At 44.8% G+C, this 144,179-nt stretch overlaps 1 protein-coding gene across 1 annotated transcript; it reads left to right on the plus strand.

The window, feature by feature from the left end:
- The first annotated feature begins 2,211 nt into the window (after positions 1 to 2,211).
- JPH2 (junctophilin 2) lies at positions 2,212 to 109,539 on the plus strand. The gene is made up of 6 exons (XM_082271993.1): positions 2,212 to 2,620; positions 15,722 to 16,502; positions 95,231 to 95,349; positions 102,615 to 103,507; positions 104,269 to 104,358; positions 109,184 to 109,539. The coding sequence occupies exons 1-5, from the start codon at positions 2,242 to 2,244 to the stop codon at positions 104,347 to 104,349; spliced, it is 2,253 nt and encodes a 750-aa protein (XP_082128119.1). The 5' UTR covers positions 2,212 to 2,241; the 3' UTR covers positions 104,350 to 104,358; positions 109,184 to 109,539.
- The last annotated feature ends 34,640 nt before the right edge of the window (positions 109,540 to 144,179 follow it).

Genomic DNA, 144,179 nt, shown 5'->3' on the forward strand with positions numbered 1-144,179 from the left:
GATCAAAATACGCTTATTGCGATTTTGTTTACCAAAAATATGTAACAGAAAACAAATTGGCCTAAAAGGATGAAAATTTTTGATTTCTAATTTTTTGTTTTGGGAATGTTATATAGCAGAAAGTGAAAAATATTGCTTTTTTTTTTTTTTTCAGAATTGTCGCTCTTTTTTTGTTTATAGCGCAAAAAATAAAAATCGCACAGCAAATACGCAAATACCACCAAAAGAACGCTCCATTTGTGGAAATTATATTTCGGTACAGTGTCGCCAGTGTCCTTTAAAGTAACGCAGTGCCGAATCGCAAAAAATGGCCTGGTCGTTAAGGGGGGTAAATCCTACCGATCCAGAACTGGTTAATGAAGAAATATGATTTTTTTCCATTGTTATATTGAATATGCTTTATAGCAGAAAGTAAAATATATTGTATTTTTTTTTTTTCAAAATTGCTGGTCTTTTTTTGTTTATAGCGCAAAAAATAAAAAAACTGCAGAGGTGATCAAATACAACCAAAAGAAAGCTCCAGTCGTGGAAATTTTATTTTGGTACAGTGTCGCCTGACTGCGCAATTTTCCATTAAAGAAACGCAGTGCCGAATTGCAAAAAATGGCCTGGTCATTAAGGGGGCAATTCCTTCCGGTCCAGAACTGGTTAATGAAGAAATATGATTTTTTTTCCATTGCTATATTGAGTATGCTTTATAGCAGAAAGTAAAAAAAAAATTTTTTTTTTTTTAAATTGTCTGCCTTTTTTTGTTTATAGTGCAAAAAATAAAAAAAACTGCAGAGGTGATCAAATACCAACAAAACCAAAGTTCTATTGGTGGGAAAAAAGGACATTTTTTATATTTATTTTTATTTTGGTACAGGGTCGCACAACTGCGCAATTGTCAGTTAAAGTAATGCAGTGCTGTATCGCAAAAAAATGGCCTGGATATAAAGGTGTGGGGGGGGGGGGGTTAAATCTTATGGAGATCAAGTGGTTAAAACAAAAAATGAATAAAAATAATTTTGGCTATCCATACACAAGTCACTTGATTTGTGAAAACAACGAAATTATACTATAAAGCATTATGAATGAGATTATTATTAAACAAAATAATACTATAAAGCATTAAGATTATTATTAAATGAAATCGTAATGCTTTATAGTATTATTTCATTTAATAATAATCTTATTCATAATGCTTTATAGTATTATTTCATTTAATAATAATCTTATTCATAATGCTTTATAGTATTATTTCATTTAATAATAATCTTATTCATAATGCTTTATAGTATTAAGATTATTATTCAATGAAATAATACTATAAAGCATTATAAAGCATTATGAATATTATTATTATTTTTAATACTACTACTAATAATAATATATTGGACTACTATTTAAAGTAGCCATGCATTATTGATTGGCTTAGGTGCCTCTTGCGTTGCCTGTGTTATATTCTCTGTTCTCTTGCCATGCTCAAACCACCCCATTGGCAGAATATTGGCTAATAAAACAGCAGTGCCCCCACGACACGAACAAATATTCCCCAATCGTCCACAAGATCTATTTTAAGTCTGTCTTCTTTTGCCATCAGTCCGTCCCTCTCTATAGTGAAGTTTTTTTTCTCTCTCTGTACTTGCTGTGAGAAGTAGCCATTGAGCGGAGCAGGGATTGGGCTATATTTTTGGAACAGCTGGGATGCAATACCCTTGTTAGGTCTGTTTTAACATTCACTCCTCTCCCGCACTCGCAGGCTGTGTGCCTGGGACTCTACTCTGCTGTCTCGCCCGGACACAGAGAGAGACAAGGGGGGAGCAAGTCCATTTGCTGGGAGGGGGGTTAAAAAATCTAGGACCACCGAAATGATATCATGAACAAGAAGAGCCAAATAATGCAAGGACAGGCTGCGGAGCAAGTTAACCCTTTCCTAACTGTGACACGACCCAGGCCGAAGAGATCCAATCCGATTAACCCTCTCTGCACCGTGAGAACTAGCATTGGCTTCAAGCCCGCCACCCCGCACCAAATTATTTTTTTTACCCAATTAAAAGCTTAGAGCCACTTTGCGCAATATTCATGAGACAATTACACTTTCAATCGGATTTAAATTATTTTTATTTTTAGATAGTATATATATATTTTACCCCTCCAAAAATTACACATTTTTAATCAGGTTTAAAATCATTTTTGAAACTTTTTTCCCATATTTCGCTGAAATTTTTTCTTCTTTTTTTTTTTGCATTTTAAGTCAGCATGAGCGGAGGGCGGTTTGACTTCGACGACGGAGGGGCATACTGTGGGGGGTGGGAAGGTGGTAAAGCCCATGGGCATGGCATCTGCACAGGACCGAAAGGCCAAGGAGAATACTCGGGGTCCTGGAATTACGGGTTCGAGGTGGTAGGCATCTACACCTGGCCCAGCGGTAATACGTATGAAGGATATTGGTCGCAAGGCAAAAGACACGGCTTGGGAGTGGAAACCAAAGGACACTGGGTGTACAAAGGTGAATGGACTCATGGATTTAAAGGAAGGTATGGAGTCCGACAGAGTATGACCAGCGGGGCAAAGTATGAAGGAACATGGCAGAGTGGCCTACAAGATGGATATGGTACTGAAACGTATGCAGATGGAGGTATGAATCTATAGCATGTATACATAGATGGTTGTGGTGTGTAGCATTTGTATGTCTTATGGTGCCCATAGGACATGATCCAGTGGGGAGCAAGTTGTAGGATAAGCAGTGAAATAAAAAACTGTATTCATTTTAAGGCTTGATATTCGTGGGAGGTAAATAAAAATATACTTCTCATGACTCCTTTTCTCGCTCGTGCCTATGCCTACTGAAACAAAAATAAATGGCACTTGTTTAATAAGCAGTAATAAAGCCCCTTTTAGCACTCTGATTTGGGTAAAAAATGCGGATCTCATACATATAAACAGAACTCAATGATGTTTATTGAACAAAACAAATCGTAAAAATTCTGATTTGCAAATGTAATGATTGCCCACGGTTTGTCTCTTTTGATGATGGTTTTGGAATTACACGCTGGCCGCCATTTGGGGTCATGAAAGCATTGGCTTAGTACCAGTGAGCTCAGTCTGGGTGTAGCTCTCCACTATCTCTAATGATCATTAGGCCCATCAAAGAACTACATATTGGGTTTTTATCATTCTACTAAAACAAATTCATTTCTAGGGGTAGCCAACTATTACTGCACATATTCAAGAACAGACTACTCAGAGCAGTGATTGTCAGCTTACAAGGTATAGTGGGGCCCTAATTGTGGTCCCTGATTTTACCAAGGGCCAACACATTTTTCAGTATATGTAATGCTACTGAATATGGTCTGCAGACATACTACAGGAGATGGTGACGGACTGTGGATATGATACAGGTGTTGTTGACTGGAGACATGTATCATGACACAGAAAGAGACTGAGAACATGTTATAGGAGACTGCAAGAGATCATTGGCATTTCAGTCCCTTTACTGCTGGGATTCAAGGACTACACAGCAAGAGCCAAGTTGTCTTCAGGCTACAGGTTGGACTGCAGGTTGGGCACCAAGGCCATAGTGCAGGGGTGTCCCAACTATGGCCCTCCAGCTGTTCAGGAACTACAAATTACATGAGGCATTGTAAATCTCTGACATTCACAGACATAACTAGGCATGATGGGAATTGTAGTTCCTGAACAGCTGGAGGGCCATAGTTTGGACTAGGGATGCACTGATCTGATATTCGGATCGGATATTGGCACCGATATGGCCATTTTAGATGGATTGGGGGAACAGTAACAATGACCGATCCACTGGCAAGATCCGGTTTTTGCTTGGTAACGGCTCAGCCATCCCTTACTAGGTGCAGTAGTAGTATGGGATGGGAGCCGCTTCTTCCTGTATAGGTCCGGCTCACAGGCGGAGTGATATCAGATGCACTCCGCCTGTGAATGGAGGAGCCATACACATGAAGCAGCGGCTTTGCTCTGTACTGCAGCCGCTTGCTTTGTGTGTAGCTCCGGATCGGTTCCGGTATCGGTATCAGCAATTTCACAACGCCAGATATCGGTATCGGGTCCAAAAAAGCCGGATCGGTGCATCCCTAGTTTGGACACCTCTGACATAGTGTGTATGCCACACAACTATTGCGTTGTATTATGTCTTCATCAGGTATCATTAGAATTACCGTCTCTTTACTGCTGGGATTTAAGGACTGCACAGCAAGAATCAAGTGGCCTTAAGACCACAGGTTGGACTGCAGGTTGGGCACTAAGGCCATAGGGTATATGCCACACAACTATTGTACTGTTTTAGGCCATGATCAGGAATCATTACAATTGCAGTCCCATTACTGCTGGGACTCAAAGACTGCACAGCAAGAACGAAGTGGCCTTCAGGCCACAGGTTGGGCACCAAGGACATAGGATGTATGCCACACAAGTATTGTGCTGTATGATCTCATGATTGCACAATGCATCAACTGTGATGCTACTTGTGTAGCTTACACTGTTAAAAGGACCATGTGTGTCCACTGTGTATTAGCCATGCTGCTAAAATCTCTTAGAGTAGCAATGGATTGAGTTTTTAAAAAGTCTTTGTAGCTTTAGCCTTAGATCAGCCATAAATACATGGCTGGCAGGAAGATCTGTCCAATATGCAGGTTTTTAAACAATTTAAGAATTATAATCTTGACAACTAAAATGAAATCACACATGGCTCCTACTCTCCTGTGCCTCACCATTGGCCAGCCTTATGATGGACAGCCTCATGGACCAAACAGGAACTTAAGCCACTGTTTAGGCAGATTATCGCCCAGCTTGACGTTTGGGGCTCCCAGGAGATCTTCAGAAGGCATGTGACTATAGGTTACAGAGATCCTTGGTTTAGGGACTTTTACGTAAATGCAGGCTCACTTTAACGTTATATTTGAGTCACCGACTGAGGTGGCCATAGACCTAAGAGGATGTTTGGATGTACAGACACATCCTAACTGGCTTATTGTTTTTGTCACCTATCGCTACTGCTAAACATGTTTGAATCACCCAAGCATGTATTGAAGCATGGGGAGACATCTCTGGGGCCCCTTATCCTTGGTAATAAGAAATGCCATCTGATTAGGTTGTCTACAGGTGCTACACACATACAAGAACATTTGCCTGACCTGGGCATCAACTCATGTGGGCAGTGGAGTGTTAGTATGTCTGTAGGCCATCTTTGACTCCAGCAGACATCCCCAACTGGAGGTTACATGGCATGAGGTTTGGCTGGCGGAGTTGGAATACTCTGACAATTGCCATTGTTTTCCATCAAGAGATACTGTTTTATGAGAATGTCTGTAAAGGCCCTCCTCCCTTTTCCATGTCATTCCACCATTAGAAAGGGCACTGGCTAGTAACTTAAAAACATAGGTATACAATTCCGAAGATCCACCAGCTAAAGAAGTTTGCCCTGTCCAGAGGTCTGACAGGGAGACAATCATCTAAAGCCCCATTTCCAGCCATAGCCTCTACTACCTTGGGCCTCCTGGATCTTAAGCCGAAATTGTTTTTGGTTTTGGTAGAGTAGGTAGAGGTTAGAACCCCTGTGATTTATTTTTGTTCTTTATTGTAGTTTTTTTTTTTGCGGTTGGTGTCCTGTTGGGCAGATTGATCTTTCCTTCCTGTCCTGGAGACCCAACAGGAAACCAGAAACAATATCTACAAATTGAGGGAAAATGTCCTTCTAGACATGTTCACTGAAACATGTGGCCCTATTGGAAGGTTGCTCCCGTTTCTCTGTTCCAGTAATAATTGTAAAATTTGGGATTTCTCCATCACTTTCAGTTAGGATGACAATGGTCACCAGGACAAATAATGAGCGTGAATCTCCCCAATGGTAGCAAAGACAGCCAAAGAAATCAGCTACTGATTCTAACCCTAACACACTTTGTGCAACATTTGAAAAAGTTTTGTATTTAAATACACTTGTGAGGCCTTTTTAAGCCTTGCAAAGTCTTGGTGTGCAATGAATAGAGTTTTACTCCCCAAAAGCTTTAGATGATGTCCAAGTCTTGTAGTTGTGCTCTAAAGTATTGAGGTTGGCATAGACATGAGATGATGGTTGTCCATTCACATGAACATGTAAAGTTCAATAATCCTAGCACACATTTTAAGGTGCCAGTCAGATTTTGCGGGTCCTTCCACCCTCTTGGATCCATGACCTGCTTTAGTGTGCACACTTAGCAACCCTTGCTATTAGACTGCAATTATCTCAATTACATAATCTAATCTATTAATCTAATCTAGTGTCTGTGTATGCTCTAAACCAGTTTTTCTCAATCTTTTTTCACTCGCGGCATGCGGCAGTCTTTGAAAATATGCAAAATATTGAGGAACCACAGTCTAAATAGGATCACCCTTTACCTTAGAAGCTCCCCCTCTCTCTTCAGAGTCCTCATTACCCCCCCCCTTCACATTAGAGTAGTCGGTCCCCCCTTACCTTTCACATCAGAGTTTTCAGTCCCCTCCTCCCCTTTCACAGCAGAGTCCTCCATCCCCTCCTCTCCTTTCAGAGCAGAGTCCTCCGTCCCCCTCTTTCACAGCAGAGTCCTCTGTCCCCTCCTATCCCTTCCCAACAGAGTACCCCGTACACTTCTCCTCTTTCACAACAGAATCCTCAGTCCCCTCCTCCCCTTTCACAGCAGAGTCCTCTGTCCTCTCCTCCCCTTTCACAGCAGAGTCGTCCGTCCTCTCCTCCCCTTTCACAACAGAGTCCTCTGTCCCCTCCTCCCCTTTCACAACAGAGTCCTCCATCCTCTTCTCCCCTTTGACAGCAGAGTCATCTGCCCTCCCCTCCCCTTTAACAGCAGATTCTTTCATCCTCCCCTTCCCTTTCACAACAGAGTGCTACGTCCCCTCCTCCCCTTTCACAACAGAATGCACAGTACCATTTTATTTTATTCACTGCCATAGAGTAACCTAGAGGAGTGTTTCCCAACCTTTTTTCAGTCATGACACCCCTTTAAATTGTGCAAAATCGCTCATGGACTCTTTATTGGACTCTGAGAACAAACAAACAAAAACATCCTACTTTGACTAAAGTAGGGCAAACAGTCCACAAGCCTGGTATAATAAAGACAACCTAATGGCTCACTGCCAGTATACAAGTCCCACACTTGGGTTTAAGGTTCCTGTCTACTTCAGGGATACTGTCAACGCTGCAGGAGCTCAGCAATTCAAATATCTCAGTCACCAGACAGTCCACACTGTCTCACAGATGTGAACTATTCCTATTTATCTCACGGACAATGTGCCAACTCCTTCCTGTTCCCTTTCAGGCCTTCCTTACAGGTGGCTTAATCCTTTCCGGACAGAAACGTCCCTGTAATCAGGGTTTGGAGGATCTTTCCCACCCAAAGTCTCTCAGAGCCTCTGAATTCTTGGTTCCTATTGAGGATTTATCCATCCAGAGAGCACTGTCCACCTCTCCTCTCCATGCGGACTACCCTGGAACCCCTCATCCTCCATGGGTGAGAGTCCCTGAGTACTAATATGTTCTCATCATCCCCCTTAATGGGACCACAGCCTAAATAGTGGAGAAATACGCCTCTTGTCCAGGACCCACCTTGGCATGCTGTACATACCCCAGTCTAAAATGATACTTACCATCAATGGGAGGTGATTCATTACTAGATTCTATTTAATCCTCTACACTGCCAGATGTGAAGCCCACTTTGATCTATCATTTTTATTGACTTGTATATGGGGAGTTTCATTTCTATACATGTGGACGATTACTTTAACAAGCATCTATATTCGACTGATACTATCTCTGGGACATCTGGCATCACTCCAATCACCCCTTTCAATATCTCACCAACAGGGGCACTGACCCCTCCACCTCTCTTTTCCACCAGCGCTCTTGCCTTACTGCTGACCAATTTGGCAGCCAACCAGAGCCCTTCTTGTATGCACCGCAGAGCACAGAGTTCCACTTGACTGTTGGCAGCAAGTGGGTAGATGGGAGTGTCTTGCAGGGTGAATGCACATCTCTGCCAGCATACAGTGATTACAGCATGGCTGCTCAAACTGTGGGCCTCCAGCTGTTGCCTAACTACAAGTCCCATGAGCCATTGCAGGGCTGACAGTTACAAGCATGACTCCCAAAGGCAGAGGCATGATGAGAATTGTAGTTTCGCAACAGCTGGAGGGTCACAGGTTGAGCACCCATGGTGTACAGCATCTATCACCAAGTAAAGTCGATGGACAACATCTCAGACGAACCGAGATGGCACCCCAGGGTGACACAGTACCCTGGTTGAGAAAGGCTGGTCTAGGGGTGCCTTTCTAGGCAGACTTTTGACAATCCTCACCAGTTACTTGAGAAGCCTGCACAGGTACAACAGGAAAAGATAGATATACATACTTTAGAGGGTTGATGATTTACACAATTTCAATAGAATAGGCATCAATATTTAATAAATTTTTTAAGAAGACTTCAGTCAATATCAAGGCTTTTCCCAGAGCTGATGTAGCACCCTCCTAGGTAGGTAGGTGCTAGGTAAAAACATCTGTTGCTCCTGCTGCTTATCAGGGGAGCCTGATCTATTAGTTGGCCTGTCACATGTTTCCAGGTGTGATTCACTGGGTCTGAGGAAGTGTCCCCACTGTATCCAATGAGGGAGCTTCTTGGACAGTGGAGGAAAACCAGCCAGTGATTCATCGTGTTTTATGGCAGTCCCAGTGGGAGGGCATTCCTGCAATGCATCCTGTGATTGACCATAAATACAGAGGGGACATGTGACAGGGCGTCTTTGGCGGGAAGCAGAGTCCCAGGAGGAGGTAGATGGCTGTCTCTCCTCCTGCAGGTGTAAGGAAAGTGGTTCAGGCGGTCGGCCTAGTGAACCGGGTGTGGAGCTGAGCTGCAGAGGATCCAGAGAGCTGGTGGCAGAGTCTCTCTCAGTGTCATGAGTATTTGGGGATTTGCCACAGGGTCTGCCTAGGAGAGGGGAGCACTCCAGAGAAGTCAGGGGATCAAGGAGCTAGCTCACACAGGAAGTTTGACAGTAAAGGGGGTGCCGTGTAGTTGACCCTGAAGAATAGGAACAAAGGAGGTGCCAGGAAGGGTCCTGAAGATTGTTCTGCAGTACAGTACAGTTTACCTCAGGAAGTTCACTTAATTCTACTTCACTGCTTATGAAAAGGTGAAGCAGCGGCCTAGCGGTGACTAGCGTTATACAGCGTTACTCAGCATTAATCAGTCGTCACAGCTAATTGTGCATGGTTATACAAGTTGGAGTATCCCACTCATTCCCTTCTCCTATCCCAGTTCCAAATAAAAACACAAAAACCAAAGCTCCTGGACTGTTTCCTGACTGAGCTAAAACACTTAACCAGTAACCAGCAGCTCCCAAGGGAGTAGTGCTACACTTAGATCACCAAGTATAAAAATATTAATTTTGCTTCCCTGTCTCTGAAGCTGGAAGATCTGTGAATACACCAATGTGCCAGTCCCCTAAGATCTGGATCGGTTTTGGTATGTTTGCATGATACATAACTGGACAAAGTGGTTCTATTTCTTTTATTCTGCTCTCAATGTTCTCTATTAAAATGTGTCAGAGCAGCTAGGAACAGCAGACACCTTCTATAGTTCCATGGAGGGGGGCATTCACCGGACAGCTGTTCACATTATTCCCACATGAATTTGATGAGTCACCACTGAGAGGCTTACGATACGAAGAAGACACTGCTGGGACTAGAGGAATGCATGGCTGCAATCCCAAGGACCAAATTTACAGAAACGTGGAGTTCAAAAGTCACATTGGTGCCACTTCCCAGAGAAACCAGATTCTTACAATAAAATGTGTAAATCTGATTGGTTGTTATGAGCCACCTGCCTCTCTTCTGCTCCAATATTAACCAATCAGACAACAGGAGTCCCTTGGATCAAACAACCAGTACAGATGTCATTATTGGCTTGAAGGCAAATGGCTTCTAATAAGCATGTGTGGCTCTCAGCTTGCATTGATGTAACTTGTGATGGACTGCAGGTACCTGCCTTATAACCGCTATGCTTCTAATTAGCATCAAGCCAACCCGATGATGCCTTAAAATACAATTTCATTAAGGAAACTTATCATGAATAATATATGTGGGGCTGCAATAGGTGATGACGTTATACAAATGCTTGTTCCCTGGCTGTCATGGTGATTTAGTGCTAAGTCACTAAAAGTATGCAGATAATACTGCACATTTCACTTTACCCACACAGGGGATGCTGTACTGCTTTGTATACCAATAATGGGCACAATGGCAAGCAAGGGATGTGTGTACTGCATTGTATAGTGCACACTACAGTGGAGACAGGGGGATGCCTTACTACACTGTATAATGTAGTGTGCAATAAAGGAAACAGTGAGATGCAGGGGATACCTGTACTACTACACAGTATCATGCAATAAAGTAGACTGTGGGATGCATGGGATGCTTGTAGAGCATTGAACGATTTATCATGCAATAAAGGAGACAGTGGGATGCAAGGGATGCATTGTACACTGTATTGTGCAATAAAAGAGACAGTAAGATGCAGGTGTACAATAATAAAAGAAACTGTGGGATACAGGGGATTCTTGTGCAGTATTGTACATGAACCATACAAAAAAAGGGAAAGTGGGATGCCTGTACTGTATTATATACAGTACTATACAATAAAGGACACAGTGGCATGCAGGGAGTGCATGTACTACACAGCATACTGTACAGTAGAATAGGGGACAATAGGATACAGGGGGTGCCTGTACTGCATTGTACTCTGTACATTACAATAAATGAGATAGTGGGATGCAGGGGATGCCTGTACTGTATTATATACTGTAGCATACAATAAAGAAGACAGTGGCATGCAGGGGGTGCCTGTACTACATAGTATACTGTACAGTTGAATAGGGGACAATAACATTCAGGGGATGCCTGTACTAAATTGTACTCTGTACAATAAATGAGATAGTGGGATGCAGTGGATGCAGTGGATGCCTGTACTGTATTATATACTGTAGCAAACGATAAGAAAAAGGTGTAGGAGCTGGGCATGTATCAAGGAGAATGAGTTTAAGCACCCTCGTCCCTTTACTTGCAGTAAACACAAAAAGAGGAAACCCCCTATTTTGGGACTGTAACGGATGCCAACTCAAATTTAAAATTTAGAATTTTTATTTAACATATATTGCAAAACGTAACAGTGTTTCAATATACAAAATGTTATAAAAAAAGCAAACGATAAAGAAGACAGTGGCATGCAGGGGGTGCCTGTACTACATAGTATACTGTACAGTTGAATAGGGGACAATAAGATGCAGGGGATGCCTGTACTAAATTGTACTCTGTACCTTACAATACATGAGATAGTGGGATGCAGGTGATGCCTGTACTGTATTATATACTGTAGCATACAAAAAAGAAGACAGTGGCATGCAGGGGGTGCCTGTACTACACAGCATACTGTACAGTAGAATAGGGGAAAATAGGATACAGGGGGTGCCTGTACTGCATTTTACTCTGTACATTACAATAAATGAGACAGTGGGATGCAGGGGATGCCGGTACTGTATTATATACTGTAGCATACAATAAAAAAAGACAGTGGCATGTAGGGCGTGCCTGTACTACATAGTATACCCTACAGTAGATTAGGGGATAATAAGATGCAGGGGGTGCCTGTACTACATAGTATACTGTACAGTTGAATAAGGGCCATATAGATGCAGGGGATGCCTGTACTGCATTGTACTCTGTACCTTACAATAAATGAGATAGTGGGATGCAGGGGATGCCTGTACTGTATTATATACTGTAGCAAACAATAAAGAAGACAGTGGCATACAGGGGGTGCCTGTACTTCATAGTATACTGTACAGTTGAATAAGGGACAATAAGATGCAGGGGATGCCTGTACTGAATTGCACTATGTACCTCACAATAAATGAGATAGTTGGATGCAGGCTCACTGTCTTTTATCACCATCACTGACCTAAACCAATCACTCAGACTGGTAAGGTGAGATGGATTTGGGAAGTCCTAAGTTGCATACTTGCTCCTAGTCAGGGGCTCAAAGTACTGAAGCAAGAGTGTCACCAAGACAGCCAGGCAACTTGCATTTTCAAACAAAGGTCAGAAATGTCAGACTTGTTTTATACAACAAACCAGTAATCATGGCTGCCTCCACCTGCATGACAGCAGATGAAGAAAAAAAGTTTTTTGTTTTTATTAACATCCGTCCTTCTCATAAATAGGACATATTTCCCCTGAGCTTTACAGGTCAATCATCCCAAGTATCAGCTCACAGCGCAGTCTATTCAGGAGATCAGCTGACGCAAAACACTGCGTGTCAGCGTTCTACCCTGGGTTTCCAGTAGCATATCATTCCCAGCATTCGGAGTTACAGCTTGGGGGTGGAAAATGAGCCGTCTGGAGTACCAAGTATAATTCTGACAAGTTCCTACTGATATGTGGAATAGGGTTTGATGCCCGTCATTGGTTTACAGCACTTCATCGAACATCTGCACACCACCACTGGATTACCTTACACAGCACTGTCTGTGAAAACATTTCATGGTGTCCTTTCTGTGCCAAATAAATCCTTTCCACAGTATGTAGTTCAGCAGGTCTGATCACACCCATGATGCAAAGGGAACTTTCCCCTGTCCTGCTCCTGCATGTTCTGTCCATCAGTGTGCTGTAATACATATGATGGCCACAGACGCAAAGGACATCATTAGTAATGAGCCAATTCAGTGTAGTACAGGAGATACATTCACTATCCACTTTGTATTTAATTAATTCGTTCTCTCGAGGAGCTCCACACTCCCAAGTAATGTAGACCCACTGAGGACCCTTACCTCCCAATGCTGGAGACCCACTGGGGACCATTACCTTTCAGTGATGAAGACCCACTGGAAACCCTTACCTCTCAATGCTTGTGACCCACTGGGGACCATTACCTCTCAGTGATGAAGACCCACTGGAAACCCTTACCTCTCAATGCTGGAGACCCACTGGGGACCATTACCTCTCAGTGATGAAGACCCACTGGAAACCCTTACCTCTCAATGCTGGAGACCCACTGGGGACCATTACCTCTCAGTGATGAAGACCCACTGGGAAACCTTACCTCTCAATCCTGGAGACCCACTGGGGACCATTACCTCTCAGTGATGAAGACCCACTGGGAAACCTTACCTCTCAATGCTGGAGACCCACTGGGGACCATTACCTCTCAGTGATGAAGACCCACTGGGAAACCTTACCTCTCAATGCTGGAGACCCACTGGGGCCCATTACCTCTCAGTGATGAAGACCCACTGGCAAACCTTACCTCTCAATGCTGGAGACCCACTGGGGACCATTACCTCTCAGTGATGAAGACCCATTGGGAAACCTTACCTCTCAATGCTGGAGACCCACTGGGGACCATTACCTTTCAGTGATGAAGACCCACTGGAAAACCTTACCTCTCAATGCTGGAGACCCACTGGGGACCATTACCTCTCAGTGATGAAGACCCACTGGGAAACCTTACCTCTCAATGCTGGAAACCCACTGGGGACCATTACCTCTAAGTGATGAAGACCCACTGGAAACCCTTACCTCTCAATCCTGGAGACCCACTGGGGACCATTACCTCTCAGTGATGAAGACCCACTGAGAAACCTTACCTCTCAATCCTGGAGACCCACTGGGGACCATTACCTTTCAGTGATAAAGACCCACTGGGAAACCTTACCTCTCAATCCTGGAGACCCACTGGGGACCATTACCCCTCAGTGATGAAGACCCACTGAGAAACCTTACCTCTCAATCCTGGAGACCCACTGGGGACCATTACCTTTCAGTGATGAAGACCCACTGGAAACCCTTACCTCTCAATGCTGGAGACCCACTGGGGACCATTACCTCTCAGTGATGAAGACCCACTAGGGACCCTTACCCTCCCCCAGTGCTGGCAAATACTAGAAGCTTTGCAGGTCTGTTCAGCTAGTCTTGGAGTCATAGCACTTCAACCTACACTGCTTCAACATCAACAGTACATTGATGACATCATCACTCTACTCTCTCCCCTCCTGCCAGTATGTTCCCTGTCAACACATGCACATGAAACACCAGTGGAGCCCTTCCTTCTCCCTGAGTGCCACTGCATAGGCTTATATCAAGGCAGATTCAGATACTTACACTAACTGCATGGTTTTATAAATACATAACGGCATTAATTGGTGTTCATCTTTATGCTGGGCACATTCCCATCTACAGAAAGCCTGGAAATACTTTTACTTTGTAATGTGGTATTCTGGTCAGACATGACCCTGGCTGAGGCTGCCTTCAGATGGACTTATGACCTCAGCTAGCTTTGGGACAACAGTCTTTGTGTGTCTATAGAACTGTCCAGAATAAGGAAGGCGTTTTTTAAGAGGCGAGCCTGCCGGCAGAGAATGAAGGCTGCATTGTTCTCTCCACACTAATTGGCCCTTCTAGAGGCTGCAGCCGCCTAAAAGGGTACAGAAAGCTGGCCACCAGCGCATTGTACAGCCGCCACGCTGGGCGTTGTTTATGGCGGGCCGCTGTGTTTTTCGGTGTGTTACTAAAGCTTGGAAAGTGGAAGCAGAAGGAAAACACTTCACAGCTTAAATTGACTTCTGTTTTCAGGATTGTTATCAACACATTCACAGAAAAATCTTTTCAGTAGTCCCTGTCCATAAAAAAATTTGCAATAAAAATTCCCCATCACAATCATACATTATGTACTTAAACATAGATTGCTTTTATTGGATGATAATGCATGTTTTCTGGAACCTGTAGACACACCGCTGTTGTATCTGTCTCTAGGAAACAGTATGTAGTTGGCTGCGAGACTTTTCTCAGCGAGGCAGGAGCTGTAATCTGGCCAAACATAGTGTAATTTCATTGTACTTTAGATTTTTTAACATCTATGTACCACAAAGGCCCACCTGAAGAATCCATTCACTTTATATCTATTCGGGTAGGCTCTTTGTTGGTAAATCGAAAGGAGATTGTACAATTGAATTATAACATATGGAAAATAGGAGGTGCCCCTAAGTAGGGTACATACTATATGAAAATAGGGCGAACAATTGTCTGGTTTTTCTCTGGGTTTCACAGCAAGTCAAAACCAAGTATGGCGATAATGTACGAAAATTCTCGTATAAGATAGGCTTTTTTGTTATTGTTGTGGTTTATTGTTTCTGATCATGTGCAGTCTTTTGTATCTGATTTTTCTTGTACGAAAACCATACAAAAACAGTACACATAAAACGAAAATGTGTTTACGTACGAGAAAAATTTTGAAGTTTATCCCTTCGGAAACAGTCGTGTCTATTATGGAATTTTTCTTCCAGTTATCTTATAGTATGTACCACACTTTAGACATGAGATCGTAGGGGTCTAATCTGTTTTTGGCTAGATGGTGTGACAATCTTATGTCTGTGGATTTCCACCAATGCCTGACCCCTGGGACACAATCAAATTAGGAAATATATCCCAGTTGCTACTGACTGCATTTTAGTTTATAGGGAATGCAATAGAATGTGTGGGAATATCTCCAAGGTGAGGGAACTCTTGCTTGGTGGGGAGATCTTTCTGTGGGAAACCCCAAGAGATATAAAAGGTGCTTGCCGTCCCAAAGATCATGGTCAATAAAAAATGAAAATAAGAACAGATAAAATTAACAAACTATTTGGTTTTTCTTCAGGAACCTACCAGGGTCAGTTTGGAAATGGAATCCGTGAAGGCTATGGTGTACGTCAGAGCGTCCCATATGGAATGGCGGCAGCTGTCAAAAACCCCTTACGCACCTCCTTGACCTCCCTCCGCAGTGAACACAGCAATGGCACATTGGCGCAACACGATGCCATGACCCCCTCACCAGATAACATTGTGTGCTCCACCATCACCAGAGGAGGCTTTGCCCTCTCCCTCTACGCAGATCCAGAAGTTCTCAAGGCACAGAAGAAAGGGATTTTCAGAAGAGGGTCTCTTCTGGGTAAACTGAGGAGATCTGATTCTAAGTCCTCGCTTTCATCCCAGAGAAGTAAGCTGAGCTTCCTGAAAAGTGTGAGCGGAATGAGCTCTGGAGCTAGTGATGCCACCTCAACTGTGAGCTTCGGTGATGGGACGGAAGGAGAAGAATTTCCACCGGTGGAAGCAGATATTGATGCCACCACTACTGAGCTCTACATGGGTGAATGGAAGAAAGACAAGAGGTCTGGGTTTGGAATCAGCGAGCGCTCCAGTGGGCTGAAGTATGAAGGAGAATGGCTGGACAACCTCAGACATGGCTATGGGTGTACCACCTTTCCAGATGGATCAAAGGAAGAAGGAAAATACAGGAACAACGTTTTAATTAAAGGGATGAAGAAGAGGGTGATCCCATTGAAGAGTGCCAAGATCAGGCAGAAAGTAGACAGAAGTATTGAAGGGGCCCAGAGAGCGGCAGCCATAGCAAAACAGAAATCTGAGATTGCTGCGTCCAGGTAAGATTAAACGTTAGTCCTGCCAAGAAAATGATTTCACGTATTTTAAGATGAATAACATGAATGTAAAAGCTTTATCTATAGATATATCCTTAAGCCCTGGTCAAGATAGCATAATTGTGTATCTAAAAAGGATACATAATGGTAGGAAGGCAGGTTAAGCTTGGTGTGTCATAGCCATTGAGTCCTGCCTTTCCCTCCTTGCTGAGAACATCAGCCCCTGCCAAGTCTTATAGACACCCAATTTTTTTATGGCAGCTGTGCAGTTGTATTTTCTGAGCACTGATAAATAAATATGTAGGATAGGAGTGACATTCGAGTCATCTTATGTGGCTGGGTAGAGGAAGTCAGGTGAGCAAATCTGAACAGCAGATGACAACAGTCTGGTCCATCATCTATCTCATTACAGCTTTGTTTTATTAACACACATTTTAAATTTGTCGGTTTTTCCACTTTTGTATTATTAAAAAAACAACATAGTAAATGCTTTACTGTTAATGAGCAAATATAACTTAATTGCCTTGAAAGTATAAATGTGGTTGGTGACCGTAAGAAGAAAGAAAGGAAAGTCATACAGCACCTGGTTTAGAAAATAGACTTCCAATGAACCTGTGAGGTGCTTTCTGCATACTGGCTCCATAAAAATCAACTTCGTATGAGTTAAATTAACCCTCTGAATCATATATGTTTTACCTGCCAAAGGATTTGTAGTATTGGCCAACCAATCTTCTCATACATACACCTCCATTAGGCTGGCCATACACTGACCAAAATTGGGCCACTGATCAAAATTGGGCCCCTGCTGGAATGGCAAAATTTCGATCAGTGTGTGGCCTCCCCTGCTTAACAGAGCTCAATTATTTAAACATTTCCATCAATCAGTGGCTGCAGCCAATCAGTTGTAGTCATTAGTCAGTATATTCTGATAGTGGAGGGTGCCGCTGTCAGAATACAATATCCTGGTGGGCGAAAATTCCGCAATCCACCTCAGCTGTAACCTCTGCAAAAATATTATAGTTTCTATAAGGTCCTAAACCAAACTATTCAGGTAGAGGATCACAAAATGGTCTAATACTGTTTGTTGGCCAACTGTAAAAAAGGTGCCAAGGTTACTTATTTTAAGAGGGTTCCCATACAAATGTAGTAATCATGCACTGGATAGGGAAGGGGTAGGGGGCCTCTTTGCCCATGCTGACTATCTATACTACCATAGGAGAGTGGTCTGTACCCATTATGACCTTGTACCTATAAAACAGGGTGGTCTATGCCACTGCTGACCTTGCATCTCATATGCAGATAGTCTGTGCCCATGCAGATCCTGTATCCAATTGGTGGGTGGTATATGCTCATCCTGGCCTTGCATATGAAGGTGGGAGTATTTATAAGGATGCCCGATTCTTTTTAAAACCAACATTATAATGTCAGTCCAAGTACCTACTATCCAATCCTTTATAATACCCTGGTCTTGTTCTACAGGCCAGGTAGCTGACATCGAATTCTTTAGAATACTCCAGCCTTGTGCATTAGAAAATAAATATTTATGAGCTCAGTTTTGAAAAGATTTAATTTGAGAAGTAGTGTGACATCCATGCTGATTTGTTAGTTAGTAAAATATTAATGTGTGAGAAGACTGAGGGGGTTAACTGACTATCATCAGCATAGAGATGATATTGGAAGCTGTAGGAGGTTACGAAGTGACCAAGGTACGAGGTATAGATAGAGAAAAGAAGGAGTCAGGGACAAGAGCCCTGGGACAGAGGGAGAGTAGATGGAGTTGTAGGTGACAATGAAGGAACGCTTAGATAGGTCAAGGAAATTATGTTTTTTGAGAAGGTGTGAGTGGTGAATTGTAAGTCTAATATAAAGGGTACTAAGTATTTTCCATTGGTTTTAGCAGTTAGTAAGTCATTAGTGAGTTTTAGAAGGACAGTTTGTGTAGAGTTTTGTGGGCTAAAGCCAGAATGTAAGGGGTCAAGAAAGTTGGTATCAGTGAGTTAGCACCTCAAACAGTTGAAGACTGGGTCTTCTAGATGTTTGGAGGTAAAGAAGATCAAGGGGATGAGTCTTAAGTTGTTCAAACTGGTGGGGTCCAGTGAGGGCTTTAAAAGGCGTTGTAAAGGCAGAAGTTTTTTTTTTTTTATCTTAATGCATTCTATGCATTAAGATATAAAGCCTTCTGTGTGTAGCAGCCCCCCAGCAACCCCAAATACTTACCTGAGCCCCTACCCTATTCAGCTATACCCACAAGTCCCTCGGCCGTTTGGGACTCTCCCTCCTGATTTGCTCCCACTGCTGTCAATCAAAGTCAGTTTGCCAATCAGGAGAAAGAGGGGGCGGGGCTGAACTGCAGATCTGTGTCTGAATGGAGACATAGAGCTGCAGCTCGGCTCGGGAACCCCCATAGCAAGCTGCTTGCTATGGGGACACTGAAAAGGAGGGAGGGGCCAGGAGCAGTGAAAAGGGACTTGAGAAGAGGGGGATCTGGGCTGCTCTGTGCAAAGGGAAGTATAACATGTTTGTTATTTAAACAAAAAAAAAAAAACACAAGACTTTACAATCATCACTTTAGGTATGGGGGATGCATATTTTAGAGGAAAGAAGGAAAGGGGAAGATGCCAGTAGAGAGGGGGAGAGATTTAAGATGTGGAATGGAGAGCACAGAATAGAGCAAGATGGTTATCAGAGTATTCCTTAGGAGATGAAAAACAGGGGGCAGGTGGTTTGGTTGGCTTCGGAGAAGAATAGAAACCTTATCTGTTGTGACATGGTCAAAAGAAGGCAGTGTTGAATGTGGTAAACTTAGTATGTCAGGTGGAGAAGAAATCTGAACGGTGGAGATCTCACCTACCCCTTTTTTAGCGCCCTGGACTTGTACTATAGGCCAGGTACTTGACACCCAATCCTTTATAACACTCCAGCCTTCTACTATAGGCCAGATATAGACATCCAATCATTTAGAACACTCAAGCTTTGTACAACAGGCCAGGAACTGCCATCTAATCCCTTAATAACACTCCAGCCTTCTACTATAGGCCAGATACAGACAATCCAATACTTTACAACACTCAAGCCTTTTATTATTGGCCAGGTACTAACATTCAATTCTTTATAACACTCAAGCCATGTACAACAGGTACAGACACACATTCCATTATAAGACTCCAGCCTTGTACATTAGACCAGGTACAGACATCCAATCCTTTATAACACTCCAGCTGTGTACAACAGGCCAGGTATAGACATCCATTCTTTATAACACCCCAGCCTTGTACTATAGGCCAGGTACTGACCTCTATTCCTTTATAACACTCCAGCCTTGTACTATAGGCCAGGTACAGACATCCATTCTTTATAACACTCCAGCCTTGTACTATAGGCCAGGTACTGACCTCTATTCCTTTATAACACTCCAGCCTTGTACTATAGGTCAGGTACAGACCTCCATTCTTTATAACACTCCAGCCTTGTACTATAGGCCAGGTACTGACCTCTATTCCTTTATAACACTCCAGCCTTGTACTATAGGCCAGGTACAGACCTCCATTCCTTAAAACAACCCAGCCTTGTACTATAGGCCAGGTACAGACCTCCATTCCTTATAACAACCCAGCCTTGTACTATAGGCCAGGTACAGACATCTATTCCTTATAACACCCCAGCCTTGTACTATAGGCCAGGTACAGACCTCTATTCCTTATAATACTCCAGCCTTGTAATATAGGCCAGGTACAGAAATCCATTCCTTATAACACCCCAGCCTTGTACTATAGGCCAGGTACAGACATCCATTCCCTAAAACACTCTAGCCTTGTACTATAGGCCAGGTACATAAATGTATTCCTTTATAACACTCTAGCCTTGTACTATAGGCCAGGTACAGAAATGTATTCCTTTATAACACTCCAGCCTTGTACTATAGGCTAGGTACAGACATTTATTCCTTTAGCCTTACAACACTCCAGCCTTGTACTATAGGTCAGGTACATACCTCCATTCCTTTATAACACCTCAGCCTTGTACTATAGACCAGGTACAGACATCCATTCCTTATAACACTCCAGCCTTGTACTATAGGCCAGGTACAGACATCCATTCCTTATAACATTCCAGCCTTCTACTATAGACCAGGTACAGACATCCAGTCCTTATAACACCTCAGCCTTGTACTATAGACCAGGTACAGACATCCATTCCTTATAACACTCCAGCCTTCTACTATAGACCAGGTACAGACATCCAGTCCTTATAACACCCCAGCCTTGTACTATAGGTCAGGTACATACCTCCATTCCTTTATAACACCTCAGCCTTGTACTATAGACCAGGTACAGGCATTCATTCCTTATAACACTCCAGCCTTGTACTATAGGCCAGGTACAGACATCCATTCCTTATAACACTCCAGCCTTGTACTATAGGCCAGGTACAGACATCCATTCCTTATAACACTCCAGCCTTGTACTACAGGTCAGGTACAGACATCCATTCCTTATAACATTCCAGCCTTGTACTATAGGCCAGGTACAGACATCCATTCCTTATAACACTCCAGCCTTGTACTATAGGCCAGGTACAGACATCCATTCCTTATAACACTCCAGCCTTGTACTATAGGCCAGGTACAGACATCCATTCTTTATAACATTCAAGCCTTGTACTATAGGCCAGGTACAGACCTCTATTCCTTTACAACACTCCAGCCTTGTACTATAGGCCAGGTACAGACCTCTATTCCTTTATAACACTCAAGTCTTGTACTATAGGCAAGGTACAGACCTCTATTCCTTTATAACACTCCAGCCTTGTACTGTCAGGCTGGGTAATGAAATCCAATTCTTTAGAACACTTGCACTGTCAGTCATGTCCATACTGGGGAAGTTCAGATGAAGTTATGCAAGTGATGCTTCTTGTACTGTTTGAACAAAACAGAGCATTCCCCTCCGCTGACGAAGAGCAGATCATGTTTATTGCTTGTGTAAACTCTCCAATGTTCTCTGCAGAAACAAAGCTTAAACTTATATTCAGCTTCCCTGTGGTTTCCCCACTCCTCCGTTCATCACCGGGAGAAGTAACCTTGTGTAAGCTCCGGGCAGAGCTTACATTGGGCTGAAAATGGTTTCCCAGCATTAGGCCATTCACCAAGCATTAGCGCGGTGACACAACAGCAAGTGCAGCGGGTCATATGATCCCTATACTTCTTTGCTCCTGGTAGCTGAATAAAAATGACAAAGAAGCAAATGGGAGATAAGTATGTGTTGTTGGGAGTAGGGATGATCAAACTTTTCAAAAGTTCGGTTCGACCAGAACACCCGAACTTCCCAAAAGTTCGGCCCGGATTTCAGAACCCCATTGAAATCAATGGGATCCAAACTTTGGTAATCAAAAAACACAATTTTGAAGCCCTAAAACCCAATAAATGCCCTTAAAAAGTGCCTAGGGTTCTGGGTCATGCCCCAGGGACTATTAATCACACAAACAAAGTTCTTAAAAATTGTCATTTTTGATAGAGAGACAATTATTAAAAAAATTATTAAAAAAAAAAATGAGATTTGGATTTAGTGTCTGGGGGGTCTAAAACGTGTACCTGTGAAGTTTCAGCTCTGTAGCATGTCCAGAACCAGAAAAAAAAAGTTCATTTGTATTAGAATTAATATAGAACAGGGATATGGCTCTGCTATTTTCACACCTTGCTGGTTTTGTAGCTGGCGTTATTTTGGGCATTTTTTGGGGGACTTTGGAGGCAGGCATAACATCAGAACTTCTGTGTAGGGGTATATATACATACACCCATGTATGTATATATACACATACACATATATAGGTGTGAAAATAGCAGAAATCTATGCTTGTGCTAATGAAATAATTAACACCAATATGGCTTCTCGCCTATCACACCTACAGTATATGTGTGTATGTGTATAAATACATATAAATGTGTGTGTATATATACCCCTATACAGAAGTTCAGATGTTTTGCCTGCCTCCAAAGACCCACAAAAAATGCCCAAAAAAACCGCTTGCAACAACACACCTGGGCATTTTTTTTGGCGCAGGCATTTTTTTGGGCATTTTTTGTGGGTCTTTGGAGGCAGGCAAAACATCTGAACTTCTGTATAGGGTTATATATACACACACACTTATATGTATTTATAGACATACACACATATAGGTGTGATAGGAGCAGAGACATATTGGTGTTAATTGTTTCATTAGCGCAAGCATAGTGTTCTGCTACTTTCACACCTATATATGTGTATATATACAGACATGGGTGTCTGTATATATACCCCTACACAGAAGTTCAGATGTCATGCCTGACTCCAAACATGTCCTCAAAAATGCCCTATAAAAGCCTGCAGCAAAAAGCTGGGAGATAGGCGAGAAGCCATATCGCTGTTCTGTAAGTGACCTAAGAGAAATGATCTTTTCTCTATAGCAGACATGTATATATACCCCTACACAGAAGTTCAGATGTTTTGCCTGCCTCCAATGACCCAGAAAAAATGCCCAAAAAAATGCCTGCGCCAAAAAAAAAAAATGCCCAGGTGTGTTGTTGCAGGCGTTTTTTTTTTGGGCATTTTTTGTGGGTCTTTGGAGGCAGGCAAAACATCTGAACTTCTGTATAGGAGTATATATACACACACACACTTATATGTATTTATACACATACACACATATAGGTGTGATAGGAGCGGAGACATATTGGTGTTAATTATTTCATTAGCGCAAGCATAGTGTTCTGCTACTTTCACACCTATATATGTGTATGTGTATATATACATACATGGGTGTATGTATATATACCCCTACACAGAAATTCAGATGTCATGCCTGACTCCAAACATGTCCTCAAAAAAGCCCTATAAAAGCCTGCAGCAAAAAGCTGGGAGATAGGCGAGAAGCCATATCGCTGTTCTGTAAGTGACCTAAGAGAAACAATCTTTTCTCTATAGCGGTCACACTGACATGGAAAGGTTTTGTCACCCTGCCATAGCTGTCAGAGTCAGTTAACCCTACACTACACTACGGTCCCCTTACACTTAACACTTTCCCTACAGAAACTAGATTATTAAAACTAACTATAGTGGAAAATAGCATCCTAACTACACTAGATATCCCTTTCCTCACACTAATAAATGCTAAATGACACTTTGTAGCAGAAGTAACAGAACTGCTTCCACTCTCTTCCATGTCCCTGTATTTCAATGCTAGGAATTTGGCGGGGGCTATCTTATATACTGGGGGGCGTATTCACTAATGATTGGCCTATGGACCCCCTAGTCACTCCAATCACATTCCTAGCATTCTCCTGCCCCCTCAATTGGCTTTTACTGATGGTTCTGGTCCAATCACAGGCTTTTAAAGCCCATTTCCTGTACCATTGCATTTTGGTCGGTTCTGGTTGCCGAATTTCGAACTTTTTCAGCAAAAAGTTCGGAATTCGGCCGAACCTCGAACAGCCAATGTTTGGGTCGAACCGACGGTCGACCCGAACCGTTTGATCATCCCTAGTTGGGAGAAGGGGGCGTTAAAGGGAACCTATTGCTTTGCCTTAATTAGGTGAATTTGCTTATATTTGCCTTTTCCCCTTTAGCAACATACTAATAAAAATATTAAATAAAACCTGTTTTTATTATACCCAGTCATATCATCACTGGGTCTCTGCACTTCTCAATGGAAGCAGACCATGACTGGTGGAAGGGGCCAGCAGGGTGCTGTGCATAGCTTCCTGAAAACTGAAAGGTGTGGTAACACCCACACTTGATGCTGAGCCTCCATGATTGAAAGAACTAAAATCCAATGACTGAAAGGGTTAAGCCAGGCTGGGGAGGGAAAGCCCTATGTAGGGTTGCCACCTGTCCAAAATTCACCCAGACAGTCCGGGTTTTGACTTATGTGTCCAGGTTTCAGACTGCCTGAAACCTGGACACACTTTTAGGACTGATCTTTGGCTCCCCAAGTAACCAAGTACCCATAGGCATGTGGAGGGGTGTGCCAGGTACCCTAATCACCCCAATGCAGTGTAGATTCCCCCTGCTGCCCGGGACCCTCCCCTCCATGATACATTGTGGATGAAAGGTGCCAATTGCCTAAGCCTCCATCCTCGGGTGAGTGAGCTTACCATCCACTGTCTCTGACTGAAGTCTCCCCTCTCCCTCCCTTCTCTCTCCTGCCTCTGAGCGAGTGAGTACACTAAGCTAAGGGGGACTCAAACATAAGGGCTGCTCTGCAGACTCTGATGTAAGGGGGGGCATTGGGAATCCTGATTTAAAGGGGGGATGCTGGGAACTCTGATGTATGTGGGGGCTTTGGTGAGCAGAAACCCCCCACAGCTTTCACCCTTACGAAAAAATTGCTGTGCACCGCTAAAGTGTTCAGGTTTTGCTTGCAGAAAAGGTGGCAACCCTAGTGCTAGATAATGCTGGATGTTCTCTAGCAAGGAAATGAGGTGGGCTTTATATGACTTTGTGCAGCTTCTAATGAATATTGTGAAAAGCTCACAGTGTGCAGTAAAATCAAGCATAAGCCATGCAGGAGAGCAGCCTGCATGTACAAGAGTGAAGGGAAGGCCGAAGTTCAGCTTTAAACGGTCTTTCTGCATTTATAATTCAAGCCTAGTTATGGGGTCCTTCTACATTAAAACCTAATGCTCCATTCAACTCTCTGGTTACTACATATGTCTGCATGCACTGAGATTTAGAAATGTAGTGAGCAATATAAGAATACAGAGGGTGAGGAGACCATCCCATTGCACTTCACAGCCTGTGCAGATGTAGAAAATGTCTAAAGATTATGCAAAGTATGCAGACAGTAACCCGGTGACAATGAGAATTTTAAAACAAACAGAAGACGGCAGACTTCACAGACAAAACAACATAAACAGTTGCACTTCCACTAAATTCCAATTACATCTATTATGTACTAAAAATAGCAGCATACTGTCACTACTATTAGTTTCTATCACAATATTACTGCAGATGGAAAGTCTACTTTACAGGCCTGCAGAGAAAAGCACACAAATAGAATAAATGCATTTATTTCGGGGTCTATTTTCTTGGGTAAGGGGATTTATTTAAGCTAGTTTAGTTTAAATAATCTAGTGTTATATATATATATATATATATATATATTTTTTTGTAATTGATCTCGGTGTTCTGTCGCCTTCTATTTTTTAATTGTACTTTTTTATTGTTTTAATTTTTTCTTTTGTGTAAAAAAAGTCAAAGAGCCTAACGAGTAGTCATTTTGTGACACAAGAACAGGATATTCTGTAACCTTCATGAGCCAATTAAAGCAAATTGCACCCATAAACTGGTTGTAAACCTCAGACATGAAATATGAACAAAGCATATCCCTCTATTGTGTGTACTTGTCTCTATCCAGAGCACTTAGGCTAGGCTCACACCTATGCAGTTGGTTCATTTTTCATGTGTTTTTGTACCTGCGTTTTTCATGCCTTTTTTCATGCGCTTTACATGTGTTTTTGTGTTGGTCAATACAATAATTTTGCAGGGCAGCATTGGAAGTTTGTTTTCAGTGGGAGGTGTTTGCAGTAAAGCATGGTCAAAAAAGGCTGCAAAACGCAAAAGAAACGCGGGGCAAAACACAGGACACATGCAGCACTTGCGTTTTGGATGCAGGCCTATTGAACCAAATACGCAAAACCCTGCAGGGAAGGAAGTCTCTGTGTGAACGTTACCCATAGGAAATCATGTTAAATGGCTTGCACTGCATTTCTGCAAAACGCAAGCTGCACTAGAAAATGTGATAGTGTGAACCTAGCCTTAGTGTAATTTCTGTCTGCTGCTTCGTTCCTCTGCTATCAGCATGGGTCACTTCTGACAAGTTTTCCTGACACCAAAAGAAAAATAGTGACGGGGGGGGGGGGGGGGACCTCCAGCTGATTGACAGCCTCAGCTCTGTTCCTGTGTGCTGTGAGGGGGGTGTCCCTTTTCTCCAATGAGCTCTTTAGAGCTCTCCTCTGCAGAGTATAACTTCAGCTCCTCACCCCCTTTTTTCAGACAAACTTTAAGAATTCTGAACTTTGAACGGACGTAGAAAGGAGAAGACTGCAGATAAACCGGTACAACTTATGTAGGATGATCTGTTTCATCTCTGTGTATCACCTGAGGCCAGTCACTTCACTGGGTATAAGGAAGGGTTTACAACCACTTTAAATGCATCTTCCCTGTTGATTCCGATTGCATTTAGTTAAAGAGGAAGTAAACCCTCCTCTGCAAGTTGTACCTATAGGTAAGCCTATGATAAGGCTTACCTATAGGTACTTTTAAATATCTCCTAAACATGTACCGTTTAGGAGATATTTACCCTAAATGCAGCCAGTGACATCACTGGCGCATGCGCTCTGAAGGAACGGCCGCTGGTGCCGTTCCTTCAGAGTCCTGTGCCGTGACCGTCGGCATGCGCGGGAGTGACGTCACCGCGGCTCCGGCCAATCAGATGGCCGGATGCCGCGATCCCGGAAGACGGGCGACTGAACATGTCGCCCATCATAGAGGTAAGCAGGCGGCACGGCGGGGGCTCGTTCTAAGGTAAGTATTTCATAATGAGCTAGTATGCGATGCATACTAGCTCATTATGTCTTTCTCTTTCAGGTTGAAAAAAAATAAATAAATTTGGGTTTACAACCTCTTTAAAATGGTGAAATTTCAAGGTAATGAATACTCCCTATTTCACTCAGCTATCTGGATGGGCACACTTGTGTTTTTAGATGCGGCTGCCCATTGGCCCCTGCTACCTGTGCCCGCTCTCCCTTATGCCGACCATGATGCAACACAGCAGAAGTGGCCAATGCTTACATAGCAATGGTCAGCTCTGATTTTAAAAATATTCTTTTTACTAGACCGGTGTCAGCGGGTGCGGGCACCGATCTGTTTGTCATTCTTATGTCTCTTGGCATGCGTGCCTTGGTCCTCGTCAGGGGACGGTTGGCACTGTCCAGCACATTGACACTTGATAAATTGATGAACCTTGGCCGTAGTGTCAGGCAGATTGAGTGTCACAAACAGATCCATTTGCTCTCAGAATAGCTGCTCCCTCTGTCAGTTTGACTCAGAGCTGGTTTGTGTCAAGCTGCCTCTTCTGCACTTTGTAGTCGGGTTTGCGGAGGGCCGGAGGCGAGCTGGTGGTGCACAAATGCTGGTAGTAGCCAACAAGGCTGAGAGCTGTAATGAATTACGAACTCACTGCACTTCTGTTGTGGTTGACCAGAATAGATCCGATTGTGTACAAATCAAGCATCTGTGTGTGGGGTTGTTGGGTAATTCATTGTACTGTAGGAGGTATTGCTTTTGTGCAATCATTGGTATATAAATCAGTCATAAATTACAACAACATGTATTATATGTGTAAAGGAACACTCCATTCTGATAACATCTACCTTAGGAGTCAAGCCTTCCCACCAAGTGGCTGACCCAGTCATGGATCCCAGAATATCTTTTTTTTCCAGAATGGTCAGAATATGAGCCTAATGCCTCGTACACACGCAACGATTATCGGCCGACCGATCGTCCGACTTTTGTCCAGAGTGGTGTTTGTTGGTTGGAATGTGCCTAGACTGCACACAAATTTTCTCGGCCAACAAAAATCTACTTCAGAAGTGATGTCATGTGCTGGTTTACTTTCCGTGTGTTTTTTCTTCTCTGAGCATGCCCAGTCTTGCTCATCAGATTTTTGTCTGCCGAAATCTGTACTGACTGATGGAAAATCGGCCGTTGTGTTGACGGCCAACAAAAATTTTATAGCCTGCACACCGATCGGACGTTGGCCGAAAATTCACGGCCAGTACGAGGCATAAGAATATACTGAGAAATGTGTTACCAGCAGGGCCGGTGCAAGAATTTTTGACACCCTAGGCGAAACCTTATTTTGCCGCCCCCATTGGCTCCGCCCCTGACTCCACCCCTTCACCCTGCCCGTGAATATGGTAGAGGTGGCGGGGAAGGGAGATTTTTGCAGCGCCATTCCACATATTTCTTCAGAGAGGAGAGGAGGAGGGGGGGAGGAGGAGAGGGGAGAGGGGAGGAGGGAGAGGGGGAGGGAGAGGGGGGAGAGGGGAGGAGGAGGGAGAGGGGGAGGAGGAGGGAGAGGGGGGGAGAGGGGGAGGAGGAGGGAGAGGGGAGGAGGAGAGGGGGGAGGAGGAGGGAGAGGGGGGGAGAGGGGGGAGAGGGGAAGAGGAGAGGAGGGGGGAAGAGGAGGGGGAGAGGAGAGGAGGGGGAGAGGGAGGGGAGGGAGAAGGGGGAGAGGAGAGGAGGGGAGGGGGAGGGGGAGAGGAGGGGGAGAGGAGGGGAGGGGGAGGAGGAGGAGGGGAGAGAGGGAGAGGAGGCGGAGGAGAAGGTTGGGGGAGAGGAGGAGGAGTGGGGGGGAGAGAGGAGGAGGAGAAGGGGGGAGGAGGGGAAGACAGGAGGAGGAGGGGGAAGAGGAGAGGAGGGGGGAGAGGGAGGGGAGAGGAGGAGGAGAGGAGGGGAGGAGGAGGGGGAGGGGGAGGGGGAGAGGAGGGGGAGAGGAGGCGGAGGAGAATGTTGGGGGAGATTTGGAGGAGTGGGGGGGGAGAGAAGGAGGAGGAGGGAGAGGAGGAGAAGGGGGGAGTAGGGAGGGGAGGAGGAGGGGGAAAGGGAGAGGAGGCAGAGGAGAATGTTGGGGGAGAGGAGGAGGAGTGGGGGGGGAGAGAAGGAGGAGGAGTGAGAGGAGGAGAAGGGGGGAGGAGGAGGGGGAAAGGGAGAGGAGGGGGAGAGGAGGCGGAGGAGAATGTTGGGGAGAGGAGGAGGAGTGGGGGGAGAGAAGGAGGGAGAGGAGGAGAAGGGGGAGGAGGAGAAGACAGGAGGAGGTAGGGGGGAGAGGAGGGGGAGAGGAAAGGAGGGGGGAGAGGAGAGGAGGGGAGAGGAGGCGGAGGAGGGGGAGCGGAGGAGGGGGAGAGGAGTGGGGAGGAGGAGAAGGGGGAGGAGGGGAAGACAGGAGGAGGAGGGGGGAGAGGAGAGGAGGAGAGGAGGCGGAGGAGGAGAGGAGGAGGAGTGGGGGGGAGAGAAGGAGGAGGGAGAGGAGGAGGGGAAGGGGGGAGGAGGGGAAGACAGGAGGAGGAGTGGGAGAGGAGTGGGGAGGAGGAGAAGGGGGGAGGAGGGGAAGACAGGAGGAGGAGGGGGGGAGAGGAGAGGAGGGGGGAGAGGGAGGGGGGGAGAGGAGGCGGAGGAGGAGAGGAGGAGGAGTGGGGGGGGGGGAGAGAAGGAGGAGGAGGAGGGAGAGGAGGAGGAGAAGGGGGGAGGAGGGGAAGACAGGAGGAGGAGGGGGGAGAGGAGGGGGAGAGGGAGGGGGGAGGAGGAGGAGGAGGAGGGGGGGAGAGGAGGCGGAGGAGGAGAGGAGGAGGAGTGGGGGGGGAGAGAAGGAGGAGGAGGGAGAGGAGGAGGAGAAGGGGGGAGGAGGGGAAGACAGGAGGAGGAGGGGGGAGAGAGGAGGGGGAGGGGTGAGAGGAGGAGGAGGGGGGAGGTAAGAGGGGAGGAGAAGGGGGGATAACATCACACATCAGAGATCACACATATAAGTCATATAAATATATACACATACACTATACAGTTCAGTTATAGAATCTCAATATGTTTTTCACTGTTCACATACCACTAGGGCTCTGCTCCGCTGCCAATGGCTCTCTCTCCAGGCACAAGCCCTGCCTCGGGGCTACCACTAAGGAAAGTTAGGCAGCCTGCTCCTCCAGCTGTGTCTCACACACACCTCCAGGTACCGACCCCCGGAGCTCCACTGATCAGATACTCACATGTCTGATTACCAGGTTCCAAAGGACCAACCTCTGCGGTCTTTAGAAAGGAAAGTGGAGATGGGAGAAGTGGTGTAGGGTGGTCCTGTGTGGGAGAAATAGGAATTGTCTTGTACGGGGGTTTGTGTTTGAGCTTGTGTCTTTGTATTTTATATTTTTGACCCATATGTAATGGAAAATAAGATATAAAGATTATATATAAAAAAGGAAAGTAGCCCAACTCACAATCATGTAATATGAGGAGGCCATGGTCCTACCTTGAATACAGTGAGAAGCTTGCTGAATTAAGATTACAACAACACACTTTGGCGCTGAATCACCAAGCTTCTCAAAGCACTTTAAAATACTCCACTTTAAGCACTTTAAAAAAAAAAAAAAACCTAGCCCTTTAATTTAGGATAGAACCCTTCACCCACCTATGGGCTTACTAAAGGCCAGTACACACGTAGCGATTGTCGGCCGTAAATATTCGGCCAACGTCCGATCGGCCGATTGTCGGCTTGTTAGTATGATGCTTCCGACAACCGACTGCGACTTTTCGGCCGAACAGAATCTGGTGTGGGCTTTAAAATTTTTGTTGGCCAACACCAGAACGGCCGATTGTTCGTCAGTCAGTACAGAATTCGGCCGACAAACAGCAGATGAGCAAGACTGGGCATGCTCAGAGAAGAAAAAACACACGGAAAGTTAACCATCACATGACATCACTTCTGCAGTCGGCTGTTGTTGGCCGACAAAATTCGTGTGCAGTCTTTAGCACTTTTCAACCGACAGGACAGCAACGGACAAAAGACGGCCGATCAATCGGCCGACAATCGCTACGTGTGTACGGGGCTTTACCTCTCGGACACGGTAGGGAATTTCTATGGTGCACAAAGTCTCACCAGGCTTGACTGTGCAATAACTTCACATAGACTAAAGTAGGGTTGTACTCCTATACTAGGATGTGCTAGGAGTCCTGCTCCTTTACCAATATTGTGCCATATCAGATCCTCTCTAAACCATCAATAGATTTTGCAACCAGGTCCTTGTACTACATTGATGTTGGTAGACCTTAATGAGATTGTAGTATGCATGGTCAGCTTGAAGCCAGTTATGGCCAACTATCTTGTCTTGTTTAGCTGCTTTACCAGATCTCACCAATAGGGAATAAAAAAAATCACATAAAGTCAAACTACAGTACATATGGTCAGTGTAAAGCTAATTGTGGACCAACTCTTTCTTTCTGGCCAGCTGCTATACCAGATCTCACCTGTAGGGAACAAAAATTATATAAAATCACCTCAGTAACAGATTGCAGTAGGTATGGTCAGCTTGAAGCTGCTTGTGGGCTAACTATCTTTTCCTGGTCAGCTGCTATACTGGATCATATCTATAGAGATCAAAAAAATCATATAAAAAATCGCCCACAGCAACAGATTGCATTAGCTTGAAGCTAACTGTGGCCGACTATCTCTTCCTGGTCAGATACTATACCAAATCTCACCTCTAGGAAACAAAAATCCTATAAAATCACCCACGGCAACAGATTGCAGTATGTATGGTCAGCTTGAAGCTAATTGTGAGCCAAATATCTCTTCCTGGTCAAAGAAATCCAAAAGACTGGGCACAGAAGTGATAGTTAAAATGGTGGACATAGTATGTTCTGATCCAACAGATATGGCTGCTCACATGCTCATAGACCAGTTGAGATATAGACAAAAAAAACTAAAATAATTGAGCGTCTACACTGTGAAATACTGAAAGTATCCAGTCCATAAGGTCAAGACATAAACCAAGAACCAAGATAGTAAAACAAATTCTTGAAGGTCGATAAAAGCATAAATTGATCTGTATCCACTTGTACATCTTAATGCTTGCATCAGTCTACTGACTGATGGACAAAAGGGTCAGGTATTGGATGACTCACGGTCAAGGTCCCACAGGGGAATGTACCCAATTCCGGATCTCTGATGGAATGGAGAATAATTTCCGGTGGCCACCAGAATGTGGAAAACGGAGACACTCGGGGACACAGGGAAGCTCAGTAGTCTGGCTGGACTGATGAGCTTCCCTGTGTCCCCAAGTGGCTCCAATTGCCGCTGGATTTCTTTTTCATTCCTTTAGAGATCTGGAATTGGATACATTCCCCTGTGGGACCAAGAGTCATCCAATACCTGACACCTTTGTCTACCAGTCAGTTTTACACATGCAAGCATTCAGATGTACAAGTGGATGCATATGGATTTATGCTTTTATTGAACTTCATGAATAAATGTAAGCATTTATTTTACTAACTAGGTTGTTGGTTTATCTCTTGTCCTCATGGTTTGGACACCTTCAGTATTTCACACAGTGTAGGCACTCCATTTTTTTTCTCTCTTCATGGTCAGCTGCTATACCAGTTCTCACCAGTAGGAAAATCATAAATTCTCCCACAGCAATCAATTGAATTCTTAGGCCAGGTGCAGAAAGGAACCTGGGCAATGCTAACTGTTCCTTTTTCATGTACGAGATCGACTTAAATTGACAAAACAGATCACAAAGCTAAACCAACATTGCATCCTATAGACCCAAAGACTCCACTGTTATAGCAGTCATCTCCTTCACAACATGGCCAGAAGCGTCTCTACTCCAGAATGTGGTATTTAGAGTATTGCCCATTGTAGTGATGGAGTAGACTTGTGATGCAATTTTACAGCCTATTCAGGCTGAGTTATGAGGCTCACGCTGCATTTCACACCCTGATTAAACATACAGAGATGAATGTGCCCTGAGGCTGAATGGTGACCACATGTACTGTATTTGAAGTATGCGACTTGGCGTGTTGATATATATATATCTCACCGACTGCATTCGGACACCTTGGAATGTGCGGGGTGTGTCTAGGCCTCAGTAAGTTGATGAGTTGGCACAAGCTGGCCCGCTCCAGTTTCGGGTTGCAGAGATGGTCGGTCGGAATTAAAGCAGAGTAGGCATTTAAAGTGACAATCCCCCAGGAGCAGAATTATCTAGAGGCTGTGGCATGTTTAAAAAGGGGTCATGTCTGGAGGGGCGGCCTGCTGCCATTTTTATCCAAATCTGACACCCGGCGGTTTTCTGATACGTCAGCAGAGCTTAACCCTTCTCGCTGGGGGGACATTTCTAAACTGACTCATATACAGGGCGACACCTACTAAACTTGTAGATGCTTTTATTAGTAACACTCCCTAAGAGCTGAAAGATGAATGGTAATATTTAATAAAATTTAAAGTGTAAAAAAATTATATTTGTTAGTTTGTGTTTTAAAAGGTCTCTGTCCCCATCAGGGAAATCTCTCACTTTCTGTGGTCACAGGTGACAAGGGACAAAGATGGCAATAAAAACCTGACAGATTCTAACCTTTGGCTATTTAACCAGTTGGACTTGAAGTGTTTACATAATTGTTATGATTGACACCCCTGGCAGGTGATGGGGGGCTCACCCAAGGAGTAGAATCTGAGTGACAAATTGGTTCTCATCAGAGCAGTGGCGTAGCGTGGGGGTGCAGGCGGGGGGGGCGGCCGCAACATTTGGGGGGGGCGCATCCCACGCCAGTGTCACTCTAGCAAACTTTAAAAATTCTTCCTAGCGTGTCACTTCAGCCGCCGCCATCTTCAGGCTAAACGATGGCCGGTCAGCGCCCTGTGATTGGGCCAACATTGTCATGTGCGGCAGCGGGGCTGGCCAGTGGCAGAGCCCCGCCTCGCTTCTGGAGCCTGCCTCTCCGTCTTCTAAGTCAGCCCTGCATGTGCCTCCGTCCCGCCTCCTCTAAGCTCTCACAATCCTCCCCGACCCGCCCCCTGTAAGGGCTCGATGACGCGGTGGTGTCCTCTGTGTAGTGGGCAGTGTAGTGTAGTGGGCAGTGTAGTGGTCAGGTAGGAATCAGGTAGGTCATTGTAAGGGTCAGTGTCGTTGACAGGTAGGTCAGTGTAGTGGCCAGTACAGGAATCAGGTATGTTAGCGTAGTGGACTGGTAGGTCAGTATAGGAATCAGGCTGGTCAGTACTATTGTAGGAAGGGACTCGGGGAGTACTAAAAGTCCGCAGGTTAGGGGGTGCATATTACTTGCCTTGCCCCGGGCGATGACAACCTACGCTACGCCACTGCACCAGAGCACCCCACAAGGAGTAATGAGCCAGTGACCCTACTGGCCCTCAGGATCATCCCTCCAAGGGGCTGTTGGGACAGGGTAGATACAATGTGGGTACAGGGTAACAATAGAGTGAAAGGTCAAGTCAAAGCAGAGATTGGGGCAAGAAGCAGGCAAAGGACGTAGTTGGTGTCCAGGTAGAGGTCAGGGTAGGTGGCAGGCAACGAGGGCAGGAGATACAAGCAGAGTCATGCAATCAAGGTCAGCAATCTCACACACTAGTTAGCTGGCAAGAAAATACAACAATGGCCCCCATAAGGGAAGATGTTTAAATACCCTCCTAGGCTTGTGAGCATGGCGAACGTCAGTAACACACACTAATGTACGCTAACAAATGCCCATTAATGCTTATGCTTGTGGCCAGCCATTACTAAAAGGCCACAATCCGGCACGCACAGTGGTATATGTTCTCCTAAACTTTGCTGTGCTGGATTCCAAACAGAAGTGAACAGAGCACTCTACATAACTCTCTTTTCCTATTTATCAAATAGCAATACAGAATCAACTTCACTTGCCATATACTTTTTATGGGTCTGTAACTAAAATTTTGAAGTACAGGATAGCCAGGCAACCATCAAACTAGGGAGAGCCAGCCAACCATCAAACTAGGGAGAGCCAGGCAACCATCAAACCAAGGATAGCCAGGCAACCATCAAATTAGGGAGAGCCATGCAACCATCAAACTAGGGAGAGCCAGGCAACCACCAAACCAAGGATAGCCAGGCAACCATCAAACCAGGGATAGCCAGGCAACCATCAAACAAGGGATAGCCAGGCAACCATCAAACCAGGGATAGCCAGGCTACCATCAAACCAGGGATAGCCAGGCTACCATCAAACCAGGGATAGCCAGGCTACCATCAAACCAGGGATAGCCAGGTTACAATTAAACCAGGGATAGCCAGGCTACCATCAAACCAGGGATAACCAGGCTACCATCAAACCAGGGATAACCAGGCTACCATCAAACCAGGGATAGCCAGGTGACCCTCAAACCAGAAAGAGCCAGGTGACCATCAAACTAAGAATAGCCAGGTGACCAGCAAACCAGGGATAGCCAGGAAATCTATCTCCATTAGGCCCCTTTCTCACAGGGCTGATCCGCTCACGGACTCCGCTAGCTCAGCAGGGATCGGTCCGTTGATCCCTGCTGAGGAGGCGGATGACAGGTCTGTCTCTGCTCACTGTGCTGAGACGGACCTGTCAGAGTCCTGCTCTCTTTTATGGGGGGATCAGATGAGAACAGACAGCATGTCCATTTTCATCTGATCCCATCTGATCCAACCCGCTGGACAGATGACAAACGTATCGCCATTAGGGTTGCCACCTCATCCCTTTAAACCAGGACACATTAATTACACAGGTTCTGAGTCTAAAATGAATGCACATAAGGCACTAAGGGAGTTTAATTACCACCTAATCAGCCACAGAACCTGTGTAATTAATGAGTGTCCTGGTTTAAAGGGATGAGGTGGCAACCCTAATCGCCATCCATCTGTTTTAGGCGGATCTTGTCAGATCGGATATCAGACGGGTGTCAGCGGACCCATCTCCGCTGACAACCACCTCTCCATAGAGTAGAATGAGTGGCCCGATCAGGTCCGTCTGAAAAACGAACAGGCGGACATGATCGGTCTGATTGTGTGAAAGAGGCCTTAAAGAAATTTCCCCTCATTTCCTGTAACACCAAAACAGGCGTTGAGGGAAAATCTCCCACTAGGGACACCTGTTCACCTATTTGTTAATGATGGGATTTTTGTACTTACCATAAAATCCATTTCTCTGAGTTCATCGACAGACACAGCGCTCCATAAATCATAACTAGTGGGATATATTGCCTCCTTCAGGAGTAGGACTAGGCAGAACAAAAAACACCCGGCTACGCCCATGGGCCATCCCCAGCTGGTATATACCCCCCTCTCTGCTCTAGGTAATCAGTTTAGTAGCAAGCAGTATTAGACGTACTAGAACTTCATAGAGGGGTGGTTGCTGTGTCCGTCAATGAACTCAGAAAAATGGATTTTACGGTAAGTACAAAAATCCCATTTACTCTTTCGTTCATCGACGGACACAGCACTCATTAAATCATAACTACTGGGACGTCCAAAAGCAGTGCCAAAAGGAAAATGAGGGGTGGGGAAAATAACCCAAGGCTAAACATAAGAGCCCTTAACCAGGACACAAGAGCCCCGTCTAAAAAATAAACGTTTAAAGAAAAACACCCCTCAAGAGGGAACAGCCCCTATTAAACAGCAGCCTGCAAACTTTGTGGCCAAAAGAAGAATCTGCAGATGTCAAAGTATCTACCTTATAGAATTTTGTGAAGGTATGAACGGACGACCAAGTGGCTGCCTTGCAAACTTGCGATATTGAAGCCTAATGGTGGAAGGCCCAAGAAGCACTCATGAAGCTAAGTAGAATGCCCTGTGACAGGGAAAGGTGGAAACTGACCTTTAATGGAATAGGCCTGAGTCACTGTCTGTCTGATCCATTTGGGGATGGTAGCCGAAGAAGCAGCTAGCCCTTTTCTTGGTCCATCCATAACCACAAAAAGCAAGTCTGACCTCTGAAAGGACTCAGTACCTGCCAGATACACCCGAATCGCAAGAACCACATCCAAGGTATGCAAAGCAAATTCAGTGGGATGAGGCGGCTTGGGACACAAGGAACGCAGCACAATGTCCTCATTCAAATGGAAGTCAGAGACAACTTTGGGCAGGAATGATGGACAGGGACGAGGAACCACTTTATCTCTTTGGAAACAGTTATTCGGGTTCAGTGTTTACCCTGGGAATTGCCGACATCCCTGTAAGGTATACCATGGAAAAAGTTCCCCTGAAGGGTGGGACTTTAAAGGCAATGACCAGGACTTGAGTATAATGAGTATAGAATTTATTAGACAAATATGATACAAAATATATGTTGTACAAAAACATGTAATGAGCCAAAACAAAAACAAAAAACAGCAAATATGTCATTAAAACATGGCCATAAATACGTCTGATGCTGGAGATGTCTGAGATATCTGGATAGGACCATACTTTATCTCTATGAACCACCAAAGAGGGACTGCAACAGGATAATGCCGCCAACTCCGATACCCTGCAGGCCGAGGTAATAGCCACCAAGAATGCCACCTTTCCGGGATAACGTAGGCAAGGGAATCTCCTTAATATTCTCAAATGGAGGTTTTTGGAGAACTAAATTTAAATTTCATGGCAGCAAAAGAGACTGTACAGGTGAAGCCACGTTGAACCCCCTGAATGAAGGTACTAACTAAAGAGTGCGTGGCTAGAGGTCGCTGAAATAAGAATGCCAAGGCAGATACCTGGCCCTTAATGGTACTCAGGGCCAACTTCTGATCAACACCCCGTTGAAGAAAGGTTAAGATCCAAGCCACAGAAAAGGATCAACTCACACCAATAAATGTACGCTTCCCACGTACAATTGTATATTTTGCTGTAAAACGTCTTTGTCACCTTCACCATAGTAGGGATCACTGATCCAGACAAACCTCTATCCCTCAGTACCTGGCTTTCAATAGCTAAGCCATTAAAAACAGTGACTTTAAAGCAGGATGGTAGATCAGCCCTTGCGACAACTGGACTTCTCTTGAGAGAAAAAGCTAAAAATAGGCACTCTCTTCTCTGAGAAGAAGCCTCCAAGGGACGTTTACGCCCACCAGGATGATTGGAAGATCCTCGCAGGAATTGCAGAAGAAGCCTGAGCCGAGGATGATACTGGCCTTACCGTGGCCCTTGGACACCTTCAGCATTTTTCTATGGGCTGAGAAGGAGGGCCCCCGTCTGCGGCGAGGCATTTTCCCTTTTCTTGACTGTGGCAGGAAGGTACTCTTCCTACCCTGTGATACCCTTAATGAGGTCATCCAGGGTAGCCCCAAACAAGCGATCGCCTTAAAAGGGCAGATCAATGAGAGCTTTCTTAGAGGCTTGGTCTGCGGACAAATTCTTAAGCTACAGCACACGCCTAATCGCCACCGCTGAAACAGAAAGTTTGAACAGCACAGGAGCTGTATCCAAAGCGGCATCACAAATAAAAGGCAGCCCATGGACCAACTGGTCTGCTAAATCAACATAAGCAACAGGGACCTGCTCACCCCCCAGGCCCTGGCGCAAAAGCTTGGTCCATTCAGTTAGGGTCTGAGACACCAGGGCTGAGGCAAAGACTGGCCGCAATGCCAAACCAGCCATAGTAAACATGCTGCGTGCCACTGCTTTCTTGTCAGGCAGGTACTTAAAGGATGGGGATTCCTCTACTGGGATCATGGTTGCTTTATTCAACCTGGAAACAGGCGGGTCCACCACTGGTGGACTAGTCCACTTCTTTAAGAGTGACTCCTCAAAAGGGTAACGTACAGCAAAACGTTTGGGGACCACAAAGGGTAATTTTGGTTGTTCCCATTAATTACAGGAAAACCTGTCACAATAAGGCACATAAGGAAACACCTTTGGAGTGTGAGGCGACTTATGCGTACCAAACGACATAGCCACGTCTGTGGCTACATCAGCCAAATCCTCCATCTTTAAAGTCTCATGCAATGCAGTGATAAGTGCGTCTACCAGCACTTTTTCATTCGCTGCTGTGACCATGGAGGAATCATCCTCACTATCGGATGGATCTGGGGGTGTGATAATAAGTCCCCCTGGATGGGCCACGTCAATGGCGGCATCATGCTCAGAATCAGTTGAGACAGACTGAGCAGGGAAAGGAGGGGGACGCTTCCTCCTGGGCCTTTGCCCATACACCACTTCCACCCTGGACACTAAGGACTGCATTACCGCCGTCAGTGCAACCATGGGACGCTGGGTTTCTGAGGCACCTGCCACCTCCATGAGGGGGTCAGTGGGGAAGATGTGACCCTGAGGCTCTATAAGGAAAGGAAGACCTTGCAGTACAAAATAATCTTTTGGCACCACGAAAGGATCCCCTCAAGGCTCAAGCAAAAATGGCCCCTGTGACATCATCCGGCTACACAAACATGGCCGCCAGCCGGAGTCCAGCCAGACTAAGGGAAAATGGCCACAATCTGCTACAAACACTGAAGCATGCTTTCCTGCACCTTCTGCAATGCTGCACCCTCTGCAAGAGGACCCCCGAAGGTAGGACACATGTTTAGGGGAGACTCCGCTGTGCACTCTGCACTGGGACCCCCTTGCACTATACCCACACTGCAAACAGCAGGGCATGCACCTAGAGGTCCCCTACACTGGAACCCCTCCAGACTACCAGGGCAGTACACACACTATCTCAGGAACCTTACAGAGTGGGGATAGTGGGGGAGACCCCAGGGGTCTCTGCTGCATTCTCTGCCCTGGGACCCCCACCAGACTCCAGGTCCAGATAGGAGGGAAATTGAGTGGGGGAAGCCCAGCTCAGTGAGAGATTTAAGGATGGGAGGAGGGGACCTGCAGGCAGGTCCGACCATCCCTGGAGGTTACCTGCATCCCCCTCAAAGAAAACCGCCAAAAAGGGGAGAGGGGGGGACTGTACGTATCCTTCCATGGTGCTGGTAACGCTCGAGAACTCCTCGCCATCAAAGTAAGGGAGCTGTTGGCCAAGGGACCGCTGCGACGCAGACTCAAGCCCGGTCATATGTGACCCTACGAGACATTTAACTTGCGAGCCACCCTCTGTCCATGAGGCTATGTTGCGGCCAACCTAGCGCGTAGCTGCAGTCTGCACACGCTCGCTGGCTGGGCTGGGGGAACCACTGGATCTAGATTATCTATCCCGTCGCCCAGCTGGGCAGTTGATTGTAGATCTCCCAAGAGAAAAACAAAAAAAAATGTAAGGAAGGAGAAAATTGCTAGGACCAGAGATCCCAGCTGCGAGCCTAGTTCCTTACTCCTGACTAGACAGATTAAAACGGATTACCTTGAGCAGAGAGGGGGGTTATATACCAGCTGAGGATGTGGGCGTAGTCAGGTGTTTTTTATTTTCTGCCTATTCCTACTCCTGGAGGAGGCAATATAACCCACTAGTTATGATTTATGGAGCGCTGTGTCCGTCGATGAACGAAAGAAAAAAAGAAGTTAAGCAGTTTAACCATCAAACCAGGGATAGCCAGGTAACCATCAAACCAGGGATAGCCAGGCAACCATCAAACCAGGGATAGCCAGGCAACCATCAAACCAGGGATAGCCAGGCAACCATCAAACCAGGGATGGCCAGGTAACCATCAAACCAGGGATAGCCAGATGACCATCAAACCAGAAATAGCCAGGTGACCATCAAATCCGGGATAGGCAGGTGAAAAATCAAACCAGAAAGAGCCAGGTAACCATCAAACCACAAATAACCAGGTAACCATCAAATAAGGGATATTCAGGCTACCATCAAACCGGGGATAGCCAGGTGACTATCAAGCCAGGGATGGCCAGGTGACCATCAAGCAAGGGATAGCAAGGTAACCATCAAACCAGGGAAAAAAACATTCAATCAGAAGAGAAAAAACTTTAAGAACACCAGGTTTATTGTGCGAAAAATCCCTAACAATAATGAGCGAAAACTGATCAATTTACACATACCAAAAGTACATACAATTTTGCTTGATAAATAGCTGTGCAAATGTTTTTTTTTTTTTTTTTTATGAAACCTCTTAGTATGTAAAGCATACCAATATCCCCAGAATCACCTAGAGCAGTGATGGCGAACCTTGGCACCCCAGATGTTTTGGAACTACATTTCCCATGGTGTTCAACTACACTGAAGAAAGCATGAGCATCATGGGAAATGTAGTTCCAAAACATCTGGGGTGCCAAGGTTCGCCATCACTGACCTAGAGTGTGGTTTGGAGATGGCTTCATCGGACACTGTCAACTTTGGTGTTGGAAGCCACCGTGTATATATAGAGTATATGTATTTTCTGAAACAAAGAGAGGTTACTCCTTAGGTAATTGGTTTTTATGTACATACAGTATACTGTAGCTCTTTAAGAGAACACATTGGAAGATGACTGCCTGAATTCAAGGATTGTATATCATTGATTGACGTGGTCAGTTCTAGTCTTTCCTGATAACAATTCTCGCTTGCAGTGCTCCACCTTCCAGGTGGTTAGGGGTACCTCTGTCTGGAAGGTGATTGGTGCTTCCAGGTACTTTATAGGTAGTTGTAAATTTTCAAGAAATGTAACAGATTATTCCTACTTTTTAATGACACATGAGAAGGTTGGGCTAATCACGCATGAATTTCTTCCTTCTGGGAGGTCACATGTATAACAGCTATAAACACGTTTTCCTGGCCATCAATGTCCATCCATTGCTAGTCCAACTATGATCTCCACTAGGAAGACCTGGCATAGAAATCAAAGCACTATTCAAGTGTCTTTAGAAGAACCGCGGCAATCCATCCCGGCACCAGACACAACATCTTGACATTTCTACAACCTTTCAGCTATATACAAATCCGTGTCACAATATTTGTCCTGGTGACAACTGAGACTAGAATGGAGAGAAGATCCAACAATTATACTTTCACTATAAATGGAATGGATGGGAAGTCTTCCAATAGGATCACCATGATAAATACTGTATCTAAGAAAGCATTTCCTATCCTTTAGAGACATCTCCTCTACTTTATGTTGTGTCTTGAGATGACCCACTGTAACTTTTTGAATTTCCCATCACTTCCTGCCTTGGTGACAATGGTGACCAGGACAGAGATTGAATCTCCCCACTGGGGAGAAAATAAAAAAACCTCATAAGGCTCACAAGCCCATTACAGTGAGCCTCTCTCTTGGCTGACCGGGTGCCAGAAGCCAAGCAGGGGTTGATTCTCTGACCCATCAAGCAGTGAATCCAAAAAATAAAAGCTGCGGGCGCTCTGTTCAAATTGAATGCAGGTGTAACTTTATTGTTCTGAACAAGCAGACACCAAGCCAAGTGGACCTGCATTCATCTGAACAGCCATTCGTGTGCAGATGAATCTCTCAAAAAGAGATATTCTTTGCACAAATTTGGATGGTTGAAGAGAATACTAAGCTAAGTGGGAAGTACCGTATATACTCGAGTATAAGCCGACCCGAGTATAAGCCGAGGCCCCTACTTTTACCACAAAAAGATGGGAAAAATTATTGACTCGAGTATAAGCCTAGGGTGAGAATGCAGGGCGGCGGGCATGGTACAGGAGAATGCAGGGTGGCTGGCATGGTACAGGAAAATGCAGGGTGGCTGGCATGGTACAGGAGAATGCAGGGTGGCTGGCATGGTACAGGAGAATGCAGGGTGGCAGGCATGGTACAGGAGAATGCAGGGTGGCTGGAATGGTACAGGAGAATGCAGGGTGGCAGGCATGGTACAGGAGAATGCAGGGTGGCTGGCATGGTATAGTAGAATGCAGGGTGACTGGCATGGTACAGGAGAATGCAGGGTGGCTGGCATGGTACAGGAGAATGCAGGGTGGCTGGCATGGTACAGGAGAATGCAGGGTGGCAGGCATTGTACAGGAGAATGCAGGGTGGCTGGCATGGTACAGGAGAATGCAGGGTGGCAGGCATTGTACAGGAGAATGCAGGGTGGCTGGCATGGTACAGGAGAATGCAGGGTGACTGGCATGGTACAAGAGGATGCGGGGTTGTGGGCATACTACAGGAGATGCAGTGCTGTCGGCATGGTACAGGTGGACCATGCCCGCAGCACTGCATCCCTTGTAGTATGCCCGCAGCCTTGCATAATGGCAGGTAATGCAGCTGTTTCACTTACCTGTTCCAGAGGCGCCTTCATTTTAAAAATGGCGCCGCCCGGCGACGACACGTCATTGCGCACGCGCCGCTGTCGCTCGTATACGTTCGGCTATTCCCGGCCTGTCCCGAGCGGCGGCGGCGCATGCGCGGTGACATGTATGCGCCGGGCGGCACCATTTTTAAAGCTTAAGCACGTTGGAGCGGCCAGGGACTTTTTTTTTTTTTTCTTGACTCGAGTATAAGCCGAGGGGGCCGTTTTCAGCACAAAAAAAATGTGCTGAAAAACTTGGCTTATACTCGAGTATATACGTCGGTATCCTATTTCTGTAAATTAACCCCACCAACTTCAGCAGCATTTCATCCTAAACCACCATCTTGTTGGCTACTCGTCAGAAGCCTCTGCTGGAAGCAGCCATCCATGGATTCTGAACAGGTTTAGCTTTTCCTTCTCAGAATTGTCTCTTCATTGCCACATATCTAAATTGGGGAGTCTACCTTTATTGTTGGCAGTTGGCAGAGACACAAAGAACTGAGGGGGACTCTTGCCATGGAAGGTTCTGGGAGATGTAGGATGCAAGTAGTTCATCCAAGTAGTGCCAATTGGAAATAAAAATCAGGTGGTGGTAGAAGTGTCCTTTAAATAGACAAGTGTCTTAAAGGGCCAGTCCACCTAAAAAGTGATCAATTTCAGTTAGAACTGAGTCAGCTGCTAGCTTTGCTTGTGGACACCAGAAGTGAGCTCTTCCACCACCGCTGCTTACTTTGTTCCTGCACACACTGAACACTGTTCTCTGTGGATTTCAGACCTTCCCGTCAATGGCGCTAATTCTTAGAGGGCCAGCCTTTGGGTTTGTGGATTTAAAGTATGTATAAAAAGAACTTTACAAATACTGTAAGTGCAGGAGCACTGGCTGACTTGTTTATATTGGTTGAACTGTTAAAGCTGAAATTTAGGTATGGTTTTTTTGTTACATAGTTATGTTGGTCCAGATTGGACAAATGTAACGATGTACAATATATGTCTGATCCCTCTAGAACAGGGGTCTCTAAACTATGGCCCTTTGCTTGCTTTTTTTCTGGCCCTTGGGGCATAATTCCCTCCACTGTCCGAAACAGTGGGGCATAGTTCCTGCCACTGACAATGGGGCACTAGTCCTCTCACTGACATCAACTATGGCACACTATTCCTCCCGTCGACACCAGCGATGGGGTACTATATTTCCCACTGACACAAATGATGGGGCACTATTCCTCCCACGGACTCCAATGACGGGGCACTATTCCTCCCACGGACTCCAATGAGGGGGCACTATTTCTCCCATGGGCTCCAATGAGGGGCACTATTCCTCCCACTGACTCCAATGACGGGGCACTATTCCTCCCATGGACTCCAATGACGGGGCACTATTCCTCCCATTGACGGGACACTATTCCTCCCACTGACACCAATGATGGGGCACAATTCCTCCCACTGACTCCAATGACGGGGCACATTCCTCCCACTGACACTAATGATGGGGCACAATTCCTCCCACGGACTCCAATGACGGGGCACTATTCCTCCCATTGATTCCAATGACGGGACACTATTCCTCCCACGGACTCCAATGACGGGGCACATTCCTCCCACTGACACTAATGATGGGGTACAATTCCTCCCATTGATTTCAACGATGGGGCACTATTCCTCCCACGGTCCCACCAATCATAGGGCATTGTTTAATCCCACTACATGAGGACATTTTCTTCTCCAACTGGGCACAGTCCGACCCCCCTAAAATCTGAAGGACAGTGTATTGGCCCTTTGTTTAGAAAGTTTTAAGACCCCTGCTCTAGAAGCTTGAAATCTGTCAAGTATGAACCACTACTCCAGTGATCTCCACTAGCTTCCAAGTCCCGTGCTGAGTGGCTGCCCTGCTGCATAGTGAACGCAGGAGGTCAGACACTCAGGATGGGTGCCATTCAGGGAACTCTTTGCATGTTCTCAATGAATGCAAAGCATTCTCTGATTGGACAAGGTGGTGAAGTGGGCAGTGACATCACGATTTACACCTTGTCCAATCAGAGAATGTATTGCATTCACTGAAAAAAAAATCAAGGCGTTCTGTGAATGGTGCCTGTGATGAGTGAGCAACCTCCTGTGTCCACTAAGTGCCAGAACAGCCGCTCAGCACAGGCCCAGTGCCTATCACAGTGATTTTAGGGAGGGGAGGGCTCCTCCAGGCTTACCTGCCCTCTATCTATCCATTTATGCATGTGCTTCTACTGTGGAGGCCAGTACAGGGGCAGGGTCATCCAGCGCTCAGGGCAAGGTTCCAGAATTGCACCCCCTTCCCTCACTGGTAATACATGCTATAGAATGGGTGTATAACCTTGCATCTATTCTTTGCCCCCTTGTTTGTCTGCGCCCTGGGCAGCTCCCCCTCCTGCTCACCCCTTGTCCTGGCCCTGGTGGAGGCTCTTAAAAATTTATAGAATTAGGACTGCAGATAATACTGGGGTGCCGTGAAGTGGCTCTGCAGCTTACGCATTTATTTGCAAATGTGTGCAAACTAAACCTTTCGGTTGTTTGAAGGCTGGTTGGTGAGTTCAACTGGAAATTTGTTTTGGTTCTGTGACTGGTGCCTGTGACGAGTGACCACCCCCTGTCCACTAAGGGGTAAACAGCCGCTCAGCACAGGACCCAATGCCTATCACAGTGATTTCCAGCTTCCTTGTGGATTGGTCAGGTATGGGACATATGGTACATACTTACATTAGTCCAAGCTGGACCAATATAACTATTCAAAAATATGCATACCTGGAATTCAGTTTTAAATAATAATAATAAAAAATAAAAAAAAGTGCCGGGGTATATGAAATGTGGAGGGGGGACCTCCTTATCCTGGGAGCTGTGCAGAGATCTGGCCAACTCAAAATCTAAGCCAGCCTTTTTCAACCAGGGTGTCCTGAGATTTCTTCAGGGGCCCCTTGGCAGAATGCCTAAAAATTGCTCAAAAATTGTATACAAGCCAGCAGATGGATGAAGCCACAGGTTTTCAATGTGCACTATTACCACATTATAGCCGCCGATGTCCTAACAGCCAATGTCCCTCCCCTACCCCTCTCTGTCACATTAGCTGAGTGATAGAGAAAAACAGAGAGAAGAGAAACATTAGAATACTAGTCAGTACCAGTGTGCAAAAGTGTATTGGATGGATTTGGAAGAATAAGGCCCCTTTCACACCGGCGGACCGTTCAGATCCGCATGTCCGTTTTTTAGGCGGATCTGAATGGATGCCCCATGCATCTCTATGGGGCATCGGATGTCCGCTGACATCCGATCCGATTCGATCCGTCAAATCTGGACGAATGGAAACCCTATTTTCCATTCGTCCAGCGGATCGGATTGGATGGGATCAGATGAGAGCGGATAGATGGTCCGTTCCCATCCGATTCCCCCATAGAGAACAGCGGGGATCTGACAGCTGTGTCTCTGCACACAGCGCGGAGACACAGCTGTCATCCGCCTGCTCAGCGGGGGATTGGCGGATCGATCCCCGCTGACGGACTCCCCTGTGTGAAAGGAGCCTTATGCCCCATACACACCTGCAGATTATCTGCAGACTTTTGTCTGCAGACTTACCTTTTCTATGTAGTGCAAGGGCCTGCCGGATTGCATACAAATTGAAAGTGTTTAGGTTTGACCTCATATTATATGGTTTTGGTAAGTCTGCAGACAAAAGTCTGCAGATAATCTGCACGTGTGTATGGGGCATTAGGCTCCAAGCACACTAGCGTTTTTTTTAAGCTCCTAGAAGCCATTAGCATTTTTCCGGCTCGTAGAAGCTAAACAGTGCTATCTTCTGTGTCCATGCACACTACTTTAGGCTATTAGCATTTTTTGAGCTTTAGCAAAAAAATTGTTTTTGTAGTTTCCCATAGCGTTTTTCTAGCAGAAAAAAAAAATCCTGAATGCTCCCAAACACTCCTAAATGCTGCTAACTGCTTCTAAATGCTATTAAAATACTACTACTTTGAGCTTTTTGTTTTTTTCCCCCATGTACTGCAAAAATGCTTATAAAATGCTACTGCTTCTAAAAGCCACTAAAAGGCTAATAGAAGCTGGCACAAAAATTCTATTATCAGCATTTGTCATCCAGTGTTTTTCTTCTAGCTTTCTTTGAGCTTATAAAAATTGCTAGTGTGCATGGAGCCAATCACCTCTAACATTGTGTGTCCTACATATGTGTCCTTACATGTGTGTCCTGAATGTGTGTCCTACATGTGTGTCCTGCATGTGTGTCCTTAAAGCCCCGTACACACGTACCGATTGTCGGCCGAACGATCGGCCATCTTTTGTCCAGGGCTGTCGTGTCTGTTGAAAAGTGCTCAAGACTGCACACGAATTTTGTCGGCCAACAACAACCAACTTCAGAAGTGATGTCATGTGATGGTTAACTTTCCGTGTGTTTTTTCTTCTCTGAGCATGCCCAGTCTTGCTCATCTGGCTTTTGTCGGCCGAAATCTGTACTGACTGACGAACAATCGGCCGTTCTGGTGACGGCCAACAAAAATTTTATAGCATGCACACCAGATTTTGTTCGGACCGAAAAGTCGTAGTCGGTTGTCGGAAGCATCATACTAACAAGCCGACAATCGGCCGATCGGACGTTGGCCGAACATTTACGGCCGACAATCGGTGCGTGTGTACGGGCCTTACATGTGTGTCCTGCATGTGTGTCCTACATATGTGTCCTTACATGTGTGTCCTTACATGTGTGTCCTACATATGTGCCCTTACATGTGTGTCCTTACATGTGTGTCCTATATATGTGTCCTGCATGTGTGTCCTACATGTGTGTCCTACATGTGTGTCCTGCATGTGTGTCCTACATGTGTGTCCTACATGTGTGTCCTACATGTGTGTCCTACATGTGTGGATGTTGCTGTATTATGTAAAACTATTAGTGTAGTTTTTTACATTGTAGAATGGGGTGCCTCTATGTCCATAATTGTAAATGGTGCCTTCAGCTGGATACACACTATCCAACTTTTGTGGTTAGATTTCCTTCAGATTTACCTTTCCTATGTAGTGCAAGGGCCAGATTGCATACAAACTGAAAGTGTTTAGGTTTGACCTCATATTATATGGTTTTGGTAAATCTAAAGGAAAAAGTCTTCAGAAAATCTTATAGTGTGTATGGCCCTTTAGCTGAAAAGATGGTTGAGAAACACTGCACTAAGCAACAGCTAGTGTGACCCACCGACATCCACCAGACAGTAAAATCTCAGTTTTGGGTGGACTGACCCATTAAACCACCGGACCTTTCCTAGATTCTCTTCTCATCCCATCACACAAGTGCACGGCATGTCCTTAGACAGCAGTGTCAATGTCTTGATACTGATCCTGAAATAACAGATCCCTGACCTCTTGGGATTGATCCCATGGAACGGTCAGATGGACGGCGTGTCGTGTTCGGCCCAGGGCTGGTGCATTAGAAAAGTGCATCTCAGCAGCAGTCAGTTGGGTATATGGTATAAGTGCGGTGGTGGGGGGGGGGGGGGTGTGTTGAGGGAGGGGGGGGGACGCAGCCAGCACATACTCCCTGACTATATATGGCAATGCATAGCAATGGTTTATCAGTGCTGGGAGAGAGAATGTGACAGCTGGGAGCCAACGCTGCAACTCCCAGCCAAAGCACCACGCTAAATGTCCCACACAGGACTTGTGAATGTAAGTTCATGGCTTCATAGTACTACACATCACACATTCCTCTCTGCGGAGACACAAGTCACTAACTGTCACAATCACTGTGCCTGACCATTACCCACTGCAAGCACGTAGCTATCCATTGAGCCCTATTCCAGCACAGCCGGAACCAGTATAACTCCGAGCACATATTATCCACTTCAGCCCCGGAAGGTTTTACCCCTTAATGACCAGGCCATTTTTTGCAATTCGGCACTTCGTTACTTTAACAAACAATTGATCGGTCGTGCGACGCCGTACCCAAATACAATTGATGTCCTTTTTTTCCCACAAATAGAGCTTTCTTTTGGTGATATTTGATCACCTCTGCGGTTTTTAGATTTTGCGCTATAAACAAAAAAAAGAGCGACAATTTTGAAAAAAAAAAAACGCCATATTTTTTACTTTCTGCTATAAAACATTCCCAATAAAAAAAAAATTAAAATTTAATTTTTTTTATCAGTTTAGGCAAATTTGTATTCTGCTAAATATTCAATCCCAAAAAGCGTATTTTAATTGGTTTGTTAGTTATAGCGTTTACAAACTACGGGATAGATTTTTGGAATTTTTTTTTTTTTTATTAGTAATGGCGGCGATCAGCGTTTTCTAGTGGGACTGCGACATTGCGGTGGACAGATCGGACCCCTAACTGACATTTTTGACACTTTTTGGGGACCAGTGACATTAATACAGTAATCAGTGCTAAATAATATGCACTGTTACTGTATAAATGACACTGGCAGGGAAGGGGTTAACACTGGATGTGATCAAAGGGGTTAATGTATGCCTAAATGTGCTTGCTCACTGTGTGGGGGAAGGTTCTGTGACAGGCACAGAGAGATCAGGGTTGTAGCTTAGCTGAAACTCCTGATCTCTCCCTGCCTGTCTGACAGAAGACTCGCCTGCTTTGCTTACATAAGCAGGCGGCTCTTCTGTCAGTTTCTCTGACAGTCGCGGTAGGCTGGCGGCAATCGCTGCCACTCCTCCCAGGGCTCGCCTCCCGCTGTGCAGGAAATCACGTAGTACTACATGGTTTTGCGCAGCCGAGCCGCCCTGCCACAGTAATACTATGGCGGGCGGTTGGCAAGTGGTTGTATGTAAACCCAAAGACAAACATGTTATATATTGCAGCTTATCGGTCCTTAGATGTGGTGGCTGCATTGGTTTTTGTTTTTCTGGCTTTTTTTCCTTTACTTTTACCTGGTGATCCAAGCCATTTGCACACTGGCTTTCCTAGGGTGACAACGCTAACTCGCTGTGGTGTGACTTTAGGGGAGCAGCGTTGTCACCCTAGGGCAAGACTATACTTAATTTGTATGATATACACTATATTACCAATCACATACCTTTCCTGCACTCTCCTTGTCTCAGTTCATGGTGAGGACCAAAGAAATGACCTGGAGCTCCCGGGTACGAGGGAGCATGTGACCACACTGGTGCTTGGTGATTGGTTCAGCGCTGTCACATGGGAGGGAAGGAGAGGCCTTAGCTCTGTGTAAGCTCAAACTAGAATGACCCAGCAAATACAGAGTGTATAGGGGTTAAATGGAGAGACAGGGGGGCGCTAGGATAAACTACTGGGAAAGTGGGCATTAACCACTTTTGGACCGGAAGATTTGCCCCCTTAATGACCAGGCCATTTTTTGCGATTCGGCACTGCGTTACTTTAACTGACAATTGTGCGGTCGTGCGATGCTGTACCCAAATAACATGGATGTCTTTTTTCCCCCCACAAATAGAGCTTTCTTTTGGTGGTATTTGATCACCTCTGCGATTTTTATTTTTTGCACTAGAAACAAAAAAGCGCGACAATTCTGAAAAAAATAAATATATATATTTTTCACTTTCCGCTATAAAACTTTTTCATAATTTTAGGCTAATTTGTATTTCATTACATATTTTTGGTAAAAAAAAAAATCCCAATAAGCGTATTTTGATAGGTTTGCGCAAAATGTATTGCGTCTAAAAACTAGGAGAAAGATTTAGGTTATTTTTATTTATTTATTTTTCTACTAGTAATGGCGGCGATCAGCGATTTTTAGTAGAACTGCGACATTGGGGCAGACAGGTCGGACCCCTAACGGATATTTTTGACACTTTTGGGGGGGCCAGTGACATTACTACAGTAATCGGTGCTATAAATATGCACTGTTACTGTAATAATGACACTGGCAGGGAAGGGGTTAACAGTATAGGTGATCAAGGGGTTAAATGTGTACCTAGGAGCGTGTTTCTAACTGTGGGGGGCGTGGCTTGTGGAATGACCATAGAGACCTGTAATTCTATATAGAAGGATCACATGGGCTCTGTGATCATTTCAGGGAGAAGAACGGTCAGCTGTTTTTACAACAGCTGACCGTCCTCCTCTCTCTGCGGGGAACGATCACGGGTGTCAGACGGCAATCAGAGCCTCCTGCCCGCTGCATCGGCTTCCCCGCTGACGATCGGGAGCGCACCGCCAGCGGCGTGTGCTCGCCCCCTAGCTGCCAACAAGCGACCGACTTAACCTACGTCAGTTTGCCTGGGAGAGCCACACTGCTGCAGTATTTATGCAGTAAGTGGTCGGCAAGTGGTTAACTCGCCAAAGGTCCGGACCTAAAGGGAGTGAGTTGAGAATCGTTGCTGCTCAATAAACTGAGTGACAATCCACTTTAATTATCCAACAATGCGAAAATCAAATTCCTGTTTATTTTATCTGCACACGATTGGGTATTCATAGTGAACAGAGATACAATTTATAGTGCGAAGATTCTCAGCTCCTTTAGTAAGTCAACCCCAGTGCTGTGGGTTGAGACTACATTTTTTTCAGGTATATGAAATGTTGCAAATTATTATTAGGCAGCCCTCTATTCAGCCAAAAGGAGGCGCTCTAGGCATCTTTTCACATTTTAAAGCCTTCTTTGCTCAGTATCTCATCACAGCTGGGGAGTGCAAACTCATAGCTCCCAACTGTCCCTGATTTTGAGGCACTGTCCCTGATTTTGAGGCACTGTCCCTGATTTGGAACAAAGTCCCTCATTTGTCCCTCATTTTGGTCTGATCTATATAGTTGTATATAAAATGCACCAGTTATCAAAAAGTGTTTCCCAGTGCAAAACCTTTCATCCAGTTTCTAAATTGCTGCATTTGTACATTTTAGTAGCCAATATAAAGGAATAGTAGTGGTTAAAAAACTAATCATTTTTATTTTTTTTAATTCTCCCTTAAGGGGGTGTGGCAGGGGGTGTCTCTCCTATGCCTGCCTACTTTTACTAATAGGCGTCCCTCGTTCCCATCTCAAAAAGTTGGGAGGTATGCAAACTTAAGCCTCGTACACATGCAACGAATTTCCGCCGACCGGTCGTTCGTCTTTTGTCCAGAGTGGTGTTTTGTTGGTTGGAATGTGCCTAGACTGCACACGAATTTTCCCGCACGACAGAATTCTACTTCAGAAGTGATGTCATGTGTTGGTTTGCTTTCTTTGTGCTCTTTCATCTCTGAGCATGCCCAGTCTTGCTCATAAGATTTTTCCCCCATCTAAATCTGTACTAATGAGACGAAAATCGGACGTGTTTTGATGGAGGACAAAAATTTTATAGTCTGCACGCCAGGATTTTTTCGGCCGAAAAGTCGGAGTCGGTTGTCGGAAGCATCATACTAACAATCCGAAAATCGGCAGATCGGTCATAGGACGAAATTTCCCAGCCGAATTTCCACTCGTGTGTACGGGCCTTTAACCTGGATACACACTATACAATTTTCTTTAGATTTTTTTTCCTTTAGATTTACCAAAACCATATAATATGAGGTCAGACCTAAACACTTTCAATTTATATGCAATCAGGCAGGCACTACACTACAAAGTTGACGGTAAATCCAAAGGAAATCTACCAACAAATGTTGTATAGTGTGTATCCAGCTTTAATCTCACTTCTGCATAGAAACCAATCGGCTTACAGGTTTTATTGACAAAGCGTAATTGAACGAGCTGAGGTTGGAAGCCGATTGTTTTTTTTTTTCTCTGCAGAAGTGAGACTGAGTTTGCACTCTCCAGCTTTAATAAATAAACCCCATTATGTCTGTAAGCAAGCAGCTCTGTCTCTTTAGCCAACCCAAATAACTCTGGGAATGCTTTGCTGTGTATTACAATGAAAAAAAAAAAATAAATAATTAGAAAATAAAATTATAAAAGAAATAAAACAGAGGCTTCAAACAACCAAAATAAAATGGTCTCCAAACTATTAAAGTTTTCCTTTAAAGCTGGTTAAATACTGCAGGTCCAATGCCAAAAAAGTCTGTCTTTGGAGTATCTTTTTTCAGGAATCAGACCACAGGACATAAATAAAAGCAATTTTACAGAATTGACTTTTTTTTTTTTACTTGTCACTTTAAATTTTTTTTTTTTATATAATTTTTTTTTTTTTTTATATATACAATTAGAAGGATTTAAAAAAATTACAATCCATGTGTTTTTAAACCAGTTTACTTGTCACTTTAAAAAAAAATCTTTTTAAGAGGCTGCATGACATCCATAGCGAGCCCAGACTGGGAGAACTCCGACTCCTTTTATGGGGAGAAGTCACAACTGTTGGATAGCTGTGATCTCATTCCATTCTAACAAACACTTGTGAGGTCAGCATAACTACTACAGGTCATCCTACTTATCAGACAAGAGTGGTCTACCCGTCACAGGTATTTGCTGTTTCCTGTCATGCCACCTCATGCTATAGATGTCCCAATTAAAAAAGAAAAAAAAAGAAAAGTGATAGTAAAAATTGACAGTACACAAGAATATTTTAGACTTTTCCATTTGTATTATATTGCTGTTTAAAAAAAAAAAAAAAAAAAAGTGATAGTAAAAATTGACAGTTCACAAGAATATTATAGACTTTTCCGTTAAAAAAAAAAAAAGGACACATAAATTTTTATGCAGTGTCACTTTATAACCCAAGTCTAGTTTTTTTTTTCTTTTTTTAAATAGGTAGCCCACCAATGAAAAAATAATGGAAAAATAAAAATACAGCTGTGGCTGCTCACCACTTCTCTGGTGCCGTTCTCTACAGACTTACCACTCTGCGATCCAGTGGGCGGTCCTTTCCGAGATTGAATGACAGCCAGCATCATTCAACCCAAACCCACTGAGTGTAGGAAGTCATTGGCCATCCAATAGGGAAAAGGAGAGGGGTGTCACCACAGTGCCCTATAGTAACAGACAATGGGGTTGATTTCCTAAAACTGGAGAGCGCAAAGTTCGGTGCAGCTCTGCATAGAACCAAATCAGCTTCCATATTTTATTGTCAAAGCTTAATTGAACAAGCCAAAGTTAGAATTGGCCACCATGCACAGCTGCACCAGATATTGCACTCTTCAGTTTTAGTAAATCAACCCCAATGATTCAAAGAATGGTGCCAACATCATCACATTACTGATTCTGTCTGCATTATTGAGGACCACCCAGCACCGGAGAAGTAGCAATGAGGAACATGACTGCATGAAAAACTCATTTATAAATTAAAATAAATAAAATAAATAAATGACAGTGGGCAGGATTTAGAAAAAAAAAAAAAACATCAAGAAATAATAAAAAATGTAAAAGAGAAGGTTTCCCTAACGGAATTAAATTTTTTTATCACTTAAAAAATAAGAGGTTCAATCATAAAAGCTAACTGTAAGGTACTACTACGCTGGTGTATGATTGCATCTTTTGTGCCTGGTGCGTCTCCTGTGTGTTTTCGGGGTTGCGGTCAGGATGGTACTATGTTCCACATTTGGTGGCAATGCCCCAAGGTGAGACGTTTTTGGATTAGAGTGTATAATTTCATATATACCCTAACGCAAGTTAACCTGACCAAGTCCCCGCAGCAGGCCCTTTTGGGCAGGAAGGTGGACACGGCCACGAAGGCACAGAGGAGGCTTATAACTTTTATTTTTACCGCAGCAAAAATTACGATTGCTAGATCTTCGAGGTCTCCTGTCCTGCAGTTTGAGCAGCTTATGCATAAATTGTCCTGGATCATGGTGAATGAACGGCTGTCGGCTCAACTAGATGACAAAATGCACAAGTTCGATAGAGTATGGGGACCGTGGCTCAGCTATCTAACTGGGAACGTTTGAGGGCCGTGCATGGGTCCGGGGCGCGGGGTTGGGTCCATTCTTTCTTTCTATCACTTTTCCTTCTTTCTCCCTTTACGCTTTCGTTTTTCTCTACCTCTCAATCTTGTCTTCTTGATGAATAAAATAAGTATATAAAACCCGCGCCCTTATAGCAGCGAACTCATACAGCTGGATGTATAAAAGAAAATGATATAAAAAGAGTCGCGCTCGGTAGAACAGTCAATAAATCCCATGGAAGAAGAGCAGCAATAACTGAGAATCACATCACAGCCACATTCAGCCTTGATGAGTATACAGTTCATGAAAATGCAAGGTAAATTTCCACCCTGGTGTAAATTGCAGACAGACGCTTGTGAAGCCCTTCACCACATATAGCCTCTTACCAGAGAGAGACGGGACATACACGGTAAGTAGTTAGAGGACTACTTCGCCTGTATCCAGAAAATCAGCTCCAGTACGAATCCAATCATACGGTGTTCACCAATGTAAAAGATGTGCTGACGCTTTAAGGACCCACTCTCAGAGTGTAATATGGAAAAAGACAAAAACGGCCCATAGCGTGATACTGTCTTGGTAATTTATTAGGTAGGAAAAAGTATTGCACTCACCCAAATACAATAACATCAAGCCTCTAGCCACATCATGGGCAGTGGAACGGTGCAGGGTACTTCCGGGTTCCGGGTATGACGGAGTGACGCTCGTTCCGCTCCTCCCTGAAGCTTTTCGTCAGATGGACGTTCTCAAGGGGGCGTGAGCGAGCGTCGGCGTCATACTACATATAAGGACACCTAATGAGGCCAATAGCATACAGCTGTCAAACCGAGTGAGACAAGAAACACCGGAAATGACCTCAGCGCTTCAAACAAGGAGCGCAAACAACTAAATATACCCGGAAGTGGTAAGTGCAGGGGCGCAAATGAACACACCGGCTGCAAAATATAAAGTTCATGCGGCTGCAAACGTAGCCGGGGGAACCAAATTGAATGAAATCACCCCTTTAACCCAAAACACCGGAAAGACCCCCTCGATCCAAGCAACACAATGGGCTAAGGCATAAAAGTTAAAAAAAGAATTAAAATTGATGAGAGGTTAAAATTATAACCACATAACTTTTAAACAACCATAATACATGTAATAAAATGGAATTACAATCATCAAAACACTTAACTCAAATGTTACAAAAATATGATAAAATAATCCAGCCATGAAACACACCCTTAAGGAGAAAAGGTAATGGATGTAAACAAAATTGAATGCTCAAAGGACACTAACTATTATTCAAAAACGCATTGACGTCCCATTCGATATTTAGGCCAAAAGGCCTGTATACCTTGAGACGATATATCCATTTTGTTTCAAGTCGTGACACCTCTCTCCTGATATGACACCCTCTCCAATGGGGCTGTAATACGTCAATGATCATGAAGGAGGTGCCTCTGGGATCCTAAGCATGTTTTAGAGCAAAATGTTTAGAAAGGGAATGTTTGGGGAATCCCTTTCTAATATTGGCCACGTGCTCATTCATCCGCACCTGAAAAGGTCGAATGGTGCGGCCAACATAGTGGAGTCCACATGAGCACGTAATTAGATACACCACATTTTTGGTGGTACAAGTGGCGAAATGCTCAATCTGGTAGGTGTTCCCAGTGACATTAGATGAAAAGTTGGTATATTTCCTAGATTTCAACACATTTATTTTACAGGTGGAACAAGGGTGCAAGGGTAAAAACCCTTCATCTGAAAGAAAGGGACTGGTCTTTTAGGGGGATCCACAATGTTGGGAGCAATAGATAGTCGCAACGGGGGTAAACCTCTATATGTAATAGCTGGAACCTCAGGTAATAACGGCCCCAAGACTCTGTCGCTCCTCAGAACACTCCAGTGTTTCCTTAGGAGTTTCTTTACCAGATAATGCTGGGACGAATAGCTTGTAAAGAAAGTGAATTTAGGGGGGGCCCTAAAAGGTACAGAGGAATCCACCGGAACCAATGGTCTGGATGCCGGATCCAGAATATGCTCACGTTGCATGGACCCAATTTCCCTAGCGATGGAATCAAGTTCATCAGGGTTATACCCCTTGGAGACAAAACGTTCCTTCAAGACACCGACCTCATCCCAATAGTCACACAGCCTAGAACAGTTCCGCCTGATGCGTCGAAACTGACTTTTCGGCACCCCTTTAAGCCATGGGCGGTGATGACAGCTGTCCAAGCTAATGTAGCCATTGCGGTCGGTGTCCTTGAAGTGTGTCGAGGTAATCAAATGACTCCCTTCTACTCTGATACGAAGATCCAAAAAATTGATCTCACACTCACTGGCCTCGTATTTGAGCTCTATGCCCCTGGTATTGGCATTCAGAGTACACATGAACCGATCCAAAGAGGGGTGATCCCCCCTCCAAAGGAGGATGATGTCGTCTATATAGCGCCTCCATAAGAGGAGCTCCGGGAACACCCCCGAATAGACGACATCATTCTCCCACTTGGCCATAAATAAGTTAGCCATAGAATGAGCAAATTCGGCTCCCATGGCAACTCCTCTTTGTTGGAGGTAGTACTGTCCCCCGTACCAAAAATAATTGTGCTTCATAGCAAAATTAAGTAAACAAAGGATAAAATCCTGCTGTCTTTTAGGTATTGGTGAATCCCTAGACAAGAAAAAATCAACCGCTTCCATACCATCAGAGTGGGAGATGATTGTGTAAAGGGAGTTGACGTCTGCTGTCACCAGCAGACATCCCTCCTCCCACACAATTTCCTTCAAGGTATTAATCACCTGTGTCGTATCCTTCAAATATGAAGGCATGCAAGACACAAGTGGCTGAAGAAAATGGTCCACATACCTCCCCACTCTGGAAGTCACGGAGTCCAGGCCACTGATGATAGGCCTACCCGGAGGCCGGGCTGGATCCTTGTGGATCTTCGGTAAGATGTACATAATTGGAACCCTGGGGGCCACAGGGACCAAAAAGGCTTTTTCTTTTTTGTTGAGAATCTCACTAGAAAAACCTTCCTCCACTATTTTCAAAAGAGAGGATTTATATTTACGAGTGGGATTAACCTGTAAGGGGGCGTAGGTGGTATCATCCGAGAGGATGCTCAGCATTTCTTGATGAATGCCTTTCTAAGGTTTACTCAGTGGTTACACACTGCTGCATACAAATTTGTTCTGGTTTCAACATGGCCTGGTCATAGTAGGCCGCAAGGTTGATTATTTGCGGTTGGCCTTAAATGGTCGGATCCAGTGTTGTAGTATACTGTGGATCATGGCTTCAGAATCACCATTCCACTAGTAACTTAGGGTACCATTTTTCTTGTTCATTGCAGTATGGGCTTTGTTGTATTTCTTCTGCTTGCCCCTTTGGGGCTATTATAGCCGACTGATGTAATTGTTATAACACTGAACGATGTTTTCCATTATTGTTTCCTATGTTTATACTTTGAAAATTTTCAATAAAAACCATTGAAAACAAAAAATAAGAGGTTCATTTTGTAAACTTTTCAGCAAAGGAGAAATGATTTAGTACTTTAGCAACAAAATCAATTTGTGCCAAAACACCCCTTGGCTGATCCGAACTATGAAACAGAAGACATTACAAATCATCACCTAGAACTGCCGATATGTTTATATTACTTTCCCAGCATCACGAAGTCTGGAAGCCCTCGGAGGATTAACCAGCAAATAGCAACCTCAGTTCCTGAAGTCAGGATTGTCTCCATCCCTCACCATGGACCACTAATGATCAATCACTATGACAGGCAACACCACTGACCAATAAGGAGTCATGTGAAGTGACTTTGATATTTGTTTCTTGGAGAACCCAGAGATTTGGAGGTTCTCTGGAAAACATGTCTACATGCAGCTTTATAGTCTTCAATGGAATACAGGTTGATGGTCCTACACATTGCCTCACTGGTGTCAGCTCTGGTCATTAGGAGCACGGAATGTCCTAGTCTCACCTAGACCCTGTCTCAGGTGGTCCAATCACAAGGATCTATACCAGGGTTTCTCAACCAGGGTTCGTCCAGAGGTTGCTAGGGGTTTCTTGAGCATTGAGCAGTTCCTAGTGATATCATTGATCTTTTTAGCTATCTGTAAGGGGGTAATGCTTTCCAATGACCACAAGTGTAAGGAGCATTCTTCCCACTGACCATCACACTAATGTATCTTGAGATGTGGATAGTCATTTTTAGCAGGGGTTCCTGGAGACCAGAATGTTATTTCAAGGATACCTCTGTGTTGAGGGAGGCTGATGTATACGTTTGGCACCCCCAGAATTATGTCTTATGATGATACATGAACATGATCAGATTGACCCTACGTCCTTGTTCCATATATCAGTACATAATGATCGCAATGAGAATACTATCTTCTTAGTTTGAGGTAGAGTAGGGGAGTGTTAGAACCCCTGAGAGGCTTTTATTCCTTTCTTTCTGTACTTGGATTGTCTTGACTACTATTGTCACCGGGAGGGAAATTAGGGAAATCTGGAGTTGTGGATAGACTGGAAGTCTTCTAATGGGGACACCAGCTGCGGTACCAACTGAAAATGGATTACCTTCACTTTCTGTTATGTTTTCCCAATGGGAAATCCAAAACAAAACAAAGTTGCAAATAAACTCCTGAGCAGAGATAACATTAGAGCCAGTGCTGGGAGGGGGGCCCACACAAGGGAGGGGGATTAGTGAGGGACTACTGTATCTTTCTTAGCAGATAAAAGTTGATAGCAGGGAGAGGGACAGATCAGATTCAGGTGATGGAGGAAGATTTTTGTATTTGTTGTCCATCACTAATCCCCCTCTCTGTGTGGGCCCCCCTGTGTGCCCGGGCCCCCTACAAGAGGGCTGGTGGTCCCCCCCATCAGCGGCCCTGTTTACCCCCTTTATGACTAGGCCTTTTTTTGCGATACAGCACTGTTATTTTAACTGACAATTGAGTAGTTGTACAACGCTGTACCCAAATAAAATTGATGTTCTTTTTTCCCACAAATAGAGCTTTCTTTTGGTGGTATTCGATCACCTCTGTGGATTAAATTGTTGTGCTCTAAACAAAAAAAAAAAAAAGACTGTCAATTTAAAAAAAAAAAAAAAAACACAAAATATTTTTTGACTTTCTGCTATAAAACATATCCAATAAAAAAAAAAAGAAAAAAAAAAAATCAACATTTCTTCATTTATTAAAGAGGTTGTAAACTCTTTTTTTATTTTCTTTTTTCTTACTTACCCTGCAAGAGAAACACATAATGAGCTAGTATGCGATGCATACTAGCTCATTATGAAATACTTACCTTAGAACGAGCCCCCGCCGTGCCGTCCGCTTAGCTGGATGACGGGCGACATGTCTAGTCGCCCGTCTTCCGGGATCGCAGCATCCGGCCATCTGATTGGCCGGAGCCGCGGTGACGTCACTCCCGCGCACGCGCGCGGGAGCCGACAGTCACGGCACGGAGTTCTGAAGGAACGGCACGAGCGGCCGTTCCTTCAGTGCGCCTGCGCCAGTGACGTCACTGGATGCTTCTAAGGTAAATATTTCCTAAACGGTACATGTTTAGGAGATATTTACAGTACCTATAGGTAAGCCTTATTATAGGCTTACCTATAGGTACAAGTTGTAGAGGAGGGTTTACTTCCTCTTTAAGACCAATATGTATTCTGCTACATTTTTCTGTTAAGCATATATTGATTGGTTGCTCAAAAGTTATAGCGTCTACAAACAATAGGATATGTTTATTTGTTTTTATTTTATTTTTTTACTAGTAAGGCCGGCGATCAGTGACCGGACTGCGATATTGCGGAGGACAATCTGACACTAAGGGTTTTTTTTTACCAAAGCTAGAGAGAGGGCAAAATTAGTCACACTTCTACAGAGAAACCAATCAACTTCTAACCTCAGCTTGTTTAAATAAGCTTTGGCAATAAAACCTGGAAGCTGATTTGTTTCTCTGCAGAAGTGTGACTTTCTTTTGCCCTCTCTAGCTTTAGTAAATAAACCCCTGACACTTTTTGGGGGACCAGTGACACTAATACAGTGATGAGGGCTAAAAATATGCAGTGTCACTGTACTAATGACACCCGCAGGGAAGGGGTTAACATCAGGGGCGATCAAAGGGTTAAATGTGTGCCTAGCCAGTGTTTGTGCACTATGTGGGAGGTGCTTTTACTAGGGGAAGGCATGGATCCATGTTCCTGCTTTGCAGAGACTGTTTTTGTTTACATAGGCTGGCTCTCTGCCTAATGATCGGCGGGTGCGGTGTCTGTCTAATCAGTGCGAAAGGGTTTCTGACGGCATGCATGTGCGCCCCAGAAGTGTCGGATCGCGTACTAGGTATGTGATCTGGCGCAGAGCGGCCGCCCTGCCGCAGTATATGTACGTTGGGCGGTCCGCAAGTGGTTAAAGTATTAGGCAAACCTCCAACAAGAAGCATATTCAGAAGTCCTTCATCATTATCCCTATTCATGAATCCATCATCCCATCGTTAAAATTATACCTTTATGCCAGTGGTTAGCACTTCTGCCTTGCAGCACTGTGGTCACTGGTTCCAATCCCAGTCAGGACAATGGCGTTGCATGCTCTCCCTGTGCCTGTGTAGGTTTCTCACACACTCCAAGAACATGCTGGTAGTTTAGACGGCCCTAGTAGGTGCATGTGATTTAGGGTCCATAGAATGTAAGCTCCTTGACAGAAGAGACGGATGTGAATGTACAGTGTATATAAATAAATTGACAGCGCTATATAAATACCTGTCATGAATCAGGTACATATTTGGTCATGTGATAAGCGATTCCTTACATTCTCTTCTTTATATCTGGGTGGTGGGCAGGCTGTAATGGTGGACAAGGGGTGGGCAGGAGGAGTGGCTGCCCTGGGCGCAATGGTTTATTGCAAAGATGTGGGTGCCCTGGCCCTAACTCTAAGGGATGAGGTGGGGGGGGGGGGTTTGCGCAGTTTGGCATCTTTGCCCTTGGCACTCTTGCCACCACACCACCTTTCCTGTGGATGTCTTTAGCAATATCTCTTGGCCAGCAACACCGGGAGGATGTGACAAACACAAATGTGAATGTGTAAAGTGTGAATGATCCAAATTTAGCTGTGGGACTGCAGAGTACCACCAAAGGCAGGAAATGAGAACTACAGGAGGGCCGGCAGGATCAACAGGTAAAAACCTCGTAAAAGTGGGGGACATTGAAGATAATAGATTTAGGAGAATTATACAAAAGGCTTGTTTATATAAGAAAAGCTTGGAGTTCCTGTTCTGCTTCAAATGGTGCTTTATGCATTAACATACCTCCTTAGACCCAGTCAGTCTGAACCGTATGGCCACTTGCTGACTTGGCACCATCCACAGGCAGCTTAACTCTTCAATAAGACACAAACGTTGAGTCTAAAGCTGGATACACACTATACAACTTTAGATTTACCTTCAACTATGTAGTGCAACGACCTGATTGCATACAAGTTGAAAGTGTTTAGGTTTGACCTCATATTATATGATTTTGTTAACTCTAAAGGAAAAAATCTAAAGAAGATTGTATAGTGTGTATCCGGCTTAACACAATTTCACGTCAGCTAATTGCAGTATAGAGGATGTTTTGCAGTCTTTTAAAGTGTAAGATGACAATTACTTTTCTGAACCCTGTCTCTGTAAATAACAAACACTGACTGGGGAAACATGGAAGAAATAGGCAGGGTCTAGCTAGGACTGAACTAACTAGCACTAAACAGTGGGCCAAAACCGCCCCTAGATGTCAGCAGACTTATAAAAAAATGATGCCCTCATGCAGTTCAACTTTTAAAAAAAAGTGTGGGGCAGAACAAGTAGTGAAATAAACAGGCCTTGGTAGCAGACACTAGCCTGTAGCACAGCATGGGGCGCTGATAAGGACTCTAGGGGGCACTAGACCTGCAAAACAACTATTCTCCCAGAGTTCAAGCAGAACTATTTAAAAGAAATGATCAGTTAGTCAAGACAGAAGAGTCCATCTGAAAAGAAAAAAATGCAGAGGGCGCACCAGCCTAGCGCATTACCTTTAAAACGATTTATTGTAAACGTATGCACATCATACTCACAAAAATGGATAAAGAATAGGCACAAAATACGATGATAAATCCACCGAGAAAGTCCACTGGGCGTAGTTCGCTAATATAGACCGTAATGAGATGTAAAACCTCTAAATACAGCTTACGCGTTTCGTCAGAGCTCATCTAGTTCAGTGTAGGTGAACCTTGGCACCCCAGATATTTTGGAACTACATTTCCCATGATGCTCAACTACACTGCAGAGTGCATGAGCATCATGGGAAATATAGTTCCAAAACAAACCCCCCCCCCCCAAAAAAAAAAGGAAACACGCACAAGTAGAAAATTGGACAGAACATCTTAGTAACTCTACAGTCATGTTACTAGCCCTGTGCTGTCATGTGATTTCATTCTATTCCCATAAAAGCCCCTGGCTGCACATGATGCCAGACTAACAAAGTGCTGCCATCCAGGGGTAGAAATAAAATACTGTATGTTTGCAAGTCCCATTTGCTCTTTATTTACTGTACAAGCAGCCAACATCTTGGCAATCATAAGTCAAAGTACAACAACAGCCAATAGCTTGGCCATAAAAGAGTCAAAGCCTGTTCTACAGCATGTGATCACCCCTCATAAGTTATCGGTACCCTTACAAATGTCATGTCTAACAGCCGCTGCATGCAATCATGCTTTTTATCCACTTCTTACACCTTTTCAAGGACCTCTTCTCCTGGCTCCAATTAAAATATATAAAGGTAACAGAATAAAAAAAGAAATGGAGCTCCTTTCTGTGCTTTGATGATTTATTTCCCTGCATTGAGGAATGGCAAAAAGGTGAGGAAGAAGTAATAAGGAGCTGAGTGGATGGAAAGAATAAAACTGAAGCACCCAATTACACAATTCATTTTATTGGCGCCCTCCTGTGGTTAAAGTTAGAAAGCCTGTGTAGATGCCTAATTATTATATTTGATCCAAATGGGCCTTTCAGTGTTGGCTTCTATGGACTTTTTAAAATGTTTTTGTTTACTCACACTTTTATACTTCGCTTTTTCAGGTGTAAGCATTTTTGTTTAGGCCAATGGAAAGCAGGCTACTAGGAAAAGGAAATTGCTCCTTAAATGCCATTAAGAGCGTCTTTGATTATTTTAATTTTTTTTTTTTGGCATGAAACTGGCACTTTTGAAGATATTAGATATCCTATTGTGGAGTGAAGATTCAAATGGCGCTCCAAATCACTCCAAATCCAAATCACTTTTTTGGGTGCTCCCATTGAAGTGCAAGGCTGGTTTCATATACAGTATATGCAATTTGGATGTGTTTTACACCGCATCGCATTTACATGACATGTGAATGTGACCGGCTCTCAATGGACCTGGTTCACACATGTCCAGGGTGGCTGCTGTGTGGCTTCAAAAAGGGTCCTGTGTATTTTTGGGTCTGCTTCAGGTGCAAATTCAGGTTAAAATGCACAGGAAGAACAGGAATGCACTGGACCCCCGGACTGCAAACTTCAGGTGGACATAAGTGAACCCGGCTTAAAAGGGGCCATAAAGGCACGATCCAGCCCCAAATGAGTCCTTGTACTTGTTTGGTGTCTTGTGATCCTGTTTTAGATCTTCACTATACAGTAAGTGAGCCTTTGAACAAGCAGTCTTTCCACCACTCCTGGGGCAGTCCTATGTGTCAGTGCTGGGTCTGGGGCAAATATCCCGCATGGTCTTGTCTTTTTTATACTATATGTAAAATCTAATAGAAGCAATAACACGTTAAAGTCATTTTCTGCCTTTTTTTAAAATCTGCAGCTTGCATTAAAATAATATCTGGTGATTCTTCTAGAACAGTCATTGTTCATGCACTTCCTATTGTAGGGTGACAACGCTCTGTCTCTCAATGGTGCTCCTACGTTGTCACCTTTTACACAGGATTCTGGTGGATGCATTTCAATAATCAATAAAAACAGGTATGGTCTACTGTTGTCAACACTGGGAAACTCACCCTGGCATTGTCACTACAAAGTAGATTGGTAGGTTGCAGGAGATCAGGAGCGGACAAAAAAAAAAAAAGAAGGAAAGATAAAAAAAGGTATTTTATCATTTAAAAAATGACAATTGTTGTTGTAACACCAAATTAGGGATAGCATCTACTTTAAACAGCCCGGCCTGGTATTTCTGCACTGCGTTCACTCTCGTCTTTATCATGTAAAGCTGACAGTACAGAAATCTTCCACTAGAGAGCAGTATATCCCTGTCTATCCAGTGTACCTGTCCCAGCTGATCCTGATGCACAGTCCCTGGGCTGTCAGAGCTCATTGACTCTGCCTTACAACAACTGTGCATCAGTTACAGGCTCTAAAAAGAAATGAAATATGCAAGCAGCTCATCAATTTCTAATTTACAAGAGAGATATACATGGAGGGGCCATTTCTCAGCAACTGCTCGGCGCTCAGCACCACTTATCGGCATAAGGGACCCAATTAAAATCTGACTTCACACTTTTTCATAAACGCAGAGGTCTCAGCTGTATGTACAGGTAAACAAAGCCACACACCATTATCAGAATGATATATATATATATATATATATATATATATATATATATACATACACACACTTACTATATTATCAGAAGTATTGGGGTTCCTGCCTTAACACACACATGGAACTTTAATGGCATCCCAGTTTTAGCCTTTAGGCCCCTTTCACACTATCCGTCCGTCGGACGGATTCCATTTTTCTCAGCGGGGGATCGAGCCACCGATCCCCCGCTGAGCAGGAGGATGACAGCACTGTGTGCGGAGACACAGCTGTCAGTTCCCCATGCATCTCTATGGGGTAAATCGGATGGGAACGGACCGTCGGTCCATTCTTATCTGATCCGATCCGCTGGACGGATGGAAAATAGGGTTTCCATCCATCCAGATTTGATGGATCGGATCGGATGTCAGCGGACATGTCTCCGCTGACATCCGATCCCCCATAGAGATGCATGGGGGGACCGTTCAGATCCGCCAAAAAAACGGACAGGCGGATCTGAACGGTCTGCCTGTGTTAAAGGGGCCTTAGGGTTCAATATGGAGTTGGCCCACCCTTTACAGCACTAACTGCTTCAACTCTTCTGGTAAGGCTGTCCACAAGGTTTAGGAGTGTGTCTATGGGAATGTTTGATGGGACCGCAGTCTCCACTCTAATCCATCCCAAAGGTTTTCCATCGGGTTGAGGTCAGGACTCAGTGCAGGCCAGTCAAGTTCCTCCACCCCAAACTCGCTCATCCATGTCTCTATGGACCTTGCTTTGTGCATTTGTGTGCAGTCTCCTAAAGCTTGTGGACAGGTAGGAGTAGGCTAGTGATGTAGGTGGATGGCTTTTTAAGTTGTTGTTAGTATTTTGAATTTAATTTGCTGGGTTAGTTGAAGCCAATGGAGGGATTGGCAGAGAGGAGTAGCAGACACAGAGCGGTTGGTAGGGTGGATGAGAGCCTGGCAGCAGCATTCATGAGGGACTGAAGGGGGGATAACGTATGTAAAAGTAAACCAATTAGAAGGGAGTTGCAGTAGTCAAGGCGAGAGATGACCAGGGAGTGAACTTTGTGGTGTCAATGGGTAGAAATGGGCGTATTTTGGAGATGTTGTGGCAGGTTCCAATATGACTGCGCACCAGTGCCCAAAGCAAGGTCCATAAAGACATGGATGAGCGAGTTTGGGGTGGAGGAACTTGACTGGCCTGCACAGAGTCCTGACCTCAACCCGATAGAACACCTTTGGGATGGATTAGAGCCAAGACTGCGAGCCAGTCAAACATTCCCATAGACACACTCTTAAATCTTGTGGACAGTCTTCCCCGAAGAGTTGAAGCTGTTATAGTGGCAAAGGGCGGGCCAATTCAATATTGAACCCTACAGACAAAGACTGGGATTCCATTAAAGTTCATGTAAAGGCAGGCTTCACAATACTTGTATATGCGTTGGGGCCCACCAGATGGGCTGACACATATATGTGTAGGGCTGACATTGGGGCCCACCAGACGTGCTGACACATATGCGTAGGGCCAACATTGTGGCTCACCAGATGTGCTGACACATATATGCGTAGGGTTGACATTGGGGCCCACCAGACATGCTGACACATATATGGATAGGGCTAGTGTTGGGGTTCACCAGATGTGCTAACACATATGTGTAGGACCAATGTTGGGGCCCACCAAACATGCTAACACATATGTATAGGACCAGTGTTGTGGCCAACCAGACGTGATAACACATATGTGCAGGGCCAGTTTTGGGGCCCACCAGACATGCTGACACATATATGCGTAGGGATGATATTGGGGCCCACCAGACATGCTAAAAGATGTGTGTAGGACCAATGTTGGGGCCCACCAGACGTGCTGACATTTGTGTGTAGTAATGATATTGGGGCCCACCAGATGTGCTAACGCATATATGTGTAGGGCTAATGTTGGGGCTCACCAGACGTGCTAACAGCTATATGTGTAGCCCCAATGTTGGGGCCCACCAGACTTGCTAACAGACGTGCTGATACATACGTGTGTTATACATCAGTAGAAGAGGTTAAAACGAACCTGTTGTTTTGCCCTACATACAGGTTCAGACCCATGACTTGCATATATAACTGCAAATTGTGCACTTGTTATTGATCCATCAGTGCAAAGGACATGTGCCAAGGGCCATCTTATGTACAGAGCCCAATGGACTTATGTACTACACATTCACAATAAGGTTGCAGATAGTCTCTTATTAGCAGGAATCTCACTTTTCATTATATCATATTTCATACTTTTGATATGCATATAAAAAAAAAATTGTTTTCAAAATGCCAAAGACTAATGAAGTCTAAGCAGGACAGGAAGACGGGTCTTGGGTTAAACAAAGGTTCAGCCCATTGTTTCTGGTGACATTTTATCTGGCAAGATTATTTTAACAAGAACGCAGACGCCTCGTAGGAAAAATGCACTTGACATTTTTTCAGGTGACATTCTAGTATTACAAGCCGCGTTGTTTAACTGGTCAAACATTCTGGCAGTTCTATACCCACATCTGATACAGTCTGAGGGGGCTTAACGGCAAAGGTTGAAGATTTTCACTGTACGGTGCAGTATTTAGGGCACTTGTATGATGTTACACCAGGTGGTCTCTCGAAATAGAGGCAGTTATGGGAAAACCAACAAATGTAATGTGTTTTTTATTATGAGAGGAAAACAAAGTACCTGGCATTGGGTTCGAGGTGGTCATTTACAAAGATCATGAATAGGCAAAGTGACAGTACCCCTTAACTATCTCCAGATCTTACCAGTTTTACCCAAGTTGGGTGTCTTTGGAGTAAAATAGTCAACCAATATATTCAATCAGATTTAGGATTAGGTAAGCTCAGAGAAGGTTTTCATTAAACAGGATGCAAAAATAGGCCAACGCGTTTCAGGGGCTTACAACTGCAACTTCATCAGGGCTTGTGTGCTAGCATTGAATTTCAAATCTGTATAGATAGTGGAACTGTATGGTGCCCATGTGACAGCTTCACACAATTGCAGTTCAGTACAGATTTTAATTCATTGTCAGCACACAAGCACTGATGAAGGGGGAGTTGTGTGAGCCCCTGATACACATTGGATTTCTATTTGCATAATGGTTAAATAAAGAATTTTACTGGATTTGCCTAATCATTGTAGCACTCTCATCCTTCCTACACTCCCCCTCCCAGGGATCCTGTGGGATGCCCTAGCCGGCAGAGAGTTGCCTCCAACCACAAACAGTGTACAGGGGCGTAACTACAAGGGTTGCAGGGGTTGCAATTGCAACCGGGCCCCATGCTCCAGGGGGCCTGTGCGGCTCCCCTGTACACCTGGATAGGAGGGGCGGTGGGGGCAACATGTAGAGAAATCACTGTTCTCCTTTTTCCTCCTGTAGCTGCATGAGGAAAATGGGAGGAGATTGGTTCCTCTGTATGCTGCCACCGCCATTCCTCCTATCCAGTTCACTTGTGTTCTGCTGTCTCTGGGCCACTGTGTGCAGGATCGTAATAAAGGGCCCCGCAACAAGAGTAAAGGGCCCCAGGATCAGTGGGAAGAGAGCCAGGCTTGAAGGGAAGGGCCCCAGCCAGGGGACCAGGGGGCCCTTTATGGTTTTTTGCACCGGGGCCCTGAAGGTTCTAGTTACGCCTCTGACAGTGTAAATTCTGGCTACCTATCCTCATCCACTTAAGAGGTCCAGTGCCCCCAAAATACATATCTGTTTAGGAGAACACAAAAGTCCCAGTGACTTCAATCAGTTTACAGCCAAAAGAGGAAAGGTGCAGACAGATGGGGGACTTAACAGACTTGCATTGTGAAAAGGAGCAATAAAGCACAATCACTATGTAACATGTCATTGCAAAAAAACAGAGCCTGTGTAAATCCACTTTAAGTTCAACAAATGTCTTTACAAACCTAGATATTACCTTATAATAGTAGCAGTGACATAATCACTGTGCCGTACATAGTCTGTGCAGAGATCAGAGCTGTGGGAGGGACCCAGCAGCTCCACCCACTACAGGCTGCTTACAAAAAAACTACAGGAGGGGGCGGAGACAAGACCAGTCACCCTGCACAAGGAGAAAGAGCAGGACTGAGTGGTCTTTATTACACACTGAATCAGTGCAAAGATCTGGTAGAAATACACAAAGCAAACCAAGACTTAAGAAAAAGATTACACAGGGCTCTTGTATTTAGATATTTGCTAATCCCAGAGTTGAGATTTAAGTATTAGGCTTCAGTTTAAGGAAAGACAATTGAGCAGAACAAGAGTGGAAGAAGGCTGTAGTCCCTTCCAATAGTAGTATGATCATCCCTACTTGGTCTGGCTACAAGGAATCATGAGAAATGTACATTCCTAATATGCTAATATGACTTGCTGGCAGTTGTAGTGTTTTCTGGCTTACTGAGTGTTGCGGTTTAATGAAAAGGGGTCATAAAGTACTGTCGTGCCCTTTGTATTGTATGGGAACTCGGCAGGGCCCAGACAGTAGCTGCTGGTCTGTAATAGATGTGCTTGATAAAATGTCACCCGCATAACACCTGGAAAATGGCCAGCCAGCGATTGGCTTAGCAAGAGTTAGCTCATAATTGCTTCTAAACATCTAAATGATTAGCTGGTCTGCTGGATGACAATTGTCTGCTGTGCACTGGAATCCTACAGCTCTTGACAATAGCATGAACATTATCAGCATTAACTCCTAAGAATTCCCAGACACTGGGATCAGTCATAGGAGGCTCTGACAGCTACACCTGCTTTGGCATCACAGGGCTGTGAGAGGGGATACAGAGCAATCATCCTGTGACCTACAACAGAGGTGTTCCTCAGGGTCCCCACGAGCCAATGTGCCCCTGTTCTGGAACCCCCAATGGTCGAAGTGCCCATGTATTAAAAACCCCAGAGGGTAAGGATGTCCCTGTTGTGCCTCCCACATAGGTTAGTATGCCCCTATTCTGGCTCCCACATGGGTCGGTGTGCCCCTGCTATGGTGGCCCCACACTAGTAGTATGATCACCCCCACTTGGTCTGGCTGCAAGGAAACAGTGTGCCTCTGTTCTTGCACCCCTAAGGCTAAACATGTCCCTGTTCTGCCTTCCATATGGATCAGCAAATCCTGGTTTTGGAAACCCTAGTGGTCAACATGACCCTGTTCTGGCACCCTATAAGTGTATCCCTGTTTTGCCATGTGCGTTTAAGTGCCCCTGTCCCAGCTCACACACAGATCAGAATGTCTTTATTCTGGTTTCCACATGGGTCAGTGTGTCCTTTGAAACATACTCCTGCGCCCTGTACACTTTGTGGTACATTAAGTACTCCTCACCACTGCACTCTGTACACTGGGCTGTATATGACATATTCCTGACTACTGCACTCTGTACACTGGGCTGTATTTGACATATTCCTGACCACTGCACTCTGTACACTGGGCTGTATATGACATACACCTGACCACTGCACTCTGTACACTGGGCTGTATATGACATATTCCTGACCACTGCACTCTGTACGTTGGGCTGTATATGACATATTCCTGACCATTGCACTCTGTACGTTGGGCTTTATATGATATACTCCTGAACACTGCACTCTGTACACTGGGCTGTATATGACATACTCCTGACCACTGCACTCCATAGACTGGGCTGTATAGGATATACTTCTGACCACTGCACTCCGTACAAGAAATACTTCTGATCACTGCAGTCGGCACTCTATATGACATACTCCTGATCTCTACACTCCGTACATGACATACTCCTGACCATTGCACTCTGTACATGACATACTCCTGACCACTGCACTCCGTAGACTGGGCTGTATATGATAAACTACTGACTACTGCACTCTGTACACTGGGCTGTATACGGCATACTTCCTGACCACTGCACTCCGTACATGACATACTCCTGACCACTGCACTCTGTACACTTGGCTGTATATGACATACTCCTGACCACTGCACTCTGTACATGACATACTCCTGACCACTGCACTCTATGCTGTATATGTCGTACTCCTGACCACTGCACGCTGTATGCTGGACTTTATAAGATATACATGTCATCATTGCACTCTGTATGCTGGACTTTATATAATATACACCTGACCACTGCAGTCGGTACAAGAAATACGTCTGACCACTGCAGTCGGTACAAGAAATACGTCTGACCACTGCAGTCGGTACTCTATGTGACAAACTCCTGACCACTGCACTCTGTACAAGAAATGCTTCTGACCACTGCAGTCGGCACTCTATATGACAAACCCCTGACCACTGCACTCAGTACACTGGGCTTTATATGATATACTCCTGACCACTGCACTCTGCACATGACATACTCCTGACCACTGCACTCTGTACATGACATACTCCTGATCACTGCACTCCGTACACTGGTCTTTATATAATATATTCCTGATCATTGCACTCTGTACATGAAATACTCCTCCCCACTGCAGTCGGTACTCTGTATGACATACTCCTGACCTCTGCACTCCGTACACTGGGCTTTATATAATATATTCCTGATCATTGCAGTCTGTACATGAAATACTGCTCCCCACTGCAGTCGGTACTCTGTATGACATACTCCTGACCTCTGCATTCCGTACAGTGGACTTTATATAATATATTCCTAATCATTGCACTCTGTACATGAAATATTCCTCCCCACTGCAGTCGGTACTCTGTATGACATACTCCTGACCTCTGCATTCCGTACACTGGGCTTTATATAATATATTCCTGATCATTGCACTCTGTACATGAAATACTCCTCCCCACTGCAGTCGGTACTCTGTATGACATACTCCTGACCTCTGCACTCTGTACATGGCATACTCCTGACCACTGCACTCTGTACATGATATACTCCTGACCACTGCACTCTGTACATGACATACTCCTGACCGCTGCACTCCATACACTTTATAGGATATACTCCTGATCATTGCACTCTGTATCCTGGGCTTTATGACAGACAAAAAAAAAAAAAGAAGGATGTCCTGTGCGGGAAATGTTCCTAAACCCCCTACAAAGTGGCTTTGTGCGACCTTTGTAGACTATAAATAGCGCAGGGCTATTTCAGTGGAATTCCTCCAGTCTCAGGATCACAGAGCCACCATATGGGACATGGTCAGAAATCTTCTCATCTGTACTTGGTAAAAATAAATGAATGAGAGACGCACAGTGCTAAATATAAAGCGTATTCCTGCGGGATCCTGGGATAGTGCGGGCAGTGAAAGGTGAGCGGTGCCAGAGAAAAAGGAGCCTTTTGCCAGTTATCACGCAGAACATTCTAATTGCTTTTCCCCCACATTCCTTTGCTTTGATGTCACCGGCTCTTGTTTGCATTGGACTTGCAGCTGAGAATTCTAATTAAATGGAAACCGCGGAAATGATTCTATCTTGGCAAGCTGAAGAGGCAACAATGAAGGAAGGGGCTTTCTAAAAAGGGGATCTCTGAGATCGGCTGCATGATGTTTATTATTTTCATTCAATTAAAGGGGAAGTCCGGTCTTTGGAACAAAAACAACTTCTTTAGCTAGTGGACTGCTGGTACTATCCAGGCAATATTGCAACTGTGCTAAAATCAGGACTTAGTTTACTTTAAACAATGAATTCCAAGTAGATATAAAAGACACAGATTCACGCAGCTCTGAATTTATTAATATATTAGTAAATGTACCCAAATTTGACTTGGTATCAGTCTCTGCTTTTTCTTCTCCCAGCAGAGCTCAGACTGGGAGAAGGAGAAGAAGAAGTACCAGATAAGCCACGCACATGCACCCAGCCATCCACATGATGTAAAGGAAAATATGATTCATCAGACCAGGCTACCTTCTTCCATTGCAGTTCTGATGCTCAAGTGCCCATTGTAGGTTTTGACTGTAGACACGGGTCAGCATGGGCAACCTGACCAGATGCGGCTATGCAGCCACATACACAACAAACTGCAATGCCAATTTTTTCTGCTTTCAACACATCAACTTCAGGGACAACATGTTCACCTGCTGCCTAATATAACCCACCAATTTCCAGAGGCCATTGCAATGAGATGATCAGTGATATCCAGTGGTCATAAAGAGGACTTTTTTTTCAGCAGGAACGCGGGAGAACGCAGTTCCGGCACCTCCAGCACTGAATGTATGTAATAGCAAGGGGTGTGGGGTGTGTTGGAGGGTCTCTTGATGCTGACTGCTTGGGGATCTATTGTCACTGGTAGGGATCTTTTATAGTGTGAGGGTCTATTGTTGCTGGGAGGGCGGCTTATGTTGTTGGTAGGAATCTCCTGTTGAGGTAGAGGTCTATTGTTGGCTGATATTGATACTGGTTTCTGGGAGAGCCGTTGTTGCTACTGGAGGGGGTCTAATGTTGCTGGGGTGGATCTTTTGTTGCTGGGTGAGGTATTTTTTTGTGCGTGGGAGGTGGGTAGGGGCAGTGGTGTATTTAGGATTTGTGCTGCCCTTTTAAATATGACCCACCACTTCCTGTAAAGGCCACACCCCTTCCTGTTTATGACCCACCCTGTCATCTGTAAACCACAGACCATAACCACAGTCTATCAGTGCCCATTAGCATTGCTTCATCATTTCCCATAAGTTCAGCCTCATCAGTGCAGCCTTATCAGTGCCGCCTCTTTACTGCCCATCAGTGCAGCCTATCAGTGTGGCCTCATCAGTGGTCACCAGTGCAGCCCCATCAGTGGCCACCAGTGCAGCCTTATTAGTGCCCATTAGTACAGCCTTATGTCACGGGATTCGTAAGATTACTCTTTTAAGATATTTGTACTTGTGTTTGCTGCCACTGATTGTAATTATAGGATTATTTCACTTATTTGTATAATAAATAGGAATTTCATAGTCATTATACAAATAATTAAATATTTTTTTGCTGCCCCCCTGCAAAGTACCGCCCTAGGCCTGGGCCTTGTTGGCCTAGGCCAGGATACAGCACTGGGTAGGGGTGGAACCAAGGGACAGTGCTCAGAGGTGGGTAGTGGGTGGAGACAAGGGGTGACTCAGAAGGGGGGAGTATGTCCACTCCACATCCGACTCTGAGCGATTGTATGGGTCAGCTATTTAAACATGCCTGATATGCTTGAAAGTCTTTCATGGAATTAGCTATGGTGCATTTTTTACAAGGTAGATCATCAGGTTTTTCCTCAACCCTCCCAATCGTTCTTCTTTGGACTGGGATGCAGGGGACTCCCGCGTCCAGGGTCGGTTCTCCCCCGCCGCTTCCAGCTAGGGACCCCAAATTTTTCAGGGAGGTCACCCGCCCCCCTGGTGACGTAAAACACAGAGCTCGATGCAGGTCCAGTGGGTGGGTGGAGATAGGCTCTTTCCATGGGGCAGGCTCTTGAAGTACCTGGTCTTCCCCAGAGCAGGTGGTCAGCTTGGAACTTGTGCATTGAATTCTTCTAGGGTGCCATCCTTTGGGATGGCCTTTGTAATGGTAATCATTCAGGCTAAGTTGAGTTACTAGATGTTAAACAGTTCTGCAACTAAAGTTAATCCAAAAAAGTTGAAAATGGAGCTGAAACAGTCAGGTCCTTGTGGGTGTGGTTGGCCACGCCTCTGCAGATCCTGCTCAAGATTCCATAAAGGCAACATGGGTTCAGTGACATTTACACCAAAGGAGAATCTAAAGTGTAAGAGAGCAGCGACACCTAGAAAGAGCACCATACAGAAACAGCAGAAGTTTCAGCTTGATGAACCAAAGAGGTATGATCCACAGCCAATCATTTGGATGGGTCCAGATAGTCTTCTGGACATAGGTGACTGGCCAGTTGGATGTACATGAGGTCGGGATCAGTAGTTTGATATCAGTATTTGCAGATGACACAAAATTGGCCAGGGCAATAACTGCACAGCATGAAGCAGATATCCTACAGAATGACCTGGACAAAATAACGGAGTGGGCAACGACATGGCAAATGAGGTTTAATGTGGAGAAGTGTAAGGTTTTGCACTTTGGGATTAGAAACATTAAAGCACAATACACGTTAGGAGGGGAACCCTTGGGGGAATCAAAAATGGAGAAATATCTGGGAGTCTTGGTTGATGATAGATTAGGCAATATCATGCAATGTCAAGCTGCAGCTGCCAAAGCCAGCAGAATATTAGCATGCATATAGAAAGGGATGTATTCCAGAGATAAGACTATAATCCTTCCACTTTATAAAACTCTGGTCCGACTGCATCTGGAGTATTCTGTCCAGTTCTGGTCGCCAGTCCTCAGGAGGGATGTGTTGGAGCTGGAGAGAGTCCAGAGAATGGCAACTAAACTGATTAGGGGATTGGAGGATCTTAATTATGAAGAGCGTCTGCAATCGCTTGATTTATTCTCCCTGGAAAAGAGACGCCTGAGGGGGGACATGATAGCAATTTATAAATATCTCAATGGGGATCTCAGCTTAGAAAAAAAGCTGTTCAGTCAAAGGGATTGCATGAGGACTCGAGGGCATACAATGCGATTAGAGGAGAAGCGTTTTAACCTCAGGCAACGTGGGGGGTTCTTTACTGTTAGGGCTACAAGATTGTGGAATTCTCTACCACAAGAGGTGGTTTCTGCGGGAAGTATGGTGGCTTTCAAAAGACTATTAGACGTACATCTCAAGGATCAGAACATTCAGGGCTATGTGAAATGATTACAGCCACACACACCTACACAGGTTGAACTGGATGGACTATTGTCTTTATTCAACCTCACCTACTATGTAACTATGTAACTATGTACATATAACAACTAAGTTCCTAACAGAAGTTATGAAAAGAGGAAGAATTAATCACCAGGCAAACTTTTTTCAGTACATCAGTTTTCAGTGCTACCAAGGGGTGTGAGGTTTTGGATACCCAAAAAAATAATACATAAAAAAAAAAGAAAACTAAAAACCCCCAATAGGAGTTTCCATGGCCTAAACAATGATTTAACCTATCCCTTAGACTGAACCAAACACTTAACTCTCACGTAAACCATAAAACTTATACTCCCAACACCATTAACAGCTAACCTTCCCCTAATACTTAACCCTTAACCTGACTCTAACATGAAATCCCCAAAACATAAACCTAAACTATAACCCCCAGCCCTAACCTAACACCTAAATTTAACCCTTCAGTCAGTGGGCTTACCTTATCTGCAATGAAAATGTTAGCACTGAATCAAATGGCTCCGCAATGCTGAAATCAATTGCGCCACCTATTTATGGTTGCCTGTGCGGTCTTAAAATTGCTCCACATGAAGGTCCACATGAATGCCTCAGTATAAAGGATGCATCTCTGAAGCTAATACGTTCTTGGTAAGTAGTAGAATGGGTCTTTGAATGGTCATGATGTGCCAAGTACCAGTAGGCACATAAATACAAGCAGAGGAGGGAGATACTCATTTAGGGTCAGTATGAAAACCCTGCACCACTGCATTTTGAATATAGGGAAGGACTGGATAAATCAGTGGGTGATTAATCAGCCTCTGCAGGTGAAATGGGACCCTTCTCTGGATGTCTCACCAACACTAGCATTGCAGCACAATATGTCCTTGAATTAGGGAAAATTTCTTTACATCTGAAGTTTTACTTATCTTGGCTGGGGATAGGATATTTTCCAGTACATTACGAAGACAATATAACGAGGCAAGTCTGGTTATATCTGATGATAGCATTCTAGGAGACAAATCTATTCTTCTCTGGAGGTGACCTGCACATACAAGTCACAGACACGGGTTTATAAAGTGTTCATATGTGGATAATTATCTTAGCAACTACTAAAAAATGAAGGTGCTCACCAAGTCACCAGTTCTGATGGTCCTGAGGGATTGATTGGACCAGAAATAAAGCTCTCACATTTCTGTAGAAAGCTCATCCATTATTAAGCAGCCACCAGCTTGATAGACGAGGAGTTTGTCACGTTTTTTGATTGACCCTGCGTTACCAAGCATTCTAATTGTTGTACATTGTTCTGTTTTTTTGAGTGTTTAACATTAACATTTCCACTCTACACAAAACGAAGAAAAAAAAATGTTTTGGCTGGGGAAACGTTTTGAAGATGATTTTTAGTTTAATGCCTTTCACATCCTGACCCTCCTGCATACAGGAACCTTTCTCAACCTTTTTATCCCTGAGGAGCCCTTAACATCATTTTTAGGTCTTGTTGAGCCCCTGCTAAAACCAATTCATTGGGGGTGAGTAGGAAAAATGCCCCCCTTACATTGGTGGTCAGTGCGAAAAATGCCCCCCTAACATTGGTGGTCAGTGCGAAAAATGCCCCCCTTACAGTGGTGGTCAGTGGGAAAACGTCTTCCCTTAAGCAAGCCATAGATGATTCAAATTTATTTCCTACCACCACGGGTTTGAAGAAAAGAAAACTTCTTGATTCTCTCATCAACACATTCAGCGTTTATGAGGGAAACCCTCCTGCAGTACTCTTGTGTTCTGCCAGGCAGGGAGCCTTCCCAGCTGGCAGAACGCAATGATCACTGCTAGCAGCTATAGCTGCCAGCAGTAATCGCATGTAAAAGATCCAACAAGCTGCCCAATGATGGTTCGAATCTTGGCCAGTCCCTGCTTTTCTGGACAAGTATCGATCCGTCTATGGCCGGCTTTACATTGGTGGTCAGGAGGAAGAATGTCCTCCCTTACATTGATGATCAGTGGGAAGAATTTCCTTCCTTACATTGATGATCAGTGGGAAGAATGTCCTTCCTTACATTAGTGATCAGTGGAAAGAATGCCCCTTACATTGGTGACCAGTGGAGAGAGAGCCCCTTACGTTGGTGACCAATGGGAAGAATGTCCTTCCTTACATTAGTGATCAGTGGAAAGAATGCCCCTTACATTGGTGACCAGTGGAGAGAGAGCCCCTTACGTTGGTGACCAATGGGAAGAATGTCCCCCCTTACAGTAGTGATCAGAATACCACTCTTACAGACAGTTAAAAAGATCATTGGTACCATGCAGCTGGCTCTGCCAAGTTGGCCCTGGAACCATTCAGGAACCATCCAATGGGAGATCAATCAGCCACAGGATAAGGAACCCCTAGCAACCTCTTGAGAAACCTTTAAGTTTCATGAAACCCCGGTTGAGAATGCCAGGTATACAGTATAAATGATAAAGCAGCTCAAGCAGTTATCTTCTTTGAGGATACCACTGTTCTATCTGGTGCCAGTTGTGTGACAATGTCAAAGCCTATAAGCAGGTTTGACCTAAATCCTCCCCTTTGGTGAGATCATGTGGCTAATACCGTGGCGTCTGGCTATAAGACTGGCACCCTAGGGATCCTAGAGTAGTGTTACATTAGGAAAGGTTATTTACTGTATGCATATACTGGGATAAAAAAAAAAAAAAAAATCAGGATTTTAGGTGGGTTATATGAGCACTCTAAATTACAGACGTTTTATTCTCATTGTAGAGGTACATGATAAAATATAGTTTCATCAACAGAATTGTCTGTTTCCAAAAGCCTTGGAATGATCACATTAAAGTGGATGTAAACCTCAGACATGAAATATGAAGAAAGCATATTCCTCTATCGTGTGTACTTCTCTATCAGGAGCACTAAGGGTCTTTTCTGCTTGCTGCCTTTTTCCTCTGTTATCTGACAAGTTTTCCTTACACCAAGAAAAAAAAAAGGCAGCAGGGGAGAGAGCCCCACCACACAGCCTGGGATTGACAGCCTCGGCTCTGTTTCTGTGTGCTGTGTGAAAGGGGCGTTTCCCTTCCCTCCAATCAGCTACCAGAGCTCTCATCACTGAGCTCTACAGAGTGTAATTTCAGCTCTCCGCCCCCTTTTTTCTAACAGCTCAGACAAGTGTTGTAAATTCTGTACTTTGAACAGATGTGTAGAAGAGAACATTTTAGATAAACAGGTACAATGTATGTAGGAAGATTTGTTTAATCTCAGTGTATCAGCTGAGGACATTCACTACACTGGGTATATGTAAGGGCTTACAACCAATTTAAATATTCTGCTCTACTTGTGCAAGCTAACATTGGAGAGAAGCTTTGTCACAGTGAGTGATACAATGAAAACTTGATACCGTAATATCTGAAACCTTAAAATCTGTAAACGTGGGGCAAACATAGAAACATAGAAACATAGAATGTGTCCGCAGATAAGAACCATTTGGCCCATCTAGTCTGCCCAATATATCTGAATCCTATGAATAGTCCTTGGCCCTATCTTATATGAAGGATAGCCTTATGCCTATCCCATGCATGCTTAAACTCCTTCACTGTATTTGCAGCTACCACTTCTGCAGGAAGGTTATTCCATGCATCCACTACTCTCTCAGTAAAGTAATACTTCCTCATATTACTTTTAAACCTTTGCCCCTCTAGTTTAAAACGGTGTCCTCTTGTGGTAGTATTTCTTCTTTTAAATATGCTCTCCTCCTTTACCGAGTTGATTCCCTTTATGTATTTAAAGGTTTCTATCATATCCCCTCTGTCTCTTCTTTCTTCCAAGCTATACATGTTAAGGTCCTTTAACCTTTCCTGGTAAGTTTTTTCCTGTAATCCATGTACTAATTTAGTAGCTCTTCTCTGAACTCTCTCTAGAGTATCTATATCCTTCTGGAGATATGGCCTCCAGTACTGCGCAAAATACTCCAAGTGAGGTCTCACCAGTGTTCTGTACAGCGGCATAAGCACTTCTCTCTTTCTAATGCTTATACCTCTCCCTATACATCCAAGCATTCTGCTGGCATTTCGTGCTGCTCTATTACATTGTCCTCCCACCTTTAAGTCTTCTGAAATAATTACTCCTAAATCCCTTTCCTCAGATACTGAGGTCAGGACTGTGTCAAATATTCTATATTCTGCCCTTGGGTTTTTACGCCCCAGGTGCATTATCTTGCACTTATCCACATTTGCCAGAGTTCTGACCATTCTTCTAGTTTTCCTAAATCCTTTTCCATTTGGCATTTCCCTCCAGGAACATCAACCCTGTTACATATCTTTGTGTCATCAGCAAAAAGACAAACCTTACCATCGAGGCCTTTTGCAATATCACTTATGAAGATATTAAACAAAATTGGTCCCAGTACAGATCCCTGAGGTACCCCACTGGTAACATGACCTTGTTCTGAATGTTCTCCATTGACTACAACCCTCTGTTGTCTGTCACTCAGCCACTGCCTAATCCACTCAACAATATGGGAGTCCATGTTCAATGACTGTAGTTTATTGATAAGTCTTCTATGTGGGACAGTGTCAAAAGCCTTACTAAAATCTAGATATGCAATGTCTACTGCACCTCCACCGTCTATTATTTTAGTCACCCAGTCAAAAAAATCTAAGATTTGTTTGACATGATCTCCCTGAAGTAAACCCATGTTGTTTTTCATCTTGCAATCCATGGGATTTAAGATGTTCCACAATTCTATCCTTTAATAGGGTTTCCATTAATTTGCCTACTATTGATGTCAGACTCACTGGTCTATAGTTGCTCGATTCCTCCCTACTACCTTTTTTGTGAATGGGCACGACATTTGCCAATTTCCAATCTTCCGGGACGACTCCTGTTACTAATGATTGGTTAAATAAATCTGTTAATGGTTTTGCCAGCTCACCACTAAGCTCTTTTAATAATTTTGGGTGTATCTCATCAGGACCCTGTGACTTATTTGTCTTCACTTTAGACAGCAATCTTAGAACGTCTTCCTCTGTAAAGACACATGCATCAAACGATTCATTAGTCATCCTTTCAAGTGGAGGTCCTTCTCCTTCTTTTTCTTCTGTAAAAACTGAACAGAAGTATTCATTAAGGCAGTCGGCTAGCCCTTTATTCTCTTCTACATACCTTCCGTCCTTTGTTTTTAATTTAGTTATTCCTTGTTTTAATTTCCTTTTTTCATTTATATATCTGAAGAATGTCTTATCCCCCTTTTTCATAGACTGAGCTAGTTTTTCTTCTGCCTGCGCTTTAGAAGTTCTTATAACTTGCTTGGCCTTTTTCTGCCTAATCTTGTAGATTTCCTTATCTTCATTGCTCTGGGTTTTTTTTATAATTACAAAATGCTAGCTTTTTATTTTTAATGATTTGGGCCACTTCTGCTGAGTACCACAGTGGTCTCTTCCTTTTTTTGCTTTTACTGACAAGTCTAATGCAATTTTCTGTTGCCTTCAATAGTGCACCTTTTAAGTAGTCCCATTTCTCCTGGACTCCATGTAATCCGTTCCAGTCTGATAAGGACTCATTTATGACTAATTTCATTTTTGAAAAGTCTGTTTTTCTAAAATCTAAAACTTTTGTTTTTGTGTGGTGTGATTCTTTCACAGTTCTTATATTAAACCACACTGACTGGTGATCACTGGATCCCAAGGTTTCGCCTACAATGACATCATATACCGAATCCCCATTTGTGAATACCAAATCTAAAATGGCCTCCCTCCGGGTTGGCTCCTCAACCACTTGTTGCAGAGACAACCCCAGTAGGGAATTTAGAATATCTGTACTCCTGGTAGAACTTGCTATTTTGGTTTTCCAGTTTATATCTGGAAGATTGAAATCTCCCATAATGATAACTTCTCCTTTCATTGTCATTTTAGCTATTTCTTCAACTAGTAGATCATCTAGTTCTTTAACTTGACCAGGTGGTCTATATATCACACCTACACGAGTTACTGCATGATTAGCAAACTGCAACGTAACCCAAACTGACTCTATGTTGGCCTCACCAACTTGTATTAGGTTAGATTTAATGCTATCTTTCACATACAGGGCCACTCCTCCTCCTTTCTTGCCTTCTCTGTCTCTTCTGTATAAAGAGTATCCTGGTATGGTTATGTCCCAGTCATTTCTTTCATTAAACCATGTTTCCGTAACAGCCACTAAATCTACATTCTCAGATGCCATTATTGACCCAAGTTCATTGATTTTTTTACCTAAACTTCGAGCATTTGTAGACAGGACTCTGAGCTTATCATTTCTTAACCTCTGTGCTTCTGACCTGTTCTGGCATTGTTTCGGGGGGCAATTGGACTCTTGTATTTTCACTCTTTTGCCCCCCCTTCCTAGTTTAAATACTCTTTCGCAAATTCTTGGAGTTGTTCACTAAGTATATTTGTTCCTTTGAGAGAAAGATGCAAACCATCTTTTTTGTACAGTTCCTTTCTATTCCAAGTAGAGCTATCATGAGAAACAAAGCCAAATCCTTGCTCTTGACACCATTTACTAAGCCATATGTTGAACTCCTTTATGCGCCTCTGCCTATCATTCTGAACATTATGCACAGGCAGAACTTCAGAAAATGAGATGGTGGATGCAAAATCCTGTATGTCATTTCCAAGTGTGATAAAAGATTTTTTCACCTCTGACACTTCATTGCAAGCCAGGTCATTTGTCCCTAGATGGACAAGAACGTCCACGTCCCCTTCCTGCTTTGCTTGCTTAACAATATTAATAATACGTCTTCTATCTCGCCTAGCAGTAGCACCAGGGAGACATCTCACAAAACCATTTTCTTTAAGCTCCACACTTCTTATGATTGAATCACCCAGCAACAGCTGCTTCCTTTGAGACTTCACTTTATCTTTTTTGTCCTTGGCTGCAGTCTTGCATACATTAGACATAGGAGTCGATGGTTTCTCACCCTCTGTGCTTGAGTCCATATCCATGTTGTCCTTACATTCTGAGAGTGCTGCAAATGGATTTTGGAGAACCACCGACTGTGGGACATGTCTTCTATCCACCACTCTAAGTCTTCCAGAACCTGCAGTAACCCATCTGCCATTTCTGGGGGTCCTCTGTGGCAGTGGCATTGCAGCAGTCCCAGCTGGTCTCACTCTATATCCTAAATTGCCTTGCTGTCAGGCTAAACTTGGTTTGCAAAACTGAGTCCCTGACCTGGAACTAGTATACTATATAGACATAGGACCCGTCTCCGACTTTCCTGATCTGGAATCTTGGAGTAGGTTTTTCCATCCATTGGGATGAAGGTGCATGTTGGGGATTATTGATATCACTGCAGATACTAGAATATTCAACTTTAAGGCTCCATGTACACGGGACGTTGTTAAAAGTCCCTTTGAATGCTGGAATTTTTAGGACGTTTGAAACGTCCGTTAGGTAGCGTTTAGCGGGCGTTTGCGTTTAAAACCGTTCCTAGAGGTCAAAAAAATTATTCCCCTTTAAAATGGAAAAACGTGAACGCTAAACGCGTGTCATCGCGTTTCGGCCGCGTTCGGTCGCATTTTTGCGTTTGAAACGCCGGGAAACACACGTTCGAACGCAAATTATAGCTTTCCAAAAAACGTCCCTGAACTCAACTGCCTGCAAATGACTGTAAATGACCTGGTGTACATGGACAAATAAGATAACATGGAGGTGGGTTCAGGGGCTTCTGAAAAAAACGCCCAACTGCTCCTAAACGGCCATTTACAACATCCCGTGTACATGGAGCCTTAGGCTCCATGTACACGGGACGTTGTTAAAAGTCCCTTTGAATGCTGGAATTTTTAGGACGTTTGAAACGTCCGTTAGGTCGCGTTTGCACCCGCGTTTAGCGGGCGTTTGCGTTTAGAACCGTTCCTAGAGGTAAAAAAACATTATTCCCCTTTAAAATGGAAAAACGCGAACGCTAAACGCGGGTCATCGCGTTCGGTCGCGTTCGGCCACGTTCGGTCGCGTTTTTGCGTTTGAAACGCCGGGAAACACACGTTCGAACGCAAATAATTGCTTTCCAAAAAACGTCCCTGAACTCAACTGCCTGCAAATGACTGTAAACAACCCTGTGTACATGGACAGATAAGATAACATGTAGGTGGGTTCAGGGGCTTCTGAAAAAAACGCCCAACTCCTCCAACGTCCCGTGTACATGGAGCCTAATTGTGAACTCCTATTAAAATGTTGACATTTTGGATAGAGTTTAAGTTTTGGAAAATGGGATGGTTGTTATGATTTTGGGTTTAGTTTATGGCTTTTTGAGGAGCTAGTTTAGCATAACACTTTATTATTATTTATCTGTGTCACATGATTTCAGCATTTGCACTTTAAAGGCATAGATTTAAGTCTGAAGTCTGAGCTTCAGAAAACCGACCAAAAAACTCTAGCCGTCCCCTCCACGAGACCCCCTTACAAAAACAAACAACCAACCAACCACACAAGACACACATAAAGAGTAACAAAAACAAGTGTACATACCCCCCTGGAAGAGTGACATCTTGTGGTGGAGAAGAAGCATTGCAGGGGCATATCTAATTGAAGAGGAGTAATATAGTACTGGAATTCAGCTTTAAGCATTTTGATTGATTATTTTCTCCGTTTACAGGAGCACTGCAATCTCTGTATTATATACAAGCTGGGAAGGAAGATTTATCTTCCTTTTTTTTTTTTAGCAGCAGCAGCAGTTTTTTTCTTTTTTCTGTGATTTAGGTATAAGCATTTTCATTGTGGTGTATTATACATACATACTGTATATGGGGGTTATATAAAGGATATTAGGGATTTAGTGCTGTGTTAATGAACATGTTTTAGCAGTTTGGAAAATTGCTCATACAGAACTGTTAAACACGATCCAACTTGTGAAGGAACTAAGAAAAGACATCCTGATGAATAAGGTTTATACTGTATATCAATAATTCTTCATCTTTCTTGATTTTCATAGCTATAAACAGGCCCCCGTTTTATTGTCCACCTGTGGTGTCAGGCCTCATGGATGGTGGTAGCAGGTTATTTAAGTCATGGGTTTAGGTTTCAGCATTTTAAGAATGTCTCAGCACACATTCTTTGAGTTCTGCAGAACGTTTACCATAATCCTTTGAGGTACGCGGGTATTTCTGTAGAAATGCGATGCCTTTTTCTCTTTGCTCCCTTTCTATAATGTCCTTCGCAGCACTTCACCCCCGACATGGACAGACAACAGCTGGCAGTGTATACTTAGCTCAGGGTGAACTCGGTTTCCTGCCTGTAATCTTCACACTGGAGCAAAATGCTACTGCTACCTGGTAATCCTTTGTTCAGTATATAAGATACCACCTTAATCACTAGACAAAGAAAAGGGAATTACCACTACAGTCTAGCAGCATGGATACTGTGGGCTCTGTAACCTTACAGATTTTGGGTGATCTATGGTCTGTAAATCCCAGCTGCTGGGTGGCGTGGAGAACCTGTAACCTTTTAGCAGTTTGATGCCCTGAAGAACCTGTAACCTTCCAGCTGTTGGGTGGTCTAGAAGACCTGTAACCTTCCAGCAGTTTGCTGCCCTGGAAGACCTGTAAGGTTCCAGCTGTTGAATGGACCAGATAAACTGTACATTTCCAGCTGTTGAGTGACCCAGGGAACTTATAACTTTCCAGCTGTTAAGTGGGCCAGGGAACCCATAAACTTCCAGCTGTTAAGTGGGCCAGGGGATCTGTAACATTCCAACTATTGAATGGCCTTCTGGATGTTTGGTGGCCCAGTGGACTTGTAACCTTACAGTTGTTGAGTGGCCCAGGTAACCTGTAACCTTCCACCTGTTGGTTGGCCTAGAAGACCTGTAATCTTGCAGTGGTTTGCTGCCCTTGAGGATCTGTAACCTTCCAGCTGTTGGGTGGTGTAGGTAACCTGTAACTTTCAAGGTGCTGAGTGGCATAGAGAACTTGTAACATTCCAGTTGTTGGGTGGCCCAGGAGACCCACAACCTTCCAGCTGTTGAGTGGGCCAAGGGAACCTGTAATAATTCAGGTGTTGACTGGGCCAGGGGACCCATAACATTCCAACTGTTGAATGACCTAGGGGACCTGGCCTTCCAGCTGTTGGATGGCCCAGTGGACTTGTAACCTTATGGCTGTTGAATGGCCCAGGGAACCTGCAATTTTACAGCTGTTGGGGGGGCTTAGTGAACCTGTAACCTTTCAGAGGTTGAGTGGTCCAGTACACCTATTACCTTACAGATGCTGGTTGGTCTGGTAGATCTGTAACCCTTCAGCTTTTGGATGGACCAGTGGACAAACAAAAGAGAGTAGGGAAGGCTCTGGCTTTTCTTCCCACCCCCTTTGCCCTCGGTTCCAAAGCACTTTTAAAATTTACTGTATTTTGTGCAGTGCTACAAAAATGAACAAACAAAATGAACCCCACCAAAAAGATTTACAAAGTAAAATAAATAAATAGCTAAGAGAAGAAGGATTAATAATGAAGAAAAACTTTGATTAAAATTATTATTTTTAAACATTGTTACAATGCATTTACAAATAAACTTTTCCACCTGAAGTCTCCATCAGGAACACGTGCGACAGGGTGACACTTAGCTGAACGTTGTCCCTCAATAACAGAAGGTGCCTAAACGAGGACCTTCACAGTAGGATCACCAGTTATTGATTAAAAGCTGAAGATTTTAAATAGATTGACATTTTTTGATAGGATGTTAAAGTTTATATGTGATTTCATCTATTAATTTTTTTTCTATTTTAACAATTTAGACAGCTAATATTTCATGACCATTCAATATCGAATCATTCCTCCGATCCCTGTCCCTTTCAATTTAATGCACTATATATCTGGTCTGTGTGTTTGCAAAATGTCATAAATTTGCTCTTGAGCTCTATTAAAAGCAGTTGTCCCCAATAAAAGCATCAATATATATCTGTCACAGTAGCTTCGCCTTGCCTATATTTGTCATCACTGCTTCTCCATGCCTCTTCTCTGAGAAATATTTATCCACATTTCTTTACAAGATCCAATTACTGCAGTTTAGCAAGTTTATTATACAGCAGTGGACATAAATATATATGTTACATTGCCATTCACCTGTTCAGTTACCATGGAAAGTGTAAATCTTCGATAGAAAGATGAAATAGAATATGTGTTCTACATAAATATAAGAGCCTTGGAGATGAGTTTACTATCTGTACCATTTTCTAACATTATTGAATGGGATTTATTTTGTCATGACTGAGCAATAGTATTTATTTCTCTTTCATTCATCGACGGACACATCGCTCCATAAATCATACCTAGTGGGTTATATTGCCTCCTCCATGGGTAGGACTAGGCAGAACAAAAAACACCTGGCTATGCCCATGGGCCGTCCTCAGCTGGTATATTACCCCCTCTATGCTTTAGGTAATCAGTTTTAATTTGTCTAGTTAGGAGTAAGGACCTAGGCTCCCGGCTGGGATCTCTGGTCCTAGCAGTTTTCTCCTTCCTTACATCTTTTCTGTTTTCTCTCATGAGGTCTACAATCAACTGCTGGGCTGGGTGACGGGCTGGATAATCTAGATCCAGTGATTCCCTAGCCCAGTCAGCGAGTGTGTGCAGACCGCAGCTACGTGTTATATCGGCCGCAACATAGCCTCACGAACAGAGGCTGGCCCGCGAGTAAAATTTCTCACAGGGTCTCATATGACCGGACTTGGGTCTGAGTCGTAGCGGTCCTTTTGCCAATAGCTCCCCTACTTCGGTGGCGAGGAGTTCTGTCTGGAGCGTTACCTGCACCATGGAAGGGTAAGTACAGTCCCCCCTTTCCCCTTTTAGTGGCTTTCTGTTTCAGCGGTGGTGATTAGGCGCTTGCTGTGGCTTAAGAATTGGTCCGCAGACCAAGCCTCTAAGAAATCTCTCATTGATCTGCCCTTTCAAGACAATCGCTTGTTTGGGGCTACCCTGGATGACATAATTAAGGGTATCATGGGGGGGGGGGGGAGAAGAATACCTTCCTACCACATGTGGCTCCACCTGTACAGTCTCTTTTGCTGCTATGGGATTAAAATGCGTACCTTCGGTTCTCCAGAAGCCTCCTTTTGAGAATATTCGGGAGATTCCCTTGCCTACGTTATCCGAGAAGGTGAATTTTCTTTATGGCTATTACCTCGGCCCGCAGGGTATCGGAATTGGTGGCATTATCCTGTCGCAGTCCCTATTTAGTGGTCCATAGGGATAAATTGGTTCTTCATCCATCATTCCTGCCCAAAGTTGTCTCTGACTTCCTTTTGAATGAGGACATTGTGTTGCCTTCCTTGTGTCCCAAGCCGGCTCATCCCAAGGAATTTGTCTTGCATACCCTAGATGTGGTTCGCACGATTAGGGTGTACCTGGCAGCTACCGAGTCTTTTCGGAGATCACACTCGCTTTTTGTGGTTACGGACGAACAAAGAAAAGGGCTGGCCGCTTCTTCGGCTATCATCTCCAGATGGATCAGACAAACGGTGACTCAGGCCTATTCCATTAAAGGTCAGGTTCCACCTTTCCCTGTTCTGGGGCCTTCTACTTGGGCGCGGAGTGCTTCTTGGGCCTTCCCTCATCAGGCTTCAATATCGCAAGTTTGCAAGGCAGCTACTTGGTCGTCTGTGCATGCCTTTACAAAATTCTAGACACACACTGGCATCTGCGGATGGATGCTTCTTTTGCCTGCAAAATTTTGCAGGCCGCTGTTTAAGAGGGGCTTTGTTCTCTTTAAACCTTTATTTTTCAGACGGGGCTCCTGTGTCCTGGGTAAGTGCCCTAATGTTTAGCCTTGGGTTATTTTCCCACCCCTCATTTTGCTTTTGGCACTGTGTCACGTACCTGGTGGTGGAGCCTGATATGATGAGGAAGGCCTCTCTACGTCTCTAACTCGGGGCCCCTTATAGCGTAGACAGGACGCGCTGGAGTGCAGAGTTGCATGAGTGCCGGAAGAGTTGCTGGAAGCAGGCAGGTGTCCTCACTGGGCGGAAAACACCAGGTGGGTTCGGCAAGCAGGTAGGTATGCAGGCAGCTGGTGCTTGAGGCAGCAGACAGGGAAGCGGGGTTAGGCAAGCTGGATCCACACAGACAGGATAGACCAGATTTGGGGTGAGACAGGAAAATGGTCAGAAGACTAGCCGGGTCTGGAACCGAGCAGAAGCCAATAGGAGCAGACAGAAGTGGAGGTCAAGGGGCAAGCCAGGGTCGATGCAGTTGGAGAACAGAGGATGGCCAGGACGAGCCGGGTCAGTAACTGGAAGCAGAGTACAGGATAGCAGGTTCGCCAAGGCTGAAGACAAAGCAGCACTGATACTGAGCAAGAGCTGGGTTTAAATAGCCTGTCTGGCGCCAGCATCTGTCACAGGTGTGCGTACGTAAGTGCACGACGGCATATGTGCCCGCGCGCGTTCGCCATGCGCACATGCATTAGCCATCGCCAAATTCCTGCGTGCTTTAACAGGAGCACATCTTTGCCTGTGTGCAGAAGACCTTTTCTTAAATTGCCCCCCCCCAATGGGCAGCCTCCGGATGCCCAACCGGGTCAGTCCCCCCCTGGGTGATTACGTTTGAATGCTTGGATGAGTCCTTTAGCATGGATATTGCTCACTGGTTCCAACAAATTCTCTTCGGCCCCGTACCCCTTCCACTTAATCAAGTACTGAATTTGATTTTGTCTTTTCCTGCAATCAATAATTGGTTCTACTTCAAACTCCTCTTCTCCATCAATCAATACTGGTTTAGGAGGACAACTATTTCTTTCCGGGAATGGATCTGGCAATGCAGGTTTTCAGCAACGTTGCATGAAAAACAGGGGGATCTTAAAGGAATCAGGTAACACTAATTCATAGGTGATGTCATTGATCCTCTTTACTGAAAAGGGACCCACATAATTAGGCCCAAATTTCCTTGATGGGCAGGTTAATTTCAGATTTGTTGTGGCCAACCATACCTGGTAACCAGGTTCCAAGATCAAGTATCCCCTTCTTTTTTTTTTTTATCAAAGAACTTCTTGTTAGTCTCCTGTGTTTTAGCCATTGTTTCTTGCAGCAATTTGTTATTAGATGCAAAAAAATTTACTGTGTCCTGGACAGCAGGGACAGGACATTCAGGAGTTGCATTAATACTGATGGTGGGGGGTCTGTAGAGAGGGGGGCTCTGCACTGATGGAGGGCGGTCTGCACTGAAGGAGGGGGGTCTGTACTGATGGAGGAGAGTCTGCACTGAGGGGAGGGAGGGTTTGTACTGATAGAGAAGGGCGTATACTGATGGAAGGGGAGGGTCTATACTGAGGGGGAGGGGTCTGCACTGATGGAAAGGGGGTCTTCACTGATGGAGTAGGGTCTGCCCTGAAAGGGGGGGGGGTCTGTACTGATGGAGTAGGGTCTGCACTGAGAGGAGGGGGAGTCTGCACTGATGGTGTGGGGTCTGTACTAATGAAAGGGTGGGTCTACACTGATGGAGGGGGACTGCACTGAGGAGGGAGGTCTGCACTGATGGAGGTTGGTCTGCCCCTTTTTTGCTAAATGCATCCAATGCCGCTAAATGCCGCTCCCCACAGGTGTCACCCCTCTGGTGGGTGTCACCCAGGTGCAGTCCGCACCCACCGCAACCCCCTAGTGACGCCACTATCCCAAAGGGGACGTTTTCACTGTTCTGCAACTGTGGCTTAATCCCAAGCTTAGTTCACCCTGCTCACTCAGGTGTGTCCAGCAATCCCTCAGCCAGACAGGTGTCAACTGTTTCCTCTTCCTTTTTCTGGGCTCTGATGCACCCAGGTTAACCCTTTCAGGACCAAAGTCACTGTAATTAGAGTTTGGCGTTTCTTTCCACCCAAAACTCTTTAAACCTCCAAAATTCTGAGTCTCTAATAAGAATTTAGCAATCCAGAGACTACTGAAAATTGATCCTCTCCTCACCAGCTAGACTACCTGGGAACCCCTCACCCTGCATGGGGAAGAACACCTGAGTACTCAACATTCAACCTGTGCCCCTTAAAAGGTCCACAACCAAAATAGTGGGGAAACATACCTGCTGTCCAGGACCCAACCCTGGCATTCAATTTATTTATTTTTATTTGATGCACACTAAAAAAAATCTTCATAAAAAACAACATTCAGTCATTAATGAAGTTATTGTGGTGAAATACACTTCAAGAGTGGGAATTTACAAATCTGTATGTATCGCTTACCCCCGAAAGGAGGAAATATGCCCAGGTTGCCCAATGTAGTACAGGGACTGCCAATCACACAATCACAGTCCCATGAACACATGACAATTCAGGCTCAGTCCAGGGGATGTCTATTTAAAATGTATTGTTGAAGAATGTTAACAGTGGAGAGGTCACAGGAAACTCCAAAACGATCAGTAACAAGAATGGGAGGACAAACTTCCTTCTAATCTTCCAATAGCAGCATTTCCTGGAGGGAACAGGGAGTGGCCTTAATATTTAGGACCTATAGTATAAGCCCATATAGCAACTTCTAGCACTTAGTTCCTTTCTGGCAGTTGCACAACTAATAGTCCACAGCAAGGTCTTTACTCAGTGTCCAATGAGCTGTCTGCCTCCCAACGTCCACAGGTAGATCCTCAGTGATGGAGATAACAACAAGATCCTTCTCCTGACCAGGACTTCAGTACAGTACTCTCCAGCTAGTATAATTCTTTGGCAATCATCTCCAGGCCCTCAGCCCAGCAGCTGCCGAGACCCAGACTGCTATTTCTGGTCTTGGAGCCCCAAGAGAATTTGAACCCTGCCTGCAGGGATAAAAACACTCTGCTCAGGTCTCCTGCGTATTTATCACCTCCCCAGCCACCTTCTGGATGCCTCCTTCCAGGGATTGGCTGGGACATGATAAATATTGAACTGATTATTTGAATACCCCTGCCCTATGCTCTTAAAACTTCATTCAGGGGCAGATGAAAATAATAAAACTCTAAGCTCAGGAAACCCTGAACAGACCAAAACAATCAATCAATCACTGATCCATTCACTACAATAGAGCCAAAAAGTAAACATATCTAGCAGTCTAACTAGAAGAGGGCGCTACACTTATATGAAGTACAATAGTGGCAATAGGATACAGCAAGCATGTAAAAGGTTAAAATAGCATGCAGGCCAAAACCTTCCCTTTAAAAAGGATAGCAAATATTTAAAGAGATATTTGAACCTTTATTGGGTAACAGATGAATGGGATTTGGTAATACAAGATTTTTTTTATTGCTTATCCGCTTCCATTATGCCTGTGCAGGTTTTGGCCTATTTGCGGTGTCCATTTTGGAATGTGGTTTGTCACCAGAGGAGGCTGTACATACAGCTGTCCTAAATATCTGAAGTATGTATACATAGTCACATTCCAAAGTCTACATTCCTTTATAGCAAAAAGCAACATTTACTGAGAGCGATGGATGCCTCAGGACCCTGTACATATAAAATGTCAGAATAGGAATTTGAATTGAAAGCTGAACTCTGGGATAAGCAAATATTATTCAATTATGTTTTCTTATTGAATCTTGGTGCGCTTTGTGTATTTCTATTAGATCTGTGCAGTGATCCAATATGAGCCTTCGAGCGTCCTGTAAAAAAGACCACTCACTGCTGCTCTTTCTCCTTGTGCAGGATGACTGGTCTTGTCTCCGCCCCCTCCTGTAGGTTTCTACAGGCAGCCTGTAGTGGGTGGAGCCTGCTGGGACTCCCCACACCTCTGCTCTCTGTATAGGCTTAGTACAGCATAGTGATGAGGTCACTGCTACTTTTACAAGGTAACATCTGGTTGTTCAAAGGCATTTGGTGTACACAGTATGGATTTATATATTTTAGTGTTTATTGAGAAATATTTAAATTAGAGTTCAGATTTAAAGCGGAACTTTACCCATACCAACCTGATAAAAAATAATGTTCTTTAGCAAGGAACGTACATTCCACATTAATAATTATGATACTAAAAATCAGTGTGTGCTGTAAATTGCCTCCAGCATTGCTCCTGTTCCTTCTTGCTGGAGGCCGCCATTTTGCTGAAGCCCAGAGTCCCTGAGCATATATAGTTACATAGTTAGTCAGGTTGAAAAAAGACACAAGTTCATCCGGTTCAACCATAAAAAAAAAAACAGTATTGAAAACACAACCATACAATCCCATATACACAATCCTATACCCGCTGTTGATCCAGAGGAAGGCGAAAATAAACCCCAGCAAAGCATGATCCAATTTGCTACAGCAGGGGGAAAAATTCCTTCCTGATCCCCCATGAGGCAATCGGATATTCCCTGGATCAACTTTACCTAAAAAAAAAAAATGTTAGTACCCATTTATATTATGTACACCTAGGAAAGAATACAGGCCTTTTTTAAAGCAATCTACTGAGCTCGCCAGAACCACCTCTGGAGGGAGTCTATTCCACAGCTCTTATGGTGAAGAAACCTTTCCGTATTTGGATAAGAAATCTGTTTTCCTCTAGACGTAAAGAGTGCCCCTTGTCCTCTGTGTTGACCTTAAAGTGAACAACTCAAACCCAAGTTCACTATATGGACCCCTTATGTATTTATACATGTTGATCATATCCCCCTTAATCTCCTCTTCTCAAGAGAGAATAAATTCAGTTCCTCTACTCTTTTATCATAGCTGAGCTCCTCCATGCCTCTTATCAGTTTGGTTGCCCTTCTCTGCACTTTCTCCAGTTCCCCAATATCCTTTTTAAGAACTGGTGCCCAAAATTGAACTGCATATTCCAGATGAGGTCTTACTAATGATTTATACAGGGGCAAAATTACATCTCTCTCTCTGGAGTCCATGCCTCTGTTAATACAAGAAAGGACTTTGCTTGCTTTGGAAACTGCAGCTTGGCATTGCATGCTATTAAGCTTAGGGATCTACCAGAACACCCAGATCCTTCTCTGCTATGGATTCCCCCAGTTCTACTCCACCAGCAGTATGTCATAAAGCAGAACTAAACCCATCGATTTAACAGTTTCAAAAAAACATTCCTCAACCAAACTGTCAATCCATCAAGAGGCTGGTGTCATAACTAATCACATGTGCAGCACTATGGCAGTTGCAGATCAAACAGTAGCAGCTTCCTTGCCTGTAGGAAGGTTTAATTCCGCTTTAAGGCTGTCAGCAGGTCAGCCTCTTCAAACTCGGAAGTGCCTAAAGCAGCATACACACTATACAACTTTTCTTGTTCGGCTTCCTTTAGATTTACCTTCAACTATGTATTGCAAGGGCCTGCCTGGCTACAAACAAATTAAAAGTGTTTAGGTTTGACCTCATATTATATGGTTTTGGTAAATCTAAAGGAAAAGGTATAGTGTGTATCCAGCCTAAAAATGCCTAAAATTTAGAGCAACTGAGCATATGCAGAGCAGATGACAGTGTAGTACTGGATTTTATACAGTATAGACACCTATTTTTAATGTTTTACATATCTATACCTGCAAAAGGGGCCAGCCTAAAGTCATCTAGCAGGACTTCATTTTCTGACTAAAGTTCCACTTTATGTTGAGATATTCAGTAAAACAGATTTGTAAGCCAGTATTTGTCAACCTACGAGGTAAAGGAGGTCGGATGGTACAATGTGAAGCCTGATGTCCCCACAGTGCCACAGATAATATAGAATTATATGTAATGCTATAGAAAATGGTCAGAGGACAGATATTCAGAGAGCTTTCTACAGGAGTGGTTGGAGAGGGAGGTCATGCACTAGGTGAGTTAGAGACTAGGGATGTGGGTCGCTTTACAAATCAATGCTGCCATTGCTGACTGCTGGGGCCTGACAGCTGCACTACACCAAAGGGTGTAGGTCTATGTGACTAGTAGCTCTGTGTCCCCAATGGTGAAATTTCCCCTAACTTCCTGTCATTTTACCAGGAGAGGAAATAGGGAAAATCTTTTCATAGGGGGCACATACAGCTAGCCAACCACTAAAAGTTTTATTGCTGGGTGTGTCCACATTCGGGGTATTGGTCCCTTAAAACCAGTTCCAATGACTCTAAAATGTTTTGGTTGGGTTTGGGCTAGGATGGACCAGGTGTCATTGCTTTAACCATCTAAAAGCTCCTGACACTTAACTTAAAGTACACCTCTCTTTTCCCCCAGGACTACACATGCAAAAGCCAAAGCAGATGGAGCGGAACAAGCGGCCCAGGCGGGTAATAATGAGTCCAGCATTGCAAGGATGATGGCGAGAGAGCTCTCCCCAGACTTCTACCAGCCAGGTAGGTCAGCAGCAAAACCGTACTCAATATTACATATGAACTCCCAATAAACTGATGAGATACAAAGTGTGACTGTTTGACCTGACTATTTTGGATCCAGGCACCCCCTAACAGACAAGATAGCCAGGTTAGTGGCTTTTCACCACTGCAGATAAACAAGACAGTTTGGCCACCAAACATTACATTAAAGGAGACATCACTCTTCTGAGGAGTCGTCGCTCTTCTGAGGAGACGTCACTCTTCTGAGGAGTCGTCGCTCTTCTGAGGAGTCGTCGCTCTTCTGAGGAGTAGTCGCTCTTCTGAGGAGTCGTCACTCTTCTGAGGAGTCGTCACTCTTCTGAGGAGTCGTCGCTCTTCTGAGGAGTCGTCGCTCTTCTGAGGAGTCGTCGCTCTTCTGAGGAGACGTCGCTCTTCTGAGGAGACGTCGCTCTTCTGAGGAGACGTCGCTCTTCTGAGGAGTCGTCGCTCTTCTGAGGAGTCGTCACTCTTCTGAGGAGACGTCGCTCTTCTGAGGAGTCGTCGCTCTTCTGAGGAGACGTCGCTCTTCTGAGGAGACGTCGCTCTTCTGAGGAGTCGTCGCTCTTCTGAGGAGACGTCGCTCTTCTGAGGAGTCGTCGCTCTTCTGAGGAGTCGTCGCTCTTCTGAGGAGACATCGCTCTTCTGAGGAGTCATCGCTCTTCTGAGGAGACATCGCTCTTCTGAGGAGACGTCGCTCTTCTGAGGAGTCGTCGCTCTTCTGAGGAGACATCGCTCTTCTGAGGAGACATCGCTCTTCTGAGGAGACATCGCTCTTCTGAGGAGTCATCGCTCTTCTGAGGAGACATCGCTCTTCTGAGGAGTCATCGCTCTGATGGCAGGGAGAGCACAAGGTCTCATAGTTCTACACAAATACAATACAATGTAGCATGGAACCCCCTCCTTATCCAATCTGAGTCTTGCTGAGCAGAGGATTAAGGAAGCTGATATGAAGAGAGAGAAAGAGTTACTCATACTAGCTTTATTTGCAAATCTATTTAGAAGGTGCTCACACAATGGAACACCCCTACCTCACTCATGCACACACTAGGAACAATGGCAAGGAATACTCTTGGCCTAGAAGTATATTTTTGGATTAGAAGAGGAAATCCATACATGCAAACTTCATGCAACCAGGAAGAAACATTCTTAGGAACATTGTACACAGCCTTGGGCCTCTGTGTTTTTTTTTTTAATGCCGTTATGCTCAGGAGTTGGAAGACAACACGAGACAGTTTATTGCGCAGCAACCATTGGGTAACCTACCAATCTAGACTTTCTATGCAATGTTAAACAAATGCAAAAAAAAAAAAAGAGGAAAAAAAAACTTTCAAAAGTAATTATTTTTAGAATATCAACTTATTGAATACTGAATTTTTGTATCCCTATATAAGATCAGGTATAGATGTTTCTTTAAAAAAAAAAAAAAAAAACAAGCCAGGCAAATACATAAAAACAAAAATTTTGCTAACTATTCTTTTTCTTTTATACCTCACAACCTGTGTAATTGTATAGCAACAGGTTCTCTTTAATGTCCTCCTCCCCAGAATCACGTACTTTTCCTGCACTCTCCTTGTCTCAGTTCATTGTCAGGACCAAAGAAATGACCTGGAGCTCCCGGGTATGAGGGAGCATGTGACCACACTGGTGCTTGCCGATTGGTTCAGCGCTGTCACATGGGAGAGAAGGGGAGGAACCAAACTGACCTGCAAAGAGTCCTGACCTCAACCCGATAGAACGCCTTTGGAATGAGTTCGAGCGGAGACAGTGAGCCGGCCTTCTCATCCACAGTGCCTGACCTCACAAATGCGCTTCTAGAAGAATGGTCAAACATTCCCATAGACACACTCCTAAACCTTGTGGACAGCCTTCCCAGAAGAGTTGAAGCTGTTATAGCTGCAAAGGGTGGGCCAGCTCAATATTGAACCCTACGGACTAAGACTGGGATGCCATTAAAGTTCATGGTAAAGGCAGGCGTCCCAATACTTTTGACAATACAGTGCAGCTGAAATTTGAGACCAGACTTGCATGGAGTTCCTGCTATGTAACCTGTTGAGTAGAAAGGAAGATAGGATGAGAAGAGGGAGAGAACTGAGTGCCACCAAATGTATTAGAGCAACGAACAGCACAGACAGGGGGCAGGGCAGTGACACAAGCTCTGCAGGATCTGAAAAACCATCTTATTGCCCTTCTTGTGCCAAGTTCCTCTATAGTAGGAGATCTAGTATGTGTATTCCACTACCAATCTATTTGCAGATAAAACATTCCTTAGGCCCCTTTCACACGGGGCGGATCCATTTGGATGGATTCCACTTGCTCAGTGGGGATCGCTTTCCGTTGATCCCGTTGAGCAGGCGGATGACAGGTCCGTCTATGCTCACTGTGCAGAGACTGACCTGTCAGAGTCCTGCTCTTCTCTATGGTGGGATCGGATGAAAACGGACAGCCTTTCCGTTTTTATCCAATCTGACCCACTGGACAGATGGCAAACGTATCATCATCCGTCTGTTTTCAGGGGATCTTGTCGGATCGGATGCCAGGCGGGTGTCAGCAGACACCGCCTCCCCATAGAGGTCAATGAGTGGCCTGATCGGGTCTGCCTGAAAAAAGGACAGGCGGACCTGATCGGTCCAATCGTGTGAAAGGGGCCTTATAGGCAGGGGCAGACTGGCAACTTTCAGCCCAGGGGGCAAATACAAACCAGAGGCCCATGGTGCAGCGACCCGGCCCCCCTCTCACTTTCCCTCATCCCCCCTCCTGACCCCCATTCCAAGCTAAAGCCCTGCTCCAGATACTCTCTACTTACCAGCTGAATCTGGGTTCCCGACCTGGCCAGCAGGTGGAGGTGTGGGAGATCCGGGACAGCTCAGTTGGGGCTGGCCAGGGCAGAAGAGTCTCCAGTGGGGCATGGAACTGGCCTCTGCTTTTACACCATCCATGCTGGGGGGGGGGGGGGGGAGGGTGCGATCTATCCATGTCTTCAACCCACACTCAGTAGGTCAGCGGCAGGGAATCTTTACTTTTCTTCACCAGGAATCCTTTAGGCATGTCTGTGGCAGAAGCGGTGCAGCTTTTTTACAGGCAATCAGAGCGGCCCAGGGGGCAATTGCCCCCCTGTCCCAGTCCTCCCCTGCTTCTGGGTGTGTGCCCGTTTTGCTCTTTACCTGGAGTTCCCTTTTAAATCTCCCTCTCCAAGTTTTTTGAGGTTTTGACCTAAAAATGAAGAGCTCCTGGAGCTTCTAAGGCAGTTATCTCCCTTGAAAAGCAATGGTTTCATCTATTTAGCCAAGCTTGCATTTCTCTAAATCCCCAGCACTCCCTTTGTATGTGGGAATCATATGTTTTATTTATCTGCTGCTTTTATCACATCTGTCTTCCCGCTCTATTATGCTCCCTATTCCCATTTTATGTCCTATTTTAGCATTTTTATGTTTGATCAGACAAACACAGCAGTCTCCCACTCACAGCCCAGCTATTGTGGTCCTCCGTGCACGGGGCGCGATGTGCCATTGCAAAGCATTGCTTTTATATCTCACTGATCTGTTGATGGCTGTAATTTTATCAGGGGAGACGTGCTCCGTCCTTGCCATTCTTTGTTCATACACACATCGTATAATATGTAGGACTGGAGCCAAGGCTGCAGGGACGTTATCAGAGGGATGGCTCAGCAAAATTCCCTTTACTTTTACCAAAATACACCAATTACATACTACATAATAAAATGTATTTTTACATTGAATCTGACTTTTATCATCCGCTGTAAAATGGGATAGGACGGGGCCCACAAAGATTCAGCCAAGTGCCATGCATGCAAATGAGCCAACAAGGATCATGCTGATAGGTGGAGAAAGAGCAGAGAGATGACTCATTGGTATTCTGCTACTCCTTCACTGTCCACTTACTGGAAGAAGGTGGGAGGTGACCTAGCGGTGCTGCTTAAAGCAGAGTTCCACCCAATAGTAAAACTTCTGCTTTAAGTGCTCCTGACCCCCTGACATGCCACATTTGGGGGGGGGGGTGCCTAGATTTGCCCATCCGCTCCCACCCATTTAGGCGGCTCGAGCGGAAGTTCATCTCTCCCCCTCCCTCCCTGCAATCTTCTGAGACACATCAGAGGTCCCAGAAAATTGCCCGGCCATTCACGGCGCGCAGCATGACTCGCGCATGCGCATTGCACACCTGGCTGTGAAGCCACAAGCTATCACAGCCGGGTGCCCACACTAGTGATGCCAGCGCCGCTGAGAGGGGAGGGAGAGGAGCGAGGCTTCAGGCGGATCATGGGACAGGTGAGGGTGTGTTTATTAAAAGTCAGCAGATAAGCACAAAGACCAGTGGAACTCCGCTTTAACTACAGCAGAGAACAGTCAGGTCACAAGGCTGGTGGTACTGTGTGGCATGGTTGTGTAAATCTCAGGACTGGAAAGACAGAAGTGCAAACTATTTGGCAGGTAAAACAGCCCCCCATATATGCATATCAGCGGTTTAATTAGCATTTTACATAGAGCCCACCTTTATCCAAATACTGGAAGCATTCAGTACTAAATTAGGACAGGTTTTCATACAACAATCATATAGTATAATATATTATTTGTTATTTTAGTATTTTAAAGAATAATAAATATAAACAAACTGAATATCCGCGCTACCAGTGTAAGCAGCTGCCATAAACCACAATGTGATCAGAAAATGAAATATAAAATGCAGCGCTGAAAATGAAATCCTATGTAAATATGGAAATGTAAATACAATAAAAAATAACGATAAAATTCTGGAACAGTCCAATCCACCCATGCACCATGGCAAGTGAGGAAATCTGTCTAATAGGTGCTTGAAAAAGTGAGAACCTCCACCACACGTATAGTGACCAATTGGCCTCTTACCGAATACAGGTGACCAATGCTCTCACAAAGGTCATTAACGCTTTTGCTCAAGGCAGGACGACCAGATTCCCAAAATGGTGACAGAAGCTCCTAGATTTCTTAGATCTCCTTCCAAGGATAGGATCTATTATGTAGTGTCCCTCTCAAACATGGAATAGAGACAGGGAAAGACCATGGTGCAGTATGTTCCAAATAAAAGCGTTTATTTAAAATAAAATGCACTCACCACACGTAAGAACATGAGGGACCTTAAGAATAAAATTCAATGATCGCTGGCAGGCGATACATTCAATCCGGCTTGTGACGTTGACGCTGACAGCTCCGCCTACATGTTTCGCAGACAACTGCGTCATCAGGGCCCCCCCCTGATTATTAATATAAATATTAATTATTACTAATGCTGATACTACTACTACTGCCAATATTAATTAAAAAATAATAAAATAGTAGAAAAAGATTTATTATTACTATTATCATTATTTTATATTATATTTATTATAGTTAGATTATATTAAATATTTAGATTTATTTTATACTTGCGCACAATGCTAGCTTACCTCCCCACCCTTCTATATCACTTCAAAGCTGCTGTAAAATAGGAAAAAAGGGAAACTTGGCACAATAGCGTTATTTGCCAGTCATTTCATCTGTGTTTTGCTGTTAGAAATAAAAGATGTAATAGGTGTAGCTAGCAGTTCGAGGCGTGGGGGCACCATGAAAAGGATGCGACTTCAATGTATTTCATTGCCTGTATTTAGTAGGAGCCCATTGTGAAAGAACATCAACCGGCCAACAGTCTTGTTTTGTCAGCCAACTATAGTTCTGATGGCTCCCTTTTTCTTTTGTGTGAGCTTTCATTTAATTTCCTTGTGCTCAGGATCAGTAAAACTGAGGTCTGAGATTCAGGGCTTGCTGCGTCTATGGTTAACCCCTGGCATAATAAAAAGGGTTAAACAGCAAATATTCAGACATTTAGGGGTCTTGAAATGTGAACCTGTCCATGTGGCACCACCATCATACCACGTAATTATCTCCATCTGCTGCTTCCAATGTACTCCTCTTTTCCCCAAAATATATAGCAGGTTAATAACATTGTTAATGATATGCCAGCTTTGACAATTTGTCAAAAGTCAGCTGAGCCCTCATCCCCATCTCTAACCACCCCCCGGAACATTGATGTATGCAGGAAGAAGGGACATAGTAGTAACAAAAGGGTCTTTGAAATTCATGCTGTGATAAACTGATGGTAGTGCCCAATGGAGGTATAAGGGAATAGACTGAAGCCAAGGTTCTCTTTACTTATGCACCAGAGAGATGTTCGAAAGCTGACTGATTGATATTTGGCCGCAGTTGCTATATGCATTGGCCCAGGAAAGGGTTGCTTTGAATAGACACTGTCACTTTTGCCTCGTACACACGCATCGATTATTGGCCGCGAATTTTCGGCCAACGTCCGATCGGCCGATTTTCGGCTTGTTAGTATGATGCTTCCGACAATCGACTCCGACTTTTCGGCCGAAAAAAAACTGGCGTGCAGGCTATAAAATTTTTGTTGGCCGTCAACACAACGGCCGATTTTCCGTCAGTCAGTACAGATTTCGGCAGACAAAAATCTGATGAGCAAGACTGGGCATGCTCAGAGAAGAAAAAACACACGGAAAGTAAACCAGCACATGACATCACTTCTGAAGTAGATTTTTGTTGGCCGAGAAAATTCGTGTGCATCTAGGCACATTCCAACAAAACACAACTCTGGACAAAAGTCGGACGATCGGTCGGCCGATAATCGTTGCGTGTGTACGAGGCATAAGTCTATGCAGGGCGTGGTGACAGAGTCTCTGGAAAGGGCATCCCCTGACCCCCATATACTTACCCTACCTTTGCTCCCTTACAACTACTTGCTTCTTTGCAGCTGGCTCTTTTAGGTATGGAAGAGAACGTGACCTATTCCCCTGTGATGGCATCTGAGCCTAGTAGCCAATCTCTAGACCTGGTCACAACTCCCCTGGGTTACTGACACAGCCTATCTCAGTGCCAGCTGTAGAGGATATAAGAGCAGTTAGAGTGTGCAGATAAGGTAAGTGTATTGGGGTTAGGGGATGCACTTTTTCAGAGACAGTTCACTTTGCCAGGCAAAGCTGCTTATAGCACAGTAGAATGGAAAATACCCTTTACCTTATTTTCTTACTGTACTTGCAGAGCAACTGGTATATGGATTAGATACAGCCTACTAATATAGAGCCAATCATTCTAAACTCCATACCTTTGTTCAAAATGTATTGTGTCTTTGATCTATTAAAGTTATACTTTGGTTGTACAACTTTTAAAAATCTACAAGACCTGATTTTTTTTTGTTTTTGATTTTTTTAGGCCCAGAGTATATCAAGAGAAAACTGATGCAAGAAATTATTGAAAATGCTGAACCCATGGAGATAAGAGAACAACCAACTGCAACCAAGGAACAGCCAGTTCAAACACCTCCTGAGAGCCCTCAGCTCCCTGAAAATCAACCCTCCTCTCAAGATGTCTCCCCAGTACGAACCCCATCACCTCCACCTGGGACACCACCTGGAGCCAAGAAACTTAGAACAAGCTCGCAGAAGGAAAGGCTGATTACTGCTGGAAACTGGAATGGAGATAGACGTGGTGGAAGCCAGTCCGCCAGCCCATCCAGCAGTCCAACCAACAGAGCTGACTTGAGAAGCAAATATGAGAGCCAGATGAAACCACTTCAGAGGTTGGGCAAAATGTCATCCGATTCGGATGTTGAGTTCCATAAAGGCTATCACAGCTATGCTGTGCGGACCTCCCCAGTGAATCCTCCACTGGAGCTCGAAGAAAAAGCATTCCCACCACCACAAGCTGGAACACCAGATTTGAAAGAGGAGCCAAAGGATGTTCTATCTTCTCAAAAAGTCCAAGAAAAGAAGACTGCTGTAGAACCTATCAAGAAAGTTAAACCGGTTGAAGAGGTTAAGGATGTAAAAGTGGAAAAGCCAAGTGTTGAAGCCAAAACGGAGACCAAGATTGTCCAGAAAGCTGAGCCTAAGACTGTCCAGAAAACTGAACCAAAGGTTGTTCAGAAACCAGCTCCCCCAAAAGCGGAACCCAAAGTGGTGGCCAAACCTGCTCCCCCAAAACCAGAGCCCAAACCTGCAACCAAGCCCGAGTCCAAGGCGTTGGTTAAGTTTGACACTAAAAGCCTACTAAAGAAGGGCACCCAAGCTGTGCCAGCTCCCAAAGCAGAAGAGGAAATTGAAGAGGTCAGTATTATGGTTGGTTATTCCAAAATGTATCTCCTTTGTTGGGTAGATGCTTGCACTTTTGACAGTTTATCAGCTTTTAATACTTCTCCAGCAGCATCTCTGCACCCTGGTTGCCAGCTACACCAGTCTGCCCATTACAAGTAGGTCATTCACTATTTTTTTTTATACATTTAGGAAAGGGCATAAGGATCATCTTGTGCAGCAAGAAGATGAAGACTCCATGTCGGTGTGAGCCACAGCCAAGTCTCCCATCAGGGGGATCTCACCAAAGAGTTCTAGAGAAATATAAATGGGGACTAAGCCTACTAGCATCTTCTCCTAATTTATTTATTTTGGGTGGACTGAAGTGGTAGGTTATTTAAGGTTTGATCTGCCAACAATGGCTTTAAAAATAATCCCTGCGGTGATTGGTTCCCATTCTGCTACCACATCCACTACTTTTGCTCAGCATCCCATATTATGAAAGTAAGAAAGTCTGAGTCTTGGGCGTGGCCAAGTATCTACATGACCAAGCTTGCTAAAGCTCTAGACAATCCGCTGTGCAAAGTTTGCTTAATATTAAATTAAAGAAAAGAAAATTCAATCCAAAACATAAACTTTTTTGTGGTGAAATAAAACTCTCAGGAAAAGGGTATTGCTGGTGTTGCATTGTCAATTATCAGCAAACAGAACTGAGGGCAACCCAAAAGTTGTTGGGGCTGCCATTATCACTTGCTGCCCCTTGCATGGGACTAACTATGTTATTTTCTCTTTTGCAGAGACCAGATACAATCATGATATGTATGGTCATTTTATTGAATATTGGCCTATCCATCTTATTTGTACATCTACTGACATGAAGAACTAGAGTAAGTATTGGTTCTAATAAAAAAAAAGGTATTACAGCCTGGTACCACTGGGTAATAAAATCCATAGCCCAGTTCACCATCTTAGGAGCACCATACAGATCAGTAGCATAGGGTTCTGAAATGGTCCTCCTTTGGACATACTGGGGTTGATTTACTAAAACAGGAAAGTGTAAAATCTGATACATCTCAGCATAGAAACCAATCAGCTTCCAGATTTTTTTTTTTTTTTTTTTGTCAAAGCTAATTTTTACAAGCTGAAGTTAGAAGCTGATAGGCTATCATGCACAGCTGCAGCAGCTTTTTCACTTTCCAGTTTTACTAAATTACCGTATTGTCTCCTGTATAAAGCAAATATAGTGATGAAAAAAGTATTAATATGTATTTAATTACATTGGTCCACCTTGGACCAAGGTAAGTATGCACATCTCATACCAAACCGATTTCCGTGGAAGCTCACTGTAGTAGCGGTGACTATCACAATGATTTTTCAATGGTCTTCTGGGTCCAACACTTCAGCATAGTAACCACAGGGGGTCACTGGCTTGTCAATGCTGTCATTTAGGGAATGCCTTCTGTTTTCTTTCAGTAAATACTAGGTGTTCTCTGATTGGATGAGGTGGAGAGGAGAATTGTTGACATTATACACCAATATTCACCACATTCAGAGATTTTTTTATTTATTTTTTATTCACTGAGAAAATACAAAGTGGTTCCCTAATTGGCGGCAATGCCAAGTCAATGACCTCCTGTGGTTAACATGCAGAATGTCAGCCACTTGGTACGGGACCCAGAAGATTGTTGCTATAGTAGTAGCAGCTACTACAGTGATTTGCAGCTTCAACAGGGGTTGGTCAGGTATATATAGTCAAATGCAAGAAAATTGATATATAATCTTTAAAGCTAAAGTTTCAGTGAGAATTTTGCGATTAGGTAAACATCTTTAAAATCTACCTTTATATCCAGAGATCCCATAAAGATGCATTTCAGGTGTGTGTCACACTTACCTCCTATGCAGGTGGTCAGACACCATAGCTGGCTTCTGTGTTCTTCACCTATAGCAGCCCACTTTCCCATAAGGCAAGCAGGCCTACCGGTACTCAGTTGCCCCCAGAACTCATACACAATGCTTCAGTGCCTGGCCACCACGCCAGGGCAGGAGCGAACTAAGCAAAGCAAACAGGTACTTGCGGTTGACAGACAGGCAAGTTTCAGAATAGTCGGGGTCGAAATCCGAAGTCAAAAGGAAGGCAGAGTTCAGAGAATAATCGGATATCCGATCTGAAGTCATCAACAAGAATCCAATCTAGCAGAGCAGGGCAGACTCGGTTGCCCTCAGGTCATATAAACATTGCTATAGTGCCTGGCTACCACGCCAGGGCAGGTGTGAACTGAGCAAAGCAAGCAGGTACTTGCAGTTGGCAGACACCAAGCATGGTGGTTTATTGACAGTCCAGGTACAAGGTAGACAAGGTTCAGAGTAGTCAGGGTCTAATCAGTAGTCAAAAGGCAGGCAGAGTTCTGAGAATAGTCGATATCTAATCAGAAGTCATAAACAGGGGAATCCAAACAGCAGAGCAGGACAGAAAGACAGAGAGCTTGAGCAAGTATTACTCATGCTATCACAAGCATGAGACTACAGGCTTGGCTGGCTTAAATCAGGTTTGGTGTCCACCCAGAGACTGGGCACATCAATCACCTTGCAAACAAACAGGTTAAATGCATCATAGCCAAAACCAGGATGCTTAAACCAACAGCTATGATGGAGCTGGAGTGCACACACTCCTGATATTGGCCACTCCCTCTTAGGGGCCCCTGGACCCCTTGGAGCAGGCTAGGAATCTGGTACATGACTATCAGGCTGGGCAGTGGTTGGGGGATCAGCGATGCCAGGTTGGTTAGCAGGCAGAGAGTCTATGGAGCCTAACTGGACAGTAGACAGAGAACCAGTAACGTCAGGCTGGATAGCAGGTGACATGTCACTGAAGTCAAGCTGGATAGTTGGACCACATACAGAGTGGCTTGAAGAAAAGGTTAAAGGCCCCACCTGGTTGAATGAGGCAGTCTATCCAAAGGATGGATGGAGCTTCTTACAAAGTATTGATCAGTTGTAGTTGCAGTAGGGTGAGGCCAGGTTACTAAAAGTCCCAAAAATGAAAAAGCAGGAGGCTCACCTGGCATAGGCTGGACCGAAATAACTGGTGTAAAGGCAGACTGAACCACCGGACAAGTTAGCCTGGATGTGCGTCCAAATGCGTTTAGAGATGGGCAAAGGAAGGGGCTTGACCTTTGAGGACTTAGAGTGAGCAAAGGTTTCGGAACAGGAGCCCAATGGAGAGAAGGCCACCAAAGCCCCCAAGAAACCAAAGTAAAAGTTTTAGTAATCCCTGGCCATTTTAGCATCATGTGCTTCTGAAAGCACTTTAAGCCTCAGATAGAGGGGAACAGCTTTGAACAGCTTTCCAAGGAGTATAATGGGCTGAGCACTAAACTGAGCCTTTAAAACAGACATGGCAGAATGGAAAAATTAGTTAAGTTTCGGATAGAATCATTATGTTACTAATTTTGTATCGTTGATTCGTTTTGGAATTCATATTGTTTAATTTTGTTTATTAATTTTCTAAGGAATTCCACATTTTTGGAACAATTCAAATTGACTACCTTACTTGAATTCTGTGTGAAGAATAGCTGTTAAGGAGTGGGCTGGGAAGCCAGCCATCCTGTCCTTATCCACCGATGACACATCAGCATAACTCATCATAAACAAAGGCATGCTGGCAATAGAAAAGTCAGAAAAAAAAACAAACAGTGTGCCCCCCCCCCAATCCATACCAGACCCTTATCTGAGCAACCCTTATCCAAGCATGCACCCCGGCAGGCCAGTAAAGGGTAAGGGGGGGGAACAGGCCAGCGTCTCCCCCCCCTCCTGAACCATACCAGGCCACATGCCCTCAACATAGGGCGGGGTGCTTTGGGACAGGGGGGCCTCTGCCCCCCCCCCACCCAAAGGACCTTGAGAGGTTAAGAGGGCTCAGGAAGGTCTGATAAAGAAGAAATAGGCAGCATACTAGGGGGCAAAGAAACAAACCTCTGTGCACGCCTTTCCCGTAAACGTCTGTCTATACGGATGGCTGCTTGCATGTCTTCATTCAACAACTTTGGTTCAGGTTGGTGTACTAAAGAATCTTTGATGGAGTCTGATGAGCCTAACCTGAGCTGGCTTCCTTTAGTGGGGTCATTCCACTCTGAGTCAGGTGCCCAGCGGCGGTAATCAGAACAGTATTGTTCAGCCATGCGTTTATCCTGACGTAGTGACCTAAGGTTAGTTTCTGTACGGTCAGGATCATCATAGAGTAAACCCAGGGCCTTAAAAAATGCTCTGACTAACCGTTGAGCTGGGTCATCTGCATGGAGACTAAAAGCCCAAGACTGGGGGTCCCTGTGCAACCATGTAACAATCAGGTCAACCCAATGTGCTTCAGAACCAGAAGAGTGTGGCTTAAATTTAAAGTAAAGCATGCAACTATTTAAAGCTGGAAAACATATGGAGAGGTCAGCAGAAAAACAATCAGTTGGGTTAACCATGGGCTCTGGCTCTTGCATTACTGCTGGAGGTGCGTTTACATACACAGACAGTTCCTGGACTTGGCGTTTCAATTTGAAAATCTCCACAGCAAATAAACGAGCCTGTGTAGAGTCCATTTTCACAGAAAAAAGTTCTTGCTAAAGGCTTGTAATAATGTCACGCTTAACCCTAACGCAGGTGGTCAGACACTATAGCAAGCATCTGTGTTCTTCACCTATAGCAGCCACCTTTCCCATAAGGCTAGCAGGCCTACCATTATTCAGTTGCCTCCAGGACTTATACAACACAATGCTATCATGCCTGGCCACCATGCCGGGGCAGGTGCTAACTGAGCAAAGCAAACAGGTACTTGCATTGGCAGACAGACAAGGTTCAGAATAGTCAGGGTCAAAATTCAAAAGTCAAAAGGAAGGCAGGTTTCAGAAAATATTCCGATATCCAATCAGAGGTCATCAGCGAGGGATCTAGCAGATCCTTAGCAGAGTAGGGATCTAGCAGAGCAGGGCAGATAAACAGGGGGCTTGGAACACGTATTACATGTGCTATCACAAGTATGAGACTGCAGGCTTAAATCAGGTTTGGTCTCCACCCAGAGACTGGCCCCACTAATCCTCTTGCAGGTGGACAGGCAGAGAGGGGAAATGCATCATAGCCAAAACCAGGATGCTGGAACCAACAGCTACGATGGAGCGGGAGCGCATATGATCCTTTTTGGATTGAGTGGACAGGGTGGAAGGATGGAAAGGGTTTCCTGAATGGCACCGATGTCAAGCGGTTGACCTATGTTCTGCAGACACCAGGGCAGTTGCTTAGCACTGGACCCAAGAGCCAGTAGCAATCACTGTAGTAGCAATGCCTACTACAGCCATTTTCAGCTTTTACCCACAGGTATAGCACATCCATACTTACATTGGTCCAAGCTGGACCAATGGAACTATGTAAAAGTTGCCATACCTAGAAATGAGCTTTAATGCATTGCTTCTTTCAGGAGGTTGCTTTGTGCTGTACCATGCGTTATCTGGACCTAGATTTCTACGTACCCAATTGTGTCAACAGCAATTACTAAAAGAAAGACTAATAAGAAAATACAAAGTACATAGCGTACATTTTATATGTAGAAGATGAAAGCCTTGGGCAGTATGATTTACTGGTGGTTTACAGAGTTGAAATGTAGCGCTTGGTATTTGCGGTCACATAATGAGATTATTTGCTGACACTTGTGGTTGTGTTTTGCTTGCGCAGGAATTTTACATTGTTAACCCATGGATTGTTCCCATCAGCCTTCCTGATAAGATGAAGAGCTGTCAGGAGAGGAGGCGTCTTTCGCCTTGACGGACTATCATGAAGCCGGGAGACAATCGACGTATCTTTCACTGAACCTTATTTGCCTGTTGTATATAAAAGCGAAGATAGCAAGTGGATTTCAACCCCCGTCAGCTGTCACGGTGCACTGGAATGTTAAACTGATCTTGTTTGAAAATGAAAGAATGTAGCATTGAGGTCTATCTTTATGATGTAAAGAAAAAAAAAAAAAATTAAAATAAAAAATAAATGTTAAACTTCCGCAAAAAGTAAAAAAACGAAAAAAAAACTCACTATTGCTAAAATTGAGTTTTAAAGGACTTGGAAGCATGAAGCCAGCACCCTTCAAGGCTTTGGAAGCATGAAGCCAAAACCCTCCAAGGCTTTGTTCTTTCTTGTGGAAGTTTAGAGTCTGCGTTTGGAAAAGTTCATTGATTTATTTATTTTTATGTGTGCAGGATTAGCGATTGGCGATGGACTGTTGCGAGGAACCAGGATTCAATATGTTTACACATTTTCAAGCTATAGAAAATACCACAAGCCAAACCCATGTCTTAAAAAAGAGAAAAAAAATTATATGTATTAGGATTGCTAGATAAACTTTTTGCATGTGTGGCGGCTTTGTTGTAGAAACGTTTATACAACGCTCATGAAAGTGCACTCTGGTTCGTAAATTGGATGCAAAGTTTTGGGCGTTGTAAACACGCGTGTGCCAAAAATAATGAGAAATAAAATGCACTTTCAAACCATAAAGCCCTCAATTGTCTGTTTATTGAATAAGGGGTTCATTGAGGTTGACTGGTAGCCATCTTGGATACCGAAGGCTTTTGCAGTCGTAATATTTCAGTGGCCTATTTTCTTTTGTGGTGGTTTACTTTTTAAAGGAAACCTTTGCTTTGTCCATGGACGGCAAAGTAACAGCTTCACTTTAAAAGTGGTCACAACAGCTGCCCATACCTTCCCTTTACTCCTCTGATGCTCCGTTAACACCCACTGGAAGCAAATTTAAATACTTTGTACTTCCAGCTATAAAGTATTGTGTTACTCACTCTCCTTTTTCCTATGTAATAGCCTTTTGTACTTGGTGATTGGATATTTGAGCACCCAATACATGGGGAAGTTCCTGAGCATGTGTATGATTTGAGCTTACACGAGTGCTCCTCAGTTTGTTTTCGTGGCCAAACAGAGCATTGGTTGCTAGGATGTTGGGCTGCACAGGGTCATTGGATGCTAGGACTTAAGCAGATTAGGCAGGCCATTGAGGATACGATTTTTTTTCCTGCAACCAAAGGTTCGATTCCCCAATCAACAGTCAGTGTTAATGGAGAAATCCCTCCCGTGGAGCCATTGTGTTCTCCTGCCGTCTATGCTGGGAGAACACAACGATTATTGCTAGCGACCATAGCTGCTGGCAATAATCGCATCCTAAAAATATGACTTGCTATCTGTATCCAAGTCAATAGATGGATTAACTTGGGTACAATCAGCCTGCCCATACATGGTTCGAATCTCAGCCGGCTTTACAGCATCACAGGTTGGTATGGTGCAGATAGCCACCTGCACCATAACCACTAATGGCAACCAGTACAGTAATGCTGCCCAAGGTATACAAGTCAAATTTACTGAGCTGCGGTGATGACAGAGTGTCTCACTCTGGCTTACCCGCTGCCTCAGGTGGTCATCTAACTTTGTCTCACCCTCTAAATCTAAAACTCATTTTTTTAATTTTTAAAGGATTAGGAAAGGTTAAAAACCCCTGTTGGTTTTGTTTTCTGTCAGATTTTCCATCACTCCCTGTCCTGTAGGCACAACAAAAAGTGAGGGACACTTTCAAAAACCAGAAAGTAATGGCATCTCCCATATTATATCGAGTAGAAGTTCTATATTTCCTCCTACAATGTTTATTGCTTGTAAAATTGAGCATGCAAAATCTAAGGATCTGGGCCCACGCAGGTGAAGACTTCTTGTGAGAACCTAAACACAACACAATGCCAAAGGACTCGTGTAAGTGCAAGATGATACTGTATGTCAGGTACAGAGGATGTGCCTACTCATGGGTTCACCTTCTAAAAGTAGAGATGTTGGAGGGAAGTGCGAGGAAATAACCCTATAGGAGGCTTCATATGTGAGCACTAAAGAGTGGGTGCTGAAGCTGTCAAGTTGTCCTCAAGCCATCTGGCCCAGACTCTATGGTAATTGTTTGGGCATACGTTGGTAAGTATAATTTTATAGTCACAGGTTTGAGTTAACCAGATGTTTCCAGGATTGAAGAGATGGGGGAGTGGATAGCTTTCCTGGCATAAAAAAAAATAAAAAAATGAAAGACCTATAATTATTCTTTCAGCTGTAGTAGGGACCACATCCTCAATTAGGCCCAGTAAGGAGTAGAGACCCAAATGGTCTGGGAAACCACATAATCACAGAACTAGGAATCTCCTGGTGCCAAAGATCAGAATTAAACCTTGGTTCTTCAGTGGTCTTGGGTATGGATTTAAATCTGGTTGGGGGATGCTGGAGTTATTGAAAAATTCCTCTGCAACCAAACATACAGTGATGTTCACTGACAAAGGGCACCAAGAAGTATAAAAAAAATATATATATAAAAGAAAAAGGAGGAAAAAACTCTTAATATGGACACTTGTTCTGGTGAAACTGACTGTAAGAGTGGATTTCCCATCCTTTGGAGAAATTTCCTTTAGTTCCTGTTGTGTCTACAGGATGGGAAATGAAGGGAAATCTCCCCGACAGAATAGAGGGATTATCTACTCCATCAAAAACTCTAGCTAGATATACACTTAAGCCTAACCGTATACAAAACCATGATGGCTGCCTGTATTCCTGTATGGGAAATGAAGGCAAAACAGACGTGTATCTTCTCCTCACTACAAATCCCTAGCTTTTTTGATGTGTAAATACACTGACCTGGGTCAGACTAATTTGCAGCTAATGAGGTTTGCAGATATCACTATTGTAACCGAGTCCACATTTTTATTTTTTAATTAAAAAGAGAAAACGTAAACCCTTGCTGACCTCCTCCTAAATGATATTGCGATATTATTACCAGCCTGCTCAGCCTGAGAGCTGTCTATCGGAGAATGCAGAGGGGTTTTGTCATGAGCTCATTTATATGATTCTCAATGACGAAGCCCTATACGTATAATCTTGGCCTCATTTCAATACAGCTAATTAATGGAAAGATTGGTCCCTAAGGCAAAGATTGGTTTATCGATGACATTACAAAAGGCCAAAATGCATCGTAATATTTAATTTTCTAACAAAGTACAGCGGGAGCACCTGATTTGCAAGGGAAGAAAGCAATTGTTTGCTTTCAGGATGAGAGGGAGGGGACAGGATTGGATTCTGCAGGCAGGAGGTGGGGCAGTGGCACAGGATTTGTTAATGTGCTATACAGCACAACACATGCAGGTGTTTTACAATGCTCTAAATGCAGTTAAAGTAACCTATATTGTCAAAAGTATTGGGACACCTGCCTTTACACGCACATGAACTTTAACCACTTAAGCCCTGGAGGATTTTCCTGCTAAAAGACCAGGGGGTATTTTGCGATTCGGCACTGCGTGACTTTAACGGACAATTGCGCGGTCGTGCGACACTGTACCTAAACGAATTTGGCGTCCTTTTTTTCCCACAAACAGAGCTTTCTTTTGGCGGTATTTGATCACCTGTGCGATTTTTTGATCACGCGCTATAAACAAAAAAACAGCAAAAATTTTGCAAAAATAGCAATATTTTTCACATTTTTTTATATGAAATTCCCCAAAAAAAAAATGTAAAAATCTAAATTTTTTAACATTTTCAGCCAATTTGTTTTATCCTACCTATGTTTGGTAAAAAAAATTGCAAAAAGCATATTTTTATTGGTTTGCGCAAAAGTTATCGCGTTTACTAACAAAGGGAAAGATTTTTGTCATTTTTGTTGTTTTGTTTTTTAACGCGTAATGGCGGCGATCTGCGATTTTTTTTGCGGTACTGCGACATTGTAGCGGACAGATCGGACCCTTGACTGACATTTTTGACACTTTTGGGGTTACCAGTGACATTTCTACAGTAATCAGTGCTATACATATGCACTGTTACTGTAAAAATACACTGGCAGTGAAGGGGTTAACTTTATTTGGGAGGGAGGGGCTGTGTGTGTCCCTAGGGGCGTGCTTTCTACTGTGATTGGCTGTGGCTTGAGCTGTAAGTACACTTATCAACGGATCTACATAGTAGATCCGTGTGATCAGTGTCTTTACAGCGAGGAGAATGACAGGTGGCTTGTTTACACAAGCTGCCTGACATTCTCCCTCTCCCCCGACGATCGACGAGTGACCGGCGGACATCGGGTCCGCTGGTCACACGCGCGGGGGGGGTCTGTGACCGCGCGGGAGCGGGATCGCGCCTCCGCGGGCGCGCGCTTGCTCCCCAGACCCTCCCAGGCTAGTGACGTTAATTAACGTCACTCTGCCTGGCAGGGGCTGACCGCCGCAGTAAATCTACTTGCGGCGGTCGGCAAGCGGTTAATGGCATCCCAGTCTTAGTCCATAGGGTTCAATGTTGAGTTGCCCACCCTTTTGCAGCTATAACAGCTTCAACTCTTCTGGGAAGGCTGTCCACAAGGTTTAGGAGTGTGTCTATGGGAATGTTTGACCATTCTTCCAGAAGCGCATTTGTGAGGTGAGGCACTGATTTTGGACAAGAAGGCCTGGCTCTCAGTCTCCGCTCTAATTCATCCCAAAGGTGTTTTATCGGGTTGAGGTCAGGACTCTGTGCAGGCCAGTCAAGTTCCTCCACCCCCAACTCACTCATCCATGTCTTTATGGACCTTGCTTTGTGCACTGGTGTGCAGTCATGTTGGAACAGGAAGGGGTCATCCCCAAACTGTTCCCACAAAGTTGGGAGCATGAAATTGCCCAAAATGTCTTGGTATGCTGATGCCTTAAGAGTTCCCTTTGCTGGAACTAAGGGGCCAAGCCCAACCCCTTAAAAACAGCCCCGCACCATTATCCCCCCTCCACCAAATGATTTGGACCAGTGTACAAAGCAAGGTCCATAAAGACATGGATGAGCGAGTTTGTTGGTGAAAAAAGAAAAAGTCAAATAAAAACAGCCAACGCATTTTGGGGGCAACATTACTCCCCCCTTCATTGGGGCTCAACACAGGATAAAACCTGGATGGACTCACAGAAAACAAGGACCTCACACATCTATATTAGAACTAGGCTCACATCGATACGGTTTTTTTTTTTTTAAATCGGCGAGTACCGATACTTTCGGTCAAGTACTCGCCGATACCGAGTACTGATACTTTGCGTTGCGATTTGCATCAATACAAAAACATTGGCACAATTTGCACTGCAAAGAATCGCAATGCGTGCAAATCTTGTCTGAATCGCATACAATTTTCCCCACTGCTCCTTTGTGTGTATAGAAAGGGAAACGCACCACCTAGTGGGCATTTAAAAAAATGTTAGAACTCACAGTACATATCTGGCCACATGCAAAATAATCTAAATAGGTGTCCTGGTCCGCCGATGATGGCAAATCAGGGCCGCTGGAGGAGAACTTCTGGGACCCCGTGCGCATAGGGCGGAAATTATTTCAGCTTGGGGGCAGACTGCCTCTCTACATTTCCTGCAGCCCTGTGAGCACCTCCAGTGGCCCCGATTTGTGATCATTAAAAGACCAGGGCAAGTATGTAGATTATTTTGCCTGTAAACAGATATTTACTGTGGGTTCAAAATTTTTTAAACTGCTCACTAGATGGCATTTTGATCTATACACACACATACACAAGCAGTAAGGGAAATCGAATGCGATTCAGACAGGAATTGCACCACATTCCTGTTCAAATAGCATGCAATTCTTTGCTGTGCGATTTGCACCCATTTATTTTGTATTGACCCAAATTGCAACGCAAAATACCGGTTTCGGTATCGGAAGCATTTGGGCAAGTACCTATACTCGGGCAAATACTTGGTATTTGCACCAATACCAGTATCGGTATTGGTGCATCCCTAAATAGAACCAGTATTAAATCCCCCACATGGAGGAGCTACTTGACAGCAGTTGCTGAACAGCAACAGAGGCCATCTATGTGTTGAGCCCTGATGAAGGGGAAGTGGCATTGCCTCCAAAACACGTTGGCTGTTTTTATATGATTTATTTACCAAAAATTAAAATGTTTTTATAATCTTTTCTCCGATTTTGGTGCTTCTGTATATTTATGGTTTGAGCTATTGATGGGTGCCCATCGAGGGAAGCCCTGCTGTTTGCAAGGTGGAGCTATTGAGCTTGTTTGAGGTTTTCCTTCATCTGACTACACATGCAAGTCTAAAAACTCCCAGCAATTTTGCATATGTTGATCTGCAACACATGCTTGAGACTCTATCTCCACTGATTTATGACTGGGTCTTCAAAAGACTTTCCCACACTGCCTGCCTGGGTGACAACATTGTCCCCTGCACAGGAAGTGAGGGCGGATTCTACAACAAGGCTTTAGACAGCAGGTAGAATCCATCTTCTCTACTTATTACTGATTGAGGAAATGTTGGGTCATTGGGGGGACGAAGGTCACAGGGACAAGCTGTTAAGAACAGGACATTCTGATCTATCAACAACTAGTGCTCTTCAGAAATTGCAAAGTGCTTGTATAGGAGATAAAACGGATCTGAAAAGTCACAATTCACCTCAAGTTGAAGGGAAAAAAATGTTGTTTAATGCTTCTAAGAACTACTTTCATGTTCTCCCGAGATACTAGAAAAGTAACAAAAAATGTACCTTGTAATAGAATGAATGGAAATAAAAAGTGCTCAAACATGATTACTATCTCCATTCTAAAATCACAGGTTTCATAGAAACAAATTGTCAATGTTTTATCTTTAGGCATAGCTCAGAGATAAAAGTGCATCCAACCCCAAAATGTAATATTACACCTTGCCGAGTCTTCAATGTGGAGGCTGCATTCGTTTTACCATTTCTGTCTATTTTGCCTTTATTTTTACTTGCTGATTCTGCCAATAAACACAATTCGTGTCCTACATCAATATATAGGATCCTTACCCCGTTAAGTGCTGGAAAAAAACAGGGTTCTATGAAGTGCTGCAAGTGAACAGTAGACTTTAAGTTGGCACCATCTCTAGGGGATAACATACTGGCTGACATTGGAGAAGGAGCCCAGATGCAGTCAACCACAAACTGCCAACAAATACATTGGCTGCAAAATTAAACCCCGTGAATTACCACATCCTAAAGCCATAGTCCAACAACTGGTGTGGATGCTGCACCGGCACATAGAATGCTTCAGCTCGGTGACGTGCACAACATCTCAGCACTACAAACCATCTGGAACCACCAATAGCATAAGCTAGCCTCTAATGAGAGCTTACAAAGGAAGACATTGAATCTTGGATGATGAAAAGTCAAACTGATAACTTCACAGAAATCCAAAAAAAGCAATTTTCCCCTTAGAAATGACCTTTTCTGTATGCGGAATCATCAAATCAGCAAACTTCACCATGACTTAAAGCCATAAAGGGGAGATGTAGGCAGGTAATGTGATTGGCATTGACTAACTGTCTGAGTCACCCCGGGGAGTCTGTGAACACTGGGGCTGGAATTAAATGATCGGTCCTTGGATTCAGAAACCTGTCAGACACAGTGACCGCAGGTCAAAGGTCCCAATAACACAAACTCTGCCTGGAAGCCTTCTCCTGTCATCGCATATAAATTGTACTGTCCCTGCTCTGATATTTATAGCATGACGCAAAGTCTTAGAAACATTTGATAGAAGCAGACTACAGGTGGTGTGCATCAGGGCAGGACTGGTAATAAAATTCAGCCCCATAGCATTATTATATTAGCCCAACAGCATAACGTCATTATTTTCTTGTTCATAAAAAGGGAAAACCATGCATTTTAAAGCACATGTGAAGAGTGTATTATAAATAGATAAGACAGATATGAAAGCATATAGGGCTATATAAGAGCAAATGCTGGTTAAAAGTGGTAAAAGTAAAGGCATGGTACAGGAGGTGGTCAGAGGCTGTGCGAACATGGTACAGGAGGCCATGTCAGAGGCTGTTCGGAAATGGTACAGGTGGAGGCAGCGGGCATGGTACAGGAGATGCAGGGGCCCCGGGCACGGTACAGGTGATGCAGGGGCTGTGGGCATGGTACAGGAGATGCAGGGGCTGCGGGCATGGTACAGGAGATGCAGGGGCTGCGGGCATGGTACAGGAGATGCAGAGGCTGCAGGCATTTTACAGTAGATGCAGAGACTGCGGGCATGGTACACGAGGACCTGTTAGAGGCTGTGGACATGGTACAGGAGGACATGTCAGAGGCTGCAGACATGGTACAGGAGTACATGTCAGAGGCTGCAGACATGGTACAGGAGGAGATGGTCAGAGGCTGCAGACACGGTACAGGAGGACATGGTACAGGAGATGCAGGGGCTTCGGATATGGTACAGGAGGGGGCAGCGGGCATGGTACAGGAGATGCAGAGGCTGCGGGCATGGTACACGAGATGGTACAGGAGATTTCACATTCTCCACTCAGCACGATCTGCTGGTAAAAAGCAGTTGTGGAATGGAAATCTCCAAATGAAGCTGATGCATTTCAACGGGTGTGCCCTCTTCTTCAGAGCTTTATTTTTACCAGCAGATCATGCTGAGTGGAGAATCTGGTGGACCCATACTTATATTTCACTTGATAATTCATCTTGTTTGTGAGTATGAAGTGTATACATCTTTTTAACAATATATTGTCGCAAATTGTCCCTCTGTATATATTTTTTTCAGTTCTGCAGGACCTCCGGGTTCAGTTTTTCTTTGACTCTCAGGTCGACCCCATTAGGCCGCATGGCAACTTCTACAGAGGAGGGGCAGCCACCCGCTCCCTCGGGGACCCCGCTCTTTAGCTGAAAGACCCCGAGTACATGTGTCCTTGGCATTTATACAGTCACCCAGCATGCAGAGATGCACTTTCCTCTGCCAATCATCAGGGCTGTAACAAATGCCTGTGCACTCACTTGTCAGGTTTCCTCCCACTGTCCAATATAGCTCCCTATTGGACCAGTGTGAAACATTTAGACAAGCTGAGTTGCACCTGAGCACCATGAGCAGATCTCACTAATGGATCCTGCTCCCTGATTGCCAGGTAAATTGGTGTTGCTCTCCGCCTATCTCTTGGGTAAGCAGAAAGAGACGACAGACTGCAGACATGAAACAAGAGACAGTCAGAGACTGCAGAAGACATGATACAAGAGATGGTCAGAGACTGCAGAAGACATGATACAAGAGACGGTCAGAGACTGCAAAAGACATGATACAAAAGACGGTCAGAGACTGCAGAAGACATAATACAAGAGACGGTCAGAGACTTCAGAAGACATGATACAAGAGATGGTCAGAGACTGCAGAAGACATGATACAAGAGACGGTCAAAGACTGCAGAAGACATGATACAAGAGACGGTCAGAGACTTTAGAAGACATGATACAAGAGACGGTCAGAGACTGCAGAAGACATGATACAAGAGACGGTCAGAGACTTCAGAAGACGTGATACAAGAGACGGTCAGAGACTGCAGAAGACATGATACAAGAGATGGTCAGAGACTGCGGACATGATACAAGAGATGGTCAGAGACTGCAGACACGATACAAAAGAAGATCAGAGACTGCAGACATGATACATGAGATGATCAGAGACTGCAGATATGATACATGAGATGATCAGAGACTGCAGACATGAAACAAGAGATGGTCAGAGACTGCAGACATGAAACAAGAGATGGTCAGAGACTGCAGACATAATACAAAAGAAGATCAGAGACTTCAGACATGACCCACGAGATGGTCAGAGACTGTAAACATGATACACGAGATGGTCAGAGACTGCAAACATGATACACGAGATGGTCAGAGACTGCAGACATACTATAGGAGCTAGAGACTGGGGGCATGCTTCGGGAGATAGTCATAAAATGAAGACATATTACATAAGGCTGCTAGAAATCACTACTATAACAGGGCAACAGGAAAACATAGAATAGGGTCTGCAAGGGCAGCACCAAGTGCTTAAGGTCAGCATGTGGCCCCAAGACCACAGGTTGGGCAGCAGGGCTCTTGAGTCAATCCTATTTTATAAGTCTGTCATGTTTTGGTCATTTTTCACTTCAGCCTTAGAATTTTGCAACCTCTAATAATTTCTTCATAAAATAATGTTATGACGGGCATGGAGAGTAATGGCTGACAAATTCCTGAGTCAAGAATGTCTTCTGGTCTGACAGAAGCCCCCCTTTAACTGAAAGATGTACTGACAAAAACTTCACCAACAGTCCTTTCTAATAGCACATTCAGATGCATCACCCAGCTAGCACTGGGGGGTTTCATCTCAATTCTTAACACAGCTGCAGCATCCAAACACACTACCGCTATTAGTTCTACTAGGTTAACCCTACGGGAGATACCTACCTGCAGCCTAGGTAGAGATAGATACAGATTGATTTTTGTAATACTTGAATTCTCTCAAAAAGGGTTCCTCCATAGGTTCTGAGCAATTTTTACCTCTTATAGATGTAAGCACTGACACCATCTTTCATCTTTCTAGCTATCTGTAAGTTATCACCGATGGAAGAGGAATCCTTCCCACCTACCACCAGGCTAAGCCCTAATTTACATTAGCGTGCCTTTCTGTACACCTATGTGAAGGACCGTCTTTGTCTACATGGGATGCAAAGGTGTTCGATGTATCCCCATGCAGACAGTCCCATTCATGTCTATTGGGAGGCAGCGGCTGCACAGATACAGCTGTGTAGTTGTCACTAATGGTGATCAGTCACCATTGTCCTCACTTCAGCTTTCTACATTAATATGAATGGTTTTGTTTACCTTGCAACTTATTCATACATAATCAATGGGTCTGGAGGTATTGAAAGCGATTTATACCCTAGCTGTCAGATGTGGGCAGCACAGAGGACAATGCTGTCAGCTTGTTACTACAGTTGTACTGTCAGATTGGGAATTTGCAGGGTTCATTAACCTGTCTGCTATCCACAATTTCTACTGCCAGGGAGGGGGAGGAGATGGATGGGCAGTGTGTGCGTGTGTGTAGGGTGGGGGGCAAAATAACAGCAAAAAGATGGGAGGGTGGGTAAGCAAACCCTACAAAGTCCCAGTCTGACAATGCTCCTGTATTCAGAAACAGGATACAGGAGCACTGCCCTGGCAAGAAGGAGGAGGAGAAAGAGCATAGCCTGCACCTCCTTCCAGCTCACTTCTCTCCACCACTTCCAGTGCTCGGCTAACAGGAGAAGTGTGGCCACCTTTACTACTCCTATCATCCCTGTAGGCAGAAAGAACTTGCCACAGGGAAACCCAATCCACACAATGGAACTGCTGCCCCCAGGGCAGGTGCCACTCCTACTAACCCTTTGTCCGGCCCCAAGCTGCTGCATCTATTTGGATATGGCAGAAAGATGGGGGGGGGGGGGTAAGCAAACCCTACCAAGTCCCAGTCTGACAATGCTCATGTATTCAGAAACAGGATACAGGAGCACTGCCCTGGCAAGAAGGAGGAGGAGAAAGAGCATAGCCTGCACCTCCTTCCAGCTCACTTCTCTCCACCACTTCCAGTGCTCGGCTAACGGGAGAAGTGTGGCCACCTTTACTACTCCTATCATCCCTGTAGGCAGAAAGAACTTGCTACAGGGAAACCCAATCCACACAATGGAACTGCTGCCCCCAGGGCAGGTGCCACTCCTGCTCACCCTTTGTCTGGCCCTAAGCTGCTGCATCTATTTGGATATGGCTGCTGTTTGGTCAACAATTCTGTGCCCGACTGCTTCAAATTTCAGACGATGTCGAGTGGGAGAAAGCAGATAGGACCCCCCACGACTTGAACTTTGGTCGGTACATCGGGAACCCCTGGCCATCTTTAGAATCTCCATCAGGAGAGCTAATTAATGGCAGTCTACATCTTTTCTCATCCTCGGTTCCTTAAAATAATGTGACATTTACAGACGGATGTTTAATATTCGCCTCCTTCCGTGAAGAGGAATTAATAACCAAGTCAGGTGGGAAGTCTGTAGATTTTCGGAATGTAATTGTAGTCTCAGCCAGTTCCTAGAGGAAATTCATTTTCCTGCACTAAACACAGACAGGTGAGGTCTAAACCTAGCTAGGAATATTTAGAAATGTAATCAGCTCCTTCAGGGCGCAGGGAAGGCCCTGCCGCGTACAGATAAGGATTCCGCTGCACCGCTAATTGAAAATAAAAAACCACATCGAGTCTTTGGAATATTCCACTTTAAAGTGGCGGTGACCCACAATCCTCTTATGGGTGCTCATGCAGACATTTTTATCAGCGGGATAATTGCAGGGACCTTATTTATTAAAGCGGCTCAAAGAACAGTGATGATGTTCAGGGAGAAGGTAATTTGATATCTGGTTGCTGAAGTTCGTCAAATTCTGTACCAGATATGGACAGGGTGAGGATCATTCTAATTTTAACATCTGACCAGCCATGACACTGATGAGCACACATTATACAATATCACTAACCAGCATAGGGGCCCTTTTATACTGGTGCACTTAAGAACATGGGTTTTTAAAGAATACGTGTTGTGTTTTTAATGCACTTTTAATGTGTTTTTTTTTTGCACTTTTTTGGTTTCCCGACTGCCACCATGTACCTATGAAACATGGCCATGTGACTCAAAAAACACACCAAAAATGCAGCACACCCACAGCACAGTGATGTGGACTGTAGGGCTACTTGCACACTGCTCTTTTGCAAAAATGCTGTAAAAATGCATATGCGTTTTGGCCACATTTTTTCTGCATTTCCAGCAAGTATTGCAACTGTGAAAAAAGTATGTGGCTCAAAAAAATGCAAAAGCGCAGCCATTGGTGGTTGGACAGGCCGAACCTAATGCCTCTACTTGGTGGGACAGGCCAAGCCTTACCCCTCTACTTGGTGGGACAGGCCAAGCCTTACCCCTCTACTTGGTGGGACAGGCCAAGCCTTACCCCTCTACTTGGTGGGACAGGCCAAGCCTTACCCCTCTACTTGGTGGGACAGGCCAAGCCTAACCCCTCTACTTGGTGGGACAGGCCAAGCCTTACCCCTCTACTTGGTGGGACAGGCCAAGCCTTACCCCTCTACTTGGTGGGACAGGCCAAGCCTAACTCCTCTACTTGGTGGGACAGGCCAAGCCTAACCCCTCTACTTGGTGGGACAGGCCAAGCCTTACCCCTCTACTTGGTGGGACAGGCCAAGCCTAACCCCTCTACTTGGTGGGACAGGCCAAGCCTTACCCCTTTACTTGGTGGGACAGGCCAAGCCTAACCCCTCTGCTTGGTGGGACAGGCCAAGCCTAACCCCTCTACTTGATGGGACAGGCCAAGCCTTACCCCTCTACTTGGTGGGACAGGCCAAGCCTTACCCCTCTACTTGGTGGGACAGGCCAAGCCTTACCCCTCTACTTGGTGGCACAGGCCAAGCCTTACCCCTCCCTCTACTTGGTGGGACAGGCCAAGCTTAACCCCTCTATTTGGTGGGACAGGTCAAGCCTAACCCCTCTACTTGGTGGGACAGGCCAAGCCTTAACCCTCTACTTGGTGGGACAGGCCAAGCCTTACCCCTCTACTTGGTGGGACAGGCCAAGCTTAACCCCTCTACTTGGTGGGACAGGCCAAGCCTAACCCCTCTACTTGGTGGGACAGGCCAGGCCTAACCCCTCTACTTGGTGGGACAGGCCAAGCCTTACCCCTCTACTTGGTGGGACAGGCCAAGTCTTACCCCTCTACTTGGTGGGACAGGCCAAGCCAAACACCTCTGCTTGGAGGGACAGGCCAAGCCTAACCCCTCTACTTTTAAGAAGTGAAAAATGTTGCGCTCAACATGTGATAAAGTGCTTGTGCAAATATTAAATAAATTTGACATAAATTATAAAAATCATAATATATAGATGTTGAGATTTTTCAATCAAAGCTCAATATCAAAAGTGTATAGTCCATATGCAGCAACAGAAACCAAAGTCCATATAGCATTGGTAACACTATGTAAAGCAAAGACTTGATAGTGGTGTAGAAAAGCCTTCACCTCCACAATTCCACCCAGAGCGCAAGCAAGGTACTCCTTACCGGAGATATATGACCCCTTGATTATAGGGGGTCACATAGACATTAAGATCCGCTCAATAAACGATCCTTAACTCCTCAGCTCCAAGGTACATGTTCCTAAGGTAAGCTCTCAGAATAAAACCCGGATCTCGTGGCGGACATTGATAGAGCAAAAGAGACTCTCATGGTGCAGTAAGTTTGAACATTCCAATTTATTCTTACAAAGTTGCACTTACTAGAAACTCCATGTATCAATCGCTTTGAGGACTATACACTTTTGATATTGAGCTTTGATTGAAAAATCTCCACATCTGTATATTATGATTTTTATAATTTATGTCAAATTTATTTAATATTTGCACAAGCACTTTATCACATGTTGAGCGCAACATTTTTCACTTCTTAAAATTGTTACAGCATCACAGCTTTTTGTTTGCTGCTCACAGTAAGGAAGAAATTCCTTAGAAATCCACATTAATATAAATAATATATATATATAGTCTTTTGTATTGTAATTTATCACAAGGTTTACTGAATTAACCGTTTGCGTAGTTTCCTTTGGTTCCCACCAAACTTTTTCACTTAACCCCTCTACTTGGTGGGACAGGTCAAGCCTTACCCCTCTACTTGGTGGGACAGGCCAAGCCTTACCCCTGTACTTGGTGGGACAGGTCAAGCTTAACCCCTCTACAATCTGCTTTAGCTTTGACAAAACTATGTAGTATGAGGACAATCCAGAACCATCCATTTCATTTGTATTCTATCTGGCAGATCCTTGTACTACATAGTTGAATGTAAATCTAAAGGAAATCGAACAAGAGAATTGTATAATGTATGGGCAGCTTAAGGGGCCCCATATAAAGTGATTGTACAATCTTCTTTAGATCTACCATTATATGGGGCCCCTTAAGCTGGCCATACATTATACAATTCTCTTGTTCGATTTCCTTTAGATTTATCTTCAACTGTGTAGTGTAAGGGCCTGCCTGACTGCATACAAGTTGAACGTGTTTAAGTTTGACCTCATATTATATGGTTTTGTTAAATCTAAAGGAAAATTGTATAATGCATGGCCATCCTGAAGCCCCCTTCACACATGGAGTCCGTTCAGATCCGCCTGTCATTTTTTTGGCGGATCTGAACGGACGCCCCATGCATCCCTATGGGGCATCGGATGTCAGCGGAGACATGTTCGCTGACATCCGATCCGATCCGATCCATCAAATCAAGATGGATGGAAACCCTATTTTCCATCCGTCTAGCAGATAGGATCAGATGAGGATGGACCAGCGGTCCGTTCCCATCCGATTTCCCCATAGAGATGCATGGAGACCTGACAGCTGTGTCTCCGCACACAGCACGGAGAACAGCTGTCATCCTCCTGCTCAGAAAAACGGAGTCCGCCTGACGGACTCCGTGTGTGAAAGGGGCCTTATAGTACTACGTAGGCTCTAATTTATTTTTTTGTAATAGATCAGCCTGATTGAGTTTGGGAACACCTGATCTAATCACATACACCTGTGTCCTACCCTGTGGCAATGCAGAACAAAGCACACTGGTAGGAAATCAGACACATGTCGGACCAGTTAAGATGGCTCTAATGGGGAACCAATGATTTTGACATGTCGTGTGACTTGTGCTCTGGAAGTCGGAGCGTATGTGGGACCAGTGTGAACCGGCACCCAATGTTCTCTGTTTGGATTGCTCACATCTATGAGAGGTGTGGATTATGCTGGTCATGTATTGGGAGATTACAAGGACTTTTTACCATCTTTCAATTGCAAAGATCAAGGCAACATACCCCCAGCAGTTCTAATTGTTTTAGGGCCCATCACTGCACTGTGGTGCAGTAACATAAGGTAAAATGATCTATCTCCTAACTGTGCATTATCTTCTATTACATTACACCCAGTGCAGCATGTTATGGTGACATTTACTGTAAATTAATTCTGAATAGAACCCCAACACACCCACACACCCAAATGCACAGAAATAATTAATCTGCATGTAAATTCAGTCTGTGCAACATTGAATGTCCTCTAGCTACATTCTCTGCAATTCGAATGTGTGAAAATACCGCAATGCGGCCACTAGATGACTGAGGGGCATACCTATTTCCTATGATAGCGCCATCCTGTGGCCATAATATGGTATGGCCACTAGAGGGCAATGAATAAAAAAGGAAATGCTTATGCTCCTCAGTGCCATCTAGTGGCCATAATGCAATATTTTCAGCATTCCAACATTCAAATTGCAGAATATGTAGCCCAAGACCATTGGATTTTGCCCCATTCGCACAGAATGAATTGACATCCAATTTTTATGTGTTATTTTTTTTTTTTACAAATACAGCCATTAGTTTAAATGGAGCCTCATGTTTTTAATATAACTGTTGGTGGTAAGTTGCATCTGATTGGTCATTTTCTGGTGTTCAGTGGGTTGGAAGTGGTTGTGATTGACAGAACATTGTCCTATGTATGTCCAACATTTGTCACTTACATTGTATGTGATTCAATGATAAGTCATCCTCTGTCTTATGGAAGGAATGAGTGTCTTCCTTCCCCTTCTATAATACATGAAATCCCATTAGACATTCCTCTAATGATAAGAACCCTGCAAGTGGCATTTCTGCTGCTCTGCAATACGTTCTCTTTGATGACCAGAAAAAACGTTATTATGCCGTCTGACCTCGCTCCAGCGCTTTCACGGACAGATTTCAATTGCAAATATTAAACTCGGATTGTGTGAGAATTAGCATATCAAAGCAGAATATAAAGAGACCAGCAATAGTATTGTGCGGGGAAAATAAAACAATTCCATTGTAAAGCGTGAGTGACAAGTCTGTGTAATGAGCAGAGGGATATCACTGGGCCAGATCAAACCACTGCTCTACAAGCATGCCATAGAGTGGATTGAAAGGAAACTCCTACCGAAACAAACATGGAGATTCTTCTATCTAAGCTGTTTACAACGTACAATATAACCTGTTTAGCAGTGTTTCTCAACCTTTTTCAGTAGTGGCAACTGTTAAAAGTATGCAGAATCTCGAGGCACCCCAGTCTGAAATGTACAAATATGTAAATATTCCCTCTCAATGGGCAATCTGAGCATGGGACAATGCACACAACAACAGTGATGAAATTAACTTCCGTCAGAGGTTCCTTCCCCATCCCATCAGAGGTGTCCCATCCCATCAGAGATCCCCTCCATTATATAAGAGGTCCCTTCCCCATCCCATCAGAGGTTCCTTCCCCATGCCATCAGAGGTCCCTTACCCATCCCATCAGAGGTGTCCCATCCCATCAGAGATCCCCTCCATTATATAAGAGGTCCCTTCCCCATCCCATCAGAGGCCCCTTTCCCATCCCATCAGAGGTCCCTTTCCCATCCCATCAGAGGTCCCTTCCCCATCCCATCAGAGGTGTCCCATCCCATCAGAGATCCCCTCCATTATATAAGAGGTCCCTTCCCCATCCCATCAGAGGCCCCTTTCCCATCAGAGGTCCCTTTCCCATCCCATCAGAGGTCCCTTCCCCATCCCATCAGAGGTGTCCCATCCCATCAGAGATCCCCTCCATTATATAAGAGGTCCCTTCCCCATCCCATCAGAGGTTCCTTCCCCATGCCATCAGAGGTCCCTTACCCATCCCATCAGAGGTGTCCCATCCCATCAGAGATCCCCTCCATTATATAAGAGGTCCCTTCCCCATCCCATCAGAGGTCCCTTCCCCATCCCATCAGAGGTCCCTTTCCCATCCCATCAGAGGTCCCTTTCCCATCCCATCAGAGGTCCCTTCCCCATCTCATCAGAGGTCCCTTCCCCATCCCATCAGAGGTTCCTTCCCCATCCCATCAGAGGTTCCTTCCCCATCCCATCAGAGGTTCCTTCCCCATCCCATCAGAGGTTCCTTCCCCATCCCATCAGAGGTTCCTTCCCCATGCCATCAGAGGTCCCTTCCCCATCCCATCAGAGGTCCCTTCCCCATCCCATCAGAGGTGTCCCATCCCATCAGAGATCCCCTCCATTATATAAGAGGTAACTTCCCCATCCCATCAGAGGTCCCTTCCCCATCCCATCAGAGGTCCCTTCCCGATCCCATCAGAGGTCCCTTTCCCATCCCATCAGAGGTCCCTTTCCCATCCCATCAGAGGTCCCTTTCCCATCCCATCAGATGTCCCTTCCCCATCTCATCAGAGGTCCCTTCCCCATCTAATTAGAGGTCCCTTCCATTATTTCAGAGGTATTGCATCATATCAGAGGTCTCTTCCATCACATCAGAGGTGTCCCATTCCTTCAGAAGTCACTTCCATTACATCAGAGGTGTCCCATCCTATCAGAGGTCCCTTCTGTTACATCAGAGGTGTCCAATCCCATCAGATGTCCCTTCCATCCTATCAGAGGTCCATTCCATTACATCAGAGTTGTCCCGTCCCATTAGAGGTCCCCCTACCATCCCATCATAAGTCAACCCCCATCCCATCATAGGTTCCCCCCCCCCATCACCTCAAAGATTCCCCCATCACATCATAGGTCCCCCCTCTATCACAACCCAAGTGTTCCGTCCCCCCCCATTGAATCACAGGCTACCCATTACATCACAGCTTCCCCCCCATTACATCATAGGTCTCCACTCATCACATCAGATGCCTCTATCACATTAGAACTCCCCTCTTACGCCATAGTTCCGCCATCATATCAAAGTTCAACTTATGCTGTACCTCAGAGGCATCCATTCATGTCAGATGCGTCCATCACATCAGAAATCTCCATCACATTAGAGCTCATCAGGTCCCCTCCATCACATCAGAGCTCTCCCTTTATATCCGAGTCCTCTAGACATCAGATGCCCCCTTCATATCAGAGTCCCTCCATCAAATCAGCATCCCCCCCCCTATACACGAGAGCCCATCAGAGTCTCTTATCGCCACTATACTACTACCATTATCCTTCCCAAAGATCCGTGAGACAAGAACATTGCAGCAGTGAAGTTCCTCTTTAGAATTACAGAAGCTTCTTTCAATTATCTGTAGTAAAACTGCCTCTTGGTGTGACTTGGATATCCCAGGAGGCCACAGTGGGTCCCTATGCCATTCTCACCTAGGAGAGAAAACAGCAAGTCTTAGCTGCAGCACAAAAAAGGGAGGAAACCTTTTCAAAAACGGGAAAATATTCCTCAGTTATTGAAGAGGGAGGAAGCAGGCGAAAAAGTCATTTTAACGGGTTAAAGTGGAGTTCCACCCATTTTTGGAACTTTAGATCTTTGTAATCCCCTTTAAAATGGCTTTTACCAATGGAAACTTTTTTTTTTTTTTTTGCTAGTAAATACCTTAATTTTGGCTTTATTCCTCCTCTCCTCACTTCCTGGTCCGATCGGCGATGACGTCATTCGGCGATCCGCAGTGTCTGCTGGGATGTATTCTACTTGCAGTAGCTGTATCTGTACTGAGCCGTGCCTGCCCCGCCTCCGCCCCGCCTCCTCTCATTGAATTGCATTGTATGAATGTATTAAGGCCGTTCTCTGCCCAGCCTCCGCCCCGCCTCCTCTCATTGAATTGCATTGTATGAATGTATTAAGGCTGTTCTCTGCCCAGCCTCCGCCCCGCCTCCTCTCAATGAATTGCATTGTATGAATGTATTAAGGCTGTTCTCTGCCCAGCCTCCGCCCCGCCTCCTCTCAATACAACTCAATGAGAGGAGGCGGGGTGGAGGCGGGGCAGAGAACGGCCTTAATACATTCATACAATGCAACTGAATGAGAGGAGGCGGGGCGGAGGCGGGGCAGGCACGGCTCAGTACAGATACAGCTACTGAGATTTCTGGAATAGAATACATCCCAGCAGACACTGCGGATCGCCGAATGACGTCATCGCCGATCGGACCAGGAAGTGAGGAGAGGAGGAATAAAGCCAAAATTAAGGTATTTACTAGCAAAAAAAAAAAAAAAAAAGTTTCCATTGGTAAAAGCCGTTTTAAAGGGGATTACAAAGATCTATGTATTCCAACCTATTAAAAATGGGTGGAACTCCGCTTTAATGTCTGTAACCCTAGGGAACCATAAAAATCCAACTGCACCCCTAAAGAATAACTCTGGGTTTGTGATCCTCTGGGTGATCTATGTACATTGCGGGATTTTAAACAAACTTTGTATCCAATTCCTACCTTTTTGTTGTTCTGAAGAAATACAGTAGCTGTTTGTTTCAGCATGTCCTGTGCAGACTGATTCTGAATGGGAGAATCTGCGCTACCTGTTACATAGTTACATAGTTTGTGAGGTTGAAAAAAGACATCAGTCCATCCAGTTCAACCTATTATGTGTTGATAAGAGTGTTAAGAGTGATACAATGTCATATTTTTTTGTTTATATGTAGCACCCTCCTAGGGAGGTGCTAGGAAAAGTATAGTTCGCTCTGCCTGCTTCACAGGGGAGCCTGATCAGTAATTAGGTCTGTTGCATGTGTCCATGTGTAATTCATCTGGTCTGAGGGAGTGTCCCCACTGTATCCAATAGGGGAGCCTGTTGGACAGTGGAGGAAACCCAGCCAGTGACACACAGGCTTTTATGACTATCCCAGTGGGTAGGCACAACAGTGGTGCATCCTGGGATATGTTATAAAAGCCACGGGCACATGTGACAGGGGGTCTTTGGGTGGGAAGCCAGGTCCCAGGAGGAGGGTGACAGCTGTCTCTCCTACTGCTGCTGAAGAAGGTGGTCACGGGCGGTCGGCCTTGTGGACCAGAAGTGTGGTGCTGAGCCAGGAGATCCAGTGGATACGGACAGTGGAGCAAGTGACAGAGCAACCTGAGGAAAAAACAGTGTCCATGAGTACCAGGGAGCATGCCGGGGGTCTGCCTAGGAAAGGGACCACTCCAGTGAGAGTCAGTGGACGGGAACTAGCACACACAACAAGTGAAAAAAGGGGGTGCCAAGTTAGGACCCTAAAGGTTTAACACAACAGGATCACATTTACTATCTTCACTTCCGTGGCAGAGTGAAGCAGCGGCCTTGCGGCATTCTACAGATAGATGTCCTCTACATTGTGCATAATTCTAAGTTGAAGTATCCCACTCGTCCCTTCTTCCATCCAAGTTCCAATAAAGACACAAAAAAAACAAATCCCCTGGACTGTTCATTGTCTGAGCCAAGTGTTAAAGTGACAATTTTCTACAGACTGTTGCTACAGGTAGCCCAGGGGAATCCAATCTCAGCAGCTCTCTAGTGGGTAGTGCTACATATATGTTTTTTCTTTTTGCTATAAAACATACCCAATAATTAAAAAAAAAAAAAAAAAAAACAAATTTCTTCATAATTTTAGGCCAATATATATTTTGCTACATATTTTTGGTACAGAAAAATCCCAATAGGCGTATATTGATTGGTTTGCACAAAAGTTATAGCGTCTACAAACTATGGGATATGTTTGTTTATTTTTTTACTAGTAATGGTGCAATCTGCGACTTATAGCGGGGCTATGATTTTGCGGTGGATATTCTGACACTAACTGACACTTTTGACCCTTTTTTTGGGAACCAGCGACACTAATACACTGATCAATGCTAAAAATATGCACTGTCACTGTACCAACGACACTGGCTGGAAAGTGGGTAACATCAGGGGCGAACAAAGGGTTAAAGTGGAAGTAAACCCTCCTATCGTTTTCAGCCAAGAAAGCTGCCATCTTGACTTCTGTTTAATCTTCAACTGCCATGATGCTGCACATGTGATCAGTTATTCCACCAGCCATTGGATAATTTGACAGTTTGGTTGAGAGCACAACCAATGTGCCGGAAATGTAACTGTTTTTTGAAACTGTGAGATCTGTGGGTTTACATCTGCTTTAACTGTGTGCTTAACCTGTATTTTTCTAAACTGTGGGAGGGGCTTTTACTATGGGAAGACATGGATCCATGTACCTGCTTTGCAGAGACACAGGATCCATGCCTTCCCACCTGTTAGAATGGCAATCTGCTTTGTTTACATAGGCAGACTGAAGTTCTGTCTCTCTGGCTGATGATCGGCAGGTGCCAGCGGACATTGAGTCCCCGCCGATCAGCTCCAACTGTGTATAATCCCAGCTGGAGTGAGCCGCCGGCGCCACACATTTGCACCCCCTATTCAGAAGTGCGGGAATCACGTGTGTGTGTATGTATATATATATACACACACACACACACATGATCCTGCGCATAGTTGCCACCCTGTAGCGGTAAGCCCTCGTTCACATTGAATTGATTTGTCATGCGATTTGATAGCAATGCCACCATTGCCGGCAATGGCACCGTTCCAATGACTTTGCCACGCCACACCGATTTGAAAAAGTAGTTCCTGCACTACTTTTGCCGATTTCAGGTGCGACTTCAATAGACATTGTGGCGGCCACCCAGGTAGGAACATGGGTTTCAAGATGTCCTTTCCCCCCTAGTAGCGAGTTATGCTGTAATAACTCTGGTCTCTGTAGCAATAACAAGTAGACTTTCCCAATAGCGATAATCCAAAGCAGGTATAGTAGTAATATAGTAGCGATATAGCAGGTATAGTAGTGATATAGCAGATATAGCTTTCCCCCACAGACATTAGTCGGTACTGAATGCTGGGGGTGAACTCTGTATTGGACAAGAATACAGGCATTTTATAGATGTAGCACCCTACAACAGCAGGGCCATGATTTTCAGCTGGGCTGTCATGTCTCCCAGGTGTTGCTATTGAGGTTGGGGAGTCTCCCCGCTGGCTCCATGAGAGGGGTTCTCATTGGGCAGTGGAGGAAACCCAATCAGTGGCACATTCAGGCCTGTATCAACCCCAGAAAGGCAGACTCTGCTGCACAGGATTCTGGGAGTGGGTATAAGTCTGAGGGGAAGGCATGACGCAGCGTCTTTGGTGGGAAGCAGAGTCCCAGGAGGGAGGGTACGGTTGTCTCTCCTCCTGTCAGAAGGATCGGGTGTCTCCGGTGGCTGCCTGAGAGTCCAGAGAGGGAGCTGAGCTGCAGAGAGGATCCGGTGTGCCGAGGACCAGTGGAGATAGAGGAGTTCAGTTCCAGGAAAGCATGCCAAGTTCTGTGAATTGCCCCTGAGGGTCTGCCTAGTGTCGAGGGGGCCTCTCCGGTGAAGGTCCCAGGGATCCAGGAGCCAGCAAGTGTCAAAGGGGGTGCCTAGAGTGAGGACCCTGAAGTTTCAGAGGAGGTGCCTAGTGAGAGGACCCTGAAGTGTAGAGGGGGTGCCAGCGGTTGGGCCCTGAAGAGTTAAGTGTACAGTGTTAAGGGTTGCAGCAGCACAAGCAGTTACAAGGAGCTTCCTCCGTCAGTGAAGAGCTGGAGGGAGCCATTCGCAGGACTTTTGAGCTAAACAGAGTGCCAAGAGTCAAAAATTACTACAGTCCTAGATCTTCTGAGTTAACTAAGGAGTTAAAGTCGAAGTTTCAGCACGGTTTAGCTAAGCAGTATTTTCAATCGCCAGGAAGCGTTAGTCGGCATTCAGCTGGCGTCAGGACAGCGCTAACAGGCAAGATGCCGGAGTGGTCATTGTCTCAGCTCTCACACCTGGGTTTTCAACTTAAATGTGTTGGAAGTGTTACCAGTAACAATGGCAGACCCACATCAGGCCCAATGCCTGGAAATCCTGCTACATACACTTGAGAAGTATGTCAGCCACTGCATGAACAATGACCCAAATATTTACCCAAAACATCACACAATGGTTAGATAAAAAGGTACAGCTGACACAAGGCTAATCCCATCATAAAGGATCCTCCAAGAGTTAATCAAATTAGCCACCGGATAGAAACAATAGGTGAATGGGAATTCACACCCAGACAATGCTTTGATTAATCAGGATCTCACCCCAGGGCAGACTGCCGGCATCAAGCTCATGAAGTGCAATACACAATAATACAAGTATAAACACATGCCCACAGTAGACAATAGGTGAGTAAATTAGCACAATTACCAATGTGTGGAAGACAGGTGGTTGAGATGATGACATTAGCATCTGCCATGAGTCTGATTGTGTGGAGCAGTCCTTATTGACAACTTGCCATCCACGCCTCCAACATGGCCCCTGGGCCCAGAGTCTGTGTGTCCTGGGGAGACATGGACTTGATTCCAAAGTAACATTACTCCAAGGGCCCCACATATAGTGTCCAGGTGATGGTCACTACCATAACAGACATCTGTGCATGAAACCGCACAGATGTCTTTCAAGTCGAACCTGAAATTGCACTGAAATGTGGCTTTGAAATCGTGCGATTTCAGATGAAGTCACGCGATTTCAAAGTCCTGTGAATGTCAATGTGAACGAGGGCCAAAACTCCTATAGGGTGGTCGCTAAGTTGTTACCACGTGGTGTGTGTAGCAATTGTATATACTAGATTTATTTTTATTTTTTTTGCCAACAACCACCTTCCCCATGGACTCCAATGCATTGTGCTATAATTTCACTGAAATCTCCTGAATTTTAATTGTAGAAGATAACTGTTATATTGTAACTTTATTTAAAAGTAGAGAAGAGTGGGGGAACCAGTCTGTATTTTCATTGAAAGGGTTAACGGCGGTAAATGTAAGTAATAGGTCAGCGTGTTTTCACCCAAACAGTTCCCACAATAAATGTGAGTAATAAGCGGGTGCGCGCTTAGCACAATGCTTATTAAATTAAATTGAATGTTGGAACTCGGAGTTACACGATCCGTGGGGCAGGAAGACATAACGGTTATCACCTCAATTACTGGGACACAAATCATCCTGTCAAATCAGACCCGGAGCGCCATTTATAGAACATATCTAATTACCTATTAATGTGGAAAAATTTGACAGCGCCGAGGAGACTCGGAACACCGACTCTAGCGGTAGAACAGAGATGTAGGAGAGGTGAAAGGAGTCACTCTCTCGCACCTGAATACAGATAAGGAGACGCATGCAATGGTTTATTTACATGTAATGTGGATTGGGCAATAGCCTATATGGCCAGGTGTGTTATGGATTAAAGAGTACCTGTTTCCCGTAATCCAGAAATTTGAGTATTCCCTGGAAGAGGAATGGAGGGGAAATATTTTGATGAGAACACTTGTTAGAGCGACAACTGTCAGGTTGGTTTCACATGGGCGGTCATCCGGTCCGCCCATCAGTTTTTCGGTCGGACCTGATTGGGCCAGTCATTGTTCTCTATAGAGAGCGGTGGATGTCCACTGATACTCTCGGCATCAGATCCGATTCTATCTGCCAAAAACTGACAGATGGTGGATCCAGATCGGATGACCGTCGGATGGAAATGGACAGGTGGTCAGTTTCCATCCGACTGCCCATAGAGAACAGCGGGCTGTGTCTTCTCTACATAATGCATCGGACACGGACCTGTCATCCGCCTGCTCAGTGGGGATCAGTGGAGAGATCCCCTGCTGAACAGGCGGATGCGCATTACAGAGTCCGCCCCCATCTGAAGGGGGTCTTAAAGGTTAACTCCTGGAATTATCTGTATTGCATACTTCTATTGGTCCAGTTTGGCACACTGTAAGGATACATATCCCCTACCTGGTCAGTATGGGCAGAAGGTAAGCCACTTATTCAGAACAAAAGCCAGAACCAGAAGATTGCAGAGATCAATGTAGTAGCATCAACTTCTATAGTGGATTGTCAGTGTCCCCAGCAGTTCCTCAGGTATGATGTATGCATACGTACAGTATATAGGGCCAAGCTGGACCAATGTAAGTATGCAGAGATTGTCTGTCTGTATTTCAGCTTTCATTTAATAGAAATTTCCTCTCACTATCTCATAGAAAAATCTTCCTCAAAATATAAAAAAAGGAAAAAACATCCACGATCGGTGTATGGCACAAAAGTGGTGACCAATTAGATTCCTTTTCTAATTTTCCCACTGAATAAAGTGTAAAGGGAATAAAACAGGAAACCTGGTTGGTACTATGGACAACAAAGTTGCTTTGTTCCCACCTTTTTCTCTAGTTTTATGAATACACCAATCAGACATGATCTTATGACCACATACTAATATTGAATAAGTCCTCCTTTTCTGCCAAAACAACCCTGACCGATCGAGGTATGGACTCTACAAGACCTTTGAAGGTATGGTTGAACCAAGCTGTCAATAGCAGATCCTTTAGGTCAGGCCCAGACTGGCCATAGGGCAGACAGGGCATTTGCCCGGTGGGTCGGGGCTACCTGCTCCGTGGCCAGTTGATGATCAGGCAGCACAGGTAAGCGGCGACTGAGGCCTGGAGAGGGTTAACACAGGCCACGGCCGCCTCTTACCTGCCGCTGGGCGGCCATGCCCGTGTCTCTCCTCCAGCAAAACTACAGACGAGGTTGATGGCTGCAGGGCTGAGCTGTGTATCTCTCTCACACACAGCTCAGCCTCGGAGCCGCTGCTGACAGTTCCCCCCTCCTCTCCTCTCTATGCAGGGATGCGAGAGGGGAGAGAGCTCATCTGCTCCTCCCTCCTCCTGGGTCTGCTCCGCCCACACTCCCCGGGGATGCGTGAGCAGGAAGTTTAAACCCAGAAGAGAAAAGCTGCAGACAGCCTGTTCCAGAGACTCCCTCCTGGGATGAGTAAGCTCACCCTCTCTCCTGCCTCTTATTATATAAAAGGAATTTAGGGAGGGCTCTGTGGACTCTAATGCAAGGGGGGGCTTTGGTGATCAGAGACCCCCTTACATCAGAGTTCCCCTTTACACCAGAGTCCACAGCATCCCCCTTAAACCAGAGTTCCCAGGACACCCCTTACAAGAGAGTTCCCTTTAAATCAGGGTTCCCAGAACACCCCTTACATGAGAGTTCCCCTTAAATCAGGGTTCCCCTTTACATTAGAGTCCACAGAGCTCCCCCTTACAGTGTAAGAGGAAATTCTGCAGACTCTAAGGGGGGCTCTGTGCAGACTCTGATGTAAGCAGGGGCTCTGTGTGGACTCTGTCATAAGAGGGGGCTCTGTGCAGACTCTGATGTAAGGGGGCTCTGTGCGGACTCTGATGTAAGGGGGGCTTTGTGCAGACTCTGGTGTAGGGGGGGCTGTATGGACTCTAATGTAAGGGAGCAGGGGTGGGAGGAGCTGGGGATCTGCACAGTAAGTAAAATGGGGTGCAATATTGCTAGGGGCACTGTAACCATTACAGTGCTCCTTTACACTGCAGCCCCCATGTTATATCACACTATCCCCTGTACAGGCCTGCTTTAGGTCCTGTAAGTTGTGGGGTCGGGCCTACATTGATTGGAGGAAACCTAGCCAGTGACATATCATGTTTTATGGCAGTCCCAGTGGGAGGGCATTCTGCAATGCATCCTGGGATTGGCCATAAATACTGAGGGGACATGTGACGGGGCATCTTTGGCGAGAAGCAGAGTCCAAGGAGGAGGTGGACGGCTGTCTCTCCTCCTGCAGTGTGTGTGGAAGGTGGTCTTAGGTGGTCGGCCTAGTGAACCAGGTGTGGAGCTGAGCTGCAGAGGATCTGGTGTAACTGACGGTGGAGCTGCTGGCAGAGTCTTTTGGGAAAAACAGTGTCCGTGAGTACTGAGGGACCTGCCAAAGGGTCTGGCCCAGGAAGGGGGACCACGCCATTGAAGTCAGGTGATCAAGGAGTTAGCTCACACAGAGACTATGACAGTAAAGAGAGTGCTGTGTAAAAAGCCCTGAAGAATAGGAACAAAAGGGGTTCCAGGAAGGACCCTGAAGTGTGTTCTGCAGTACAATATAGCTTATCTAAAGTGGTTCATTTATCATTACTTCATCGCTAGTGACAAGGTGAAGCAGCGGCCTTGCCACATTCAAGTGAAGTTAAACGTCCCAGCAAATTGTGCATAGTTTATTCAAGTTGGAGTATCCCACTCATTCCCTTCTCCTATCCAAGTTCTCAATAAAACAGCAAAAAACCAAACCCCTAAACTAAACATACACTCCTAACCCTTGTGGACAGCCTTCCCAGAAGAGTTGAAGCTGTTATAGCTGCAAAGGGTGGGCCAACTCAATATTGAACCCTACGGACTAAGACTGGGATGCCATTAAAGTTCATGTGTGTGTAAAGGCAGGCGCCCCAATACTTTTGACAATTTAGTTTAGATGATATAATGCTTATTTAGTCTAGGGAGGAATCTATTAAATTAATACTGGCCTTACTCCAAGATCCCACAGACCTACCCCCAATTCCAATAGTGACCACTAGTCTCCTGAAGCTGCTCTATTCCATGTACACTGCTCACAACACACATCAGATCTCTATGGGGAAAATCTCATGCTGGATATCTATACTGATATGGACTGGGTAATGTGTTAGGAACGAAAGGATGCCACATTGTTTGGAAATGAAAATTATCAACCTACAGAGTGCTGAATTCAAAGACACCCCAAAAATCAAAGTGAAAAAAATGATGCAGCAGGCTAGTCCATTTTTCTGAAATGTCATTGCAGCAACTCACAATGGTACTCATTAGTTTGTATGGCCCCCACGTGCTTGTATGCATGCCTGACAACGTCGGGACATGCTCCTAATGAGACGACGGATGCTGTCCTGGATTATTTCCTACCAGATCTGGACCAGGGCATCACTGAGTTTCTTCTGAACAGACTGAGGTGCAACATGGTGGCGTTGGATTTAGGTCAGGCGAGCGTGGGGGCCATTCAATGGTATCAATTCCTTCATTTTCCAGAAATTGGCTGCATACTCTTTCCAAATGGGATGAGGCTGGGCATTGTAATGAACCCAGGAGTCGGACCCCCACTGCACCAGCATAGGGTCTGACAATGAGTCCAAGCATTTCATCCTGATACCTAATGGCAGTCAGGGTGCCATTGTCTAGCCTGTAGAGGTCTGTGTGTCCCTCCATGGATATGCCTTCCCAGGCCATCACTGACCCACCACCAAATTGGTCATGCTGAAAGATGTTACAGACAGCATAACATTCTCTATGGCTTCTCCAGACCCTTTCACATGTGCTCAGGGTGAACCTGCTCTCATCTGTGAAAAGCACAGGGTGCCTGTGGCGGACCTGCCAATTCTAGAGTTCAATGGCAAATGCCAATCGAGCTCCACGGTGCCGGGCACTGAGCACAGAGCCCAATAGAGGACGTCGGGCCCTCAGGCCACCCTCATGAAGTCCTTTTCTGATTGTTTGGTCAGAGAAATTCACACTAGTGGCCTGCTGGAGGTCATTTTGTAGGGCTCTGGCAGTGCTCATCCTGTCCCTCCTTTCATAAAGGAGCAGATACCGGTCCTGCTGATGGGTTAAGGACCTTCTACCGCCCTGTCCACATCTCCTAGAGTAACTGTTTGTCTCCTGGAATCTCTTCCATGCTCTTGAGACTGTGCTGGGAGACACAGCAAACCTTCTGGCAATGGCACTTATTGATGTGCCATTCTGGAGAAGTTGGGACTGCCTGTGCAACCTCTATATAGGGTCCAGGTATCTCCTCATGCTACCAGTAGTGACACTGACCCTAGCCAAATGCAAAACTAGTGAAAAGCAGTCACATAAGTATGATGAGTAGGTAAAAAATTCTCAGTTGCCTCCACCTGTAAAACCATTCCTGTATTAGAGGTCGCCTCATTGTTGCCCATCTAGTGCACCCGTTGTTAATTTCATTAACACCAAATCAGCTGAAACTGATTAACAACCCCCTCTGCTACTTAACTGACCAGATAAATATCCCAGGAGTTTAACTGACTTCATGCTATGCTCTGATTAAAAAGTGTTCCTTTAATGTTTTTGAGCAGTGTACATTGCCTCCCCTCTGGTTAACATCATCATATACAGCCCCGTTGCACACCCAGTATGATATTTTAGCTATCTTGTTATCTTGTGTGTGGTTGAAAATAGACAACAGGTTCACTTTCCAATCTAGCAGATGTGTATTCAGCGTATTCCCCATGTGCGGTTGTGTTTCCAGGCAGGCCTGCTCACGTAATTGAGCAGTATATACAATGCAGAACCAGTGACCACCACTGGTATAGTGATGATGCTGAGGGACCACATATATTTAAGGAAGAACCGGAGGGTCTGCTGCCCTGATTCCATGGATTACTCTCTATCAAATATTCCCTTAGACAAAATAAATAATATTTCCTGTATATACTGGGTAGAGGTGGGGAGGGAAGGACATGCACCCACATTTAATATTTTTTTAAGCAGACCAGAGTTCAGTTTTAAAGCACTATACTGTACAGCCTCGTTGGTCACCCAGTATGATATTTTAGCTATCTTGTGTGTGGTTGAAAATAGACAACATGTTCACTTTCCAATCTAGCAGATTTGTATTCAGCGTATTCCCCATGTGCGGTTGTGTTTCCAGGCAGGCCTGCTCACATAATTGAGCGGTTGTTTGAAGGTTGTCCCCTCTCGGCTTTCACTGTCCCCTCCGCTCGATCTGACAACTTGGATATTAACATCTCCTTAGCTGTGATTATATTAATGGAAATATATCATCATTTTTGCCTGAAGAATGTAGATGCCAAATGTGCTGCATATGATTATATTCAATCCACATTTCTACACTTTAATTATTAATTTGTCTTCTGGAAAATGTTGGGTTCCTTTTTTTTTTTACTTTGCATATAAACTGTTCCAATCATTACGAAAAACTATCCATAATTTAAAATAATAATAATAAAAAAAATTAAAATACAAATCAGGGGGTAGTTTAGCCTAGTAGCTGCCAGCATATCAGATTTCGGTATTGATTTTCTTTTATAGTATACCCAAAGCCACAACTTTTTTTTTTGGAAAGGGGTTAGAACTCATGTCCTGTCATGTTCTTTTTGCCAGGGCCGCATTAAGAGCATCATGGGCTTGGTGCTGAGGATTTTGAAGGGCCTTAAGGGCATGCGCCCTGAGGAGGAAGGGTGCAGCCGCAGGGGCCTAATACAACATTAGATGCCCTCTCTGAAGCCCATGAACACATTCATGCATCGGCAACTGTCCCTCTGTGTCCGGCCTTTGTGCAGTGTAGGGAGGTTCTAAGGGAGCTGCCTGGGGAAGCATGCTTTCACTTGTAGCACAGAAGCCAGACTTCTCTGTTTACAAGTGATAGTAAAGAGAGGTAACAGTGAATCTGGCTAGCTTGGGCCTATATTAGGGTAGGGGCCTGGAGCTGCAGCTCCATTAGCCCCTACGTTAATCCTGCCCTGCTTTTTGCTGCTTATGTCTCTGCTCTGCTGGGGAGATTCAGCCTCAAAATTTGCACTGATGTCCAGGGCCAGGAGAAGGGGTGAGCGGGAGGGATGGTTGCCCTGGGTGCAATGGTTTTCTGAGTGTAGGACCCTCCAAATTTGCACATCATGAATGGGGGAAAGGGGCGCCATTTGGCATCTTTGCCCTGGGCGCTGGATGATCTTGTCCGGCACTACTGATGTCCATTGCCATTGAAACAAGCAGGGAAAAGCCAAAATGTTAAGTTGTCGCCAAGTTGTGGAGCAATTTTCCAACACAAAAACTTGCTCCAGTGACCCCTGTCTGGGGGAAATTCCTCTTTCACGTCATATTATTTCTCTCAGTTAGGAAGTGATGGGAAATCTCCCTGATGGGACACAGACATCAAGAAAGAAAATATAAAATAACAAAATATATTAACATTTACTGAAAAAAATGGCTATAGAGACACTTTAAATCCCAGCTCAAATGTATTTCTTCCCACACTACATGGGTTAACTGCTTATTTTGTCTAGGGGTGAACACAGAGCCTATACTCACCTGATCCTTTGATCCTCCGGAAAATGGCGCTCTCCTACGTCCAGCAGTAGACTGTTCTGAGGTCTTTACTTCCAGAGCCCAGTCTATGGGCGTGATGACGTCAGAAACATTCCACCACGCTAGACTGTGAGGGGGGGGGGGGCAAGCACCACAGGGACTCCTCTTCAGTCCCCTAGACAAAAACCAGCAGCACAGCCCTGCATGGAAAAAAGAAAACACCAGGAGTTCAGCTTTAAATAATATAGAATTGCCCATGGCTGACACTTGTAGGCATACATGCAAACAATCTACAACTAACAACCAGGATACTTGGTAATGCTATGAAAGTTGATGTTCACTTATTTGAAAACTGAATTAACCTTGTTGTTCTGCAACCAGCCCTAATTAGATGACACGACCCTTGCAGACCTTGTGTCGGGACTTCTCGTCATCAGACGATGGGGGGCATGTCAGTTTTCTGGTATATCTAGGAGTTTCTGGAAATAAGTCAGACTAACAGTATTAGGATTTCCTCCCAGGTCAGCCCTATTCGGTCAGCTAAGACTCCCGATGGATAATTACTAGCATTGTCAAGTCAAATGTATCTGCAGGTACAACAGTAATCATAAACTAAAGGAAAATAACAAATTTTAAGGCTTTTTAAATAAAATGAATTAGTTTATTTTGTTTTTGCAATTTACATCATTTTTAAACACAACGCTAAGCAAAACGTTTTATTTTGTTTTGGATAGAGTGCAGGAAGGGTTAGAGCATATGTCAGGTTTTTTTTTTTTGTGCAGTCTGTATCCTTATTGGGGTGGTTCAAGATATTTTGATAAGAAAGCCCAGCATTCACTTTTCACTGTCTATCCAAATAAATACTTATCTGCTAGGAGAGAAGAAAAGAAAATGAGGGGTGTCCTTTCTCCAATTCATTCAGATATGTATACATTCCCATCTCCTAATTCTAGCACAAATTCATTCAGATATGTATACCTTCCCATCTCCTAATTCTAGCACAAACTGTTCAGACTATTTACAGCAGGGGTGGGGAACCTTTTTTCTGCTAAGGGCCATTTGGATTTTTGTAACATCATTCGGGGGCCGTACAAAATGATCAACTTAAAAATTAGCCTGTTATATTTGACCACAGCGTGCCCCCTTTCAATGCAGAGAGACCACAGCGTGCTCCCTTTCAGTGCAGAGAGACCACAGCGTGACCCCTTTCAATGCAGATTGACCACAGCGTGCCCCCTTTCAATGCAGAGAGACCACAGCGTGCCCCCTTTCAATGCAGAGAGACCACAGCGTGCCCCTTTTAATGCAGAGAGACCACAGCATGCCCCCTTTCAATACAGAGAGACCACAGCATGCCCCCTTTCAATGCAGACTGACCACAACGTGCCCCCTTTCAATACAGACTGACCACAGCATGCCCCCTTTCAATGCAGACTGACCACAGCGTGCCCCCTTACAATGCAGACTGACCACAGCGTGCCCCCTTACAATGCAGACTGACCACAGCGTGCCCCCTTTCAATGCAGACTGACCACAGCGTGCCCCCTTTCAATGCAGATTGACCACTGCGTGCCCCCTTACAGTGCAGACTGACCACAGCGTGCCCCTTTACAATGTAGACTGACCACAGCGTGCCCCCTTACAATGCAGACTGACCACAGCGTGCCCCCTTTCAATGCAGACTGTCCTCAGCGTGCCCCCTTACAATGCAGACTGACCACAGCGTGCCCCCTTACAATGCAGACTGTCCTCAGCGTGCCCCCTTACAATGCAGACTGACCACAGCGTGCCCCCTTTCAATGCAGACTGACCACTGAGTGCCCCCTTACAATGCAGACTGACCACAGCGTGCCCCCTTACAATGCAGACTGTCCTCAGCGTGCCCCCTTACAATGCAGACTGACCACAGCGTGCCCCCTTTCAATGCAGACTGACCACTGAGTGCCCCCTTACAATGCAGACTGACCACAGCGTGCCCCCTTACAATGCAGACTGTCCTCAGCGTGCCCCCTTACAATGCAGACTGACCACAGCGTGCCCCCTTTCAATGCAGACTGACCACAGCGTGCCCCCTTACAATGCAGACTGACCACAGCGTGCCCCCTTACAATGCAGACTGTCCTCAGCGTGCCCCCTTACAATGCAGACTGTCCTCAGCGTGCCCCCTTACAATGCAGACTAACCACAGCGTGCCCCCTTACAATGCAGACTGTCCTCAGCGTGCCCCCTTACAATGCAGACTGACCACAGCGTGCCCCCTTTCAATGCAGACTGACCACAGCGTGCCCCCTGTCAATGCAGACTGAACACAGCGTGCCCCCTTACAATGCAGACTGACCACAGCGTGCCCCCTTACAATGCAGACTGACCACAGCGTGCCCCCTTTCAATGCAGACTGACCACAGCGTGCCCCCTTTCAATGCAGACTGACCACAGCGTGCACCTTTACAATGCAGACTGACCACAGCGTGCCCCCTTACAATGCAGACTGACCACAGCGTGCCCCCTTACAATGCAGACTGACCACAGCGTGCCCCCTTTCAATGCAGACTGACCACAGCGTGCCCCCTTTCAATGCAGATTGACCACTGCGTGCCCCCTTACAATGCAGACTGACCACAGCGTGCCTCTTTACAATGCAGACTGACCACAGCGTGCCCCCTTACAATGCAGACTGACCACAGTGTGCCCCCTTACAATGCAGACTGTCCTCAGCGTGCCCCCTTACAATGCAGACTGACCACAGCGTGCCCCCTTACAATGCAGACTGTCCTCAGCGTGCCCCCTTACAATGCAGACTGACCACAGCGTGCCCCCTTTCAATGCAGACTGACCACTGAGTGCCCCCTTACAATGCAGACTGACCACAGCGTGCCCCTTTACAATGCAGACTGACCACAGCGTGCCCCCTTACAATGCAGACTGACCACAGCGTGCCCCCTTACAATGCAGACTGACCACAGCGTGCCCCCTTACAATGCAGACTGTCCTCAGCGTGCCCCCTTACAATGCAGACTGACCACAGCGTGCCCCCTTACAATGCAGACTGACCACAGCGTGCCCCTTTAAAATGCAGACTGACCACAGCGTGCCCCCTTACAATGCAGACTGACCACAGCGTGCCCCCTTACAA

This window comes from Pelophylax lessonae (assembly GCF_965119305.1).
Source record: "Pelophylax lessonae genome assembly, chromosome: 11".
NCBI classification, from domain to species: Eukaryota; Metazoa; Chordata; class Amphibia; order Anura; family Ranidae; genus Pelophylax; species Pelophylax lessonae.

What these genes read in the sequence shown, in the direction of transcription:
- JPH2 (XM_082271993.1), top strand. Translation starts at nt 2,242, where the DNA reads ATGAGCGGAGGGCGGTTTGACTTCGACGACGGAGGGGCATACTGTGGG. An exon ending in TGAAACGTATGCAGATGGAG is followed by an intron (nt 2,621 to 15,721) that starts GTATGAATCTAT and finishes GTTTTTCTTCAG; the next exon opens with GAACCTACCAGGGTCAGTTT. An exon ending in TCTGAGATTGCTGCGTCCAG is followed by an intron (nt 16,503 to 95,230) that starts GTAAGATTAAAC and finishes CTTTTCCCCCAG; the next exon opens with GACTACACATGCAAAAGCCA.